Source organism: Schistocerca gregaria, chromosome 6 (assembly GCF_023897955.1).
Source record: "Schistocerca gregaria isolate iqSchGreg1 chromosome 6, iqSchGreg1.2, whole genome shotgun sequence".
Lineage (NCBI taxonomy): Eukaryota > Metazoa > Arthropoda > Insecta > Orthoptera > Acrididae > Schistocerca > Schistocerca gregaria.
The window spans coordinates 260,122,968-260,267,146 of record NC_064925.1 but is presented as its reverse complement, the minus strand read 5'-3'; the positions used below and the strand labels follow the sequence as shown (position 1 = coordinate 260,267,146).

Below are 144,179 nucleotides of genomic sequence, written 5' to 3'. Positions count from 1 at the left end.
ACCTAAAGTAATGTGTTTGTGTTAAATCTTCAATACCACGAAATGCCATATTATCACAGCCCGCAACTTATGATACGGAAACAACCCAAATACGATGAATCCAATATGGCGTCTAAAAAGCAGCGAGCGAGGGACGTTATTTGAGTGATATACATAGATGGATATAGTTCCGGCAATACTGGCCATGACCTTCTTCTTGTGTGCGGATGCACACATATTCCCCGAAATCTTACGGGACTTGGTAAGAATGTCTTCCACGAGTAATGAGTGTGTTGGGATGGGACACTACGAATGTGGTGTGTGGACATACCAAGTGTAATGTGGGTCTCGCGGGTGGTGTGCGCGAGATAGTCCCTGCAGTCGCGCTATCCTCTGTGCCCTCGGTGGCTCAGATGGGTAGAGCGTGTGCCATGTAAGCAGGGGATCCCGGATTCGAGTCCCAGTCGGGCACACATTTTCACCTGTTCCCGTTGACATATAGCAAAGCCCGTCAGCAGCTGAAGGTATTAATGTAATTCTAATATGTGACTGAGTTCAGCCGAAAGCCAGCCACCGAATTCAGATTTCAATCAAATGCCAGCCGCACGCAACGACACTTCCGAATTCTAGTCATTCTTGGTTAGTTACAAGGGCATACAGGTAGAGACAGTTCATTTTGTATGGGCGTTTACGGAGGGGTTGGTACCGGTAGCAGTGCTCACCCCCTCTTGGTTTCCGGAGAGGTCGATAGCTGGCCAGTTGAAACGCAGGAAACTGTCGTTCGGTCTCTCGGTAACTCAGGCATTCCGATGTGGCTCTGAGCACTATTGGACTTAACATCTGGGGTCATCAGTCCCCTAGAACTTAGAACTACTTAAACCTAATTAACCTAAGGACGTCACACACATACAAGCCCGAGGCTGGAATCGAAACAGCGACCGTAGCGGTCGCGCGTTTCCAGGCTGAAGCGCCTAGAACCGCTCGACCACTCGACCACAGAGACCGGCCATTACGAAGTGCTGGATGTCTGTGACCGATACGCGGTGCATAGTAGAGGTAAGGAGCAGTCATTCGGCTCTGTGACTTGGGGCCCGTTAGGCCTTTTATTTTGATCGCCGAAGTAACGTTGTGTGGCTAGGGCATGATAGAGCAAAGAGTTACTGGTTGGCGTCCGTGGCAGCATCGTCGAAATGCAGCTTTTGTAACTGTAAATTCCGCGCGACTTGTCTCAATTATCAGTTTCAAAGGATTGCATTACAATATCGATGCGGTTTCGATGATCCAAAATGTAGATACCCGGTTCCTGAATGAACCTTAGGTATGCTATTGATTGTTTCAGTTAACGTCATTGCCGTAGTTGGTGGTCATGAGGCACGCTCTTCTAGGTGAAATTGTGAGTGGCGTGCAGTTGGATTTTGTTCCATCGTTGCTGTTAACTGCGAGCTCCATGTTACGCTATTTTATCGAGTGTTCACGTTAGAGAAGGAGAGAGAGAGAGAGAGAGAGAGAGAGAGAGAGAGAGAGAGAGAGAGGTAGAGAGAATCTTGTAGGGAAAAAAAGGTACTGTCGCTTGTGCAGCAATCAGGACTAGAATTTTGTGGAAACATTTGGACGGCAGACGCCACAAAATAACTACGGACGGGTAATGTGCATCACTTACGAGCGCTGAGCAAGTTGTGTCGTCTGAGTTGATGCGAAGGGTTTGCGATCCACGTCAGATGTTCCAGCTTTGTTGTATGGTATTGCTGTTGTTCTGTTTGTCTTGTTTGAGTCTATAGCAAGCTGTAAGTTGTTCTGCCTTTCTGTTGCTGATTGCTATAAGGGTGTCCTATGGTGGCGTTTTACACTCTTGTATGGGAACATGATTCTAGAATTTATGAATGCATGCTGATCGGTAAGATTTTGTTGTATTTGGAATACTTGTTGAGATTTATTTTCTGGCGCCACACGCGCGATAAAAGCAAAGGTTTTGTCCGTTAACAGTAGTGGCTTTGAATGTAGTATACACCTTATGCAATCTACTGAAAAATGCTAGGAAGTGTATTTATGGTTTTGCCACATTAAGTGTGAGAAGAAAACTGGTTATGTAAGTTGTGATATAGCGCAACCTGCGCGGCCATTTTATGCTAGTGGTCAGTCTGTTTAATTCCAAGCACTGGTATAAGAAGTTTCCTTGTGACTAAGTAAGAGTCCCCCTTAGTTTTAAGGATTCCAACGAAAATATCAGAGCCGTTACGCTGACCTGCTTTCGAATAAATCTATCTTAAGGCTCGCAAAGCTATCTGTTTGTTATGTGGAATGATTTTTATGACAACGAAATAAGGTATGGGATTCACTCGCCTTCATTGTTAAATGGTGGAAGCCCATTCAAAAGAAAAGTTAAATAGTAACGCTAATTATGAAAAGCTGAGTCTGTACTATCACATTAAAGTTCAATTTTTTCAGTAATGATAACATTTAGAGTTAGCTGAGAAATGTTTTAAATCAGAATTTGAAGATTTTAGTGTTTTAAATTATTTTACTTGTTCAAGGCTGTACAATTTTGATAATATTGCATGATTGAAGTTTAGCCTTTCCAATAGGATAACACCTGTAGTCAGTTTTGAAATTCTTGTTAGAACGAGATTCTGCGGATTTTAGAAAGGTTTTAAGGTTATACAAATTTATAACATACTGCATTTTCGACATTTTAAATGTAATATCCCTTCTGCATGTTCTTGGTATCAAACTGCCCTATAATCATTCCGCATTCATCTCACGTATTGTGTTGCTTGCCTTACGTACGAGGATGGTAATGTCAGTGGGCCATGGTTCTTACACCGATCTGTTACAGTGCAGGTCTGTGGATCTGTGGTGCTCGTATGTCGCCTTCCAAGCTTCCTGCAGCCACGACGGAATCTCCACTGTAGTCTGCAAATTGATTGGAACTGACAATAAATATTTCAATAAATGATATTCAGCTCAGCCTCGTTGGTTAATACACTCCTGGAAATTGAAATAAGAACACCGTGAATTCATTGTCCCAGGAAGGGGAAACTTTATTGACACATTCCTGGGGTCAGATACATCACATGATCACACTGACAGAACCACAGGCACATAGACACAGGCAACAGAGCACGCACAATGTCGGCACTAGTACAGTGTATATCCACCTTTCGCAGCAATGCAGGCTGCTATTCTCCCATGGAGACGATCGTAGAGATGCTGGATGTAGTCCTGTGGAACGGCTTGCCATGCCATTTCCACCTGGCGCCTCAGTTGGACCAGCGTTCGTGCTGGACGTGCAGACCGCGTGAGACGACGCTTCATCCAGTCCCAAACATGCTCAATGGGGGACAGATCCGGAGATCTTGCTGGCCAGGGTAGTTGACTTACACCTTCTAGAGCACTTTGGGTGGCACGGGATACATGCGGACGTGCATTGTCCTGTTGGAACAGCAAGTTCCCTTGCCGGTCTAGGAATGGTAGAACGATGGGTTCGATGACGGTTTGGATGTACCGCGCACTATTCAGTGTCCCCTCGACGATCACCAGAGGTGTACGGACAGTGTATGAGATCGCTCCCCACATCAAGATGCCGGGTGTTGGCCCTGTGTGCCTCGGTCGTATGCAGTCCTGATTGTGGCGCTCACCTGCACGGCGCCAAACACGCATACGACCATCATTGGCACCAAGGCAGAAGCGACTCTCATCGCTGAAGACGACACGTCTCCATTCGTCCCTCCATTCACGCCTGTCGCGACACCACTGGAGGCGGGCTGCACGATGTTGGGGCGTGAGCGGAAGACGGCCTAACGGTGTGCGGGACCGTAGCCCAGCTTCATGGAGACGGTTGCGAATGGTCCTCGCCGATACCCCAGGAGCAACAGTGTCCCTAATTTGCTGGGAAGTGGCGGTGCGGTCCCCTACGGCACTGCGTAGGATCCTACGGTCTTGGCGTGCATCCGTGCGTCGCCTGCGGTCCGGTCCCAGGTCGACGGGCACGTACACCTTCCGCCGACCACTGGCGACAACATCGATGTACTGTGGAGACCTCACGCCCCACGTGTTGAGCAATTCGGCGGTACGTCCACCCGGCCTCCCGCATGCCCACTATACGCCCTCGCTCAAAGTCCGTCAACTGCACATACTGTTCACGTCCACGCTGTCGCGGCATGCTACCAGTGTTAAAGACTGCGATGGAGCTCCGTATGCCACGGCAAACTGGCTGACACTGACGGCGGCGGTGCACAAATGCTGCGCAGCTAGCGCCATTCGACGGCCAACACCGCAGTTCCTGGTGTGTCCGCTGTGCCGTGCGTGTGATCATTGCTTGTACAGCCCTCTCGCAGTGTCCGGAGCAAGTATGGTGGGTCTGACACACCGGTGTCAATGTGTTCTTTTTTCCATTTCCAGGAGTGTAGAAGTCCACCCTTCCATTCCCAGTCATTAAAATTTCGGTTCACAGGTATGTGGATACAGTCTATTGGAATGGTCATTATAAACTTTAATTTTGTTTTATGGTGAGGTTTCAGGCTTAGAATATTATACACATCCATGCCCGAGGCAGGATTCGAACCTGCGATCGTAGCGGTTGCGCGGTTCCAGACTGTAGCGCCTAGAACCGTTCGGCCACCACGGCCGGCTCGTAACTGGGCCTCTGCCACATTGTGGGGCGACAATGTGATACGATAGTTGTCTTTTGCTTTCGTACTCCTTCATGAGTGTTCGCACTTTCAGTGCTGGCCTGGAATGCGAGTGAATTTTCATTAAGATGTGGTTTTTATGGCTAAATAGTTGGGTTTTGTACTTTGTGTGTTCGTCAATGTTCTACCATGCTGGAAATGAACACTCTTCGTATTCCGCGATCGCAGTGTAGATACTTTTACTGTTCCAAGATGGCCAGTCTCTTGCAGTTAAATTTCCATGTTACATTAGATGAAGACAAAGCATAAATGGCACTTCACATGCGCGTATATATCGATAAAAATCCAATTGATAAAATGCACATAGTTGATAAAAACCCTCTCGTAGCCTCCCATGCAGGTGTGTTCACTATATTATGATGAGATGCTTATTCGTATTCACCATGGAGTTGTGCGAAATTTTCTTCGTAAAATGAATACTTATTCGTGTAGTTAAATTTTCTCAGTTTTTCTCATTTTCGATTTAATGTACTTACATATGGGGCGGGCTTTTATTGATTTTTATTTTTATTTTTTTCAGTTTAACATACTTTCGCGGTTTTCGTACCTGTTCATTGCGCCGATTTGTTTCTCTGGCCAGTCTGCAGTAGCTTTAGATACGGTGGAATGGTAGTTTCTCTCTTGGTAAATCTGTTTTGTATGAGCGATCAGATGTTTGAATCCGTATTTATTCACTTTCGTTATGAATCCACGCATTTTTCCCCACCCTCACATTATTACGCAATGGTCACAGTTTCTGTTTAAAATAAACAGGACTAATTTCCCGGTATTTTATGTTTCTTTAATCTTATTCTGAGCGCAGATTATTGTCTTATGCGGAGCTGATTGCCTCATGTCGAATTTTGTTTCTGTTAGAACTGAAAACAAATTAGATTTATAACTTAATAAACCAACCCTAGGTATTCTGCTCAGCAAGCCATTTTCCACACTGATCAATCCAGACACTACTAATGTATGAAGTACTTGGCCTAAATTTAAAATTAAAAATAAATATTGCAGTAGTTTTGACAAATAAATATGAATGAAAAGTCGATTTATGCCAAAAGGTAGTGAATTTGTCCCCCAGTGGTCACATGATACGTTACAGAGATTATAAATAAAGTTCAGTTATATGAGAATAAGCAAATTTTCTGTTTCACTAAACCGCAGAGCTCAGGATTAATTACATTCAATAACCAATAACGAAAGCAGCTGTCTTTCGCAATGCCTAACGAAACAAGCTATGGAATTAATGTGCCAGGTGCAGGCTGCTGTTAACACCACAACACAAACGGCTGCATTTCGAGTCATGCTGTGAGTGAGAAGTATATAATGTTGATGAATGACGTATTCAGTAACGAATCATGACTCTGGACTACCAAAGACAACCATTGTCAGCAAGGGTGGGGGCGACCTGCGGAGAGGTCTAGTTCTTCCATTGTATTGGAGAGGCACAGCAGTGTTATTCCTGGCGCCATGGGAATGACTTGAAGTGACGGCAGTCAATGACTGAGGGAAGTCACATGGCACAGTGGTGCATCAGAGCCACCTCACTTCCTCATGTGTTACCTCTCGTTGACGTACTCCTATGACCTCCCAGATCCCCAGATCTATCAGTGATAGAACATGTGCGGGACCTGCTCGGACGCCATCCCTGTCCTAGTATCAGTATAAAGGGTATCAAGGATAAGTTACGACAGCCGTGGTCCAGTTTACTTCACTAAAGGGTACAACGTCTCAGACATCTTTCCCAACCGAATCACTGCGTTCATCTAGGCAATAGCGGCTCCAAGACGTACTTATAAGTGTAATTTTGATTTGACACAATTTCGTAATCACTGAAATAACCTCATATATTCCTCTCAACCAGTGAAGTTTCAGCTTTCTTCCTCTCTTTCTGGGTAATCACTTCTTTTGTCAGGCAGTGTATAATGAGAAGGAGAGCATCTATTTATCCAATACACGACAGACCTTCTATGAATGTGGCTGAACACTTGATGAATTTTAGAAAAATCTTTCCTTGGTATAGTGGGGATTGTGATGGCTTTGCAAGTAAGTTCGTTTGACAAAAAATTGGGAACCTCCAGGAGACATTACACTAATACTGTATAACACATCCTCTACTCTTGATAATTAGCTCCATTTTGGTGAGCAATGGAGTCCACAAGTTTCTTCAGCTATGCCATATACAGTTGAAGCCATTCGTTGATGACTAGATGCCATGGACGATGTCGATTACTGCATTTCATTCGCTGTTTAATCTAGTCCCAGACTTTTCTATGGGATTAAGATGGGGTAATTTAGCAGGGCAGTCGAAGTGTGATAGTCGCCTGAGTGGACATCAAACTAGAAGTGTATGTGAGCTGTCCTGTGAACTCGGATGTTGTCAGTTTGGATAAGGAGAGTGTCCACAGTATATTTATCATGAAGACAGAGAAGAAAGAGCAATACTTGGTCACTGAGAATATAGAAACTAATTCCTGGTTCACGTTCATGATGACATGAGTGGCCCCACAAGTCATGGTATGAAAACCCCTAAAACCTCACAGTACCACCTGTGGTCTGAAGCACATCCTCCACACACTAGAATAAACGACTCGTTGGGCCACCAGTGCCCTGAAAATAAGCAAGGAAGGAAACAGGCAACAACGCGAAATTATGACTCGTCAAATCACAATACACGCCTGCAGTCAGCTGCTGTCGGGTTTCTGCGTGCCACGCTCAAGACATTTGACTCTATGTCCCAGTGTGAGCAACGTTCTTTTGTGTAGTAGGCTACTGAAAGTATTGCGTGTCCACATACAGTTCGTTTCGCAGTTTTCACTTGGAAACTGGTCGAGATGAAACAGAACTCACTGAGAGCAGCAATTCGTGTCAGATTTGAAAGTAATTGACATTGATAAGGGTGTGCCCTCTCAAATGAACAATTCCTGCCTCCGCTTTAAGTGACTTAAGGAAATTATGGAAAACCGAAATCTGAATGGCTGGACCAAGATTTATACCGCCACCCTCCCGATTGAAAGTCCAGTGTTTTACCAATGTACCACCCAGGTCAGTAAGAAAAAGGAAAAGTTATGTAAGGTATGAATGTATGAGGCGTTTTCGGAAAGTTAGTAAACTAGATATTTATATTTTTTAGAAATATGTATTTGAAAAAATTAAATGACAGTGTTGATACATTTGTCGACTATTTTGCACATAATCACCCAATTCAATGCATATGATGAGCTGTGGCACAAGCTTTTTTATGCCCAACTCAAAGAACTCTCAAGCCAGCTCCTCCCCCACTTCAGAACCTCTTCCTGCAACTGCTGATCAGTTGAAAATTTAATATCACTCGTGTGTGCCTTCACGGAGGTGAAAAGATGATAATCTGAAGGCGCTAAGCCAGGGGATATGAGGGTGGATCAAAATTCCAATCAAATGAGTCAAAGAGCGCCCTGGTTCCTACGACTGTGCAGGGTCGGGCTTGTCGTGCAACAAGCACACTTTTCTCGTCAGCCTTCCCCTCCTTTTGTTATGATCGCTCATTTTGAGTTTTTTTTTTTTTTTTTTTTTTTTTTTTTTTTTTTTTTTTTTTTGCGATCTCACAGTATCAACGTGCATTCAGTCTCCCCCTTGAGGCAGAAATTCGACCAAAATGATACCTTTTCGATCCCAGAACACTCAGGTCATGGTTTTTTTTCGCGAAATTGCGGTTTTGGATTTTTTCGCAGGTGGGAAAATGGTGCGACGCAATTGTGAAACTGAGCAGTCTCAGACGTATAATGAGCCACCCACGTTTCATCTTCAGTCACAATAGAGCTCAGAAATTCAAGACGCTCAAGAAACTCATACGCGCTAACGACCAGATTTTTTTGTGCTGATCTGTCAGCTGATTTGGGACTCCTATTGCGCAGTTTCCGGTGTCCCAGCATTCCTGTCTGTGAGTGTCTCGCATAAAATGTGGAAAATCACAGAATCGTCATCCACTGTCAATCGGCAGTCTTCACAAACGGTTTTCTTAAATTTTTGAAACTACTCATCAGTCACAATGGAAGACCTCACACTCCTCTGTTCGTAATGACCATTTGTTCTGCCTGTACTAAACTCCCTCTACCACTTAAACACACTTGTTCTGTTCGCAATCCCTTCGTCGTAAACTAGTCTGACTCGCGAAAAGATTTCGGTAAATGTTACACCTTCGGCGAGGAGGAAGCGGATCACAGCACGTGACTCGCACTTCGTGGAATTTCTTACCGACAGCTTTCACACAACCAGACGCTACAACGCATGTTTACGAACTGTCGTGTTCCTGCGCTGCTCGCTCTGGTCATGGGATGCCTCCCTCTACCGCGCAATGTTGCCAACCCTCAAAAACCAAAGCTCCTTTTGGCCAAAGTGCACTTACTTTCTAAGCCTACCTCGTAGCCCTGTTACTTATGAACGAAGGAAAATATTTGTTTAACATTCTGTCGACAACAAGACCATTAGAGAAAGGACACCAACTCGCATTGTGGAGGGACTGAGAGGAAAAGGCTAACCTAAATCTACGTGGCTGAATGGGGACTTGAACTAACAACGAACTACAGCCTAGAACAGTGGTTTGTTCACAGCTTGTGAGGCCCTGTCGTCGTGATTTGTCTGAATGACCGGAGGCCACCGAACAAAATATTAGTCACCCCTCAAAAAGCACATTGGCCGCTTTCGACCATGTGTAAATGGCGGAGAACTGCTACCAGGAGGTCACATGACCATCCTCGCTGAAGTTAAGTTACGGCCGTGAAGTGCTGTGTATGTGGCACTTGATTGTGTCGATTCGGTGCAGTATGATTGGTCGAAGTGGGGACATGACAGTTTGGCCGAAAGGAGTTACGGTGTTTCAACGAGGACTGTCCAACAGATCGACAAGGAAGGTGTGTCTTTCGCACAGCCGCGAATGGAACGGAAAGACGTCCTAATAACGGGTAAAATGTGCTGTGCATTTCATAGTAGATTGCAGAGAATAAGTGCAGACATAGAAAATTTAGTTCTTGTGGCATAACACGCCTCAAAACTGACAAACTCATGTATTTAAAAAAATGACAATTTTACAGTCTTGCCGCCCCTCCCCCCTCAGATTCTGTGGGTGCCTATGCTGGAACGACTCTTTTAATTTTTCCTAATGCTAAAGTATTCAGGAAAGTCAAGAAAACGCAGATATCGGATGTAGACAGTTAACCGAACGGCACCTGCCATTGATTACAGGGTTGTGCTGCCGATACCAGAGCTTCGCTTGTTATCGGATGCTTTGTTGATGAGTTTTTAATCTGCCCTTCTGCAGGTGAGACCACGTGACTAGAGCTCATACTGTGATCAATCACGTTCTCATTGCCTGCCACGCGGCACGACTGATAGATCTCGTGCTACCGTCTAATACGTTTGCGGATAAAGCTTCACTACACCAAGGCGGGCCATTTTGATATCTTGACAACAGTATGTCTTTTGGGTATCGGAAAAGCAACACAGGTCCCGCGGATAAACAAACACAACGAGTGCACTGTGTCATGAGTCGTGTGTCTCTACCAGTATGTAAAAACACACTTCATATAATTATCAGGAAGAATAAAACGGAAAGAACACTTACATAATGATGTAGCACTGCATTCTGCACGCTTTATCATTTGCTTCGCACTGTCTTCCTGGAGGCGAACGCTGTGTACGTTGAAGCTACTATCGCACCGTAGTCGATAAAATATACCTGCGACTCGTATTGTTAGTGATTAGACTCGATAGTGGTTTTGCCGTTGATACCTATATATGTAAATAACACATTTGTTCACTATTGACAATAACAACTCTAGTGAGGTTGTAATAACGCTTGTTTGACAATGTGATTGCTTCTGAATCGCGCAGGTATGACAGGCATAGAATTAAGCTGTTCACAAGGCTACTGGTACCTAAAAATCGTGAATACCACGCTAGGATTTAGATTCGATATATGGTTGCAAAACTATGGGCACATATTAGCCGTTCGAAAGGATCGGCAGTAAGGTGCATTATTCCCCAACGACCTCCTTGGTACAAACTTTAATTAACACTCGCCGCGGTGGCTGATGGGAGCGACCGTAAATGAGAAATGCCTTGACTTCGATCCCATCAGCCACCACGCCGTTTATCATCTTAGTTTGTGCGGACACTATGTAAGTGTGCCGTGCTACACAACAATTAAAGTAGATAGGCACTTTTGTATGAGAATACGCCTCGACCACTATCATTATTCCAGCATTTAGTCACAGAAGAATATGTAAAATCCACGTTTTGTCTAAATAAACCACATTTAATTCTGATATCTCATATTTTCATACAAATATAATATCATTTGCCCTTTTTTGAAAAAAGACCTGGTTTGGGACTAGGGATCGGATAACGGACTGAATTTTCGTGTAGTTGCCAGCTTATCTCATACCAAAACCCTTCTTTACTGCTGGACCTTCACAGAGGAGGTGCCATCCTCGATAACCAGATAGAAACAATTTACTTATCATCCATTAAAACAGTTCTAATAAGAAGCATGATGGAATAGCCGACCTTGTATAGTGTCCAGTTGTTCAGTGCTAGTATTCTTTCTTTATTTATTTTTGGCGGTGTCAAAATTCAGTGGTGTACGAGACCTAAAATAGAGTAAGACTGCTCAGTCATAGCTAGTTTCTAGTTTAGAGTTGCAAAATTAGCACCGGTATGTGACAAAGCAATGTTGCAAAATGTTAGTGATGTAGGTTTCTATAGGCGTACGCTAGGAGGGGCGTAGGGGTAAGTTTCCTCCTCCCCCCCCCCCCTTTCCCCCCGAATGAACCTGGAGTCCTTAGTTTTTTAATTACAGAATTATCATATGCATGTGAGAATGAGAGGATAATCAACAGTTCTCTGGGATCTAATATTTTTTTGTATCATCTATAAAATGTAGTTATTGCAGCATAACACATCTCGAAACTGAACAACTCATTTATATAGAAAAAATGACAATTTTAGAGTATTGCCCTATCCTGGATAAATTTCCGTGGATGATAGTGTAAGTTTCATGTTAAATTTATTGAAAATTAAATGGCGCCTTTCGTTTATTCGTTCATAGAGTTCAGAAGACCACATCAAGGAGAATCTTCAGGTATATGGTATGCTTAAAGGTATACATTAACATAAGACAAAGATATCCTAAAAACTTTATTTGCATACCACAGTAATAATAAACTATCACCATACTACTTAATGGTGTTCACTCTTATGTCATCTAAATTTAGTGGAGTAAATTATGTAATACCTTGACAAAAGGTCTGTCAATTTTACCATTCAGTTGCTGTTCACATATTATTATAATCCTTAGTATTTTCTTGATTACAGCAGTGCTTTTCGAAGCAAATGTTTTTTTTACCTTTGTACACGCTGAATCCTATTTGTAATACATTACTTGTTATACACCTTTATAATGAACACTGCTACTTGCCATGGAGGTAGAACAACTTCTCGCTCCCTGAATCTGGATATTAAAATAATTTGTACAGATATATAGCAGCCTGTTTTTAATTTTCATTTGAATTAGTAGTTGTTTCCTATTTCTTGTATTATGTTAGATGGGAGCTTGTTGAATATCTTACCATCAAAGTACATAACTCCATCCTGAACCTTGGACATGGAGGCAAAGTCTACATGAAAATTATTTTTGTGTCTTGTATTGTGACATTTCCGTTGAAACTGATTTTTATCATCGCTGTATAGGAGAATTGTCTCAGAATACAATTCCGTAAGACAAAAGTGAGCAAAGATATGCAAAATAACCCAACACCCTTGTCTTTAGGTCAACACAGTGAAAGATCCTTCCAAGGGCATACTATGCTGAACTGAGCCTCTTGACTAGTTTATCATTACACAATGGGCTTCATTTAGTGTAAGACCATTAATGTCCACTTCAGCTGCTAACAGGTTTCTTGTTTGAAACAACATAAAATGACTCTTCATGAGGTTAAGATCTGTGCTGCTAGTTGTCATTTGTGGGCCTGTTCAGCTATCATTTGAGCTGTGTCTCCTAGGGCTGAGTTTGGACTCTTGATTATCATACTTGTGGCATCAGTACATATTACAGTTTTGAACTGCCATTTGAAGTTATTGAACAATTACTTATGTATGCAAAAAACAGGAGTGGGTCTGTACTAATCCCTGAGGCACTCCACTTACTATGGTCCCCCTTTCTGAGGTTATTTTCATGGCTGTTAATAGATAAGAAACCATCCATGCAAGAGGATGTCATAAATGCCATAAACTCTAGTTTCCCAAGTAGAATTTTTTGATCCACAAAATCAAAGGCTTTTTCAGCATCAAAGGATACACCATTAGCAGTTTTTTTTCTTGTTTGGTGCTGCTAGTCCTTCATTTGTAGAACTTGTATTGCTTTCTAACAAGTTCTGCTCAGTCCAAAGAGTCAGTATTCTATTGTAGGCCACTTTCTTCCAAATGACTGGAAAGGGTGATGTAGTTCTGTAATTAGTGGTAGTTTGCTTGTTTCCAGTTTTGTAGATAGCTAGAGTTCTCCAACTGCACTCGTCTGCTTTGACCCATGACATAACATTGTTGTAGTGTGTGATGTCGCTATGGCATCGTGCTTTCGAGTTAGTTTTGTGTTAGTGTGTAATGTGTTGTTGTATTTGATGGCATGCTCTGGTGGTAACATATGTTACTGGGTTCATTACAGTCTTGTTTATCAGTGTAGTAACTCATTTGGGTTTATTTGAGCCTGTGTAGTCAGTGCTAAGCTAACATGAATTTGAAGTGTTTGCTTTGCTTTTATGATTTTTTTTTCTGTGGTTTATGCATTTGGCATTTTTTGATTGGTGTTTGTTGTGCGGGATGAAATGTAATATTTTTTTACTGTTTTTTGTTAGAGTTGAATATGACTGATAAGTTTACCAGCTTTTCATTACGTGCTGTTGTCGATAATAAAGCTTCAGTAGGCTTATGGATTAATAGCAGAATATGTCGATAATACATTTTCTGCAACTTTTTCGACTAAAAGCAGAATGTTTTAGGTGCCATGCCTGTAGCAGTGTGTGAAGCTGACTAGAGGTCTGGTGTCTCGGACCATGGACCTATACATGTGGTGTTGTTGTCAGCGAGAAATCATCTGGTGTTCGATATGGCATTGTACCTGGTTCAAGAAATCTATGTTGGCCATAAGGGAGATTGTTTTGCGTACATACTACTTTTGTTACAGGTCCTCTTTAAGGTTTTGTGCACCTCAGACAGGTGTGAGAGTTAGAACTGTTTTAGACTGGTTTTCGTTTTGTCCTGAGGTGTGTTCTGAGAATGTAAAATATAGGGGAATTTGGGTGGGCTAGGGGTCTTTGTTGAAATTGATGAGTCACAATTCGGTAACAGGAAGCATGAGGGGTGGGGGGGGGGGGGGGTGTTCTCAGGTTGGTCGGTGCATATGGGTGCCTGTTATTTCGTGGGGTGGGTATCCCGATTGTGTTTGTGGGGTTTATTCAGGAATATACTCAGTATACTGTGGTACTTTTATGTCAGATGCACTTTTGTCATATAGGAGTTTGGGGAAGAGGGGCTATGAACACTTGGTAATCAGTTTTTATATGCTTCTATATATCAGTAAGTCTGTAATTGGCTAAAATTACTATGCAATATCAATTTGTACCAGAAGTTTCTCTGTTTTGTTTTTGTGTGAAGGTACCATAATCATTTGTGTAATATTTATATTGTGTAATTTTTTTTGTTTTTGTAATTATTTATGTAACATTTATACTATGTAAGATTGACTTTTGTAATGCCTCAAATGATCTCTGAGGTCTCTACAACAATAAAAATCAATCAATCAACCAATCATAGTATTCAGTTTAAAGATTGTCACGCTGGGGCTTGCACTAATACCATAGAGAGATTTTTGGGGGCAATTAGATCTGTTATAGGGAGGGGGAAGAGGCATTCATCCAACCAGCAATCTGATATAGAAGAGTACTGCTGCAGAAAGGAATCCCGGATAATTTTTGCAGTTTTCGTGTTCTTTTGAGAGCTGTGGGGAGGATGTACAGGCCACAATGGTGAGTTGAGGGGGTTGGATTGTGGGAGGGGGGGGGGGGGAGGTGAGGTCGAGAGTATTGTTTGTAGGGTAGATGGGGCAGGGTATGGGTTGTGGGAGGTGTTTAGAGGTTATTTGGGTCAATGAAAATATCTGATTCTGCTTTTTGGAGTTGCAGGTGTTGCTTTTTGGTATCGTGGATTTTGTTTGAGGTAAATACATTGAGCGAAGTGTTGTAAGTTCAGAATTTTTTTTATAGTATTTTTTTGGGATGGTGTGTTGTTTTTTTATTGTTGTACATTTAACATGTGTCCTTCCTAAACCTCCTATTTCTCACATTGTCCTGTAATTTCATTTTATTGTTGGAGTGAAGCATTCTTGTGTCATTTTTATTTTTGTTCCTATTTGTTAGCATGTGTATGTCATGACGTCATTGACGCTGTTTTCTATATGCTGGAAGTCGATGTTTGTGCCGTACTGATGACATCATGGGTAAAAGCAGATGTGTGGAACTGTATGCTGTATAGGTCAAGGAAAACGTCTGATTCCAGCTTTATTTAAGTTTTTTTTAAGAAATATGTATTGAGTCATTGATTGATTGCAAAGAGACCAGTAGTTTAGAGGTAATCCTATGAAATCAGTAAAAGACTGTAATATTCTGCTTGAAATACTGACATAACCAGCAGAATTGCTACTTCTTAGTAGTCTGATGAATTCTGTAATTTTCTCAGGCGTTGTAATTTTGAAGCTATTATCTGTTGGTAGTGCATATCTGCACAAATAAATCTGAAATCTGTATTTGGTGATTCACTGCTGGATGCAGTGCTTACAGTCACTATGAGGAAGTAATCATTGAATTTGGTGCCCAATGATTTGAAAGTGTCACCACTTCTGGTAGAACTATTTTCTTGGGGCTCAATTTAATTTGGGGATTGTGTGTGTGTGTGTGTGTGTGTGTGTGTGTGTGTGTGTTGTTTAATAATGTAACAAATAGTTTTTGCGTTATTCTTTGAATTTTTTTTAGTATAATGCATGAATTTTACTTTTTGATGAGCGTGGAGGATATGATAAGGGAGTTTCAGATCTTGACTTCTGACTTCTGTTTTCTGAATTATGTTAACCTGTCTCTTTCTGCCACTAGACACTTTAATCCCTGGATTAAGATCACTGGCCAGTAAGCCTTTACCTATATGAAAATGGTATCTGTTCTTTTGGACATTTCCCAAAGAATGGATACCATCTTCATATATTTATTATGTGCACTTTGGGTTAATAACTTCTATTCCAGCAGTATGATACTCGTGTGATAATTTGCACATCACCAGCCAGCTGTCTTTTTAACATTTTGCTTGCACATTTCGTCGCCTTTTTTATTTTCACCATCAGAGTTTTCTCTTTCTTGTAAACAATAAATTTACTTTTATTTACAACAAGCTTCCACTGCCAGATAACAGTACCACTATTTTAAATGGAGCATGGCTGTATCTAGTCATGTGACCAAGTCAGTTCTCACTACTGACAGATCTAGGACTCACTTTGCTGAATGATATACTGTGAGTATGATCAGAAACAATTTAGTTTAGCAATTGCTATATAGCTTAGAAGCCAAATGTTTCTATGTCAGTTGTACATCTTTGATGAGCTGAAGAAAAAAAGACATACCCAACACGTTGGAGTGTGGAGTCTGTGACAAACTCTGGAATACTAGTGCCACACAAGTATGCCATTATGTCATTCTGGGGACACAAGGATAGACTTGTTACCATCATATGCTCTTAACAGTCATTTGTACCTGTCAGTGTGATTTCAGGAACAATTTTAAGCATCAATACAGCACTAGAAATAAGACAAACTTCATGCTTCCTACTCATAGATTAAAGTTATATGCACAAACCCCAGAATATATGGGCATGAAAATCTACAACATGCTAAAAAAGAAACAAATAAACAGCATGGAGCTAGGGCAACTGAAACCAAACCTGCACAAGTTACTAGTGGAGAAATGTTATTACTCCATAGAAGAATTTATGAATGATGATGTGGAAGTCTGAGCAAGGAAACATCACCTGTAAATTAAGCTTAGCAGTTCTGTGTAAAATAAATGATTTTAAAAATATGTTTACTACATAAACACTGCTGTTCTATATTACTTTGTGATACATGTAAACTGGAGTGTTGATATGTTGTTTTTGTAAAACTGTATATACAAATTGAAATTGTAATGTAAATGTAATGTTGACGAGTCCCCAGTACATCAGATCTGTGATTTGACTTTGTACGTTATGGGATAATAAAAATTCTGATTCTGATACTACATCCAATAAACAAAGGTTGGATCTGGGTTACACTTCTTATAAACATCTATCTGGCTTTCAACAAAACACCAAACAAAAGATGTAGTTTTCAACAGAACTGTACAACTTAAGTCATGCCAATCAACATTAAAAAATTATAATAAAAACACAGATTCCAAGACTTACCAAGCGGGAAAGTGCCGGCAGACAGGCACAATGAACAAAACACACAAACACACACACAGAATTACTAGCTTTCACAACCGATGGTTGCTTCTTCAGGAAGGAGAGGGAAAGACGAAAGGATGTGGGTTTTAAGGGAGAGGGTAAGGAGTCATTCCAATCCCGGGAGCGGAAAGACTTCCCTTAGGGGGAAAAAAAGGACAGGTGTACACTCGCACACACACACATGCACACATATCCATCCACACATACACAGACACAAGCGGATGTCTGCTTATGTCTGTGTATGTGCGGATGGATATGTGTGCGTGTGTGAGTGTACTTATGAGTTTAATGGTTATGAGTTTAATGGTTATTATGGCTTCTTCATGTTCCACTCACATACATATGGAGCACAGAAAGAATGATGCTCCTGTGCATGCTGCAGTTAGTGTAATTAGTCTAATCTTGATCTCATGATACGTAGGGGAGTGATACATAAGGGGTTGTAGTATTTTCTAGAGTCGTCATTGAAAGGTGTTTCTTGGAACTTCAGTTGAGGTTTTATCACCTCAAGGACACTCTTCCATGGGTCAAAAACCTGTGATCAATTATGCTGCCCTTCTCTGTATACCTCCAACATCCTCTGTTATTTCTGTTTGGTAAGGACCCTCACACTTAAGCAACATTCTAGGATGGCTCAGATGAGTATTTTGTAACAAAGATACTTTGTAGACGGATTTATTTTACCAATGAACCAAAGTCTGCCACCAGCTTTACCTCCAAATAAGCCTATGCCATTGTTTTGTTCAATATCCCTACAGAATGAAATTTTCACTCTGCAGCAGACTGTGCGCTGATATGAAGCTTCCTGGCAGATTAAAACTGTGTGCCGGACCAAGACTCGAACTCGGGATCTTTTGTAGAGTTTGGGAGGTAGGAGACGAGTACTGGTGGAAGTAAAATTGTGAGGGGGGGGGGGGGGTCGTGAGTCGTGCTTGGGTAGCTCAGTTGGTAGAGCACTTGCCCACACAAGGCAAAGGTCCCGAGTTTGAGTCTTGGTCCGGCGCACAGTTTTAACCTCCCATGAAGTTTTAACATCCCTACAAGTTATTACACACAGGTATTTCTATGAACTGATCAATTTCAGTTGTGACTTGTTGATACTGTAGTCATAGGACACTATGTCTCTTGGTTTTAGGAAATGCACATTTTAACTTTCTGAACATTTAAAGCAAGTTGCCAATCTTTGCACCACATTGAAATTTTAACAGGATCAGACTGAACATTGGTGTGGATTTTTTCAGAAGGTACTTTATTATAAATAACTGTGTCATCTGTGGAAAGTCTGATGTTACTGTTAATATTGTCTGCAAGGACATTAATAAACATGGACTCATCTGATGTTACTTCTTTATCTGTTGATGATTCTCCAGCCAAGGTAACATGCTGCATCCCCTCTACAAAGAAATCCTCAATCCAGTCAAAAATTCTGCTTAATGCCCCATACCATGATACTTTTGAAATTAAGTGTAGGTGTGCAACTAGTTAAATGATTTCTGGAAATGAAGAAATACTGTGTCTACCTGACTGCCTTTATCCACAGCTTTGTGGATGTCATGTGAGAAGAGTGTGAGTTGGGTTTCATGTGATGGATATTTTTGGGAACCATGTTGGTTGACATTGAGAAGGTAATTCTACCCAAGAAACCTCATAAAATTTCAGTTTAGAATATGCTATAAGATTCCAAAACAAATTGATTTTAAGGATATTGGCTGACAATTTTGTGGATCAGGGTTGCCACCATTGTTGTATATATGCGCAACTTGTGTTTTTTTTTCAACTACTGGATGTAGTTTTTGTTTGAGAGATCTATAGAAGGTTGTGGTTAAAAAAGGGGATAATTCAGCTCCAAATTTGGTGTAGAATCTGACAGAGATTTTATCTGGCCCTGGAGCCTTGCTTGATTTTTGTGATCTCAGTTGCTTCTCAACACAACTTTACTAACATCTATATCATCTTAGCAGTGGTGCAAGAATTATATTGAGGCAGTACTTCTCATGGATATTTCTTTGTAAAGGAACATTTGGAAATGGAGTTGAGCATTTTTGCTTTTGCTTTTCTACTCTCAATTTCATATCCTGTCTCATCCATCAGTTTCTGGACTTTTACACTGGTACCACTAACAGTTTTTACATTTAATCAAAATGTCTTTTGGTTTTGTAATAGTTTTTTCAATAATATTCTGCTATGATAGTTGAAGAAGACTTCACGCATTGTCCTCTTGACAGCCAAATGTGTTTCATTCAGCATCCCTCTATCTATAGCCCAATGCTTTGTTTTACATCCATTATGCAGTAGTTTGTTTCTTCAAAAGTTTCTGTACAGGTGGTTGCACACCATAGAAGATCTCTTCCTTTGAGTACAGTTATACTAGGCACACACCTATCATGTGCATGGCCAAGTATTCTTTTAAACTGAGGTATAATTTTTCTACATGCTTCTGTCCAGAACTAAATGATTCACACTTCTCATTGACAGATGACACTACTGCCTCTTTATCCATTTTGCTGAACATGTAAATCCTATTTATTTTAGTTGTCTTTATTATTTTGGTAATCACTCTTGCTATAACTGCCTTATGGTTGCAGATACCAGTTTTGATGTGGGCATCTTCAAAGAGGTCAGATCTATTTGTTGGCATTACACCAAATGTAGTTCCATCATGGGTAAGCTTCTTATCTATCTGTTCTAGGTAGTTCTCAGAGAACACATTTAGCAAAGTTTCACAGGTCTTCTGGCCATGCTCATCTCTTACAAACTAATATTTCCAACTGATTGTTGGATGATTAAAGTCTCCTCTGATGATGACAATATGATTGAGGAACTTATATACCAGTGAGCTTTATTTAGTTTTCTATAATGTTTTTGGCTACATCTGGAGTAAGTACTGGGGTCCTCATAAGGATACGATTATAAGTTTATGTTCACCCTTGATATTTCATATTTACTCATCAACCACTGATCATGTACATGGACAGGTTTGGACATGTGTATAGTAATAAGATTTTACATTAAGAATTAAAATTTGTATTTTACATTAAAATTAAATGTTACATTTAGCATCACCATAGTATTATAGACTTATTCTACTTCATACACACAGCTATTGATTAATAGGTTCTGTACATCCCTCTGAAAAGGAATTGTATGATAGGTGTCTCACTGTAAGAGGTAGTTTATTATATAGCTTCACACCAGCATATTTAAAATATACTGGCATATTCTAAATCTATATTATTTCTTTTTCTTGTCCAATAATTGTGGATAGAGCTACTGTAAGTTAAAGTCTCTGGCTGATTTTTCATTGAGAAGAGACAGACTTTAATAAAGTGGAAAGCTACAGTTGATATTTTTAGTTCTTTGAAATGTGACTGGCAAGACTCTGTTTGGAATGTCTGTAATTGTTCTCACTGCATTTTTGCCACATAAACACCATTTTTGCACCAAGAGTTGGGCTGTCATTATAACTCACAATCAGAATCAATTTTTTTGTATATTTGTTTACATAGATGTTTTTCTCATTTTTATGTAACTGATATGCCCCCAAACTTAATAAATGTATTTCTGAAACGCCCTGCCGGTGGAACTAAAATTTATTTCCTGATTCTTCACTTTTAATGAATACTAGTTAACGATAATTTGCAGTCAATTCTGACAGGCAAATCATGTGTGAAAATGATGCTAATTACATTCCAGCTGATGTAATGAGACTATAGTTAGCTATCTGCAATACTGATTCAAAACATAAATTGTACTAAGCTACATTTGTTGAGATATGACACGTTGCAGGAAGTTAGGAAAAGTGGGGTTTGGGAAGGAGGCAGAATATACTTTCAATACATTAGTAAATGAATTATCAGACTAAGTAAACATTGGCTACAATAAGAAGAGAAATGTATAACTGATCACTTGTGTCTCATTATTACAATCTGTCATTTTTTGTAGCATTTTACTAAGACCCAGAACATGTCAGTTTCACCATCATGAACAAATAGCCTATTGCGCCTTAACAATCAAAATTGTGATTTATTTCTGTAACAACTCCATTTATTCAGTTTTATCTTTTGAATACTAATTTTGAGATGGAACAAACGGCAGGAATTCCATTTAAATTTCACAAGAACTTTATTGTAGCTCCATCTGAGGAACACTAAACAATTTTCAAGTCAGTTTGGGCAGTTGGTGTAAGAGATTAATACTTGGCTTCACACTTTCAGGCCATACAATGTGATGTGTAGCTATGAAAATAAGCTCACTCAAAAACTTACTGCTCACAGGTAAAACAGAAAAAGCTGATAAATTTTGTCATCAAATCAACTTAATTATAGATTTCAACATATGAATCACAGAAATCAGAAACAGAAATGCAACAGCAAAATGTGCATTGAATGAAGGAAAAGAACAACTCTTAGTGTGAAGAAACAATAATCTGTCAATACAGAAAACACTTAGAAGCTAATGCGACACATTGGACAGAACGAAAAACATGTAAATACTTTCTGTGTTGAGTCACATGAACTGTGGGAATCAAGTATGTGCTAGTAAAAGGACACAGGTAGACAAGATTATACCCAGAATCTGAGTCAGTTGGAGGGCAGGAATGCATATCATATTACTTTTGTGCAATATGGAGGAAATGAAGGACAATTTCTTGAACAATAACACTCAAAACTATTGAAACATTGTATTTGTTAATCACCAAACACACCAATGCTACCACCTAACACATTCCTACAATCTTCAATGCACATAACTGAGGAAGTAGTTTGTATAACATTTTTATACATTATTTGCTCTCAGGTAGGCAATGTGAATATCATAGTTTTAGTCGTTTTTGACATTGACTAATGAGATGAAAAGAATATCATGAATTGAAGGTATAAGGCTATTGTAATCTTTTAGAGTGCAGAACAATCTGGCATTTTCAGTCGAAGGAGAATACGCGAAAAGTTTTTATATTTCATGACAAATGGCTCCAGATATTTTGTTAAGACAGAGCAGACAATGACATATGCACTCTGAACAGACAGTGACATACACACACTCAATATGTGATATAACTTGCAGATCTCTGATTTTATTTGTTTGTTTTGCTTACACATGTGAACTTCTGGGATCCAAAATTTTTGTCACTGATGAACCATTACCTTGGCAGGCACCACTAGGTGACAATACTTCCAGGTGCCACGGGAAAACTGCCTGTCCCTCTCAATTCTGGGCCTGAGTGACATGTTTCCATGAAGTATGAACCCAGACCACCTCCTTCTTCTCACATCAGGTGATCCCCGTGACCTGACACTCTTCCCTATCCTTCCCCAGCCAATTCTTCTTTCTTCCATGATGAAGCAAATTTTGAAAGCCACTGTTGCTGTTATGGTCTTCAGTCCAAAGACTAGTCTGACGCAGCTCTCCATGCTTGACTATCCTGCGCACGCCTCTTCATCTATCAACTGATCCCTTCTTTTAGTCAAGTTGTGCAATAAATTTCGTTTTTCTCCAGTTCATTTCTTCACTTCAGTACCTCCTCTTCTGTTACATGATCTACCCATATAATCCTCAGGAGGAGGAGGAGGAGGAGGAGGAGGAGGAGGAGATTACTATTTAACGTCTCATTCACAATGAGGTCATTAGAGCACAAGCTCAGATTAGGGAAGGAGGGGGAAGGAAATCAGCTGTGCCTTTTCAAAGGAATCGTCCTGGCATTCTTCTGAAGTGCTTAAGGGAAATCACAGAAAACCTAAATCAGGATGACTATACACGGGTTTGAACCATCATCCTCCCGAATGCAAGTCCAGTGTGCTAACCACTGCGCCAACTTGCGTTCGGTCTAATCTTCAGCATTCTTTTGCAGAACCACATTTCAAAAGTTTCTATATTCTACTTGTCTGAATTGCTTATTGCCCAAGTTTCACTTCCACAAAAGTTACACACCTTCAGAAAATACTTCCAAGTCCTCGACCAATTGTGACATAATTACTGTATCATCAGCAACCTTGAAGTTTTTAACTTTTCTCCTTGAACTTTAATTCCCTTCTCTGTGTTGTCAAAAGATTTCTCTAAATCTACAATAGCTTTGAATAGTTTTTTTACTTTTAAGTTTTTGACATTGCTCCTGAACTAAAGATCGCAAACTTGTGTGAACTCATTAAAGTGGGTAATGGTGTCAAATATTGTGAACAGAAGTGTCAGAGCTGGTACTGTGCCTCCATCATGAAATTCTGCTGGTCAAATATCTTATCTGCTGACAAAATAATGATGGAGTTATTAGAACTGAGAACATATGTGTGTGTGTGTGTGTGTGTGTGTGTGTGTTTACATAAAATTTCATCAAATGTTCAAATCTTTCAATTAAAACGAAAGTAATACAACTGGAAAGCTAAAATGATTACACAGGGATATGTAGTTGACTCACTTACAAAGAACATAGATGAGTCAGCCACCCTGATAGTACATTAAAAACTTCTCCCTAAAATTTTAGGGAATAAGGCTGACATTTCACAGAAGATATAATACAGTTGTCACATTGTTAGATAAAACAGAGCTAATCTGTAGGTAAACTAGCTGCTATCCTCTCGTTTCAGGACTATATACAAAGCAAGTGAGCATAAATGGTGAAATCCTGCAAACGTATTTAAACAGGGTCATTCTCTAGTGGTTTTGGTGGATCAAACTGGGAGCGACGCCAACACTCTTTATGGTTTGGTTCAATGTAAGATCTTCATTAGAAAATAACAATGACCTGCAGGCTTACAAAGTCGATACTCTCTCTCTCTCTCTCTCTCTCTCTCTCTCTCTCTCTCTCTCTCTCTCTCTCACACACACACACACACACACACACACAAAATGTAGGATCATCTGCTATAAAATTTATAATCAGAAAACTCAGTTCAATTTGTACTAAACATAGAAGAATCTCTGCACTGATACACAGTTAGTTAGTTTCACATTCCAGGGATCATTTGCATGATAAATTTTAATGATGTGAAATGAATCATTTTATATTAACATCTCAAATTATTTTGTAAATGTGCCCAAATGCTTATCATTTACTGTAAATATGCCCAAATGCTTGTCATTTACAAGTGTTTATTATTATTAAGAGAGACATACAGATGTGACTTAATAATTCCTACCTACCATCTTCCATACATGACAATAACAGAAATTTGTAAAGTCATTAAAACTCGTGGCTGCAACATTGTGCACACCTTTTTGTGCTCAGTGCTACATTAATGTCGCATAATGAATGTAGTTTTTTCTTCTAATATTGTAATTATGTACTTCATTGTTCCCTTTGAACAGCAATGGATTATTTACAACAAATTTCATAAGGGAATAAATGTACTGTGTAGCAGTAGCCAGCATGTCAAACTCCTTAAACAGATGTCTACAAGACGAGCATGGGTGAGCATCACATGTTATTCTTACAGAAAATTTTTACCCAATAAAGAATTACTATCTTAAAGATAGTCCATGAACCATGGACCTTGCCGTTGGTGGGGAGGCTTGCGTGCCTCAGCGATACAGATGGCCGTACCGTAGGTGCAACCACAATGGAGGGGTATCTGTTGAGAGGCCAGACAAACATGTGGTTCCTGAAGAGAGGCAGCAGCCTTTTCAGTAGTTGCAGGGGCAACACTCTGGATGATTGACTGATCTGGCCTAGCAACATTAACCAAAACGGCCTTGTTGTGCTGGTACTGCTAACGGCTGAAACCAAGGGGAAACTACAGCTGTAATTTTTCCCGAGGACATGCAGCTTTACTGTATGATTAAATGATGATGACGTCCTCTTGGGTAAAATATTCCGGAGGTAAAATAGTCCCCCATTCGGATCTCCGGGCGGGGACTACTCAGGAGGACGTCGTTATCAGGAGAAAGAAAACTGGCGTTCTACGGATCGGAGCGTGGAATGTCAGATCCCTTAATCGGGCAGGTAGGTTAGAAAATTTAAAAAGGGAAATGGATAGGTTAAAGTTAGATATAGTGGGAATTAGTGAAGTTCGGTGGCAGGAGGAACAAGACTTTTGGTCAGGTGAATACAGGGTTATAAATACAAAATCAAATAGGGGTAATGAAGGAGTAGGTTTAATAATGAATAAAAAAATAGGAGTGCGGGTAAGATACTACAAACAGCATAGTGAACGCATTATTGTGGCCAAGATAGACACAAAGCCCATGCCTACTACAGTAGTACAAGTTTATATGCCAACTAGCTCTGCAGATGATGAAGAAATTGATGAAATGTATGATGAGATAAAAGAAATTATTCAGGTAGTGAAGGGAGACGAAAATTTAATAGTCATGGGTGACTGGAATTCGTCAGTAGGAAAAGGGAGAGAAGGAAACATAGTAGGTGATTATGGATTGGGGCTAAGAAATGAAAGAGGAAGACGTCTGGTAGAATTTTGCACAGAGCATAACTTAATCATAGCTAACACTTGGTTCAAGAATCATAAAAGAAGGTTGTATACATGGAAGAATCCTGGAGATGCTAAAAGGTATCAGATAGATTATATAATGGTAAGACAGAGATTTAGGAATCAGGTTTTAAATTGTAGGACATTTCCAGGGGCAGATGTGGACCACAATCTATTGGTTATGACCTGTAGGTTAAAACTGAAGAAACTGCAAAAAGGTGGGAATTTAAGGACATGGGAACTGGATAAGCTGAAAGAACCAGAGGTTGTACAGAGTTTCAAGGAGAGCATAAGGGAACAATTGACAGCAATGGGGGAAAGAAACACAGTAGAAGAAGAATGGGTAGCTCTGAGGGATGAAGTAGTGAAGACAGCAGAGGATAAAGTAGGTAAAAAGACGAGGGCTGCTAGAAATCCTTGGGTAACAGAAGAAATATTGAATTTAATGATGAAAGGAGAAAATATAAAAATGCAGTAAATGAAGCAGGCAAAAAGGAATACAAACATCTCAAAAATGAAATCGACAGGAAGTGCAAAATGGCTAAGCAGGGATGGCTAGAGGACAAATGTAAGGATGTAGAAGCTTATGTCACTAGGGGTAAGATAGATACAGCTTACAGGAAAATTAACGAGACCCTTGGAGAGAAGAGAACCATGTGTATGAATATCAAGAGCTTAGACGGCAACCCAGTTCTAAGCAAAGAAGGGAAGCCAGAAAGGTGGAAGGAGTATATAGAAGGTTTATACAAGGGCGATGTACTTGAGGACAATATTATGGAAATGGAAGAGGATGTAGATGAAGACGAAATGGGAGGTAAGATACTGCGTGAAGAGTTTGACAGAGCACTGAAAGACCTGAGTCGAAACAAGGCCCCCGGAGTAGACAACATTCCATTAGAACTACTGACGGCCTTGGGAGAGCCAGTCATGACAAAACTCTACCAGCTGGTGAGCAAGATGTATGAGACAGGTGAAATACCCTCAGACTTCAAGAAGAATATAATAATTCCAATCCCAAAGTAAGCAGGTGTTGACAGACGTGAAAATTATCGAACTATCAGTTTAATAAGTCACAGCTGCAAAATACTAACGCGAATTCTTTACAGACGAATGGAAAAACTGGTAGATGCGGACCTCGGGGAGGATCAGTTTGGATTCCGTAGAAATGTTGGAACACGTGAGGCAATACTGACCTTACGACTTATCTTAGAAGAAAGATTAAGAAAAGGCAAACCTACATTTCTAGCATTTGTAGACATAGAGAAAGCTTTTGATAATGTTGACTGGAATACTCTCTTTCAAATTCTGAATGTGGCAGGGGTAAAATACAGGGACCAAAAAGCTATTTACAATTTGTACAGAAACCAGTTATTAGAGTCGAGGGGCATGAAAGGGAAGCAGTGGTTGGGAAAGGAGTGAGACAGGGTTGTAGCCTCTCCCCGATGTTATTCAATCTGTATATTGAGCAAGCAGTAAAGGAAACGAAAGAAAAATTTGGAGTAGGTATTAAAATTCACGGAGAAGAAGTAAAAACTTTGAGGTTCGCCGATGACATTGTAATTCTGTCAGAGACGGCAAAGGACTAGGAAGAGCAGTTGAACGGAATGGACAGTGTCTTGAAAAGAGGGTATAAGATGAACATCAACATAAGCAAAATGAGGATAATGGAATGTAGTCGAATTAAGTCGGGTGATGCTGAGGGAATTAGATTAGGAAATGAGACACTTAAAGTAGTAAAGGAGTTTTGCTATTTAGGAAGTAAAATAACTGATGATGGTCGAAGTAGAGAGGATATAAAATGTAGACTGGCAATGGCAAGGAAAGCGTTTCTGAAGAAGAGAAATTTGTTAACATCGAATATAGATTTATGTATCAGGAAGTCGTTTCTGAAAGTATTTGTTTGGAGTATAGCCATGTATGGAAGTGAAACATGGACGATAACTAGTTTGGACAAGAAGAGAATAGAAGCTTTCGAAATGTGGTGCTACAGAAGAATACTGAAGATAAGGTGGATAGATCACGTAACTAATGAGGAGGTATTGAATAGGATTGGGGAGAAGAGAAGTTTGTGGCACAACTTGACTAGAAGAAGGGATCGGTTGGTAGGACATGTTTTGAGGCATCAAGGGATCACAAATTTAGCATTGGAGGGCAGCGTGGAGGGTAAAAATCGTAGAGGGAGACCAAGATATAAATACACTAATCAGATTCAAAAGGATATAGGTTGCAGTAGGTACTGGGAGATGAAGCAGCTTGCACAGGATAGAGTAGCATGGAGAGCTGCATCAAACCAGTCTCAGGACTGAAGACAACAACAACAACAATCTTAAAGATGTGTTACCCCATACCATTATTGCTGAATGAAAATATGCAAAGTATGTCAACTTATCGATTTGTCTCTCCCCAAGATCTGCAATTATTCCAAGTGCAAACCTTGCTGAACCAAGTTGTTTCAGGAGTTCCAAAAGGAGCTTTTTCTAGTTTCAGTCATACTCTTTATAGACACCAAAGAATTTCAAAGTTTCCAACATATTTATTATATTTATCACTGATGTAGCACCTCTAGATGTGCAGAACTGAGTATGTTGTGACTTTTTTAAATTGCAGGTGAGACCATTCACAGAAAACCACTGAATGACACATCTAAGAACTTTGTTCATCATTTATTTTGTTTCTGTATGTATGCTTGGAATTATTACAATACTAGTGTCATCGCAAACAGAGCTAATTCTTCTCCTTGTGTATTAGATGGAAGATCATTTACGCATATGAGGAATGATAGTGGACCTATGATTTCTCCTCAGTCAGTATAATGTCCCTGGATTACATTGGTTGAATTACTAACTACAACTATCTGTGTTCTCTGGGTTAGATAAGCCATTATATATTGGTTGGGTGCACCACCAATCCCGTAACACCTCAGTTCACCTAGGAGAATATTGTGATTAACTCAGTTTATCGCCTTAGATAAGTCGCAGAAAATACCAACCATTGCTGTTTTGTTATTTAATGCTTGCAAAATTTGGGGAGTGAACATGTAAATTGCATTCTCATTAGGACAACTCTTCTGAAATCCAAACTGTGATTTACTAAGGCTATTACTGTTGCTTAGGTAAGACACCATTCAAGGATGCACTACCTTCTCAAAAATTCTGGAAAATGATGATGCAGGCTGGTAATTATTAACATCTCTGTACCTTTCTTGTGGAGGGGTTTAGGGTTTAACAATGGCATATTTCAGTCTCTCTGAAAAAATACGTTGAGTTAGTATTGCATTACCTATCTCAGATAAGACAGGGCTTATTATAAAATCTTTAGTACACCATTGAAAACACCATCAAGTTAAGATGAGATTTTATTTTTGAGAGAATATATAATTTTCTTAATTTCAGCTAGAGAAATTACTGATATATCGGTATGATTGAATTTTATGAGTTGCTTTTTCACCATACTGCTGCATAGTTTCTTTTGTACTGTTTGTTCCTATGTTTAGTGCACTAATTCAGAAATGATTATTATATATTTTTGCTATCTGTGAGTCATCCTTTATAGCCCTTCCATTCAATTCAGTGATGATGTCATCCTGTTGTGTGGTAGGCCATCTTGTCTGTCTTTTCACTACATTCCATATAAGCCTTAAGTCTGTTGTGGAAAATCCTTACACTTTTTGCATCTGTCATTCCATGTTATTGAATGATATATATTTTTTGGTGACATATCATCATCATCATCATCTGTCGCTTGGGCCTTAGAGACCATATGCATTCTCTACATTCCTCTTCCAGTGCTCTCTGTTCCTGGCTTTCGTATTCCATTCTCCTTTACCCAGGCCCAATGCCACCGTGTCCTCATTGATGTCATCCTTCTATCTGGTTTGTGGCCTTTCTCGCTTCCTTCTGCCCCCTATGGCTCCAGATAATGCTACTTTAGGTAGCCGTTCCTCCCTCCATCCTAATTAGATGTCTAGCCTACATCAGTCTCCTCCTCTTGATCCTTGGACTAATATCAGCCCTTTGTTGTAGCTCCTTCAGTTCCTGGTTTTTAAGTATTCTCCACTCCTGTGTTCCTGTGTCTCTCTTGGGTCCAAGAAGTCTCCATAATATTTTCTTTTCATAAAATAGTAATTTTTGTTCACCTGCTTTTCTAAATGTGAAGCTGACCCATATAGAGCTACAGACAGAATTACACTCTGATATAGCCTAAGTCTGAAGCTTCTGGAAACAGCTCTACTGGATAACACATCTTGTAGGCCAAAATAAGCTTTATTCGCTGCTGCTATCCTCGCTTTAATTTCGATTTCCATTTTATTCTGTTGATTGATGATGCTTCCCAAATATTTGAAGGTGTCTACTCTTTTAAAAGTGAGATGATCAACTGTCAGTGGCTACCATCGTTGAGTGCCTTACTCACGACCATGTACTCTGTTTTCTTCTCATTAATTTCTAATCCTGCTTTCCTTGCAATGTTTCTGTAGGAAATTGTCATGAATTGTATTTTTTCTTTGTTTCCACTTATTACGCCAATATCGTGACATTAAAAAAAAAAAAATGTAATGTAGACAGCTGAATATCGGGCAAAGATCTATGCCTTTGACTGGCACACACAAGTGAACAGGGGTGTGCACCCTCCTCCCCAAACTCACCAGGACATTTACTGTTCGTTACACTTATGGTTAATAAGAAATAAGTTTTAAATGAAATCTGATCTACAAAACGAATTTAGTTCAAAAGTGTTTATTGAATTAGACTCAAGCACAACAAAGGGCATCATGAATTAGCCAAACAAGAAGCATGTTAAAAGAAAATTTTATTTATTGTCGAAGTTAACATCATTTTCTACTTGAGTTATGACTTACTATTTATATTTAATTACTTTGGACCCAACTGAAATGTTAACATATAAAATAAAACCGGACTAGTGCAAATAGGATTTCCACTGTAAGGGTTCTGTACAAACCTAATTATGTATGAAATGGGAAGCAGTGGCATTTTTTCAAAGCAGTTGTTTTTTTTTTCCTAATGTACATATATAAAGTAATCTACAAATAATTGCCATAATTATTGTTGTGGATGGATCGGTGCGAGTCATAATCTGCAGTGGCTGCTTCTCACTGTTAATGGTAATGCGACTTGTTTCACATTCCTGAAGACTTTCCTTCACGATGGAATTTCCAGAACAAAATAAGTGAGCAAATGAACAAATCTTAACATTAACTGCCCAAAACATTTTACTCAAGCTATACATTTAATGTCATAAAATTGCCAGGTTTGATGCTACTTTAAAAATAAAAACAAGAAGTAGGAGGAGACTGTTATTTTCTCAGTTTTATTTAACCTAATATAACATCAATATAGTTAGAAGATTATAACATCGAGTTGTTTCTTGAATAGCTTCAAATTATCAGCAGTAGTTCCGTTTACTGTGGCTGTTACTATTATCTTTCCATGAATTTCTCTTTATATATGCCTGTTTCATCTGCCTCTTTAGCTGACGAGTCAGTGCGGCTGACTGTCATGTGGAGGGCCCAGGTTCAAATCCGGGACTGCCAGGAATTTTTCCTTGTTTGGAGGTCTGGAACAGGGTCCACTCACTCTCATGATGCCAGCTGAGGAGCTAGCTGAATGAGAAATAGTGGCTCTAATATATACAGAGCTACCAGTGGCTGGTAAAGTGGACCTAACTCTCCTCCATGCCGCATCCAGATGACATCATTGACTGAGGGTGCCGCGGTGGTCGATCTGTCCCAGTTGACTCGTTTTCAGTCAGACCTATGCAGCTACATCTGTTTCAACCCGTTCCCCTTTCATACCCAGTTCTCTTCTATCTTGGCACCTGACTATCCTTTTCCTAAGCTTTTGAGCAATTTTGTGGTGTTTCATGGTAAATCAGAAATGTTTGTCTATGAAGTGTGTCAAAATTGTCTTTGGTGAATAATTTTAGGTCAAGATAAGTAACTTTTCAAAAAGAGATTAACTAACTACTGACTTGTTTGGAGGACTGTGCAACACAGAATTTAGCTTTAATGACTGATGAAGTTGTTTGAAGTTTCTCTATCAAGTCTGATATTTCATGTACAACAATTAAACATATGTTCCACTGTGTGGCACAAATTCCCTGGAGAGAAATTGATTCCAGCACTCATGAAGCGAAAGAAATATCTCTGATACAAGCTTTAATACTGATGCATGGTTTAATATTTGTCAAACATTTCACAACCATCAATGAAGTTTTTGTATGAATGACAGTACATTATAAGTTAAAAGTAATACACGTTTTTAGTGCAATGTATGTTTTTTTATTTATTTTATTTTTTTTTTTTTTTTTTTTTTATACAATATATCATTTTCAAATGAACAGGACAATATTCTTTCATGAAACAAAATTAAGATCATATCAAAACACACAAAATTTTGTGTTGTGAAAATTATTTTCACAAATTTATGGAATAAAATTTTATAGTTCTATACACAACCATTAATATTGCCAGCTTTATGGAGCAATATTGTATATATAAAATTTATGTTAATGGAAGCTCACAATTATAAAAATTTAAGTTGACCAATAACTTTAATATACACTATAAACGAGATCTGAACTGAAATATTGGCCTAATATGACATTTCATGCAGATAATAGCAGAAAAAATGCCCACCTTTTGCTAGCTTTTGGAATCAAGGGTTTCTTCATTCATCAAAAGAAGGGGAACAGAAGGCGGAGGGAGGGAGGGAGGGAGGAAGGAATGGTGTGTGTGTGTGTGTGTGTGTGTGTGTGTGAGTGTGAGGGAGGGAGGGAGGGAGGGGCTGGGGAAGAACACACCTACCAGCTACAATAAAGAAATAAAAACAGATGCTGTATGATTGACAGATTGAAGTGGCATGGCACACTGTTGCCAGTGTGCAGCCAGTCACACTTAACAAGGCTCTGTGTATATCAACAAAGAGCCAATAAGGTGAAATGCGCACTCTCAAAGTTATTTCATTTGAAGTATAAGTAGCTTCTGAGGTTTAAGACTGTGATACTCGACAGTGTGATGTGTTGCATAAAGGAGTGGTGCTCTGTTGCAGGTATTAAAATCACACAGTTTACAGTTGATAGCCAAGATGCATTTAACTGTGTTTCTATAATGGGAGGAAAGATGTGTAACAACCTAAAATAACTGAAAGACTCTTTTGAACAATGCAGGGAAAGACAGATTACTATTTGCCATTCCAAACGAAGATGCTGGAGCTGGTGGCCATGTGTGCATGATCTGTACTTGCTCATGTGTGTAAATGGTGTGTGTTTGCTGACGAAGGCTGTGGCTGATAGCTCTATGTAAGTATCTTTTAATTGTGCCTGCCTGCAGCTTATGTGTCTTCTTTATAGTAAGTAGCAATCTATCTTTTCCTACATTGGTGATATTCGTACCTGGAGTTTCCACTGTTTGATTCCACATACTCTTTTTCATTATAAAATAAAGAAAAGGGAGGTTCCAAAAGCTAGAAAAGCTGTGTGTTTTTTATCACTCACTATCTGCTGTGATCTGTAAGCAGACACTTTTTCTACCTTTATATTTGAATGCAGTTTCATTTCAGGCCATTTTCTCCTTGCGAGACATTTATTACATTCAGTAATAACGTTCGCTTACTCCAATATCTCAATTTTCTGTGAGATACAGCATCAGGGCACAGGTCCATAACAATGTATTATGGTACTGCAGATTACTTCAGAAAATGTGATCTTTTCTTTTTGGTCATAATTGGTTTACATGTATCTACTAAGGGATGAACCTTATTTTATCTGTATGATACTGAGGGCATTACTTTTTTTGATAAATATACACTTACAAAGAACATGAAATTCCCATAAAATAACTTTCTGTTCAATAAAGTAATACTAGTAATCAAATTAAAAAATAGCAGAAACCACTACAAAATGCATATCCTACAGTGCTGAACTGCAGAAATGCAGAAGCAATAAAACACTAACATCAAGAGAGATGAAATAATGTTAGTAGTGGTTTTTTAAGATAGTTCACATAAAGCATTATCAAAATACAAAGAAACTGAGCACAACTTGCATAATGGTCAACTTATAAATGCGACTTGGTTCTGTCAAGGTGAATGGATGAGAAGCTGAGATAGCAAGTACTACATGTACTGGAATATATCTCTCATAAAATCTAGCTGTATTTGGCAACAGTCTCTTTGCTTTGGTATCTGCAACATGATTGCATATCATATTTCTCATTGCTAGGTATCTAGGACATTCTTTGAAGAGAGAGAGTTTTACGGAAATCAAATTTTCTGGTACATTCACAGTACCTGTACATAATTTTTCTACCATTGCATTATTTCTGTGGTCTTATCTTTTATTTGGTGTAAAATGATTGTGATTTGTAGGACTTGCCTTCTCTCCAGGTACTCCCTAGCAAACTGATAGACATAAAATGTCACATGGGCATAGATGCCATTCATTTGCAACAGGGATGAACCAGCTATATATTGCCATACTTCAGCAGTATTTTCTGCATCACTAATTATTCCCCCCCCCCCCCCTTTCTGTTTTCTGTGTGCCCATCTACCTCTGCTACCTTAGGACTCCATTTTTAAGACATCTGGTCTCAAATCAAGCTGTCAAATGTCTCAAAATACTTATAAGAACAAACTAAATACTTTTTAGGAACCTAGTAGTTTCTGTACGTCTATAATTTTCTCATACTTGCCTCACTCTTTATTCTTTCTGGTTCTCCCTTTGTCCTGTTGCTTCTCCTTTCCCCACATCCATCATACACATTTAAAAATTCTGTGGACTCATCATTCTGCATCATTTATCTTCTAATCATAGTTTTAGAAGTGTTATAGGTTCCTGAAGAAAATATGGTAGTACAGCCAGATATAACTTTTGAAAGTTTGAGATTATGAACCTACACAATTTCCCCCCCCCCCCCCCCCATTGCTGCCTTCATTGATTACACTTGGCTGCACATCTGTGAATTCTTCAAACAGTCATACTATTGAGAAAACCTTAAATTGCAAGTAACTGCAAAGAGAAAAATTGGTCTTAACTACTTTAACAGACTCACTCCATGCAAAAAGTACAAGTGATACACAAAGCTAAATTCTATGCAAAAGCATCTTCCTAATTTCTTGGAAAGCACAACTTGGAGGAATCCACAATAATAATAATAGTAGTAAATCTTTTGAAGAAGCTAATGAGGATTTGCTGGGCACATACCCCTGTTTATCTTGAATGAACAGCAGTGGCAGCCTGGGTAGGGTGGGCTGCATTCAGTCAAAACTTTTAAATCTTTGATCTTTTCCGTAGAATCGTGATAGAGAACAGCACATAAATGGCTGCAGGCACTGTAATTGACCAAGTATGGACACTGAAATATGAAAAAGGCAAGGAGGAAAAAGAAGTGTTGGCAATGGTGCGGTGGGAAAGAAAAGCTGAAAGAATTCAAGAGTTTCTGATACGGATAATTCTCTCCATCATATTCCAAAATGGAGATGTGCTCTTATCATACTTGTTGAATCTTGTACCGTTTAGTAACAATAAGAGAAGTTAATATATTGCAATAATTACATTTCAATGTGAAACAATTTATTTGCAAACATTCTAATCAGATTAAAACTGTGTTGAAACCAAATAGTAATTACATACGACTAGATTACAGAGCTAGTATACTGAATGTATCTAAATCAATGCTACTGCTTCTATCAAACTGCATCAGGATAATGAAAATTTATAACTGAAAGAAGAGTCAGGCAAGGATGTTCCATATCACCTTAATTATTATCATGAGGAAGTTTAAAGATTTGCAAGCTGGAAAGAAAAAAAGAATTTATGCTAATGCAAGGAGTCTCATTACTTTAATTCTGATGATGAAATACTGCTGTTTGCCATTAGTGCAGATAAATTTCAACAACAAATGGAGGAAGTTAATGGAACAAGTCTGAGAGTATGGTAGAAATCAGTTATTATGAGACTAAAATAATGTGTAATCTACACCTCTAAAAGAAAATAGTACAATTCAATAATGAAGTCACTGAACCAGTCAATGAATTTTTGTATTTTGGGCAATTGAAGACTGGGTGGACGATAAAAATTGCATTGAATGCTTTTTGTAAACTGTATAGTGTTTTCAAATCTTAGTTTACAATGAGTCTGAGAAGGAAACTTTACAAACCGCTTATATTACCAGTTCAGATTTTTCATAGTGATGTATATACAACTGATGCTAAATTTATTCAAGTGCTGAATGTTACTAATGGAAGATGCACATCTGGAATTGCTAGGCGCAAAGAAAAATAAATACATGGATCGATGAACAGACTTGGAATGGGTAGGGCATGTGGCCAGATGAATGGATGACATATGGACCAAAGTGGTTTTTCACTAATTTCAAATGGTAAGAAGCATCCAAGAAGAAAACCTTCCAGAAGGTGCAGGAAGAAGAAGAACTGATTTTCAAATCCAGATCTTTAAATTTTATTAATAACTATCAACCACTTGCCCACGAAAGGCAAAGGTCCCAAGTTCGAGTCTCGGTCTGGCACACAGTTTTAATCTGCCAGGAATTTTCATATCAGCACACCCTCCGCTGCAGTGCAAAAATCTCATTCTGGGTATTATCAACCACCTACACAGCTAACACACTGAGGTTCATTTTGCTGCAATCTCTCTTCTACTTTTGAAAACTTCAGCGAGGCTCTCTTACAAGACTAATACCCTCAAGAAACATATGGAAAAGAATGTTTAACCACAGCCTGTATGTAGGTTTCACATTGAAACCAAGTTTAGTAAGGTTGGCCTCAAAGAACACAAAGGTAAGGTAGAAGATGTAAAGTAATGTGCCACAAACATTTCAAAGAACCAAGTCCTCACTCTATGGAAGACAGTCATGTGTTTGAGACATTCCTAATGAAATTTGGATGTAACTGACAAATGATGTGTCTCAGACACTTTGAGCTGGGTCTCTGATGTATTGTTTATTGTACGAGTGCTACCTTTGTTAAAATAATGGGTTCTTCCTCCCTAGTTAAAAAATCATTTCTCAAGATTCCTAATGGACTAGTTTTAATGAACACAAAACTGTGTACATGAATATGGTGAACATAATATCTGTTTTGAGCCTGTTTCCTAGTCTTGTGCAAATTTACTTGTTGCCACAAAGAGAAAACATCCTCCCTGAAAAACTGAGAAGAGAACTAAACCCCACATAAAATATCATACACCATCCTGAATTTTCAGTTGTTTCATTTTACACTTAATATTAGTTGCTTATGTATCTGAAGATGTTTATAAATAAATACATAACATATTTGGAAAATCATTTGCATTCTGGACTACACAGCAGTGAAAATGCTGCTGTTTACAATTAATATACCAGGTTTGAATTGCTTTTTCCTGTGGATTCAATCCCCACTAAGGTGAATAAGTTCTTTTAGTTTTTCTCCTTGCTGCTATTAGCATGTGGAGCACAGGTATGATCAACATGACACATCTGGGATCTATTGCAAACCCTCTGAATAACTGCCACTTATCATTTGCATTTTTACTATCTGTGCATTATCTGTTTTAGCCAGTTTATTCTTTGCTGCTGGCAAACCTTTTGGGGTATAAGATCATGGTCCACGAAACTCTTCTGTTCCTAACAGAGGTGTTGCTCCTCTGTTGAGTCTTGCAGACTCAGTGTGATGTAACACATTTGAAAATGTTCAGCACAGTTCTGCGCAAAATTTTAGAAATAGCAGAGTTTTGTGGACCATGACCTCATACCTCAAAAGGTTTACCAGCAGCAACATACTACTGTCATGAAAGTCTTCATTCTAGTTTCTTCTTTGTTGGTCTATAGATTCTTCAGCTCTTCTGCAGTTCTTATTTGTTTTTTCTCAGTCTCCTCCTGAATAGATGCTTTCAACACCACACTCAGAGAATGTTTCTTATTATTAACTGGTCCAACCTACACATCCCACAGCCTGTTTCCATCAATCTTCTGCAGCTTCTCTGACTATGATGTATTTTCTGTCAACATGCAAGAATTGTGATATGCTGGATAGACAAACATTCTACTGTTTCAGGAACTTTTTACCAACATTCATTTGGTAATTTATGGTGGTGGTGTGGGAGACTTCAAAAGGAAAATCAGAATGGAAGTACATGAGAAGAAAAGGGAAGGAATGCACTGCTTATTGAAAAACTGAGGAAGTACTTAACATAAACAATCCCTAAGTAATTAATCTTACTTGTAGTAAACATACATCATATTTAAAGTATTAACACTCTTTGTAAGATCAGCTATCAGCTTAAAAAAAATCTACAGTTTGAGAAAGAAAGCAACAGAGTTAAACTTTTCTAAACAATTCAGTTAATCATACTGATGTACATAGAGCTTGAAATATTCAAATTTGTAAACAAATGATTTAAAATAAACCTTATTTTCTTTGGTATAAGAGTTTCACAATAAAATGCATTGTGCTTAACTGCTCACTCAAATATCACAAATCTTAAAATGACTAGGATGTAAAAGCGAAAGTGACAGTTTTATTATGACTATATTATGATACAAACAAAGCATAATTATGAGAGCTACAACAGCTAACTGTTACTATTATGAAAAGCATCATCTGTATCAGGAAGGAAATTGACATGTTTCAAGGAATCTTTTGGGGAGTTGTCCGTGTTTCCTTTCTGCCATATCAGTTCCAGGCTTTCTTCTGCTTTGCTGCAAAGTAAAACAAAAATTTTCCTTAACAGAAATAATAACTACATTTTATTCTCCACAGCTTTTTGTTCATTTAAAAGTGCCTAAAAAGTATGAGCTGTGAGAGAAAAAAAGAATTGTAGGTTCAATACAGAAAACAGCAGTATTATGCATGAGAAGTTTCCTGAAATTTATTAATTCAAGTTTTGCTGCATCTTGTCTTGTTAATCTAAAGGTTTTATTTCTTACTTTCAAGTCCGTTTCTTTTCTTCTTCTTCTTCTTCTTATCATCATCATAGGTACAGCATTTCATTGCTGCTATGAAATTTGAATGATGTCGAATTTGCTGTTTCCAAATTTCTGATTTTTTTTTTAAAAAAAAAAGACTGAATATTTACTGAAATTTCTTGTTCTAAACTCCTGATTTTCTATTTGCAATTAATATTCACAACCCACACAAATCATTTTGCAAGAAAAACTGAAGTCAAATTTAGGGAGACTGTTGTAAACTGTCATACACATATTACTTCATTTAGTATATCTTATTTATTTATTTTTATTTATTTAAAGTTCCGTAGGACCAAATTAAGGAGCAAATCTCCAAGGTCATGGAACATGTCAGTAAATGAAATTACAACATAAAAGTAATAACAGATAAAAATAAAATGTTTCTGAACCTGAAAAAAGTCAATCCATAAGTTTTAGTAACACAATCAACAATACAAGAATCAGCTTAATTTTTCAAGGAACTCCTCAACAGAATAGAAGGAGTGATCCATGACGAAACTCTTCAGTTTTGATTTGAAAGTGTACAGATTACTTCTAAGATTTTTGAATTCAAGTGGTAGCTTATTGCAAATGGATGCAGCAGTATACTGCACACCTTTCTGCACAAGAGTTAAGGAAGTCCGATCGAAATGTAGGTTTTATTTCTGCTGAGCATTAACTGAGTGAAATCTGCTTAATCTTGGGAATAACCTAATATTGTTAACAAGAAATGACAGTAAGGAAAATATATATAGAGAGAGGCCGATGTCAAAATGCCCAGACTGATGAACAGGCATCAACAAGAGATTCATGAACTTACACCACTTATTGCCCGAACTGCCCATTTCTGAGCCAAAAATATCCTTTTAGAATGGGAAAAGTTACCCCAAAATATAATACCGTATAAGCAAATGAAAATAAGCAAAGTAGACTAATGCGACACAATTTGTCACCAAAAAATTTGAGGAATGTGAATGTATGGAAATCTCACAAAGTTCTCCTGAAAAGACTGTAAACAAAAAGTAGCTTGTTATTATGTAACTTGAAGGTGGAGGGGGGCGGAAAGGAAAGGAAAGGAACTCTCCTGCTTAATAGGCAGCTGCATTAACCACTACACCACCAGGAGACAGTGCTAATTTCAAATGCGCAGACTATCTCAGTATGCTCCTCAGCTGACTCACATTCTCACCAAGCACCACTACTTACCCATAGTCCCTGTCCAAGTCCTCCATGCTCATTAATTTCAGATTCAACTGGAGGTCGGTCTTAACGTGCATTTACACAGATGGTTGTTGATTCATAGCATATTGAGGCATATCAGTTGCATGAACATGTGGTGCCTGTTCGATTGGAAAATCTGAAAGAACAGATACCACCATGGGGGAGGAAGGAAAGAAAAGGACAGGAAATGGTGATATCAGCTGTGTTGGGACTTTATGCAGAATCAGCAGTGATGAGAGAAATGGGTGCTGGACTGGGACTCGAGTCCAGGATCTCCTGCGAATTAGGCAGTTGCCTTAACCACTGAGCCACCAGGGTGGCCACTCATTCCCCAGAAAGTTTTGATGCAGCGAATATCATTAGTTCCTTCTTTTTCCTTTCCTATCTCCACCTTCCACCTCCAATTTGCACAATATGTATCACAGCTACAGATACCATGTGATGTCTGTTCTTCCAGAAATGTCAGAAAGTAAAGACACCACACATTCAAATCAATGAATCAAATATTACTGTTATTATCACTAGTCAAAAGCCACTAAAAATTTTATTTTATACATGTCTACTGTTAACTACACAAAAAGAACTACTAAATCTCTCACCTTTTTTCAAACTGCAGCTGGCTGATGATAGTTTCCTTTTGTTGCAGCAATGTACGTAATCTCAGTAACTCACGCTGATAATCTTGCTTCATTTGTGTAACTCCTTCTTGCTGCTGCCTTATACGTTGTTCAACGTGGTCAAGTTCCTGCCATGCTCCTTTTTGGACTGACTGCAAATACATTTTTAATAAACAAGGTTTACAATTTTTAGTTCATTGTACTAAATGGTGTACCTGATTACTAAATTTTTGACAATGGCATCCCCAAATAAAATATGCTATATTCTCTTGTCACATCAAATCTGGATAAAAGATCAAGCTACTGATGATTGCCTTCTCAGACACTAGCAAATGATTTAAAATGGTAAGAGAAATGGGCATGTTAAATCTGAAAATTCTTTCACTACAATAAATATGTTTTGAGGATTCCATCTTGTTATTTATCACTCATAAATATGAGGTTTAAAATGGAACTGTTGGGGTTTGAGATATTTTCTCATTTAGCTGATCAGGGTCTGGCATGCCTCCCCAAATACTGGAAGCAGTACGCTAACGTGCCCAGGTATCCTGGCGGGTCCTTATATACAAAAATTTTACACATCTTTTTAATAAGGCATTTTGAATTTCTATATCAAATTTTAATTTATTTTCATGCAATAAGAAACTAAAAGTAAAAATATATTATTCTTATTAAAAATTATGATTCAGTATTTGTTGATTAGCTGTTCCATTTGATAATAAAATACAGAGGGGTCCACAAAAATGTAGACACTCTTTGATAGTCAATATTAATGGGACAAAATGACATACCATTACAATTCTTGCATGGGGAGAAAGATATTTTATGTGTTCAAAGCGACTCCCATTAGAAGCTAAACACCGTTGATGCTGTTGAATTGTTGACCGAATTACAGTTGTGTCAGTGTTACAAGTATGATAGCCACAACAGGATGCCTTCATGGTTTCTTGTAGCTCATTCAGTGTAGCTGGCTTCTGTTGATAAACTTCATTTTTCAACATCCCCCCTTAGGTGGAAGTCAAGAGGTGTGGGGTCTGGAGATAGTGGCGAGTACTCAACAGCTCCACTGTCCAGGTAGATTTCATCCAAGTATGCTCTGACATATCTGTGGAAGTGAGCCAGAGCACCATCTTGTTGTTGGTAAAATCTTTTATTTCCAAACACATTTCAGATGGCAGGTAAAATCAATGTTTGCAGCATATGACAATACACTTCACCAGTTATGGTACCTTCAAAGAAGAAAGGGCCAATCAAACTGGGTGATGAGAGACCACACCCATTAACATCTGGTAGATTAACTTGTTTGTTCACATGAATGTGAGGATTTTAAGGAGCACAGTACATGCAGTTGTGGCAATTTACAGTACTGTTCAGTTTGAATTGTGCCTTGTCAGCTCCCCCTGCAAAATTGTTCATCCTCACAAAGCAGGCCTTCAAACCACTCTTTGTACTCCACACTTTGATCCTGGTTGTCCTTGTTCAAAGTTTGTCCTTGTTCAAAGTGAGTTATCTTGGAATTTAGACTTTGCACTTTGCAGCCTTCAGAATTTGTTGTATACTTGATTGGCTTACCCCGCTTTTTGTGCACCCTGCTTCACAGATTTTTGAGATGATCTAGTGAAATGTTGCAACAAAGCAGCTTTGGAAGCTGGCTTGTTGATGTTTTTTTTGGTCAGCCTGAACAGTACTGTTGACTTCAAATTTGTCCCAAATATGATAAATTGCTGTATGTATTCGTGGCTGAGTTTTGTACACATTATGCCACTGCCATTGTACCTCCATTATGTTTTTGTACTTTCAGTACCACTTCAACATGGTCTTGTGTTTCTCAAATGACAATCTTACTTAATTCATTGTTGCACTGTCAACTGCTGGAAAACAATGGACTATACTACCACATAAAATTGCAATAATACGTCATTTTGTTCCAAAGACATTAACTATCAATGAAGGTTTTTCTGGACCCCCCTCCCCTCCCTCTCTCTCTCTCTACCCTTGAGACATCAGTATCTTGGTACAGATGAAAAAAATAAAAAAATATTAAAAAAATACTGGATTAGATGAAGAGATAACAATGAACCAAAAATAAAACTTCTTTTGTTTAGCAGCATTTTTGCTAGAGCAACAAAAAATGATTCTTTTAAGAAAAATAATAGTAACAGTAATAATGAAAATAAAGTCAAGTGGCTGACAAATGGTTGAACCACAGTAGAAATTTCATAGCAATATCAAGAAATGAATTTGAAATACAAGTGCTGATATGAAATTCTAGGGAAAATGTTCATCAAATGTAAAATAAGAAGCAATTAAAATGCATTATGTACACATTTTTGAGAAAGCCAACTGACAAGTAAACATGGACTGACAGGAAAGTTTTTGAAGTGAGAAACTACCATTCCAGCTATTGGTATATTTGTCTAAATGGAGAACTCTAATCCTAGTTTAATTTGAAATATTGCTCATCATGTTTGACCAGAAAATAAATACTGCTGAAATTCAAACTCTTATTTTAGCATCAATAAATTCACACATACCTCAAGCTTATCTTTAAGTGACCCCATACGGCTGACAATGGTGGAACCAATTTCAGCCATTGAGCGAGTCTCCTGTTGCTTGCGCTGCAGCTGCCGCATCAGTGACTCTTGCTCTGCAACCAATTCCTCAGCAAACTTCATGGCCTTATTAAGCTGCCGCTTGGCTGCATCCCGTGCTGCTTGGGCAGTGACCAACTCAGCTTGTGCTTCTGCTAACTGGGTTTCTTTTTCCCTGACAAATGTAACAATTGATGTTCTTCCTTAATTTCAATACATCACACCCAGTGAAAAACAAATGGCAATCTTGTTAATGCCTCTTTAATGAGTGAAGAGAACTAAAATGAAAAACAGTCCCATTTTTATAAATGCATTTTTGATACACTGCGAACAAGTTTAATATTTTAACTGTAAACATCTGCTAGATGTGTATGAAGCCAAGTGTACAAATGAACATGCAATTTTGTAGGAGAGGGTATTGGTAGAATTGAATATGTTGTGGTGGATTGAGAGTTATGTCTAGTACAGATCACAAACAGAGCAAGTACAAGTTTAATGTTGAGAGTTGCATATACCAGAAATCGAGGCATTGCTGTTAAGTCTCTGTTATACTAGCTTATTGACTTCCTGCTGTAATTCCATGAGTATGAAAAGCCTGAGAAGGGTGGTGTTGTGGTCGCTTCCTACTTGTTGACTCATTCTCTTTAACTGAAGCATGCTGGGGTGAGGCTACTTGTAACTTAGTATGGAAGCTGAGTGCAAAAGTAGCAGTGACACCAAAATGACAGATTGCCAGGATGAAATGGTCTCTAATGAAGCTGTCGTTTGTGAGACTGTGGAGGTGTAAGATGAAAAGTAAGTGTTGCAGTGTATACGATTGCAAGACAGACAGGACAGAAAATAAAAGGCATAAAACTAAAATGGAATGAAGATGGGAATAGCCACTGAAAAGAAATGCTGAGACTGAAGAAATTAATGTAAATTGAGGCCACGTGGATGATGAGAACCAAGAATATGTTGTAAAGCCACTTCCCACCTGTGGAGTTATGAAAAACTGGGGGGTTACAGAGAAAATCCAGATGGCACATATGGTGAAACAGGCACCAAGATCACAAGAGCAAGCTCTGGAACAAGATACTTTGTTTCTGTCTTCCTTCTCATCCCATCCAGTAAGTCTCCCCTGACCTTGTTTCTAGATGACTTTCCCGTAACTGTCCCCATTACTTAAACCTCAGCAGGCTCTCTCCTTCATCCCTCTTCCTTTCCATTCAACCTTTCTGCCAAAAAAAGACACTGGCTCCACAAGCTTGTACATCTCCTCAACTTTTACATTTCCTCTCGCCAACACTTAGTGCATACATTTTTCTTTATCTACACAACTACAATATATATATATATATATATATATATATATATATATATATATATATAAAAATAAAATAGAAAGAAACTTCCCCATGGGAAAAATATATTAAAAACAAAGATTCCAAGACTTACCAAGCGGGAAAGCGTCGGCAGACAGGCACATGAACAAAACACACAAACACACACACAGAATTACGAGCTTTCGCAACTGGCAGTTGCTTCGTCAGGAAAGAGGGAAGGAGACGGAAAAATGAAAGGATGTGGGTTTTAAGGGAGAGGGTAAGGAGTCATTCCAATCCCGGGAGCGGAAAGACTTCCCTTAGGGGAAAAAAAGGACAGGTGTAGGGTAGAGTGTGTGCGAGTGTACACCTGTCCTTTTTTTCCCCTAAGGGAAGTCTTTCCGCTCCCGGGATTGGAATGACTCCTTACCCTCTCCCTTAAAACCCACATCCTTTCATTTTTCCCTCTCCTTCCCTCTTTCCTGACGAAGCAACTGCCAGTTGCGAAAGCTCGTAATTCTGTGTGTGTGTTTGTGTGTTTTGTTCATGTGCCTGTCTGCCGGCGCTTTCCCGCTTGGTAAGTCTTGGAATCTTTATATATATATTAAAAAGTTTGTCATTTATTTCTATAAATTTTTGAAGCCTTCTGTCAATTTATTTTAACAATTACTCTCCATTCCAAGAATACACTTCATCCTTGTCCCTTGCTTTCCTGTACTTTCATCACAGACTCGGTAATATATTGAAAGTGTACGTACGTCAACAGGATTGTTACATATTTTCTGAAGAGAGATTAAATATTAAAATAAATGTACAGCGGTATTCAAAACAGTTTTGTATGTACTCATTCATACAAAAATATATATACATACACATGTGTACAGTTGTGTATACATACATAGACATGTACATACACATGTAGGGTGTCTCAGGAGAAATGGTTAATAATAGGAGGGGAGGGGAGGGGAGGGGAGGGGGAAGGGGAGGGGAGGGGGAAGGGGAGGGGGGGGGGTATGACAGCAATGATCATTTGTAGCAAAAATGTCTAGTAAACATGGGCTCTAAAATGCAGGTTGTAGTATGGACCAAAACAAGAAAAACATCGGCTCTAATGTGCCTATCTTAGAGCTGTTAACACATCTTCATCTTTGCCACAGTGAAACACATCTCTTCCACTGAATAAGTGCTCATGGCTTTTAAGGTATGCATTCTAGAGCACATTTTTGTCTTGTTTTGGTCCATGCTACATCCTTCAAAATAAGGAAAGCAAAGAGCTTGCACTAGAAGAAACCTGCTTCACACTACAAAAATGAAGATGAGCTCATAGCTTTTAAGGCATGCAAACTAGAAATTTTTGCTTTGAATGATAGTTCTGTCATATCCTTGAATACTGACCATTACTCCTGAGACACCTCATGTTCTAACGCTGTGTAAAGGTAAGAAGTGTTGTGACTTTGGATTGCAAGCAAAATCCACACCTCTCTCACGTCAGTTGACTTACTTGATATGCACAGCTGATCTTCTTCTCTGGTAGCTGGCTACATCGATCTCCAAAACCACCTTCTCCGAAGAATTATGGTGAATAGAGGAATTTATCAGACTCACTCTCTGTCTCTCTACTCTTGAAATAAGTGGATACTCGCAGAATACTTTTAGTTTAGCCTTGGTATATTTTAACTTCCACAAAGAACAAATTCACCACTTCTCACATAAATATTTGAATGTTTGCAAGTCAACGAATTTGTCTAGCATTAGATTCGATCAAATACATTTTTTAGCGTAGTTTTTGCAACCACATAATTATGAACGTGTCTTACTTCTAGCGAGTCCAGCACATGAAGTACAATAAAATGTCTTTAATCAATTGTTCATTTTTCTTTAACAACAATCACAGCCACTAAAACAGCAAGGAATACTACATGATTACTTCTTGCTCTTCCAATACGACTTCCTTGGCATGAGCGGCAAACACTTGTCTATGCCGTTCGACCGTTACTGCTTATGACTGCTTTCCAGCCTGCACACACAGATTTGTGTTGCACAGTATGTACGTTCTCTCACACTTATTTTTAAAATATCGTGTGTTTGGGACAGTAGAAGGACGAGTGGTTCTGGAATTTATGCAGAAAATCTTGAGGCACTACAAGTGTGTGTGTGTGTGTGTGTGTGTGTGTGTGTGTGTGTGTCAGGGGGGGGGGGGGGGCGTACGGGCATGCGTGCATGCTCGCGCATGTGCGCTTATAAACAGAACAACATTCACTGCTATCTGAACAGTCACTGTATTGGTGTATAACAACCAACAAGCCCAGTGATTGCAACTGTAGCAGCAATGTTGCGAGTCCTTGGTTCCTTGGTCATACATGTGGGCTTGTGTACTCACTCTCTTTTCTAAACCGGTATAGTCCACTCAGACCCACCAATTGACTCAGGTGATGTGTTTTCAGTTTAATGAGCAGTCGCAGAGATTTGGAAGTAGAGTCTTTGAATGTACGGTGACAGCGAGCTCTCAGACAATGTCACAGGACCCCAATTTGCGAGTTTAAGGTGAGTATACAGATCTCATTTCTGATCGTCTATTGTCTAGATAGGTCTGTTGGTAAGAGCATTTCACATGAAGGCATGCATAATTCTGACCTCAGATCCGTGTCTGTCACAAATTTAAATTTTTCAAGAAGTTTCACAATAGCACACACGCCACTATAGAGCGAAAGATTCATTCTAGAATCAATGGCAATACCCTTATACAAAAGATTCATGGATAAAGAAAAGTATACTACTAATACTAGTAATAATACGTACAGCATGATCCAAACAGGCACAGAGGGGGTGCAGTTTGCTAGTTATCATGGAGGAGGCTTTGCTGACAGTGATGGAGGGTGCAGTCACCTTCAAGATGTGGCTCATGTCAGCACTAATAATGCCTGTTGCTTGGTTTCTGATGCTGTTCTCAGTTCACATTTACGGCTAGTGGAAGTGGTTAAGATTGCTAACCTCACTCTTGTGCAAGCTGAACTTACAATTTGCAGTATCATATCCAGAATGATCAATGTGCTTCAGTTTGGAATCAAGTGGAGGGTCCATCAATTCCGTGACGGTCTTTGTTGATTTCTGGACCTACCTACATTATGGGGTGGAGAATTATACGATTCACCTTGATAGGTCAGTGCTGCATTACACAGATTAAGCAGCTACTCAGGCAGCAGAATACTTGTAGAGTGCACAAAATACTGTTTTTAGGCTTGGCAGGAGTTTAAGGTCCTCCAATGAAAGCTTGCAGTCAATTATATCTTCCCTATTTTGTAATGTTACTTAAAATCCGTCTTGATTGAAATTATTTTTTTTTTATTTTTTTAGGTTCGTACGACCGGTTTTGCAGCATGTGAAAGTTGCTGGATTTGGACGGGTTACTCCTGTAACTGAAATATCAGATCTGAAGATGGTCCTGAATGAACCGAAACCGGTCATATGAAAAAGAGAGAGAGAGAGAGAGAGAGAGAGAGAGAGAGAGAGAGAGAGAGAGAATAAATAAATAAATAAAAATTTGCAATCAAGAGGGATTTTAAGTAATATTAGAAAATCACTGATTGCTGTTATCCCATAAGACACTATGTCTGTTTTTGCAAAATTCTCTATTTTGGCCAGCATCAGTTACTTTACTGACAAAATGGCAAACAGTTCTCGGAACAGAATAAAAAAAATGTACTTACAACACTGAATGTTTTTTTTAAATTTTCAATGTAGTCTCTTTGTAGATGAATGCACTTGGTCCATCGATGTTCCAGTGCCTTGATCCCATCTCAAAAATGAGCTTCCTTCAGGCCTGCAAAATAGTTGTCAACTCCGACTATCATTTCTTTGTTTGAAGTGGATCTTCACCCACCAAGAAAAATTTTCACTTTGGGGAAGAGATGTAAGAGATGTAATTTTGCCATGGTGGCGGCACACATGTGCAGGTGTGCTTCAAGAGTCGTGGCACCCATCTTGCAGATAATTTTTTCCATTTCTAATTCTTCAGTTAAAATGTGATATACCCTTTCAGATGACATCTGCCAAGCGTAAGCAATTTTTCGCACCTTCAATCAGCAATCTTCCATGACCGGTTTGTGCACTTTTGCAATGATTTCTGGAGTAGTCATGTCTTGGTCGACCACTGCGCGGATCATCATCTAAGCTCTCTCAATCAAATTTAAATTCATTTGCTCACTTGGCAATAGTTGAATATGAAGGAACAGAGTGCCCAGTGTATTTCAGAAATCGGCATGAATGTCCTTTGCTTTCATACCTTTCTTTAGGAAGTACTGAATCACTGCTTGAATCTCAATTTTTTCCCCATCTTCGCAAATCACTATGCGGGTTCAACAGAGCCATGTCACCGCCACAGCTCTCTTCCAAGAGCACTGATGTAGCATGCATTTACAGGCAACAGTCCAATGAATATCACATGTACAACTCGTTGCGCTACTGCTGACCTCTCATGGTGATTCCGAGAACTTTTCAGACCACTCTCTTATTTGCACAGAAACACTAATAACTTTTTCAGACTGCACCTAGTATTCCCAGTCAAATCATTACACATTTTGCAAGTCTCAAAGATAGCATTGCGTAAAGATTGACTGAAAAAGGGGAAAGGAATACAATAAGATAAAAATGAATATCACTGAGAGATGAAGTAGTGAAGGCCGTAGAGGATAAAATAGGCAAAAAGACAAGGTGGTGTAGAATTCTTTGGATAATACATGAAATATAGAATTTAACTGATGAGAGCAGAAAATATAAAAATGCAGCAAATTGAGCAAACAAAAGGGAGTACAGGTGCCATAGTATCTTTTTATAAATATGTATATCTACAATTACCCATCTGTAAGAATATGAAATAGGATTTTCCACTGGTTTATTTACCTATTTATGTCTATACCTTCCTTCCCTATCTTTCAGATTATAATATTTCTCTTTACTTTGGAATGATGTTACCAGATTATGTTTGCCTTTGCTCCAGGAAAATGACAACATCATCAAGCAAATGCCAGAGATTCATCAGTAAATTTTTCTATAGTAATAAAATATGTGTGTTTTCATTAATACAAATAAAGAATGTGGATGGTGGTATTTATATTAAGAACTCATCCATGTATTCAGGGTAAAGTTACAATCCAGAATATGGCATACTAACAACATTAAATACAACCTATATAATGCACCCAACCAATATTGTGTCCTGAAAACAAAAGATAACTATCTCATCACCATCAGATAATGAAGAAATGCCTGCAGTGACACAATTTCTCTAAGATAGCATCTTAACCAAAATAGATCATTATGAAACAACATAATCTCCCACGAGACTAAATGGAAAGACTACTGCTGCAGTAGGGGAGGTGTATGTCACTGAGTCTAAAAATGAGATAGACAGAAAATGTAAATTTGATAAGCATGAATGGTTAGAGGAAAAATACAAGGATGTAGAAGTACCCACAACTAGGGGAAAAACAGATACTACCTACAGAGAAACCAGAGATCTTTGGAGAAAAGAGAAGTGGCTGTGCACATATCAAGAGCTCAGATGGCAAGCTGTACCATGCAAAGGAAGGAAAGTTGAAAGGTGGACATGGGAGGAATATACACAAGCTCTTTTAGCTGCAAGATGTTGGCACAGCTGTGTCTTGTAATTTATAGGCTACAGTCATTTGATCCTGTGCACAAAATCCAGAAATTTCACCAGCCTTAGTAAACAGTATATAATATCAATGACTGAACATGCAGTAGATAAAAATTTTTCTGGAGAATACAATTTCTGGGGGTGGTTTTGTTCCCTTGGGGGATGACATTATGTATAGTGTTATTTTGCTTGACACAATGCATTATATTACAGGACATAGTTATAAATACTGACAAGTAAAAAAAATATGAATGTGTCAAAATGAAGCTGCCAGATAAGTCATGAAGCTAGTTCCCTTCTTTTACATCCCTAACTCTGCGCATGACATATTCACCTTTTTGCGCTATGATAGGAGTATTTTTCATTCTAGTTATTGTTATTTTTAAAGGACATTCACTTAATACTAATGTAAATACTAAGTCAAAGCATATGTAGTGCATGTTCCACAGTTGTTTAGCAAAAGATGTAATCATTTAAAACAAATGGGTCCTATGGGTCCTGTTTTTGTGTGTTATATGCATTTATCATTACTCAATGAAATGTTCAAACAAATTTCGGGCTTGCAGCCAGTCATCATTCAACCAAGCCCGAAATTTGTTTGAACAGTCAATTTGCCGGGAAGATTTTAAAATTCACACTCAATGAATTGTTTGAAATTTATTTTCTACCATGAATATACAATAATAGTTTATAATCAATTAGCACATAAGATAAATACACTAAAGTTGTTCACAAACTATCCATTTCATATGACATGTAAAAGAAAGTGACACTAGACTGATTTGCAGGGCATGAAACATGCAGGAAAATAGAATGGGAAAAGTACTACCTACACTGAAAGGTTAAGATTAGTAACACATTACATACCTGATGGAGGCCTCTGCTGTTGTAACCTGAGTCTGCAATCGTGCCTTCTCTGCTTGGCCTTGAGTGATTTGTCCTTCCATATGCCCTATCTGTTGCTGTAAATCACGAACTCTTGAATTAAGAAGCTGGCGGTCAGTCTCATACCTCGCACGTAGGTCTTCAAACAACCTGAGTGTTAAAATGCAAACAGAATTGTGTCAAGCATAACCTGCGCCCAGTGGTCTCACTGTTCCCGCATTTCTGTTTCACTGGTTTTATTCAACAAATTGACACAATATCATTTGATTGCAAGCAGTTTCAACTGATTAATTTAGTAGGTCAATGCTTATAAATCACTGAAACATAAGTTTTGAGAAATATTAATAATAAATAAAAAAAAGTTATTTCCACAGCATCTCTGCCACATCTTATATCAACACTACCGAACTGTTGCCCCTTGAAAGTAAATTATAGTATAATGTACTTTTATCACTGATTTCTAAGATGAGTTGTAGTCCAATGACTTCACATTTTGTAAAATTTTATTTTAAATATTTCTTCACACAGTATGACAACGTAACAAGAAAATTGCAGATCACTTTGTATTACAAAATTTGTACAACAAAATTTTACATGACAATTTTGGAAAATTGAAAATGTGAATATACAACAATGACTTTTTCATTTTTTTCCATTTTCAAATTTATGTCCAATTGTTGCTGCTATTTTGATTGTTCCTCTCTTTTTCCATCAGAGTAGCTGGGTAATAATTCAATAATTTCCAAAACGAGTTTAATCTAGAGACATTTATGAAGCTACAACCTCATTTAGTGAACTTTCTTATCAAATGTGATTCTTGAGTTTCTCCCGGCGTATTTGATAATCAAAATATCCACGGGTGTACTGCCGGTCTATGGTATCCAAAGGGCACAATATTTCGGCAATCAAACATGTCGCCATCATCAGGTGAACTGACGGACTGAGCTCCTGTGAACGCGCCGGCACGGAGACCCGTACGCTATGGCTGCTCAGGGGGAACTGGGTTCGGTCATGGCGGCGGCCGATTTAAATACTCTCCGCCAGCGGCGCGCTACCTCCGCCGTCCGCACCCCGCGCCATGGTTGCGTGGTGGAACAGATTGCGACGGCGTCTGAGATGACGTCGGTGTGATGGCTCTGTCCGCTGTGGTCGTCACAACTATGTGTTTGCTCGATTTACTCTTGATTAACCCAATCGCTGGTTCCCAAGCCTTGCTAAGATTATAGCCACAGGAGCTCAGTCCGTCAGTTCACCTGATGATGGCGACATGTTTGATCGCCGAAATATTGTGCCCGTTGGACACTATAGACCGGCAGTACACCCGTGGATATTTCTTATCAAATGTTTTTATGATGTACTTGTAAAGTGCTGTACAGAAAAATTAGACAAAAAATGTAAATATTCATAAAAATGGAATGTTTATTTCATTGCAGCACATTTAACCTCCCCCCACGAACCATGGACTTTGCCGTTGGTGGGGAGGCTTGCGTGCCTCAGTGATACAGATAGCCGTACCGTAGGTGCAACCACAACGGAGGGGTATCTGTTGAGAGGCCAGACAAACGTGTGGTTCCTGAAGAGGGGCAGCAGCTTTTTCAGTAGTTGCAGGGGCAACAGTCTGGATGATTGACTGATCTGGCCTTGTAACAATAACCAAAATGGCCTTGTTGTGCTGGTACTGCTAACGGCTGAAAGCAAGGGGAAACGACGGCTGTAATTTTTCCCAAGGGCATGCAGCTTTACTGTATGATTAAATGATGATGGCGTCCTCTTGGGTAAAATATTCCGGAGGTATAATAGTCCCACACTCGGATCTCCGGGCAGGAACTACTCAAGAGGATGTCGTTATGAGGAGAAAGAAAACTGACGTTCTACGGATCGGAGCGTGGAATGTCAGATCCCTTAATCGGGCAGGTAGGTTAGAAAATTTAAGAAGGGAAATGGATAGGTTAAAGTTAGATATAGTGGGAGTTAGTGAAGTTCGGTGGCAGGAGGCACAAGACTTCTGGTCAGGTGACTACAGGGTTATAAACACAAAATCAAATAGGGGTAATGCAGGAGTAGGTTTAATAATGAATAGGAAAATAGGAATGCGGGTAAGCTACTACAAACAGCATAGTGAATGCATTGTTGTGGCCAAGATAGATATGAAGCCCACACCTACTACAGTAGTGCAAGATGACGAAAAAATTGAAGAAATGTATGATCAAATAAAAGAAATTATTCAGATAGTCAAGGGAGATGAAAATTTAATAGTCATGGGTGACTGGAATTCGGTAGTAGGAAAAGGGAGAGAAGGAAACGTAGTAGGTGAATATGGACTGGGGCAAAGAAATGAAAGAGGAAGCCGCCTGGTAGAATTTCGCACAGAGCACAACTTAATCATAGGTAACACTTGGTTCAAGAATCATGAAAGAAGGCTGTATACACGGAAGAAGTCTGGAGATACTAAAAGGTATCAGATAGATTATATAATGGTAAGACACAGATTTAGGAACCAGGTTTTAAATTGTAAGACATTTCCAGGAGCAGATGTGGACTCTGACCACAATCTATTGGTTATGACCTGTAGATTAAAACTGAAGAAACTGCAAAAAGGTGGAAATTTAAGGAGATGGGACATGGATAAACTAACCAGAGGTTGTACACAGTTTCAGGGAGAGCATAAGGGAGCAATTGACAGGAATGGGGGAAAGAAATACAGTAGTAGAAGAATGGGTAGCTTTGATGAATGAAGTAGTGAAGGCAGCAGAGGATCAGGTAGGTAAAAAGACAAGGGCTAGTAGAACTCCTTGGGTAACAGAAGAAATATTGAACTTAATTGATGACAGGAGAAAATATAAAAATGCAGTAAATGAAGCAGGCAAAAAGGAATACAGACGTCTCAAAAATAAGATCGACAGGAAGTGCAAAATGGCTAAGCAGGGATGGCTAGAGGACAAATGTAAGGATGTAGAGGCTTATCTCACTAGGGGTAAGATAGATACTGCCTACAGGAAAATAAAAGAGACCTTTGGAGATAAGAGAACCACTTATATGAACATCAAGAAACCCAGTTCTAAGCAAAGAAGAGAAAGCAGGAAAGTGGAAGGAGTATATAGAGGGCCTATACAAGGGCGATGTACTTGAGGACAATATTATGGAATTGTAAGAGGGTGTAGATGAAGATGAAATGGGAGGTACGATACTGCGTGTAGAGTTTGACAGAGCACTGAAAGACCTGAGTCGAAACAAGACCCCCGGAGTAGACAACATTCCATTGGAACTACTGACGGCCTTGGGAGAGCCAGTCCTGACAAAACTCTACCATCTGGTGAGCAAGATGTATGAGACAGGTGAAATACCCTCAGATTTCAAGAAGAATATAATAATTCCGATCCCAAAGAAAGCAGGTATTGACAGATGTGAAAATTACCGACCTATCAGTTTAATAAGTCACAGCTGCAAAATACTAACGCGAATTCTTTACAGACGAATGGAAAAACTAGTAGAATAAATTAATATGGCAGTGGTTGTTCATGAATATTAAATTCAGATATTTTAGAATGCCGGCAGATAACACTACACAGAAGTAAATAAGAACTACTGAATGTGTTGGGAATTTCTGTTTCTGAATAATGTGCCTCATAGGGCCTAAGCAGTTTGATAACTATATAGTGCAACTATCACTCCAAGTTAATTGTCTGTATGTCTTTCATTGCAAATTGGGAATGAACAGCTTTATATCAATTCAGATCATTATTTGCATAGTTGATCATTAGTTTGACTGTATGCAACTGGATTATTTCTCATTTTAAATTCCTTAAACATATTATCCCCATGACGGGCAATAATAAAAATATTGTATGCAAATCTAGGAATCAGATATCAGTATAAACATCAAAGTGAAAAGTTGAGCTGTTGGTAAACACAGTTGGCTGAGTATAGGCAACTTGGGGAGATATAGAGGTGTCAAAGAGATAACTAAACATGCAAAAATGGAGACTATTGATATAATTAATTAATTAATTAATAATGCAGGATAAGGCAACAAGTTAAAAGACAATTTCTGGTAAACATGATCTTCTGTAATGAGTTATGTATCAGTGGACTTTTTGTCAAAGTATTTGCCATGGCAAGCTATGTACACCAGGTATAAATGAAGAAAATATCACTTGCATTTTTTGTACATAAAACATACAAAATATCAAAATTAGCACAGTATGGGATAGAAGAAGGATTATTGTGTGGGAAAGATGATGTGTGCTTATTTCAGAGTTGCCAACAGAACTCCACTCAAAATAAAGCCAGAAGATTGGAAAAAGAGAGGGGCACAAATATTGTTGTTGTTTATCACTTGTACAACATTTCTTATTTCAGTATTTTAATGCTTCATATTCTCGCAGATCTGTGGACCCAAAGTATTTTGGGTACTTTGTAGTTATTCTCTGCTGTTCTGTTATTTGTACATTAAAATTTAGTTAAATGTGCTGTTGTTGTCCTGGTCTTCAGTCCTGAGACTGGTTTGATGCAGCTCTCCATGCTACTCTATCCTGTGCAAGCTTCTTCATCTCCCAGTACCCACTGCAACCCACATCCTTCTGAATCTGCTTAGTGTAGTCATCTCTTGGTCTCCCTCTATGATTTTTGCCCTCCAATACTAAATTGGTGATCCCTTGATGTCTCAGAACATGTCCTACCAACCGATGCCTTCTTCTGGTCAAGTTGTGCCACAAACTTCTCTTCTCCCCAATCCTATTCAATACTTCCTCATTAGTTATGTGATCTACCCATCTAATCTTCAGCATTCTTCTGTAGCACCACATTTCGAAAGCTTCTATTCTCTTCTTGTCCAAACTATTTATCGTCCATGTTTCACTTCCATACATGACTTCCTGACACTTAAATCTATACTTGATGTTAACAAATTTCTCTTCTTCAGAAACGCTTTCCTTGCCATTGCCAGTCTACATTTTATATCCTCTCTACTTCGACCATCATCAGTTATTTTGCTCCCCAAATAGCAAAAAGCCTTAACTACTTTAAGTGTGTCATTTCCTAATGTAATTCAGGAACCACACGTTTGTCTGGCCTCTCAACAGATACCCCTCCGTTGTGGTTGCACCTACGGTATGGCCATCTGTATCGCTGAGGCACGCAAGCCTCCTCACCGACGGCAAGGTCCATGGTTCATGGGAGGGGGGGGGGGGGGGGGGGGGCAGTTCTGTTGATACTTTGAAGTATTTTGAGATAGATTGTAGTGCTCCTTATAGTATTCATTATTTCTCTATTCCTGGTACAACATATTTTGTATTAGCCTCTCTCAGCTTTGACTCAAACTTACGCTTACCTGTTGTAACATGAAACTGGTTTATTAGTGTTTTACAAATACATTCAGAAAATATTTAAATTTCTAATTTTGTCTACACTTTTGGTAAACTTCTACCCATTGTTCACTCAGTAAATTTTCTCTGAATAGTGTGACCAAGTGAGCATTTACAATTCTGTGCTTTTTCCCTTTTTAACTAACACTCATTGATACATACGCTTTATTGTTACCATTTGACCATCATGTTCTGTGAAATGGTTTATTACAGGTCTTCCATCTGTTTCATGAGATAGCTGCATTTATAAATTATCATTGCGGTTGTGCTAGGTTCTATTCCTGTTCGGAGTGTTGCCATGAGATACAAACCAAAGGTGGACATAAGTAACTCTAGGCGTCATTGAAGAGTACTATCCAAGATGAAATCGATATTGAAATCACCACATACAATTACTTCCTATTTATTTAAACGAAGTTTTATTAGGATTCTCTCAAAATGGGTGATGGCATATAAATTGTTTCTGTTCAGAGCCTTCACTGTTAGAATTCTTGTCTTGGAAATATTCACATCAGTTACTGAATCACAGCACTCAACGAGCTGCTCCAAGCAAAATTTGTTTAGATATATGAAATCTTGCTTTATTCCATTTTTTTTTGTATATATCCACTCCTGATTTCCTTATGTTACGGTTTCAGTAATGTGATACTAACTTGCATCTGTCGAGGTGCATCTGTGACTTTCAAGTTATGTTCTGTCATGCATAACAGAACTGTGGAAATACCATTAGATTTTTTAATTTCCTGTAGTGACATGAGCAGCTCATCTTTCTCATTTAATAGGATTTTACATTCTGATAAGTCAAATTCTTTTTTGTTAATTTTTGTGTTCCCTAAGATACTGTCTTTTATCTCTAATTTGTGCTACTTTGTGGCAGCATGAAACACAGCAGCAACATGGAGAGCATCGATAACTTTAGCAGTGTCCACATTCACATTATAACTAATCTCGACATCGAGAACAGTTTTGTAAATGGTAGACACCAGCGATACACATGATGCACACGATGGCGAGGCATCTTGCCGATTGACTGCTGTCTTTCCAGATTCACGATTTATATAGCAACTCACAAATGTGATTACCACAGCGACTGATAAGAGACTGCCAGGTGAAAAATTTTCTAAGGCCGAGTTGTTACCCTGTATGTGAACTGTTGCCTTACTAGCAGCTTGCATACTCGGCTCTGTGACAGCGGCCAAGAATACTGGCCACACAGCAAGTTGCCATTGATTAGATCTAAACAGTACATTTAGGAAGAGAGGGGTCAAGCTTACTGTAGCTATTGTTCGAACAGATTCTGTTCTCTGAGCTCTGGCTGCCAGTTTGGAGAATTTCGCACCTCGAGATGTTACAGAATTTCGCACCTCGAGATGTTACAGCCAACAGATCATTTATGACCAATCAACTGTGGGCCACAACAAGAACTGACATGTCTGCTAACGTTTCTATTGATAAACTTATGTTTGTTCGTACTAGACATATGTGCAAATTGTCAAGAGATGATACCCTGGCAATCTTTATTCATGGTTGTGGAATTCATGCAAAATTTGATTTTGTTGGGGATATAACTGTGTATCATAGTGTATAGCAAGTGTACTTCTAGAACCAAGGGCTCAAGGAGCCAACAGTTTGAATAAATTACTTTGATCTGTCAGAAAAGTGTATGAATTAATCACCCTGTAACCTATTCCTTGATCTCTCACTTTGTAAACGTACTATTTATGTAATTAATGGCAATGCACTGTGCAGCTGATGACCTCGGCTGCTATTGCAATGCGAAGTACGCGAGCTGCTAGTAAGACTACAGCTCACATGTGGGATAATGACTCGAGCTTAGAAAATTCTCTGCCTGGCACACTCTCATTATTCCCTGACATAATCACTTTTGCACATTGCTATGTAAGTTGTGAATCTGGAAACCCTGTCTTCTGAAATCATTTACTGTGCAAAAGAGATAGTTAAAAATATTTGGAATCATAGGGACTGAACATGTAGTACTATGATTTGCACTACATGCTTCTGGAAAAGGAAGTAAGGAATGAATATAAGAAAGTAAGAAAGATTAGAGTAAATGACCCATTGACGATCCTGAGGGCATTAGAGATGGAGCACAAGCTCACGTTGGGGAAGGATAGGTAAGCAAAAGGACTGTGTCCTTTCCAGAGGAACCATCATGGAAGCTGTGATTTAGGGGAACCACAGAAACCTAAACTTGGTTGGGCAGATGGAAAATTGGACTGCCACCCTACTGAATGTGATTCCAGTGTTTTGCCATTATGCCACCTTGCTTGGTTCAGGAAATCACCTCTTACTAGAAACATTTAGATGTGGACTATACTGGCTGTAGTGTATTTGTATAAGATGTGATGCAACACACACACACATTCATTTAGCACTTGTCATATTGTTCAATAACAAAATCTTTATATTAGCATGATGAGCAATGTACCTGAGATCATCCTCAGTTGCTTAGCTGAGATTACAGTCCTAACTATTCCCAACATGCACCCTCTCCGCCACCCCTCCCTTAATAATCATTCCATGATCTCCTTTAAACAAGTTCTGTAATAGTTCTAACAGTTCCATCCTATGACATCTGGCTAGCAGAAGGACTTCTCAGTCTTTCTAATCATCTGCTACTATTAACATTATTTGCACTTTTTCCTTTCCTTGGTTGGTCTGTATATCTTTGACAACAGTCTCCAGAGCACTGAAACTATTAGGACATTTAGACTACAGCTGGGAGGCTTATAACATCTCTTAGCTGTCTTGGTTGATTTTGCACATGTGATCACTGTCTCCCCTATTCTTAATTGAATGAAGTGTATTCACAAAGATTTAATTATCACCTAAAAAAATAAAGTTAAGTTATTAACTTCTTGTTTGTTTGCAGCTACATGCCTGCAGTCCTGGTAAACATTAAAATCCTAACACCATGATACCACAGCACACTACTTGAGGAGTCAAAATAAAATAGTGTGGCCTGTTGATTAAGTGGAGTATCATGTGGTAATTTGTTTTTGGCAGCAGTAGAAGTGTTGCAGCTGTTGTCAAAAATCAATTATCATCAATACTCCTCTTTATTAATGGCCTGTGTACTTTGGTTTTGGGTCCTTTAGTGGTATGCTATAATACTAGGGTATGGGGGCTTTCAATGTGTACAGTATAATTTTTTCAGGGAAATAATTAAGACTTCATGACTACCTTTCAAATTGTTTGCAACTGTAGCTCTCAAATGTTCAATTTCCAGCTGTACTACTACCAAATCATCTTGGAGTTTCAACATCAGCTTCTCTTTATCTACCATCATGAAGCAGTAGGCACAATTACTACAATGCCAAAGACTAGCCACATCTCCATCCTAGCATGTTGCTTTGTGAAAAAAACAAAAAACAAAGGCAGTCTTCGCACATTAAACATTTCTCACTATTTTGAGACAGCCTCCACATTTGAAAATAGTGATTATATTTATTTTGCCAAGATAAATCATCCAGTTTTATGTTATAATTATATGGTATTGTGCTGCATTTTATTTAACCAAAAATACCTGGTTTTTAATTCTTATTTTACAATTCAAACACTTGTATATTATTTATGATAGTTAATGAAATATCAACTTAATAAATAAATATTTTTAAACAAAAAATTTTTACTATAAAAGATTTAGTAATTGATACTACAGCAGATAATGAGATTAGGTTAAGCTGCACTTGTTACACAAGAATAAAGAAAACTGAAACTCCAAAATATAATGAAATAATGCAATTAGTGTTTTTCATCCTTCAAACTGATGACTGAAATGTAACTATTCACTGTAAACACACTGAGTTGCAGACAGTCACAACGAAACACACACACACACACACACATATGTATATTCACCCAAGTAAGCAGACATACCTCAGACTCACATGACCGTTATCTTCAGCCAGTCCAGCCATAATGCAACTGTGTCAGCGTGAACTAAACCAGCAATCCACAGTGGGGCAGGGAACAGGAGGGATATCAGAGTAGTGGTGGGGGCAGAGAAGTCAGCACTGCTTGATGGAGCATGCAGGAACTAGATGCTAGCAGGACAGGGCTGCCAGGTGAAGTGTTGGGAGGCTTTGGGGAGGGAGGGATTGGGGGGTGGGGGTGCAAACACAGGGAACAAAAAGGAAAGGAATAGACAACAGGAAAAGAACAGTGGTGCGTTGGCATAGAGCAGTGCACAATGAGGATGAGGGGATGTGAGTTCGGAGGAGATGATATGACAGAGGAGGCAGAAACTGTTGGATGGAAAGTGTGGGGGACAGTAGATTACTGTAGTTTGAGGCCAGGATGATTTCGAGACCAGAGGATGTGTTGTAAGTGTAACTCCCATCTGCACAGTTCAGAAAAGCTGGTGGTGGAGGGGATGTTCCAGATGGTCTGGGTTGTGAAGCGGCCACTGAAATCAAGTGTGTTACACACAGCTGCATGTTTTGTCACAAGGTAGTGCACTTTGCTCTTGGCTACAGTTTAGCAGTGGCCATTCGTTGTGGTTGGTATTCATACAAATATAAAAACCTATGCAATGACTGCAGCAAAGCTGGTATATGACATGGCTGCTTTCACCATAGGTAACTCCCTGTCCGATGGGGTAGAATAAGCCTGCGACAGGCCTGGAACAGGTAGTGCTGGGTGGGTGGATTGGTCAAATCTTGGACCTGGGTCTTCCACAGGGATATGATCCCAGTGGCATGGGGCTGGGAGTTGGAGTGGGTGGCATGGGGCTGGGAGTTGGAGTGGTGGTTGTGGAGGTTGGATGGGTAACAGAACCCCATTTTAGATTTTAGGAATGGGATGGGAAGAATCTTGGGTGTGATGCCCCTCATTTCATCGTGTGTGATGATAAGATAATCAAAGCCCTGACTAAGGGTGCAATTCAGTTGTTCCAGTCCAAGATGGCGTTGGTTGACAAAGGGGGCACTTCTTACCAGTACTTGGGGGTGGGGGTACGACTGGGGGGGGGGGGGGGGGATCTGTCTGTAGACCAGGTTTGGGGGGACAGTGCCTGTTTGTGAAGGCCTTTGTGAGACCTTCAGCGTAGAGGGCAAGGGAGTTTTTGTAACTACAGATAAGCCATACCCAGATGGTCAAGCTGGAGGGATTTTTTGATGTGGAAGGTATGACAACTGCTTTCAAAATGCAGATACTGTTGGTGGGATTAATATGGGCAGATGGGAGGATGTAGCCATTAAAGAGTTGGAGATTAATGTCCAGGAATGTGGCACTCTGGGCTGAGAAAGACCAAGTGAAGCAGATCGGAGAGAAGGTGTTGAGGTTGTGGAGGAATGAGGATAAAGAGATATCATGAAGATATCATCAATGAACCTGAACCACACCAAGGATTTTAGGAGGCTAAAGAGTCTTCCTCTAGATCGCCCATAAACAGGTTGGCATAAGAGGGTGCCATGCATGTGCTGCATATTTGTTGGTATACCTTTCCTTCAGAGGAGAAGTAGGTGTGTGTTAGGATAAAGTTAGTGAGGCATATGAGGTAGCGGGTTTGGAGTCTGAAGGACATCAGGATAGGTAGTTCTCAACAGCAGCAAGACCATGGGCATGATGGACGTTGTTGTATAGGGAAGTGGCATCAACAGTGATGAATATGAATCCAGGAGACAATGGGGTGGGGATGATGGAGAGTTGGTGAAGGAGGTGTTAGTATCTTTGATGTGGGAGGCTAGATTTTGGGCGATTAGTTGGAGGTGTTGGTCAATGACAGCTGAAATTGTTTCAATGGAAATGTAATAACCAGCTACAATGCGGCATCCAGGATTGTTAGGTTTGTGGATTTTGGGGAGTATGTAGAAGGTGTTTGTATGGGATTTCATTGAGGTTAGGAGGAAAGTGGATTCAGGGGAGATGTTTTGGGAAGGGCCTAAAGATTTAAACAGGGCCTTGAAGTTATGGTGGACTTCTGGGATGGGTTCTGTCTTGCAGAGTTTACAGGTCGAAGAATGAGACAATTGTAGAGGCATTCTGCCAGGTTGTCACTGTGATTCATAATGACAGTTGTGGAACATTCCCCAGCAGGTAGGATGATTAGGTCAGGATCTGTTTTGAGGCTGTTTATGGCTGTCCTTTTTTCTGCTGTGTCCTTAGGAAGGAATCTGGTGGAGGGTGGTGATGCTAAGAAATTGGATGTAAAGAATTCCTGGAAAGTGACCGGGGGTTAGGTGGGAGAATCATAGTTGGATGGTGGTGTGAACTGGGAGAGGCAGGGTTCAATTTTGGGATTGGGTTGGCTTTGGTTGGAGGGATTGGTGACAAGCCTGACATGAATGGTTAAATTTGGATGTAGGGCTGAAGGAGAAGCCTTTGGCTAGGATTGAAGCTTCTGTGGGCCTGAGGATTTTGGTGGAAAGATGAACAACACTGTTCTGAGACGTTTCAGCTTTGGGTTTACTGGAGTGTTGGTAGTGAGTTTTTGGGCATATGGCTAGTTGGAAAGGTCAGCTAGGCAGGGTCTAGATGCTGTGAGTAGTTGATGAGGAGAAACACAGTGGGTAGGACACGGGTTAGACAATAGTGCCCAAAGGCAGCAGTAGGATGTCAGCTGGCTGGATAACTTACGGAGGTGATGTCTGGAATGCTCTTCACATGCTGGACTGGAGAGACAATTCCAGAGAAGTAAATTATGTAGTAGGATCTGCAAAGTAACTGTATCTTGCAGAGGGAGCAGAGGTGGTTGTGGGATACCTGTGACATGGAGATGTATTTTTGCAGTACCAGGTTTGTGAGGGACAAGGACTGGCGGAATCTGAAAAGATGAAGGTTATTGTGAATGAGGGGTGGGACCCAAACAAAGGAATTTTTATGGTTAGGCCATTCCAGGAGATTCCATGGTTTAGACAGCATGTATGGAACAGGATGTGGGACTGAGTTTTAGCCTGGGAAAAGGATACTTTTCTGAAGTGGTGCAGCAATGGCATTAAGGAGACAGGAAATTAACTAATGAAATGGGCAATGGAGGCATTAGGGGTTGTGAGGGGAGCTGGAGAACAGAAAAAGGCAGATAAAAATACACATAAGTATGCATCTACGGCCAGAATGCAACTGTTTCAGATTGAACAAAGGCAGCAATCTGGAATGTAGTAGGGAAGGGAGGAGGGGCTGTCAAGAGGCTGTGGGTAAAGAAAAAGTGAGAGGCACATGGAGCAGATAAGAGGAAGAGAATGGTGGGTGCATTGGGCAGGTCTTCCACCCAGCACTTCATACTCCAGTCCTATCCCACAAGAGCTCTGCTGCAATCATTGCATATTTTTTTATGTGGATGAACTGCCAAACTATGGCCGAGAGCAAAGTTGAGCAACCTGTGGCACAACATGCAGCTGAACATAACACACTTTATGTCAATGGCGGTTTCACAATCTGGGCTATCTGGATCCTCCCTCCTCCACCAGCTTTCCACAAAAATAATCTCAGCCTCAACCTATGGTAACACCATCCATTTAAAAGTTTCCAACGTCTCTGTCCTATCACCTCCTCCCAATTCACATCGTCTCACCCTCATTATGCACCACTCTCTGACACACCCCTGTTCTTTCCCTCTTCTCTGCTCCTCTCCTTTTCTGCTCTTTGTTCCCCCACCCTCTTGACATGGTGCCTCGTAACCTTTCTCTGCCACCATCTACTCCCTGGCTGCTCTGCCAAGCAGTGCTGACTTCTCTCCCCCATCCATATACTCTGCTATCCCTCAACTCCCCTGCCCTAATCTGGACTGCTCCTTATGTTCCACCTGACACAGCTGCATTCTGGTTGGAGTGGCCAGAGATAATGGTGGTATCTATGTGTAGTGTGCTTGCTTATATGAATGTGTGCATGTTTTCTTCTCTGAAGAAGATTTTGACCACAAGTTCAATGTATAACAGTCTTTTCGTTGAGCCTATCTACAAGTCAACACATCATCGTACGGTGAGTAGTAATCCATTCATTTCATAATATTGTTGATATTGCAATCTGGACTTTACATGGAATTGTAGAGGCTTTTTATAAGACATTAAGAAGTATTTTTACTACAAGACTTGACTTTGTTGTCCTCAGGAATAATGTGCATAATCACTAACTTACACGTAATTGGTAAGGAACATTTTGTTAATAATATGCCATGTCCAGTCAAAATATTTTATTCTCATTCTTTAGTCCAGTGCATCCACACTTGCAGTTGCATTTAATTACTGCAAATACACTTAAGTTAATACTTCCATACTAGAACTAAACTTCTAACTAACTGTTATTCCTTGACCAGTTTTTATCACTAAAATAATCAAATTTTGTGAGACTTTAAAATCTCAAACATTTCTATAGCATGTGTGTTACAAACCTCAAAAACTACCTGGAAGCCTCATAAACAATATAATAAAAATGTACATCAAGCTATATAACAGAACTGAAATAAATTGAAGATTCATTCACATTCCAAATTAGTGTGGAAAAAAAAGCAAACTCAGTTACAGGAAATATACCTACGACACTCGGACACAGATGCAGAGTGCACAGAGAATGGTACTCTCCCATCCAGGTCAGATTTTAAGCGATCATATTCCTCTCGCAGCACAGAGTGCTGTCCACGTAATGTCAATAAATCTCCTCTGCAACTGTGGTATTTCTGACAGACTTCCTCCAGGTCATGTGTCAATGATGCAACTAGACAAATCACAGGCATATATTAAAAGAGAGCACTTACAAAATCTAGAACTGGCAGTTTGTAACAAAATATGTAAAACATTAAGACTGATTAAGAGCATCAAAAGGGGCTACACAGACTGAATTTATGTTGCAGCAAGACTTAAAGAGCTGATGCTGTATTTATAACCAGTGGTTCTATCTTTTAATAGAATAGAAGAGAGGGTAAGATGTAGAGGAATATGTGTGTGCATGGAACAGAAAAGATTGCTTAGAATCTATACCCAGGAAAAACATGCTATGTACAAAAAAGAACTGAATACAAACAATGATGTGTTACAACAGTGTAAAGAGAGGATGGGAAAGTGGTGGAGACAAATCCAGTCGGTGTAAAGAAACAAACAATAAACAAAAATGTTAAGACAAAATCTATATGGTTAATTTATCTCTTGAACTGAAAGCTAAATGCTTCTAAAACAATGCTTTAAAGTTACCTTGGACTAAGATTTTTGTCAGTGACTAACTGACAGCTGCAGTTTCAGTTGTGTTACAAAATTTCTGCAACGGTTGCTCCTAAAAACACTTTTATATACCCTCCACCCTTCCTTGCAGCTTTCTTCTGTTTCTGTCAGATCTATTATTCTCTTATTCTTCAAACCAAACACATGTGAATCATGTTTCTTCCTCTTACTTTCCACAGCTGCTTGTTTCCATGTGGAGGTTTCAAGTACTTTGTACTTAATTATTCTTGATTACTCTTTTCCTATATTCTTTTGAAATTTCTCTGTCAGCTGCAGCAATTGACCTTCACTTGTGATATAATTGCCCTGATATTCTAGTTAATTTCATACAGCTATATTGTTCAACTTGATGTTACAAACTTTGTGTGTGTTGATGTACAGGGTGTGTATAAATGAATATTGGGGTTTTAGCACTTAATAATATTTATTATATTAAACTTACAGTTATAAATGATATGTCAAATGAAAGAGCAACTCAAACAGCTTTACCAAGAATCTTATAAATGTTCAATGTTAGCACCATTTGCCACCCGTCACACAACAAGTCTATAGCCGAGTTTTTCCCAAATGTTGATAAGTGTGTCTTCAGTGATTGTAGCAGCAGCTGCTTCTATCCGGTTTCTTAATTCAGAGAGGTCTGCTGGTAGCGGAGGCACACACACGATCCAATCGCATGGCATTAGGTCAGGTGAATGTGGACGTTTGGGAAGAACTCGGCTATAGACTAGATGTGTGCCGTGTGACAAATAGTGCTTACATTGAACATTTATAAGGTTCTTGGTAAAACTGCTTGAGTTGCTCTTCCATTTGACATATCATTTATAACTGTAGGTTTAATGTAACAAATATTATAAAGCGTTAAAACTCTGATATTCATTTATAAACATCCTGTATATGAAATTGGAAGTATAAGGACTTTGCAAATAGGACTTTTTATGAAAAATTTCACATTAAAAAAAAACACAGTGTTCTCACTATGAAATCTCATTCTTGACCAAATTAGTTTCAAAACACAAGTTACATGTTTCGTATTCAAAATAAAAACTGTAATTGATTAAAAATTGAATACTTATGATCTCAAGAAGGACATTTAGGAGAACACTTGTAACATGTTGAAAAGCTAGATGTGTAAATGTTTGAGATGCACTAAAATGTGCCGTACTGATGCATGCTGTGATGCGCTGTGGTGTAGTGTTTAGCATGGGCTGGCTAATGTGCTGTGGGTCACAGGTCCAATCCTGACCACAAACAGTTATCTGCTATTTAATATTTATCATTTCTAGAAGGTTCTTGAAATATACACTCCTGGAAATTGAAATAAGAACACCATGAATTCATTGTCCCAGGAAGGGGAAACTTTATTGACACATTCCTTGGGTCAGATACATCACATGATCACACTGACAGAACCACAGGCACATAGACACAGGCAACAAAGCATGCACAATGTCGGCACTAGTACAGTGTATATCCACCTTTCGCAGCAATGCAGGCTGCTATTCTCCCATGGAGACGATCGTAGAGATGCTGGATGTAGTCCTGTGGAACGGCTTGCCATGCCATTTCCACCTGGCACCTCAGTTGGACCAGCGTTCGTGCTGGACGTGCAAACCGCGTGAGACGACGCTTCATCCAGTCCCAAACATGCTCAATGGGGGACAGATCCGGAGATCTTGCTGGCCAGGGTAGTTGACTTACACCTTCTAGAGCACGTTGGGTGGCACGGGATACATGCAGACGTGCATTCACCTGTTGGAACAGCAAGTTCCCTTGCCGGTCTAGGAATGGTAGAACGATGGGTTCGATGACGGTTTGGATGTACCGTGCACTATTCAGTGTCCCCTCGACAATCACCAGAGGTGTACGGCCAGTGTAGGAGATCGCTCCCCACACCATGATGCCGGGTGTTGGCCCTGTGTGCCTCGGTTGTATGCAGTCCTGATTGTGGTGCTCACCTGCAACAGTGTCCCTAATTTGCTGGGAAGTGGCGGTACGGTCCCCTACGGCACTGCGTAGGATCCTACGGTCTTGGCGTGCATCTGTGCGTCGCTGCGGTCCGGTCCCAGGTCGACGGGCACGTGCACCTTCCGCCGACCACTGGCGACAACATCGATGTACTGTGGAGACCTCACGCCCCACGTGTTGAGCAATTCGGCAGTACGTCCACCCGGCCTCCCACATGCCCACTATACGCCCTCGCTCAAAGTCCGTCAACTGCACATACGGTTCACGTCCACGCTGTTGCGGCATGCTACCAGTGTTAAAGACTGCGATGGAGCTCCGTATGCCACGGCAAACTGGCTGACACTGACGGCGGCGGTGCACAAATGCTGCGCAGCTAGCGCCATTCGACGGCCAACACCGCGGTTCCTGGTGTGTCCGCTGTGCCGTGCGTGTGATCATTGCTTGTACAGCCCTCTCGCAGTGTCCGGAGCAAGTATGGTGGGTCTGACACACTGGTGTCAATGTGTTCTTTTTTCCATTTCCAGGAGTGTATTATTTTTACACATTCTGGAATATTTTATGTTTGCATACATACTATCATCCTGGAATATTCAATATTTGTATAAATAGCTGCACTTTCTGTCCAGGAGGTTTGTCCTGTTCTGGTTGTACAATGGTGTCAGTAATGGATGTGCTTCCAGTGCTAAATGTTGTACTTCACTGATGACCCTGCCCTTGGGTTTGGAATTATTTGTTGTTTCAATGTGACATTGTTTGGTGGAGATGCTAGGTACATTTACATTACCATGACTTTAATTAGGCAACATAAAAGACCTCGCCTACATGGGCAGGAACTAGAATACAAGCAGTACACCATTTCCAAGATCTGTATAGTCAGGAGACATATGGATTCCAAAACAGCAGTAAGTTAACTACAAATGGGGCATCCATCAATGTTTTCTGGAGTTGCTGGTCAGGATCAATGAAATGGCTGAAAGGATTCAATCAAGTCACTGAATAAATCAGGTGGGATGACATAATGTGTTTGTCAAATGTGTATTTTGACTTGGACAGCACAGCCCATCAGTGTTTCGAGAACAACAAAGAGAAGCTCAATGGCTGGAACAAATTTCTAGGCCAAACTGAAGAAAATGTTACATGACAATCAGCAGGAGATCTGCTTAGTGGAAGAACAATTGAAGAACAGGGTCCAATGTCATGCGAGAACAACACAATTGCACATATAGAACATTTTGGCCCTATACTACATTGTGAATCCAGTTACGACAGAAGCTGATAAAATCTAAAATGTGATTAAAGGAGTTGCAGAAGACATTTACCAAGTTGTTCTGGTAAAGGATGTCACAAGAGAGGAATCCATCAAAGGGTGCCAGCAAACTGAGGAAATGCTACAGAAAATAATCGGCCAAAAAAGTATGACCGACTGCCCAATGTGCTTTCTCCAGCAGATGTAGACGACCACTGTCAACTCATATTTCAGATAGAGAAGAGATATAGCAGTGTACGGCACCCAGAAATGTGGGACCAAGTAGACATGAGATAGTAGCCATAAATGTTGACCTGATATATCAGGGAGTAATACAGAATGTCAAAGAAGAGGTGCATCGATCTTTAGCACCAATCTCTGCCACCAGCGAAATGCGCCAATTAGAATGCAATTGGCCAAGTAAGACTTATGCTGCAGCCATCAAATGACAACCCAGCACCTGGCAAACACAGGTATAACCAATTACTACACAAGTAAAATGACTCGTAGAAGAACATATATTTGGAGGACAGAGGACAAGATGTCCTTGTGTTTCCACTATGGGCACCCTGGGCATGTCATACGCTACTGTAAAGAAGGAAGGCAAGTTTTCCACAACTTCTACACCGCCAGATGTTAACCATCATAATTATATCCATGCCAATCAACTGTATACAATTGCAGTTGACCCACAGGACGAACCCCATAACTGTACCCTGGACGAGGTTGCTACCCAGTATGCTGTAGATATTCCCCATCGCTGTATGGAGGTACAAGCCACCTGCCCAGCCACCAACTTCAGAAAAACTAAGCAAGGCCACCATCTATGGAGTTGAGGCCACACCACAGATGCAAATCCTTCATGAACGACAATCACCACATCAGAAAATCTCACTGATGGCATCACTGACTGCCAACTTGTCCGGGTTCTAGTTGACTCAGGGGCTTCTTTTTCTCTAATGTTGAATACTTATCATTACTGGCTAAAAAAGGCTGTTTCATGATACAAAAATGACCATGCTGAAAGTCACGAATGGGAAATATTTTGGCCAACAGGAGCACATATTGCAAGATTAACTGTCAATGACAGAACACAGTCTTTCAGATTTAAATAATGGAAAATCCAGGATGGAATAATGACAACATTATGAAAAGGATAGATTGCTACTCATTATATAGCAGAGATGCTGAATCACAGATAGGCACAACAAAAAGACTGTTAAACAACTAAGCTTTCAGCCAAAAGGCTTTTTTCCACATTTCAAAAACACACACACACACACACACACACACACACACACACACAAAAATGCAACTCACACTCACATGACCACTGTCTCTGGCTGGCCTCAGCAGTCAGACACAGTGATCCTGTGTGTGTGTGTGTGTGTGTGTGTGTGTGTGTGTGTGTGTGTGTGTGTGTGTAATTCAGAAGAATACCTTTTGGCTGAAAGTTTACTTGTCCAACAGTTTTTCTGTTGTGCCTATCTGCGACTCAGCATACGGTGAGTGCTTTTTATAATATTGTCATTAGTCCTTTGAATTTGTTATTTTAACAAAATGTAGTTATAATATTATTATTCTAGAATGGTACTTCTTGCAGGCTCAAAAGTAGTTATAGACTGTGGAAGATCAGAGCTCCAGAGTGAAAAAGCTATCCTAATGAGCTCACATAACAAAAACTGCTCTGGGCAGTTGTTTGCTGTTGAATATACTATCCTGCCATCATCAATGAGACAAGTTACAGTCATAAATCAAAATGCTCAATTAAACTGTGAAGTTTTTGTCAACCGTGAAAATCTATTCATGGTCACAAAAGAAATCTACACACTAGTGACAATCATAAGCGTCATAGGTGGTCAAGGGCTTAGTATCATTGACTGGGAGACACTGCTACAACTACCAGACAATGCAGAGGAGGAAGCTACCACCGAACTGCCAATAGGATCTGGTCTGACCATGAAACAATGTTGCTGAGTCAAATCCATTCTGCATCAGTTTCCTGATGCTTTCACGTTGGGGTTGGAGAAAAAAAGACTACACGGCTTGGTAAAACACCATATTAACACGGGAGATAATCCACCAATTAGCCAATGTTGCTGGCTGAATGACGGATAATCTGGGAGGAATTGGATAAGATGCTGTGAGATGACATCATTAAACCTTCAAATAGTCCTTGGCCCTCTCATGTGGTCCAGATGAAGAAGTATATTGCACTGCTGTGTCAACTACAGATGACTGAACAAAATTATGAAAAAAGGTGTCCATCCACTGTTGTGCATTGATGACCCCCTAAACTGCTTCAAAGGAGGAAAGTATTTCTCAACAATGGGCATGCAGGAGGCTACTGGCAAGTGCATCGATCTGCCTTTGTAACTCTTGGTATCCTCTATTAGTTTAAAGTTATGTTGTATGGACTGTGTAATGTTCCAGTCACCTTTCAAATTTCTGCTTTGATTTTTAAAAGGATGATGTATGTTTGCTGTCTCGCTGATACTGTTATTTTTTAAAGACGCTTGAAGACCATCTAAGTCACCTGACAATCATGTTGAAATGTCTTCAGTCAGCAAACCTCTGCTTCATTTCTGGAACATTTGATGTTTAAATGACTGCATTCTCCACCCAGGAGGCCAGTTTTGTACTTGCTGTACATTGGTGTCAGCAATACACATGCTTCTAGTGTTAAAAGTAGTACTTCACTGATGATCCCACCTTCATATCTGGACTTGATTGTGGTTTCAGTGGGATGGTATTATGCAAAATTAATATTAACTGAACAAAAATGTATACTGTAAATTACATCATAAGATAAACTGGCAGCTGTGTGGCAATTGAGTAGCAAAGCAGTTGCAGTTTATTTGAAAGACAATTATAATGAATTATTTTGTGACAAAAGTTGTGTTGTTAAAACTGTACATTATGTGTTATAATTAACAACAAAAGAAAAAATGCATTTATCATAACAATTAATATTTTTTGGAGAAGAATTCTTGTTTGAGTATTTCAGTAATAAAAAAAAAAATCCTGCTAATAGATCTGAAGCAATGCCAACATCCCCAGTCAAAACCAAGATAAGTAATATTATTTTTCTGGTCCAATCTCAGACAAATTTGGTTAGGTCTTTTTTGTTTTAGTTCATTTTCTTAGGAACTCTCCTTTTCATTTACAAACTTCAATAAACTTTCTCAACAAATGAGCCTAATCAGCTACTTAAGTCAGTGGAAGATGTAATGATCACAATACTTCATTATTGATGATGACGTGTTTCTATGTGAATGTCTTATTTCAATGGTTGTATACCTCTAATTTTGTTCCTTTTGAGATACTGAGGCTTGAACATAACTGAGTGGTGAAAATAGAAAGAAATGGTTATTCCTTGTAACAAGCAATGGTCTGCAATATTTCAGTCACAGAATAGTTATCACTCAATTATGTTTAAGCCTCAGTATCTTGAAATAAACAAAACTGGAAGGCTATCGCTACTGAAATAAAGCCTTCATATATGTATCAGCCTTGTGAACAATCAGAGGACAAATATGTAAAAATAGCTAGAACTTTGTGCAAAGCCAAATCCAAAATCATCATTAATACAAAAATGCATGCAGTGAAGAGTTTTGATGCTGACAACATGGCACCAATCTAAGAATGGAAATTATTAATCAACAATTGTTGACTTGCTGGTTTCACTTATATACAGAAACTGGACAGAACTTTCAAACATTATGTGACAACAGCTACCAATCAATTAGTCTAAACATCTATCTTCCTACAGCCTTGCAGGAGAGACTAAAAATCTCAGCAGCTTTGGCACAATGACAATGAGAATTACTGAAAATCCACAAGGGAAAAACTTTGACAATATTTGCCCTTAGCTTAAATATTAAAATTATATACTGACAGCAACTGTTCATACATTAAAGCAGCAGTGCAATATACTAATCAAAAGAGGTAGTTACAGCTTGGGCTGAAAAACACAATGCTTTGCTTGGATCTTGTTTGACTGTTTGCAAAAATCCCACAGGAAGGTTCTATGTAATTGCTTAATGCTATCTCCCCTTATAATCTCAGTGAGTTTTTTCCATTTCTGTTCCACAATTAGGTACTTCATATGGAACATGAAGTTCGATGTGTATGAAGAGGACTGATCACAGAAAGCTCCAGTTTAAAGATTGTCACTTTTTGTGCAACCTATCAAGTACTAACAGTCTAGGAGACGGATACTGGCAGAAGTAAAGCTTTGAGTACCGGACGTGTGTGGTGCTTCAGTAGCTCAGTTGGTAGAGCACTTGCCCGCGAAAGGCAAAGGTCCCGAGTTCGAGTCTCGGTCGGGCACACAGTTTTAATCTGCCAGGAAGTTTTTACTAACAGTCTATTTGTTATCCACAAGTGTGGTGCAAGTGTTTGATACTACGTCTGTATCAAAATCTGGTGAATAACAACTTAGTGAGTTTCTTTAGCACCTTTACATTATCTACCCCAGCATTTTCCTCACATTGGAGTCTGGGACAGATTATCAGGTCGATTCATTTGAAATCCTACTTAACAGAGATTGAGAATACCTGGATCACACTATAAACATAACAAAAATAGAGATGGAACATAAAAAAATGTGAATCAGTTTCATAACTCAAGTAAATATATATATGTGAGCCTAAAAATGTTGAACTCAATATGCAAACCCAAGGTATTAACTCACAGCAATTAAATGCTCTGTGACAGGGCCGGCCATGTCATGCCAAACTTCACATGTGCAGTGTGTGCGGGACACAGCCTGTGGCCTGTCACTTTCTGGTGCAGCATTTTGTGGCCAGCACAACTCTCCGAGTTTGGTAGAATCATGGTGTCAGCGCTTTTTACCCTTCGCTATTTGTTCTTGGTATGAAGGACATTCACAGGTCCAGTGGCTGTTTGTACAAAATGAGACAGTCTAGCAATCTATCATCACAGTCCTTTAAAATAAATGGTAATGACAGATGAGAGGGATGAGAATTTTCAATTCGCGTAAGCGATGGGTACTGCTTATCTCCTAGGAAACGACATTATAGTACCATGCAGAAAGAATTTAAATTTTTAGATGACAATGAAAGAGTAAAAAATTACAGTGATCAACAAACAGGACTCATTATTCTGGGCATCAAGAAGCACTTTTTCCTAAATTTGCAGGCATGGAGAACTTGAGGAAATTGGTGGTATGAATAATAAAATTTCTGGATTTGCTCTTATTACTCCATTTCCAGTTGAACAGTTTTCAGGTGGTGGTGGTGGTGGTTGTTGTTGGGATGTTTAAGGGGGACTAAACAGCGAAGGTCATTAGTCCCCCATTCCAAAAACAGGGAGACGAAAAGTTGTGGAGCAGGTAAAACCCCAAGGGGAAGGAGTCTTCCCCCCCCCCCCCCCCCCCCCACAAATGCGGCAACGAACACCATCCGACTACACACTAAAATCTGCAACCAATTATGAGAGACTCGAGGACAAGAGACACAGAAATGGAAAGGTGCATGACCTCCCTAAATGGAACCATAAAAAGGACTACCACGGATAAAATTCAAAACGTCGTCAGCCATGGAGGCATCGTCGCATAAAACCAAAGGCAGAGTGCCCGGGAGATTAAAAGACTGCCGGAGGGTGCGCAGTCGGGGACACTCCAACAAAATGTGGGTGACCGTCAGCCGGGATCCACACCGACACAGGGGGGGGATCCTCCTGACATAAAAGATGGCCGTGCGTCAGGTAGGTATGGCCGATGCGGAGCCGACACAGCACGACAGAGTCCCTGCGAGAAGCTCACAGGGAGGACCGCCAAACATCGGTCGTCTCCTTAACAGCCCGCAGTTTATTCGAGGATGTCAGGCCATGCCACTCATCATTCCACATCCCAAGCACCTTACGGCGCAACACCAACTGCAGATCACGAGCTGGGAGGCCGATCTCCAAAGCTGGGGCGCCGATCGCCCCTTTGGCCAGCCTGCGACACATTCGTTCCCCGGGATGCCAACTTGACCTGGCGTCCAAACAAACATCACTGAACGACCAGAGCAGGTAATGGCAGAAACAGACTCCTGAATAAATGATACCAGAGGAGAAGAGGTATAGCAGCGATCGATAGCCTGGAGGCTGCTCAGGGAGTCACTGCAGATGACGATGGACGTACCTGAGCAGGAACGCATATGCTCAAGAGTGCACAATATGGCCACCAACTCTGCAGCAAAAATACTGCAGCCAGCCGGCAAGGAGCACTGTTCAACATGGGCAGCGTGAGCAAAAGTGTAGGCAGTATGACCATCAACCAGGGAACCATCAGTGTAGACAGTCTCACAGCACGAAAATGAGGCGAGGAGTGCAAGAAAACGGCGACGGAGGGCCACAGGGGGAACCGAGTCCTTAGGTCCCCGTGCCAAGTCCAGACGGACGGACGGATGGGGCATACACCAGGGAGGCGCAGGTGCACAGGCTCGGAAGGGAGGCAGAAGAGGGAATGACCCCAGTTCCGACAGCAGGGACTGGACGCGGACAGCAGTGGAAAGCCCAGACCTAGGTCGCCATTCAGGCAGATGGAGGACCATGGCAGGGAAAAGCAGGTGATGATTGGGATGGCCCGGCGAGCAATGCACGTGGACAGCATAGTCGGCGAGCAGGCTATGGCGGCGAATCCGCAGAAAGCGCCAGTTGCAAGCCGAACCCCACAGTGGTGTAGGGGGTCCAACAACATGGGACTGAGGGTGATGCAGACCCATAGGCCATGCTCCCATAATCAAGCCTGGACTGTACAAGGGCTCTGTACAATCTCAACAGCGTGCATCGATCTGCACCCCAAGAAGTGTGGCTCAGGCAGCGGAGGGCATTGAGGTGCCGCCAGCACGTTTGCTTCAGCTGAGTAATATGAGGAACCCATGTGAGCCGGGCATCAAAGACGAGTCCTAAGAAGCGGCTAGTGTCCACCACTTCAAGTAGGTGGCCGTCGAGGTAAAGTTCAGGATGAGGGTGGACCGTCCGACGCCTGAACAGTTTTCAGTGGAAATGAATGGAGACTTCATATATTACTGCAAAGTGTGTTGAGCAAGTCAATGGGCATGATTTTTCAATTTAAATCTTGCTATTGTTGTGTTTATGAAGGAAAACAGAGTGTAGGAATGAAAATTAGAACATCTAGAATGAATTGCAGACTTCGCATTTTAAGTGGACTTGACTGCACACCACACTGCCCACAGTATGACACTGCAAGATAACTTCTTTCTGATATATCATGGAGGTGCTTTTAAAAAGAGAATCTTTCGAGACCATTTGCCATTTCAGTTGAAAGCACCTCTGTGCATGTGCAGATGTAACTAACTGACCTGCAAGATAATTCCTGTTTTAATTAAAAATCTTTTTATGTTAAAACTGTCCAGAACATCCACATCGCTTTTCTCAGACAGGTTTTCCAAGTCTCTGAGGTTACGAAAGTGCTACAATATTTCGACTGAAATATTTGTGAGAAATACATTTTTTAAATTATAAAACTAAATAAGTCAAAATTACGTGAAAACGTGTGTCGAAATGCTGTGAAATTTTGTCTGTCTGTATGCCGAGAGTTTGTACCAGACAAAAATTATGTCTTCAGCATGTCAAAAATAGCTAATTAGATTGAAAACTTGTTTTGTTTATGTTCTACGTTGTGGAGAGGAGGAGGAGAAGGAGATTAGTGTTTACCATCCTGTCGACAATGAGGTCAGCAGAGACGAAGCACAAGCTCGGATTAAGGAAGGGTGGGGAAAGAAATCGGCCATGTCCTTCCAAGGGAACCATCCCAGCATTTGCCGGAAGTGATTTAGGGATGCTGTGGAGAAATGTGAAATATAAAACCAAGTCACAGACAGTGTGTCTGTACTGCCGTTTAAATACAACGTGTTTACTGTTCTCCCCTCTTCCCCTCCATGCGCTCAGATAGTGCGGTGTGGTGGTGGAAGAAATGTGAAGCAAGTCTGAGTGCTTTGATACTTGGGCCTGAGCACAGCCCACGAACTGAAATCTTCGACACCCCTGTTCTATGTCAAGTTTTAAAAACTCTCAGAAAGTTCTGGCCATATGAAAAGTAAAAAGTGCAGTTGTATTGAGCAAGACTTTTCAAGGGTAATGAAAAGAAATAATGGATTTTTTTTTGGGAATGAAATGCAAAATATATCAACAAACTGATGAAGAGAAGTGTCGAGGTGGGGGGGACTATAGCATCGGTAGTGTACTTAATTCCACATACTTGTAAAAAATTGGATGCCGTCATGACAACAATTACGAAACACACAAGACAATCCACACAATACAATAAGTGGTGGTGGTGGTGGTTGTTGGGATGTTTAAGGGGGACTAAACAGCTAAGGTCATCAGTCCCCCACAATAAGTGGAATTCTGCAGTAGCCACACATATATTAACTGATCTTCATGTCATGCCTTTCACTAACACTCCAATTCTACGTACTGTTGACAATTAAAAATTTTATTTACTCATTATTATTTCTGAACATAACAGCTGCCTTAATAAAAAGTATGATAGTAAGAAAATAAAATACACTCAAATGCCGTGGCTACATTAAAAAAACTAAATGTAATGGCAAAAAAGACTATGAAGAGACATGTACATCAACAAAAATCTGTCCAAGATGACAGCATCACTGTGCCATGTGAAATCACAACTATAGCATCTGGTCTTTCATGATGCTGGTCACTGGCACACACAACATTATGGGATCCTTGTGAGACATACTGGGCCAAAATCTGGAAAACTATTCCATGGATAAAAGAGTATTACCCATTACTCATGGAAGAGAAAAAGAATAATGAATCAATACCCATGAATTTACCTGTCTGAGGGTGAAAATCCTCTGGAAGATACACTTCATAATCAGGCTGTGACCTACCTGAGAATAGTAGAGCCACATGTCTTTAAGGCCATCCATTGCAAGCAGCTAATCTTAAAGTTTGAAGGGCACAATCCAATTCCGGGGGTTATAATGCATTAATTAGCACTGAGATGAGTTGCATATTAAACATCACATACACAAAACGGAAATATGTCCCATAATGATCCATGGAAATATGGTGATAATAAAGATGAAGAAAGGAGCAGTAAAAGAACAACAAAACATGAAATAATATAATAAACAGAAAATCCCCTGCTGCAACAGCTGCTAACATCCAGTACAAATTAAGAGCAACACCTGTGAAATTATTTGCTTTAGAAAAGTGTAACACCTTTCTGTTGATATGTAGTATGGATCTCTTGTAGCTTCTGTTTAAGTACATCAAGCTGTCCTGTCAGCAACTCATTCTGCTCTTGTACAAGAGCACTATCTTGCTGGAGGATTTTTGCCTCTGCTGCAGCAGTATTCATCTATAAAGATAAAACCAAAGTAGGTTAATTTCAACTAAAATAAAATGAATCTACAATGGGACAATATCATTATGTTATGTGTAGGTGCCTATTTAAAGATGAGAAATCAAATTTGTTTTACTAGCAGCTATCAAGAATTGTTTGTGAAACCAATCATGAAGTCAACACGATTCCTGAGGACAAGTATAGTGCACACAAGTTGTCCATTGTGAAATGTGACCTACAGTTTAGGATTTGTAGAAAGTACCTTCAGTTTTATTGTTGTCTGTCACAAAATAATGGAAAAAAAGGCAGAAGTAATAATGAAACAATTAGCTTAAACTATAATCCAGCTGAAGGTAGAAACTTATTTTATCTTTTATATGCACATTTACTTTATCTGGCAAAGTCACAATCATCTGGCCATATTCTACACCTAAGCAGGCACATTTAGTGATTATCTTTAGGTACAGTTAAGATAAGTGTGCATAGAAAATGAGTTACACTAATAATAATGAAAACAGTGACAATGATTAATTTATCACACTGTTAATATGCCTGACATTTTTCTAACAGAGCTACTATAAAATGTCCGGGCTATTGACACTGTTGCAAGTAGATTTTGTATAATACAGTTTTTTTATCACATATGAGTGGTGCTACACTAATAAAAGACATGACTGGAGCAGATGTTCACTCATCCAGGAATGAGGAAGAAATAATAGGTAAAGTTAGCAGAAGAGGTAATAAAGAAAGAAGCAGAAAGAGAGGATAGGGAAAAGCTGGGACAATGTTGCATTTTTATTACTGAACAAAGAAGTCCCTAACTTATGCACAGCACCTAATCCGTACATATTATGAAAATGTATGTATGTATGTATGTATGTATGTATGTATGTATGTAGACTGTGTGATCACAAGTGTCCAGACACCTGGCTGAAAATGACTTACAAGTTCATGGCGACCTCCATCGGTAATGCTGGAATTCAATATGGTGTTGGTCCACCCTTAGTCTTGATGACAACTTCCACTGCACAGGTATATATTCAATCAGGTGGGCATATGTTCAATCAGGTGCGAGAAGGTTTCTTGGGGAATAGCTGCGTATTCTTCACAGAGTGCTTCACTGAGGAGAGGTATCGATGTCGGTTGGTGAGGCCTGGCATGAAGTAGGCATTCCAAAAGATCCCAAAGGTGTTCTATAGGATTCATGCCAGGACTCTGTGCAAGCCATTCCATTACAGAGATGTTATTGTCGTGTAACCACTCCGCCAGAGGCCATGCATTATGAACAGGTGCTAGATTGTGTTGAAGGATGCAATCGCCATCTCCAAATTGCTCTTCAACAGTGGGAAGTAAGAAGGTGCTTAAAACATCAATGTAAGCTCTAGCTGTGATAGTGCCATGCAAACCAACGAGGGTGCAAGCCCCCTCCATGAAAAACACGACCACACCATAACACCACCGCTTCTGAATTTTACTGTTGGCACTACAGACGCTGGCGTCTGCCATACCCACACCCTGCCATCAGATTGTCACATTGTGTACTGTGATTTGTCACTCCACACAACATTTTTTCACTGTTCAATCATCCAATGTTTATGCTCCTTACACCAAGCAAGGGGTCATTTACCGACGTGATGTGTGGCTTATGTGTAGCCGCTCAATCATGAAATCCAAGTTTTCTCACCTCTCGCCTAACTGTCTAGTACTTGAAGTGGATCCTGATGCAGTTTGGAATTCCTGTGTGATGGTCATAGACGTCTGCCTGTTACATATTAGGACCCTCTTCAACTGTTGGTGGTCTCTGTCAGTCAACAGATGAGGTCCGTCTGTTCGCATTTGTGCTGTACATGTCCCTTCACGTTCCCACTTCACTATCACATTGGAAACAGTGGACCTAGGGATGTTTAGGAGTGTGGAAATCTCATGTATAGGCGTATGACACAAGTGACACCTAATCACCTGAGCGCGTTTGAAGTCCGTGAGCTCTGCAGAGCACCCCATTCTGCTCTCTCATGATGTCTAATGACTACTGAGGTCGTTCATATGCAGTACCTGGCAGCATAATGCACATAATATGAATTTCTTTTTTTTTGGGGGGGGAGGGGTGTCCAGATACTTTTGATCACAGAATGTATGTATGTATGTGTGGGTGTATGTCCCAAATTTCCTAAACCATTGGACCCATTTTAACCAAACTTGGTACACATATCCCATACCATCAGGCAATAATGCTGTGGGGCAAAGAACCACCCACCTGTCATAGTTCAGGAGATATTAAGTCATAAACAGTGATATGTGTGAAAAACTGCCGCATCGTGTATGGTGTTTAAATTTATTACTTCTTTGCTGCTAACTCTATTTGCAGACATTCCACACAACAGTATCATGTATGCCGCTGAATGTACCTACATGAATATATAATTGTACGACACATAGTTCAAGAGATATGATACCATAAACACTGAGATGCACGAAAAAAATGCAGCATCATGTATTAGGTTGTAATACATTTGTTCTTTACTACTAAGATACTCCTTCGGTTGAGTCAACTTAAGGAAATCCCCGACACCTGGAAGTGCTTTCAACAGCTTTCAACTGTTAAGCAAAAAATGGCTGTAAGCAAAAACAGTAACTGTTTATACAGCTGCAAAGAGGCATTGCCATAGAGAGATTTAAAAAATTGTGTTGTAGACAAGTGAAGCAGCTGCACCCAGTGTATACAAACTGCCCAGGGTACTGTACTTATACATCTGTACATTATGCATATTTCTTTATACGATTGTTTCATTATTTCAAAGGCATTTTCACAAATACATAAAAATGAAATTTTTTAACACTCAAAACACAATTATTTTTTTGTTTCTGTTTCTAACAGAAAACTCACAAAGTAAACACCTGTGCATTGCCGGATTTGTCAGCTAGTACTGTTATAAAACATGCCATTAGCAAAAAAGCCATTAACGACTGATGGGCATTTCTACTTTAGTCCCCAGTTTATCTATTGCTGAATGTCAGTCTTTTTTTTTCTTTCCAACATGCTGTGACAGCTGTGTTCCTGTTACAACTGAATTAGCATGATTTCGAAGAACTTATAAATCACATGAAATTTTTTATCATTATTTGGTGGAGTGTGCAATGCTTAATTTGCACAGTACCCTATAACATTGTGTCATTATACATGAGGGCAGATAGTGAGTTTTTTGGTGGTGGATCACCAAACATCTGTTTTAAACCTCCAATAGACATTACTGGCTTTTATCATATATCATTATCTGTTTGTTATTAGTGGCACTCTGATAATGCAAAAACTGGACTTTCATTGGAATGATTGCTTAAAATAGCTTGCACTACTCCAAGGACCATTCTGTAGTCTCTGTTGGTTTTGTGTGAAGAGTGCCTTAATAATAAATGAAAAAAAAAAACCCACTCTATTTCATTTTTTAGCGATTATCTAATTCATCATAAGGCTACATCATTATAACAACTAGAGAAGGAAAGTTGCTACTCACCATGTAGCGGAGATGCTGAGCCACGATAGGCACAACAAAAAGATTCTCACAATTATAGCTTTGGGCCATTAAAGCCTTTGTCAGCAGTAGACACATGCACGCGCACGTGCACGTTTGTCTACTGCTGACAAAGGCTTTAATGACCGCAAAACGCGCACACGCACATGCATGCACACGCACACGCAACTAGCACACACATCTGCAGTCTCAGAGAGCTTATACCACACTGCTGACAAAGGCTTTCATGGCTGAAAGCTATCACTGTGTGAATCTTTTTGTTGTGCCTATTGCGATTCAGCATCTCTGCTACATGGTGAGTAAGAACTTTCCTTCTCTGGTATTGTTACATTCCATCCTGGATTTTCCATTGTTTGATTCATAATGAAAACTGTTATACTTACAGGATATTATATTCTACAGATCAGTGTGTGGGATCTGAAGTAGCCCGATTATGCCTAGGGGCATACAAATAAAATGAAGTATTCATAATGGCACAATGAAAATTAGGTTTCTTAATGACAGTAACAGCAATAAAAAATACAGCAATTAACACTACATACACTTATTAATCATATTTAATTTGTTGGTAATGATTCTGAGTCCACCCTACCATGAAGCAGCCATTTGGATTACTTTATGGCAGTGATTGCCAAATTGCCAAACACAAGCTACTAGTAGCTCGTGGGGACATTTTTGGTAGATTGCAGTGACATTCGGGCTGGCTAATCTGGATAGTTCCACTGAGCTCAGACCGCACTCAGCAACAACTTCTTGTTTCTCCCAAGTAACTGCCACTGTCAGTCAAGAATACTACATTGTCAACCTCATAATTGATTGTATACACATGAGATTGTGCACATTATATTTTTTGTGTGTGTACCAGACATCTGCTAAAGTGAATAGTTTGATTTACACATTGATACAAAAGCTAGGTTTTTTCTAATCATGGCATTTCACCAAAACGCAAAAAACTTGATGGGAAACTGATAACTTCTTTACCCATATAAGGGATACAAATAATATGTGCATTTACTGTGCTATGTAAGTCTATCATTAGGGGAGAAAGGGAACGTCCAATGTCACTTCAAAGCCATTCACACAGGGACTGAAAATGATTTCACAACTGAATTCTACACCAAGAAAAGACAAAGTAAGGCTGCTAAAATCTAAGCTTAATTCATAACAATCAACTTTTTTTAAAAGCATTAGACAAGAATAAAGCAGTAACTGAGGGGTCATTCTGAGTTTCAAACATTATTGCACAAAATACGAAACCATACAAAGACAGTGAATTAATCAAATCTGCATTTTTGGACGTTGCAATTCAAAAGATTAGTTAAAATCCATTTCATATTTACTAGAAGTGTAACTTTATAGACAGTAAACAAATTTTCTGAAGTTCTTATTTTTTTCCTAGTTTCTTTTGGCACCTACCACTAGGATTTGAAAACTGTACTGTAGCGTAGAAGTTTCATAAATTTAGTGACCACCGCTGTAAGGGATGGCTACACAAATCTTTCAATCCAAAATTTTCCGAGATTCTCATGAATGGAGGATATATTCTAGACAGTGTACCTGCCTAAGCTGTTCAGAGCAGCTGGTGTTGCATGGAAGAATCCACATGGTTTGGGTATTGAAGCAGCTGTTGGAAGTCACTGGTGTTGCTGTGTGCAGCATGCTCAACAATGAGTTAGCACCAGTTGGGTGGTGACTGTTCATGAGGACAGACACCTGGTTAGTCGCCACAGAACACAAAAAAACACAGCTTGTATGTAAGATAGTTGCCTTCAAATAATTGCCTATCTGTTACTGAATGAGAATCATTTGTGACCAGATTACAGTAGTAGTTTATGTGTGTGTGGCAGGTTCTGAAGTGCCCACAGGAGAATGACCAACAAGGTGCATGGCTGAAAGTAATGGTGGCATTGGTATCGACCACAATATTGTATAGATTGGATGGATGAAGGAATAACTCTTGGAAAGTTGAGGACAGAGTTTTGCATAAGCTTTCTCTAATTTCAAGGCAAGATGAGAGTAAGTGAAAGTCCTGGTGAGAAGTGGGATTGTGTTTTCTGTGGCTTGGCTGATATTGGGTGCTATGGGAAGTATTGGGTGGTGCCTATTTCACAGTGGTGTGCGATTTGCTGTTGTGAGAAAACATGGTGTGGATGATTTGTTTCTGCAGTAGGTGGATAGGATACTGTCTCACTGTAAAGGATGAAGGATTAGCATCTGATCTACTGTTGACTGTGAGATTATTAGAGAGGAACACAAGCTCAGGTAGGACAGGTAAGGAAAATGGGGTGGAGGTTGGGGGGAAGTCAGATGGGTTAACAGAAGGTTCAATGTGTAGTTTAGGCTGCCTGTGATTGGTAACTGAATGGCGAGAAAAAGTTTCAACAGAGTGGAACACATTATCAAACATGGATTTGGGGTCAAAGGTGGAGCGTTTTTTTGAGGACTGGTGAGACTTATGCAGTGATAAGGATTTTAGATGATAGGTCAACGATAAATCTGGGAATTCTGAATGTGTTCATGAGTACTGGTTTTTCGCTGAGTGAAGACATTATGAGGGGGACTGAGCAGGTCAGTAAGACAGGGCCTGGGAACAATGAAGGTTGGCTGGGTTGTGGGGGTTAAAGGGACCAGACTGCTACAGTCATCGGTCCCTTTTTCCAAATACTAAAAACACTCACAGAGGATAAAAACGATCAACAGACGATAAGACAGATGACACAGAACAAGAGAAACGTAGACAAAGACCAGACAAGACGAACTAAAATCACACAGAGTGTGACGGTGGTTGGCCGACCATACAAACAAAAGGGGAAAAGCCAACCACCGAGAAACACATGAAAAAAAAAAAAAAATCAGACAAATCGTAGGCCATAGGCCAGAATCAACACAAAAACACACACTTACATTAAGCGATAAAATCCCCCTGCCCAAATAAAACGCAGAACTATGTCCGCTATGGAAGAGTCGTCAGATAAAAGCGCAGAGAGCGTATCAGGCAGTGCAAGAGTCTGCCTGAGCACAGTTAAAAGGGTGCACTCCAACAGAATATGGACCACCGTCAAGGACGCCCCACAACGACAAAGAGGGGGATCCTCACGACACAGTAAATAACTGTGCGTGAGTCGGGTGTGGCCAATGCGGAGCCGACAAAGGACGACTGATTCCCTGCGGTTGGCTCGCATGGATGACCGCCACACAATAGTCGTCTCCTTGATACGGCGGAGTTTGTTTGGCACGGGCAGGTTGCGCCAATCAGTGTCCCATAAATCGAAAACTTTGCGGCGTAATAGTGCCCGCAAATCAGTCGCCGGGAGGCCAATCTCCAGAGATGGTGCACTAGTGGCCTCTTTCGCCAGGCGGTCAACAGTTTCATTTCCGGCTATCCCAACATGGCCCGGGGTCCAAACGAAGACCACAGATCTGCCGCAACGGGCGAGAGTAGCAGGGACTCCTGGATAGCCATCACCAGGCGAGAACGAGGGAAACACTGGTCGAGAGCTTGTAAACCGCTCAGGGAATCGCTACAGATAACGAAGGACTCACCTGAGCAGGAGCGGATATACTCTAGGGCACGAAAGATGGCGACCAGCTCAGCAGTGTAAACACTGCAGCCAGCCGGCAACGAACGTTGTTCAGAATGGTCCCCTAGAGTTAGTGCATAACCGACACGACCAGCAACCATCGAACCGTCGGTATAGACAACGCCAGAGCCCTGATACGTGGCCAGGATGGAATAAAATCGGCGTCGGAAGGCCACCGGAGGGACTGAGTCCTTCGGGCCCTGTGCCAAGTCGAGCCGAAGGCAAGGGCGAGGCACACACCATGGCGGTGTACGCAGAGGGGCCCGGAAAGGAGGTGGTACAGGGAAACACTCAAGCCCGTAGAGAAGCTGTTTGACGCGTACGGCAATCGGACAACCCGACCGGGGCCGACGTTCTGGCAGACGGACGACTGACGGCGAGAACAGGACACGATAATTTGGATGCCCGGGCGAGCTAAAAACATGGGCAGAATAAGCAGCCAGTAATTGTTGGTGTCGTAACCACAGTGGAGGGATACCTGCCTCCACAAGTATGCTGTCCACAGGGCTGGTCCGGAAGGCACCAGTGGTAAGGCGTATCCCGCTGTGAAGGATTGGGTCCAGCAGCCGCAACGCAGATGGGGATGCTGAGCCATAAGCCAGACTCCCATAGTCCAGACGGGACTCAATCAACGCCTGGTAAAGCCGTTAGTAGAGTAGATCGGTCGGCGCCCCACCCGGTGTGGCTCAGGCATCGCATAGCGTTTAGATGCCGCCAACACGCCTGTTTAAGCTGCTGGATATGAGGCAGCCAAGTCAACCGGGCATCAAAAACCACCCCCAAAAACCTATGTGACTCCACCACTGAAAGAAGCTCGCCGTCAAGATAAAGCCGTGGCTCCGGGTGAACAGTGCGTCGCCGGCAGAAATGCATAACGCAGGTCTTGGCTGCCGAAAACTGAAAACCATGCGCTACAGCCCAAGACTGCACCTTGCGGATTGCGCCCTGTAGCTGACGTTCAGCAGCTGCAATGCCAATAGAGCTGTAGTAAAGGCAGAATTCGTCAGCATACAGAGAAGCGGAGACAGAATTTCCCACATCCGCAGCGAGCCCGTTAATGGCTATTAAAAACAGACAGACACTTAGAACAGAACCCTGTGGCACACCGTTCTCCTGGACTTGGAAGGAACTATATGAGGCCGCGACGTGCACGCGGAAGGAAGGTACGATACGACAGAAAATTGCGAATATAGATCGGCAGAGGGGCCCGAAGGCCCCATCCATGAAGCGTAGAAAGAATGAGATGACGCCATGTCGTATCATACGCCTTCCGCATGTCGAAAAAAGACAGCGACCAGATGCTGACGGCGGGCAAAGGCAGTACGGATGGCCGACTCCAGGCTCACCAGATTGTCCTTTACGGAACCCACCCTGAGACGGAGCCAGAAGGCCCCGAGACTACAGTACACAATTCAAGCGCTGGCTCACCATCCGTTCAAGCAATTTGCAAAGAACGTTGGTGAGGCTAATGGGACAGTAGCTGTCCACCTCCAAAGGGTTCTTCCCCGGTTTCAGAATGGGGACAACAAGACTTTCCCGCCATTGCGACGGAAACTCACCCTCGACCCAAATGCGGTTGTAAAGGTCGAGGAGGCGTCGCTGGCAGTCCACTGATAGGTGTTTCAGCATCTGAGAGTGGATGCTATCTGGGCCTGGAGCGGTATCAGGACAAGCTGCGAGGGCACTGCGGAATTCCCCCTCACTGAATGGAACATTGTACAATTCAGGATGGTGGGTGCGAAAAGAAAGACTCCGACGTTCTATCCTCTCTTTAATGGAGCGGAAGCCCAAGGGGTAGTTGGCAGAAGCGGAATTTAGAGCAAAGTGCTCTGCCAAGCGGTTTGCAATGACGTCGGAGTCAGTACAAACTGCTCCATTCAGTGAGAGCGCAGGGACGCTGATGGGGGTCCGATAGCCATAGAGGCGGCAAATCTTGGCCCAGACCTGCGATGGAGTGACATGGAGGCCAATGGTGGACACATACCGCTCCCAGCACTTCTGCTTGCGTTGGCGGATAATGCGGTGGGCTCGCGCACGCAACCGTTTGAAGGCAATAAGGTGTTCGATTGAGGGATGTCGCTTGTAACGCTGGAGTGCCCGCCGGCGAGCTTTAATCACTTCAGCGATCTCAGGTGACCACCAAGGCACAGTCCGCCGCCGAGGGGACCCAGAAGAATGGGGAATGGCAGATTCGGCGGCAGTAACGATGCCGGTGGTGACCGATTGAACCACTGCATCAATGTCATCGTTCGAGAGAGGCTCAATAGCGGCAGTGGAGGAGAACAAGTCCCAGTCAGCCTTATTCAGAGCCCATCTGCTAGGGCGCCCAGAAGACTGACGCTGTGGTAGTGACAGAAAGATCGGAAAGTGGTCACTACCACAAAGGTCGTCATGCACTCTCCATTGGACAGACAGTAAGAGGCTAGGGCTACAGATCGAAAGGTCAATGGCGGAGTATGTGCCATGCGCCACACTGAAGTGTGTGAAGGCACCATCATTTAATATCGAGAGATGGAGCTGCGCCAATAAATGCTCAACGATGGCGCCTCGACCTGTTGCCACCGACCCACCCCACAGATGGTTATGGGCGTTAAAGTCGCCCAGTAACACGAAAGGTGGCGGCAATTGGGCTATCAGAGCAGCCAGGACATGCTGTGCGACATCACCATCCGGTGGAAGGTAAAGACTGCAGACGGTAACAGCCTGTGGCGTCCACACCCGAACAGTGACAGCCTCAAAAGGTGTTTGGAGAGGTACAGACTCGCTGTGAAGAGAGTTCAGGACATATATGCAGACGCCACCAGACACCCTTTCATAAGCTGCCTGGTTCTTATAATAACCCCGGTAGCCATGGAGGGCGGGGGTTTGCATTGCCAGAAACCAAGTTTCCTGCAGAGCAAAGGGTGAAGGCTGATAAGGTGGCGGAGCTCAGCTAGATGGTGGAAGAAACCGCTGCAGTTCCACTGGAGGATGGTGTTGTCCATGGCTGAGCAAGGCGTGATGGGACTGGGAAGGGAGATTACGCCGCTGGGTCACCTGCTGCCTCCGATTTAGCACCTGTGATAGTGCTTTCCATGGCGGCTGATGGACCGGTGAGATCGAGGTCCTCAGCGGACGCCAGAATCTCCACCGCATCCTCAGACGCAGAGCTGGAAGGTTGCGGTGGGATGGCTGCCACCGCGAGTTCCTTGGGCTGAGAGCTCTTCTTGGGTTTCTCACGCCGATCCTTGGGTCGCACCGACTGGGAGGGCTTCACCGATTCAGTCTCCGGGACGGAGGAAGATCGTGAAGCCCTACGACCAGCTGATTGCGGGCACTTACGCCACTGTCGGTCGTCAGCCTTCTCGCTGGCGGAAACCTGGGAAGGGAGGGACCCAAGGGACCCCTTGCGAGCGTGAGAAGCCGAAGAAGTTGGACACTTCTCCGGCTTAGAAGTGGGGACGGACGTTCCCGATGGGTGTCATGGTGTTGCTCCTGAGGTAACTGGCGCAGGAGCAACCCAGTGGGTAGAGCCCCCCACTGGCGAGGGGGCAGGAGGAGTTGTACTACTCTTCGATCCGGCCACAATTTGAGAAACAGACGGGGCTAGCACAGGTGTTGTAGCAGCAGCATAGGAAGATGTCATTCTCACAGGATCGAGCCGGTCGTATTTCCTTTTGGCCTCAGTATAGGTTAGTCGGTCCAGGGTCTTGTATTCCATGAATTTACGCTCTTTCTGGAAAATTCGGCAGTCTGGCGAGCAAGGTGAATGGTGCTCCCCGCAGTTGACACAGATGGGAGGTGGGGCACATGGAGTATTGGGATGTGATGGGCGTCCGCAATCTCGACATGTGAGGCTGGAAGTGCAGCGAGAAGACATATGGCCGAACTTCCAGCACTTAAAGCACCGCATCGGGGGAGGGATATAGGGCTTAACGTCACATCGGTAGACCATCACCTTGACCTTTTCCGGTAAGGCATCCCCTTCGAAGGCCAAGATGAAGGCACCGGTAGCAATCTGATTTTCCTTCGGACCCCGATGAACGCGCCGGACAAAATGTACACCTTGACGCTCTAAATTGGCGCGCAGCTCTTCATCAGACTGCTAAAGAAGATTCCTATGGTAAATAACTCCCTGGACCATATTTAAACTCTTATGGGGTGTGATGGTAATGGCAACATCCCCCAACTTGTCACAAGCGAGTAACCGTCGTGACTGGGGAGAGGATGCCGTTTGTATCAGGACTGACCCAGAGCGCATTTTTGACAAGCCCTCGACCTCCCCAAACTTATCCTCTAAATGCTCGACGAAGAACTGAGGCTTTGTGGAGAGAAAAGACTCCCCATCAGCCCTCGAACAAACTAAGAAGCGGGGCGAATAACTGCTACTGCCATCTTGAGACTTACGTTCCTCCCACGGTGTGGCCAGGGAGGGGAACGTTTTCGGATCATACTTCTGATCGTTAAACTGAGCCCAAGAACGCTTAGAGACTGCTGGCGGCTGGCCACCAGCGAGAGACGATGTACCACGCTTCATTGCGGGTCATCCGCCCTGATGCCACCTACTCCGACCAAGGGCCCTCCCCACGGGCGCCACCCAGCCATGGCAAGAGCCACCTGGCAGGATGGCCGTTGCCGGGAGTCCCGATACCCCAGGAGGATAGGCATCTACTCCTTGGCATACGTGGGGAGTTAACGGCGCAGGGATCAGTAGAGCGATCCCTGTGTTGTTGTGTTGTCAGGGGGCTACAACCAACAGGGTACATGGCGGCCCCACCACAACGGACTGGCTACCGTGCTGGATGTTAGGTAACATGTGGTCCATGGTCGCCGTCCGTGCAGAAAGAGGCACTGCACAGTGCAAGGTATAATCTGCATGCAGAAACAGAGTCATGCCCATAAGATGGAGAGTGGACAGGACTGCAATTCAACGGTGTATAAGCTGGCGAAAAGTCTGATCGTAAGATGGACACAATGCACCAAGTAAGGCGCCCTTCCCCAATCGGCTCGCTCTTCGGAAAATTTTGAGAGATGGAGGACAAACCCAACAGGGGACCGTCATATAAGGCCGAAAAGTTTGAGACTCCTTTTGGTCGCCTCTTACGACAGGCAGGAATACCGCGGGCCTATTCGAACCCCCGAACCCGCAGGGCGCAACAATGAAGGGATACTAGGAGAGAAAAAGAGGAAGAGGGGATGAGGTGGTGGATGCTGTTTGTTAATGGTAGGTGGTACTATCCACAAATGAAATAAATAGGAAGTGCTGGAAAGCCAAGGTGAAATGGGTGCAGGAAAAATAAGGAGAAATGGTCACTAGAAGGACTGGTTCAGCATACAGAAAAGTCAAAACAATCTTTGGTGGAGGAAAAGCAAAGATAGCAACATTAAGAGTGCAAGTAGAATTCCACTGCTAAAGACCAAGGAGAGAGTGGATAAGTGGAAAGAGTACACCAAAGGCTTCTACAAGGGGGGAAGGGGGGGGGGGGGGGGGGGGACTGTCTGAAGTCATGCTAGAAGTATTAATGGGAGTTGTTGATATGAAAGACATAGGGGGTCCAGTGTTATACCCATAGTTTAACACTCTGTAGATGAGTGATATAGCTCTTACAGCACATGGATTAATCTCTAAAAAGATGAACAACTTATGATCTATGTCAGTCATTTCTCAACTTTGTGAATGTATTCTAACATTTGTCTTACATCTGTCAGCTGCACAGAGTTACTCTATGATACTTGCACTATCATGGGAAAAAACCACATTTGTGAGCACCTGTCGCTTTTACTGGCAGGAAAGGAATGTTATTTACTTTGTGATGTTCACATTCACATTGGTGCCATATGCAGCACTTAACAAGTTCACATACTGTATCATTTAAATTTACAAAGCCTACAAAATGATGAAATTTGTTCTAACAAATGCTAAAAGATCCTAAATGAGAAATAAAACCAAATGAGAATATTTCAACTTTTATTTTTGTAGAATATAAAATTTGCTGTCTTGAACAGACCTTTTCCATGTCTAAGAATAATTATTATGAGGCAATATTATTGCATTCTAGAGACTTAGGTGAAATCTTACGAATCTATATTACAGTATTTGAGCTACTTTGGTTGAGGATTAATGACGTTCTACACTAAAATGCATTTCTGAATGATAAACAAAAATTATTGCATCATGGAGATGAGTGTAATACTTTGCAGCTCTACTTATAGTAAGAATACAGTTACAAATGAAAGAAAATGAAGTTTGGTCCTTCTCATTAAGCAATCCTGAGAAGAAAAGTTCAGTATTTCAATTCTAGGTGACAGTCAAGAAAGAAGAGATACGACATCGTGGTTATAGAAAGATGTGGGAAGCATTACCCTCATGCGCAAGAGCTTGGTAAGAAAAGACAAGAAACTTTATACACTTTTAATGAAAAAATGTGGTTTTCCAAACTTGACTCAGGAATCATTCTAATGATTTTTGTAACGTACATCTAACTTTCTGATGTCAGTCACAGTGTTACATCATTATCGATATAGAATAATTACAGTACAGTCACCGCATGCAGTGCAAGGGGCGGCTGTCTGTGTTGTCTGCTACATTCTTCATATTTATTTTCAAGATCATTTTATGTAATTATGAGATAAGAGTTCTGTCACACAATAGTGGTTTTCATATTGATGAATCAATTTCTTGTTTTGAAACCACTAGTGGTAAGCTATTTGTTTCATCACATTTCTTCTATATGTTTATGTATATTGTACAGCAGAAAGCAAATATTTATGATTTGTGCTATAGAAGTAGAAGGAATATCTGATGATGAAGTGTCAGTGAGCTCTCAAGAGAAAGCTGCTGATGTCAATGCTGTATCAGAGAACCCTCTTGTCTCAACATATCAATTTGCCTCTTTAGGTTAGGCAGTGGACAGATGATGACACTGCCATTCCACTGAATTCAAATTCAAACTGATGAAAACTCCTCTGTGTTTGATTGTTTCACCTGCATTTTTGATGAGAAACTGCTGCTGAATATGGTAAAATGAAAGACACACTGCTCCGTTAGAGCAATAATTGGCATAATAACTGCAACAGGGAAACTGAAGCTGCTTTCAACCTGGCATAAGTGGAGTGCTGTGAAACTCAGTGAACTGCACAAGTTTTTTTGGTGTGGTTTCAGATATTATGCCTTTTTAGAATACCAAAATTGACCAACTATTGGTCTCTAAATTCCATACTGCAGACCTTCCTTGCAGGAAAGAATCTACCAAGAGATAGCTTTATGTGAATTTGGCAAATGTTACATCTCATAGATAATATAAACTTTATTTCAAAAAATCCTATTCACGGTGTGGGACCCATATTTCATATATTTATGATAAAAAGTAGAGTGTACAAACCAGGAGAAAATCTCACTATAGATGAAGGCATTCACTTATTTCAGTGCAATCTTGGTCTCAAGGTCTGTATGAAAAATATGTCTAGCAAATATGGCATAAATTTTTATGTTATGTGAAAGTGAATACATTTTGAAATGTGAAATTTATTCTGGTAATCAGGTAAATGCTAATAACAGCATTTTTCATGAAGTAAACAGACTGTATGAAAGTTTCTGTGGTAAAGACCAAGCTCTATAAATTGGTCATTTTTATGCAAGTCCTGATCAAGTTGAACGTTTATGGAAAAACAAAACTAAGGCAGTGGATATAGTATTGAAAAATGAAAAAGAAGCTGGAAAAAATGAACTTTTGTGTCCCAGACAAGACTGTTTGCTGTTTGTGAAAATGGAAAGACATTATGGTTGCATTTATTTTGACAAAAAACACATAACGACTGCATTTAATGTCAATGACCACACAAAATCAAGAATGATGAAACCTAACAGCATATTTGATAATAATAAAAACAAGACTGATGTGGACCATGAGATTGTTTTATATTCCTTCCCTTCAAATGAGAAACAAATCTGTGGCACAGCCATGGGCACCCACATTGAACTCTCCTATGCCAATCTTTTTATGGGCCACCTAGAGGAGACCTCCTTTGTCTCCCAAAACACCAAACCCCTAGTCAGGTTCAGGTTCATTGATGATATCTTCATCATCTGGACCCACTGCCAAGACATCCTATCTTCGTTTCTTCACAACTTCAACACCTTCTTCCCCAAACGCTTCACATGGTTCTCCTCAACCCAACGTGCTGCCTTCCCAGATGATGACCTCCTCCTTTCTGATGGCTCCAATCACACCTCTGTCCACATTAAACCCACCAACCATCAGCAGTATCTCCACTTTGACAGCTGTCATCTCTTTCGAACGACAAAATCCCTCCCACATAGCCTGGCTACTCGGGCACAACATATCTGCAGTGACAAAAACTCACTTGCTCAGTATGCTGAGGATCTCACTTAGGCCTTCGCAGCACTATCCCCCAGGGCTGGACTGCAAACAGAGCTCCTGTGCCATTTCCCCTCACAACCCCTAAAAACCAGTCACAAAGGAGTTTTCCTGTCGTCACCCAGTACCACTGCGGACTGGAGCAATTGAATCACCTCCTTTGCCAGGTCCTTGATTACCCGTCATTGTGTCCTGAAATGAGAGACATCCAACCAGAGGTACTTCCCACCCCTCCTAAAGTGGTGTTCTGTTGCTACCCAACCTCCACAACATCCAAGTCCATCCCTATGCCACTCCCAATCCCAACCCTTTGAACCACGGAGAAGACCCAGGTGCAAAACCTGCCCAATCCACCCACCCAGCACTTTCTATTCCAGTCCTGTCACAGGTTTATCCTACTCCATCAAGAGCTGGGCCACATGCGAAAGCAGCCATGTCATTTACCAGCTCTGTTATTGCAGAGCTTTTTGTATTGGTATGTCTACCAGCCTGCTGTCCACCACAATGAACGGCCACCACAAACTGTGGCCAAGAGCAAAGTAGACCACCCTGTGGCACAAAATGCAGCTAAACATAACACACTTTATTGCAATGGCTGCTTCACTACCTGAGCCATGTGGATCTTTCCGTCAACCAACAGCTTTTCTGATCTGTGCAAATGGGAGTTATCCTTGCAACACATTCTCCATTCCTGTAATTATCCCAGCCTCAACCTATGGTAACATACTGTCCCCACACCCTCCACCCAACAGTTTCCAACCCCACTGTGCTATTATCTCCTCCCTATTCTCATCTCCCACCCTGTTTCTTTGCAGCCCTGTGCCTATGCATTCGCCCATCTTTCCCTGCTCCTCTCCTCTCCTGTTTTGTACCTTTTTCCATCACCTCCCTGACCCACAACATCCTGATTTGTTGCCAGCCTAGTCCATGCACAATCCACCATCTGTACACTACTATCCCTTCCCTTTCATAACCCCCTCCAGATTGTTGCAACTTGCAGTCATGTCTCCGTGAGGTGTGCTTGCAAGTGTGTGTGTGTGTGTGTGTGTGTGTTTGTGTGTGTGTGCGCGCACTTTTCTCTTTACTAGCAAAGGCCGTGGCTGAAAGCTCTATGTGAGTGTCTTTCTTCACATTTTCATGATGAAGATAGTCAATTCATACATTTTATACAAAAAGCTGAGGTCCTGTAACAAACATCTTGAGGAACTCATTAATGAAATGGCAAAAACTTTGGTGAACAAAGGAGGCCTGGTTGGTCAACTTCCACTCAAGATAGTTCACTTATAAACAGACTCTATGGAAGACATTTTCGTATATTGATTCAGTCTACAGAAAAGCCAAAATTGCCTCAAAGGAGATGTAAGGTATGTGCAAATCTGAGAAAGTGTTAAGAAGAGATACCAGGTACTATTGTGAAAAATCTGATGTAGGAGTTTGTTTTCACACTAAGGCCATTGTAACTAAGTGATTTTCAACAGAAAACCATTTTCAAACAGCTTTATTTTTACTACCAAAAACTTTTAACCTTATCAACTATTTATGAAACCAAAGACAAAAATTGTTGCTGTGAAAACAACACACTTTCATCTCAATATAAAAACACTGTCTGTGACATTAAGTCTATGTTTATTTTCAGGCCCCCATTCAAATGCAGTAAACTGACATAAGTGTTGTGCACTAGAAATGGTTACACAAAAATCTGGACAAGCTGTGAAAATGACAGTCTAGCTGCCCAGTCATCAAACTGTTAACAGAGCTTTGAAAGACTTTCACTCAAAGAAGGTGGAATACATGTAAGAAGAAATGGCAATTGACATAGAAGACAAAGGGATCTAATATTGGAGTCAGAGTTTAACAAAGTATTGGGAAGATTTATAATCAAATGATGTGGAAGGCATAAATAACATTTCTTTAGAATTGCTGAAATCATTGGGGCAGGTGACAAACAAATGACTATTCAAGGTGGTGTGTAGAATCTATGAAACTGGAGACATACCATTAAAGATGGCAAGAGCAAATAAGTCAAAAAATATCGTACAATCAGTTTAATAGACCATGCATAAAAGTGACTAACAAGAGTAATAATACAAAGAAAGATGGAAAAGAAACTTGAGACGCTGTGAGATGATGATCAGTCTGCCTTTTGTGAAGGTAAAGGCATCAAACAGGCAATTCTGATATGTTGTTGTTGGTACTTGAAGCACGACTTGAGAAAAATCAAGAGACATTCACAGGAAATGTGCACACTGTTTGAGAATGTAAAATGGTGCAAAATGTTTGAAATTCTGAGGAAAGCAGGTGTAAGCTACAGTCAAGGTGGGTAATAAGAAGAATGAGTATTCCAAGTAAATCACCAAAGCGGGCCACTGGAGCTAGCAGAGGGTAATACTGGAGATAGTCAAAGTCAGTTTCCATTTATTAATAGGTGCACTGTGTGAGAGGTTCCAACATACACTCAAAACCCAAATCTTCTGCTTCATTTATCATACCACAAGTAGGGTGTTTCTTCTCATCACTCTCTGCATTATACTTTGTAGCAAATGTTCTTTACCTCTTTTCCCCCTAATTCTAAATCTTTCGCTACTTCTTTCCATCACTGATAACTGTACAGGTTATTTTTTTGTGTAATGTGGTCTGTTTACATTTTGATGTTATTGGTCCAAAGTCAGGCCATAATGCTGGCAGACCAGCATTATTTATTTTCCCTCTATGGAGGTTGGCTGCACTATGGCCCTCGTGCCCTATGCTGTTGGGCAGAACATCAACTAAATCCTTTGCCAAGTATCTTGTGCACCTAATGTAGATGGTATAGTCGTAAAATTTACAAACTGTTTCAGTCAGCCTTTAATACACAAAATTAATGCAGTCATAGCCAACAAACTGGAAAATAAAAACATGCCAGAGTACTGGAAAATTGGAATAACACACTCACAAAGAAAAACAGAATTGAAATGTTTGAGTCATGGAGATACAGAAAGATACTGAAAAAAGATGGACTAATTAGATAATAAATGAGGAGGCTCTGCAGAATCGGTGAGGAAAGGAACATGTGGAGAAGACATGTGAAGAAGGGACAGGATCATAGAACATGTGTTAAGACATGAAAGGTTAATTTCCATGGTGGGAACTCTGAAATGTGAGTCCCAATTGCAATCAATCAGACCTTGTAGTTTTGGTGTGGGAAGGGAGAGATAGGTGAAAATAAGCACTATTCTGGACTGCCTAGGGAGCACTATTCTGGACTGCCTAGGGCAGTTTAGCGAAAGCCGGTACACACAAAATTTACTATGGGGTCAGCCTATCTCCAATAATAAGCAAATTTTGCACTGAAGCTGCTAACAGCCTTGGCACAGTGGTAATACTGGTACCCATCAGATCACCAAAGTTAAGTGCTGTCAGGCTTGGTTAGCACTTATATGGGTCACTGTTTGGGTCTGCCAAGTGTTGGCAAGTGAGATTCTCAACCCTTGTGAGGTCAATTGAGGAGCTACTTGACTGAGAAGTAGTGGCACTGGTCACGAAAATGGACAATGGCCAGGAGACAGGTGTGATGACCACATGCCCCTCCGTACCGCATCCGATGATGCCTAAGGGCTGAGGATGACACGGCAGATGATTGGTACCATTGGGTCTTCAAGGCCTCTTCCTGGACTACCAGGACGGTATATAGGCCACTGCAACAGCATCGTACAGCCAGTCCTATGCCTGCCTTCACTCATACTTGTGACTAGTACTAGGAAACCTGTGGAACATAGGATATTGTCTCAACTATCTTGGATGTGAACTGGAGTGCCCTGGACTTGTGTAATTGCTATGGATTATGAAGTGTTATTGTGAATCAATATTGTTGTGAATAAATCACTTAAATATTTTTGATGTTATTGTGTTATTCTGCTATAACAGTTTAAAATATGAGTTCAAAAATTCTTCTGCCCACCCTTGAGAAACTGTTCTTATATTTAATGTTTGACGGAGTATTGTTATTTTTAGTTGCTGTAATTTTGAGTATTTGCTAATATTTTCATTTTTAATCTATATCTAATTGTAACTGCAAAATTATTAAGGCAATGCGTGATATAGCTATATGCATTAATGATTAGAAAACTGTAAGTTCTTGCTGCTCTCAGTGATCCTGCATTCTAAAGAACGTTGGTTCCCCACTGAGAGGGTGTCATTCGCCATCTCTATGCTAGTTATGCTGGCAATTCCCCATTCACACACTTGCAATCTTGCCAGAATGAAAAATCAAACACCAATATGTGTATTAATAAAGTCAATTGCCACAACCAGTTGCCATGAAATTTTATGTAACCTGTCAGAATAACAATAGCTAACTGCTGTACAAGTATCTGTTCTACATCTAAATTATTTTTTGTGGTGCATTTAAAATTATCTGAAAGCTATATTTTTTGTTTAACTTCCCATCACAGGCAACCTTCTGACACACTGGTATGTTTTTGTGAGTTTGACTAAACACTTTGTTGGTAAATAGTTAAAAAGTATCTAGTTCATAAAACTATACTTTATACCACAATTTCAGTTTTGAACAGTAATTTTTATTTGTAGTTCTTTGACACAGTTCTGTTATGCTGGCAGAGTGGGTGAGGCACTGAATGCGGCATGCGTGTGACATACGAATCTTGGAATGTAAACATATTATAATTCAAAGTCCCTGCTACATATTTCTGTCTGTGTGTGAATGCTAATCTCAGGAACTTCAGTAGGAATTTTGATACAGTTTTCACTAATAGATAGACTGGATCCTGAGGGAGATTTGCATGTACCACACACAAAACTAGTTATCCGGCTGCAGATATCAGCATTAAGCCACAGCTGGTTGTTAATTTATTAATAATTAATCATGAATGGGCATGTGAATCATATTGTGTAACTGAGCAGTGAGTCACAATGGCATGAAATGCTTATTGGAAAGTAGCCAGTTTAGGCATTCTAGAAACAAAATGTTTACTTCTATTCTTAAGGCAAGTAAAGAAGAGGTTGTCTTGAGTTAATTTGCTTTTTGGAAAGTACAAAATTTTGGCACGTAATTAATTTAAATTTAGAGTTGAGGATTGGTCAAAGAGGAAATTATCATGTTGTTCAAGAAACACTAGGAAAGTGATGGATTAAAGTATGTTTCCACCAGTCAGGGAGGAGAATAATTGCATATTCTTGAAGTGGGAGAGGTTTGAATGGCCCCATTATGTAATGTATCATATTATTATTTTTTCTTTTCTTTTCTCCCTTGTTCTTTATTAAAAAAACATCTGTTAATCATTCCGCAATGCACAGAGAATCCTGCATCAAGAGGATCGAAGCAAACGAGGAATTTGCGTGAGCAGAGGAGGGGCGATTGTCATAACCAGCTGTATGCACAATGATGGTAATGAGAAGTATGTACATTTAAATGGTGAATGTTGATCATAAATGTATTGAATATTGAAGGTCTGTTGATATTAGTGCCAGTTAAAGTTTACTCAGGATGTGTGTACCTTCCAATTTCTTTCAATTATTCTTTCAAAATTTCCCTTTTAAATTATTTAAACAGCAATTTTTTTTAATCAGTTTCCAATATACATATACATTTTATCTTTTGTATCTGCTGATGTTAGGTGATGTGATGTAAAGGGTTGTAGAAGTGGTTATGAAATTGCAATGGTGTAGCCGATGTATTTATATGAGTGATTGCTTTGTGTATTTTGCTAGTTTCTGCTCGTTCTAGAAAGAATTTTCTTAAATTGTCTACCTGTCCATAACGCAGGTTTTTCTATATCGATAATTCCCCTTCCTCCTTCCTTTCTGCTTAATGTGAATCTTTCTGTTGCTGAATGTATGTGATGTATTCTATTTTTGTGGCATTGTGATCGTGTAAATGTATTGAGAGCTTCTAGGTCTGTGTTACTCCATTTCACTACTCCATATGAGTAGGTCAATATTGGTATAGCGTAAGTATTTATAGCTTTTTTCTTGTTTCTTGCTATCAATTCTGTTTTCAGTATTTTTGTTAGTCTTTGTCTATATTTTTCTTTTAGTTCTTCTTTAATATTTGTATTACCTATTCCTATTTTTTGCCTATATCCTAGATATTTATAAGCATCTGTTTTTTTCCATCGCTTCTATGCAGTCGCTGTGGTTATCCAATATGTAATCTTCCTTTTTAGTGTGTCTTCCCTTGACTATGCTATTTTTCTTACATTTGTCTGTTCCGAAAGCCATATTTATATCACTGCTGAATACTTCTGTTATCTTTAGTAATTGGTTGAGTTGTTGATTTGTTGCTGCCAGCAGTTTTAGATCATCCATGTATAGCAAATGTGTGATTTTGTGTTGGTATGTTCCAGTACTATTATATCCATAATTTGTATTATTTAGTTGTTGGATAGTGGGTTTAGAGCAAGGCAGAACCAGAAAGGACTTAATGAGTCTCCTTGGTATATTCCACGCTTAATTTGTATTGGCAGTGATGTGATAGTATTTGAATTTTTTTGGGATATTAAGTGTGGTTTTCCAATTTTTCATTACTATATTTAGGAACTGTATCAATTTAGAATCTACTTTGTATATTTCCAATATCTGTAGTAACCATGAGTGGGGTACACTATCAAAAGCTTTTTGGTAATCAATGTATGTGTAGTGTAGCAACCTTTGTTTGGTTTTAGCTTGATATGTCACCTCCGCATCTATTATCAGTTGCTCTTTACATCCTCCTGCTCCTTTGCACCAGCATTTTTGTTCTTCATTTATAATTTTGTTCTGTGTTGTATGTGTCAATAATTTCTGTGTAATGACTGAATGTATATTGATGGTAGGCATGTTATGGGGCGATATTTTGCTGGGTTTGCTGTGTCTGCTTGATTTTTGGGTTTCAGACAAGTTATTCCTTGTGTAAGTGTATCGGGGACTGTGTATGGGTCTGCAATGTAACTTTTAAATAATTTATATATTAAAAACAAAGATTCCAAGACTTACCAAGCGGGAAAGCGCCGGCAGACAGGCACATGAACAAAACACACAAACACACACACAGAATTACGAGCTTTCGCAACTTCCAGTTGCTTCGTCAGGAAAGACGAAGCAACTGCCAGTTGCGAAAGCTCGTAATTCTGTGTGTGTGTTTGTGTGTTTTGTTCATGTGCCTGTCTGCCGGCGCTTTCCCGCTTGGTAAGTCTTGGAATCTTTGTTTTTAATATATTTTTCCCATGTGGAAGTTTCTTTCTGTTTTATTTACATCGTCATTAATTTTAAATAATTTAGTTAGATGTGAATGTGTTGAGGTGAACTACTTTAGCCAGAATTTTGCTATTTTGTCTTTTCCAGGGGCTTTCCAATTGTGTGTAGAATTAATTGCTCGGGTGATTTCATGTTGCAAAATTATCACTTCAGGCATTAGCGGTATCATCTTGTATGTGTGTTTCTGCTTTTATCCACCGTGCATGTCTGTTATGTTGTACCGGGTTTGACGAAATGTTGCTCCAGAAGTGTTCTATGTCTGTTGTGTTTGGTGTATTGTCTATTTTAATGTGTGTGTTATGTATTGTCTGATAAAATTTCTTTTGGTTTGTGTTTAATGTTTGGTTTTGTTTCCTTCTATTTTCAATTTTTTTGTATCTTCTAAGTCGTTTGGCCGATGCTTGTAATTTCTGCTTCTTTTCATCTAATTGCTCTATTGCTTCTTGTTGTGAGATTTTACCTAACCTTTTTCGTTTTTTGTCTGATATTTTATTTCTTAAAAATTGTGTTAGCTGTCCGATGTCTTTTCTCAGTTTTTCTATTCTGATCTGTAGCCTGTGTTGCCAAGCTGGTTTTGTGCGTTTCTTCTGTGTGTTGGTTGGTTCTGATCTCTGCCTAGTGTGTATATTTAGTGTAGAGAGTGCTCCTATATAAACCAGTAGTTGTAACTCTTCCATAGTTGTATTTTCATTTATTTTATTGTGTATGATTGTGTTGATAGGTGTTATTGTTGTTTTGACTTGTGGGTTATTTGGGGGTCTGTGCAAGAATGGTCAAATGTCTGTATTTGTGTCTTTGTATTCTATATTTGTCAGCTGAAATTTTTCTTCTATATCTAACATGTGTGTCACTTCGTGTTCTATTTGTGCTTGCTCTGGTGGCTCTCTTAAGATTTTGTTTTCCTCTGATTGTTTAATTGATGCGTGTTGTTCTTTGTTTGTTTGCTCTGGGATGTGCGAGTCCATTATTGTATTTTCTTCTTCTTCTGATTGCACATTATTTTGTTCCAGTATTTGTTGTACTTGTTTGATGTTTCCTAATTCTGACTGGTGTATCCCGTTATTTTTTATTACTACACGGATCTGATCAGCTAGTCGTTTTTCTGTTATAAATTTTAAATCTGGGTATCTGGTAATAAATGTTGTGTATACTTGTGATCTGTATCTAGTTGTGTTGGTTCCTAAGTTTGACACTTGGTAATAACAGAACATGAGGTGTTGGTTAACTTCATCTGACCATCTCATCCTCTGTCGGTTTTCCTTCTAGAGTGGTGCAGGAAGCATATCCTGCAAAACACCTATATTTGGATTTAAATCATTTTCGTGTGGCTAGCAGTGTTGTTACCATTGTGGACGGGCACAGGGTTCAAATGTTGTCCCCGACCACGACAGCCTGTGTATGTGCGGATGGATATGTGTGTGCGTGCGAGTGTACACCTGTCCTTTTTTCCCCCTAGGGTAAGTCTTTCTGCTCCCGGGATTGGAATGACTCCTTAACCTCTCCCTTAAAACCCACATTCTTTTGTCTTTCCCTCTCCTTCCCTCTTTCCTGAAGAAGCAACCGTCGGTTGCGAAAGCTAGAAATTTTGTGTGTGTGTTTGTGTGTTATTTTATTGTGCCTGTCTACAGGCGCTTTCCCGCTTTAGTCAGATGTGATAGACTGAATTATGGGACAGAACCCTGCTGATACACATAGCATTTTTAAACAGATTTTCCGGATTGAATCACTTAATGTGTCATTTCACAGCAGGCAGTGGTTCTGAGGAGCTTACAGGGCTAAATGAGTAAGTTCAGGGAAAGGAACAAGACTGCACTGCCATAAATGGAAATAATTCAAAAAGGAGAACAGGCAACCGGTCACCTATAGGTTTACAAGATTGCATGAATGTAGTTCAAATACTAGACACGTCCACAGAGTCATTGATTCACTCTCTTCCTCCCTAATGCAATTTTTTAATTGCTGGTGGGAGCCTCATAGTTAGAGCAGTGGTGGCTGCCACCAACAACTAATACCCTGTCCACATTTGTCAATTTGTGACCTCTTACTAGTATACAGAATGAATAGATGATCAGTTTTACAATTACACTACATTTCCTATTAGAGAATGTAGTAGGATTTCTGAAGTTTTTTCCCCCCTATGTTCAGTGCCTCTATCTCCTTCACACACACAAAATATATATATATATATAAAGATCCTAAGACTTACCAAGCAGGAAAGCGCCGGCAGACAGGCACAATGAACAAAACACACACACAGAATTACGAGCTTTCCCAACCGGCGGCTGCTTCATCAGGAAAACGAGAACGAAAAGGAAAGACGAAAGGATGTGGGTTTTAAGGGAGAGGGTAAGGAGTCATTCAAATCTCGGGAGCAGAAAGACTTCCCTTAGGGGGAAAAAAGGACAGGTGTACACTCGGGCGCGCGCACGCGCACACACACACACACAGACACATGTGGAAGTTTCTTTCTATTGACGTACACATAGGTGAATTATAGCCACGAAACTAGCCATTTTGGGTCCAATGACACACTCAGCAATTCATTGCCAACTTAGTTGTGGAGATTGCAATAAAAACATAACTGTTTTGTTTATTAAGCAGATGTAACATATGACCACCAACACCAGCATCTCGGGCTGGAAAGCATTCTGGCAATCTATCTTTTCCTACATTGTTGATATTCCTACCTGGAGTTTCCACTGTATAAAATTTCATTCAGATTGGAGGTTGTCAGGTGGGATGGTTCCTCAAATTGACACACTTTCTGCAGAATGACCCTACAGTAGATCTTACGTGCACCAACTTTGCTTGAAATTGGTGGATTCCACTGGCCCCTATATGCAACAAAATGCTGTGGGAGGGGGTACATACCTTATAGTTGAGTCGACATAAGAAAATCTCTGACAGTTACAGTGGACATGTTGGGACAAATTTACTTTACATGCCTACCTCAACCAGTCATGTAATGTGATTTTGTAAATGTCTCTATGGCAACATCTCAGGATCGCCACAGCTCTTTTGACTACCGTTTTCACCTGCAGCTGTTTGTACTTCACAGTTGTAAGCTGGGAATGACATTTCTAGCTTCCAGATGTCTTCTTATGCCAAATCAACTATAGCACAACTGAAGGTGGGGTGGAAAGAGGGTGAAATGTAAAAATATGCATAATCCTTAAGCAATTCTGATCAAATTTGATATACATATGACTTACCTTATGGACAACAGAAACTATTTCAGGGCAGTTAAGACACCCCTCAGACCCCTAGCTATAATGGTACGGATAGGTGTGGGATGGTTCAAAATGGTTCAAATGTCTCTGAGCACTATGGGACTTCACATCTATGGTCATCAGTCCCCTAGAACTTAGAGCTACTTAAACCTAACTAACCTAAGGACATCACACAATACCCAGCTATCACGAGGCAGAGAAAATCCCTGACCCCGCTGGGAATCGAACCCGGGAAGGTGTGGGATGGGAATGGCACATAACAACCATTGAAAAATAAGTGATATTAGTGTCAAATCCACAGTCTTTAGAATCACCAGGCTCACTGGTGATGACTGTATTGACATTTAACATAAATTATTGTTCAATAGAACAAATAGAACCCTACAAAATCATCTAGGAATTTTTAGAAACTGACAGGATATTGTAAAAGAACACTCATGAAATAATTTTACTGGTAATTTCTATGCTGTTAAATAACTCAATTCCAAGTATGAATACCTATGAAGATTGGGAGAAGAGATCAATCAAAAATCATCAAGACTGGATAATCACCTAGTATTTCATACCTGTGACTGAATGAAATCATGAGAGAGCACACAAAACTATCAATGAAATTTGAGGAAGAAGTGGAAGGAAGTTCCTGATATAGTTTGATGAAATATCTATAAATAGAATTCTGTTCATAGAAAATAATAATAGAACAGATAAAGCTGGCACAACCCAAAGGTTGACTTACACAACACAGTACTACGCAAGATCAGACCCACTCAGATAGCTGCTTTTGGGATGGTGAGGTGCACCGGCCTGGGGGGGTTACAGTTTTATGTAAGCTGCAAACCACGGTGCTGTTCAGAATTTCTCACATACAGGGATAACTGGCAGAGGTGCATGGATTGACAAGAGGTGCGTGGATTGACAAGTGAAAGAAGTAATTCTTGCACCAACCCAAAGACTCTGTATTGACCACTGAGCTACCAATCCACAGAATAAAAGTTATTTTTAATTTCCACTTATGAAACAGCTCAGATATAAATACTTATAAAAGGATATGTAAACACTACCTTTGGGAATAAGATTGTCTGTTCCTGGCAACAGAGGAGAAAAGGTTATAGAAACTGAGAGTGTACCATGCAAAATATGTCAAAGTGAAATCCCCAAAACAGGTTTGTACCTGAAAGCCTGCAAGTGGCAATGAGAATAGTCCATAAGTCAGATATACAGGAAGAGAATCACAGATGAAACATACAGAGGCACCCACAAAGAAAAAGGAAGAAACATGCAAGCAGCTAAGAGAGTGCAGAATATTGCAGAGTTCAATTTAGAGAAATTTCCTATACAGTTTAAAGGATGACAAATTTCTGTACCCAAGTCTTCTGTAAATTAACATGATGACAACTGCAGTGTCTAATTCAATAATTTCTGAAAAGGACAAAAATGTGCAGTTGCTCCGGAAGCTCTGTTATTTATTTGTGGATATGAAGACTCTAGAAAGAGAATTCAGATTATGGCAATTTTGTATCTCATGTCTTTCAAAATGTTCCCAGCACACACCGACATCTTCCATAATTAAAAAGAAGCCACAAAATAATAATAATAATAATAATAATAATAATAATAATAATAATAATAATAATAATAAAAAAAACAAAAAGGTGTAGTAATCAAAGAAAGTGACAGAATGGAAAGATGATTGTAAAAAAGATATAGCCAAGAAAGCCAAGGCGTATCATAGAAGTGAGTTTCAGCAAATAAATACATATTACATCATACACAAGCACTTTCTTCTACAAATTTTACTGGTGTACTTTTCAAGTAAGCTTACAGCACTGTTTGCCTGGATAATGTTAAACCAACCTTTCTAGTAGTTTCATCAAGTTCAGCATATAGCTGCTCATTTTCTGAAACAAGGTCTCTGCAATGAGCATTAAGTTGTGCCAAGTCTTTTTCGTAACTGCGTGCAAGATCATCCTTCTCTTGGATAGTTTCCGAGTATGCTTTCAGCAAAGGCCCCAGCAGACCATGGCTAACCTGTAGATATAAACATAACACTTACTCTTGCATTTCACACACTTAATACAGTAAAATTATTAACTCTTCAAGTCAATGACATTTTAGTTTCCAGTACAAAAGCTTCTCCACAGTTCTAAACTAATATTTATGTGCATTTCTGAAATCCAGTTCCACTGCTTTCATCTCCCTAGTACTACATCCACACATGCATTCAAAAGAAACAGAATTAGAGAGAGCTTTCTTGTTGCCACCAAAAATACAATATCCCGGCTGTCATGTGACTGAGATGTGATGAGACCAAATACTGCCAGTTTGTATGACAGTCAAGGACAGGGTGTGCAAGATCCACATCAATGCAAACTGATGGTGGCCAGTTGGGGGGTGCCTGGTCTACAGAACACTCCATCCCCTAGGTCATGCAGGCACTGCCGGCTTTTAAAGGGTGTACTGCAAGTATCTACACTTGGGGAATTGTCCATGGCCTGAGTAACCTGTCCTGGCCAAGTATGTGTTGATGACTGACATTACCATGGACTAATGATGGGCCACTGTGCAACACAGCACTTGCCAGTTCAGTGGTGGACAATGCCAACTGGTGAGCTTGTAAACCATTCAGAACCATCTTCTCAGTATAGAGAACAGGAGCCACCTCATCGCAAATGTGCATCTACTTACCATACCACTGGGCACAGAGATTAGCATGGGCACAGAAACTCAAACTGGATGCTCTAAGTACAGAATAGGTCACCTCTACTCAAACGTCACACAACAAATTGGAATATGCAATGGCTGGGTAACAGTGTGCTGAAAATGCTGAGACAATGCATGATACTAACAGGACACCATTTACTTAGGTGGTGGAAGTATTTTCATCTGAGGGATGTTTATACAGCATGAAATGGGGTCCTGACACATCTATCATTGTCTTTTGGTAGTGAGCAACATATCTGTTTCACTTCTTTTTCACAGCACTCCATGTGTGTGACATCCTTCATGAAGACATTGGACCAGAAATCCTGAATTGTGTCATGATGGTTTGAGGAACACACTACAGACATGATGTACTTATGTGACTTGGAAGGTCACCTGGCCTCATTACTATTGAGCACATCCATTGAGCAAAATATTTGCACCTCAGATCATGCTCAGACCAATTTCTGTAAGTTTCATTGGCAATTTGGTGGTCATGTATCAAAGGAACATTCACCGACAAAACTATTTCACCTAGTATGCAGCACATATGACATAGGCAAAATACTTTCCGACTTAAAGACGAATGTAATTTTGAACTACAAAGCAGGCAGTTGTTGACAGGTGTGAACGATTGATCCATAACTTTAGTAAGTCATGGTTGCTAAATACTAACATGAATTATCTACAGATGGATGGGACAAATGACAAAAGCTGACCTGACGGAAGTTCGGTTACGTTTTCAGAGAAATACAGGAACATGTAAATTAATGTTGTTGAAGACAGGTAAATCGCTGGTGATTTGACAATGTTAACTGGAATACACTCTTTGGAATTAGGAAGTTAGCAGGAATAAAACACAGGGAGTGAAAGATGGAAGGAAGATTAGAGTTCCCACTGACAACAAGGTCATTAGAGATGGAACACAAGCCCAGATTATGAATGGATGGGGAAGGAAACTGCCCACTCGGTTTGAAAGAAACCAAACTGGCATCTGCCTGGAGAGATTTAAGGAAATCATGGAAAATCTAAATCTGGATGGTCAGATGGGAAACTGAACCATTGCCCAGCCAAATGCGGGTCCAGTGTGCTAAACACTCACTGTGCCACCTTTCTCTGTAGGAAGTGAAAGGTTATCTACAACTTGCAAAGAAACTAGGCCAAAGTACCTGAAGAGAAGGCAATAACTGCAAAGGGAGTGAGAAAGGTTTGTAACCTATTTCCCATATGCTATTCAATCTATATATTGAGCAACCAGTAAAGGAAATTAAGGGGAAATTTGTGATGGAATGTAAATTTCAGGAAGAACACCCAAAAATTTTGATGCCTGCCAATGACACTTTGGTTTTGGTAGAGCCAGAGAAGGATTTGGAAGATCAGCTGAATGTAATGGCTAGTGTTTTGACAACAGATTATGAGATGAATGTCAACAAAAGTAAAACAAGGGCACTGGAATGTAGTCAACAAAAATCGGGCGATACTAGGACATTATATTAGGGAATGAGACACTAAAAGTCATAGACAAGTTTTTCTATTTGAGCACAAAAGTAACTAATAATGGCAGAAGCAAAGAGGACATAAAATACATACCGGCAGTAGCAAGAAAAGAAATATTGACAGCTATATATTAAGTATTTTATTTTGCTTTCTTTTAGAGTAAGCAAAGAAATTATGGAATAACTATAATAACCTACCTTAGCCCAGGTCTCAGGGGATACATCCCTTGGAGGATGTGATGTATCTTGTCGCTGTGATGGTATTTCCTCACCAAGCTTGTGGAATTTCTGCTGGTAACGTTCAAGCTCTGCATTGAGTCTGACCACCAGCTCCTGCAGCATGGCAATGTCCTCTGATTCTTTTGCCTGTGTAGATTCAAAAACTGACTTATCCATTTTTTGGCGAGTATCCTCCAGCTGCTCTCGCAGTGAGTCTCGCTGTCGTTCCAAATCTTGCTTGTGTTTCTCATACCGACTGAGGCGTGCCTGTAAAGATGCTATTTGTTCATTCTTCCTGCGAAAGGCTTCTTCATCTGGAAGCACAGAGTGATACTTTCTTAATTATTGAACACTTTACAATGTTTTATCTATTACTGTTCTCCTCTACAGTATTGCTAATGTTGTTTTCATGGGAAAAATATATTAAAAACAAAGATTCCAAGACTTACCAAGCGGGAAAGCGCCGGCAGACAGGCACATGAACAAAACACACAAACACACACACAGAATTACTAGCTTTCGCAACCGATGGTTGCTTCTTCAGGAAGGAGAGGGAAAGACGAAAGGATGTGGGTTTTAAGGGAGAGGGTAAGGAGTCATTCCAATCCCGGGAGCGGAAAGACTTCCCTTAGGGGAAAAAAAGGACAGATGTACACTCGCACACACACACCTGTCCTTTTTTTCCCCTAAGGGAAGTCTTTCCGCTCCCGGGATTGGAATGACTCCTTACCCTCTCCCTTAAAACCCACATCCTTTCGTCTTTCCCTCTTCTTCCTGAAGAAGCAACCATCGGTTGCGAAAGCTAGTAATTCTGTGTGTGTGTTTGTGTGTTTTGTTCATGTGCCTGTCTGCCGGCACTTTCCCGCTTGGTAAGTCTTGGAATCTTTGTTTTTAATATATTTTTCCCATGTGGAAGTTTCTTTCTATTTTATTTACATCATCATTAATGTTGTTTTCAGCTATAGATAATTGTAAAATTGGCAAAATAATGCCATGATTCAAAAATGTAGTACACACATAGCTGATGTCCAGAATCAGTAATAGCTGCCTTCTCTGCCAGTTGTTGATTCTCAGTTGTGAGCCTTTGGACCTCTTTGACCAGTGCTTCATATTGCTTTTCATCCGCATGAGTGCTGTGAAATAAGTTATGCAAATTAATGGTTTGAACAGAAGAGAATTATGTGATAAAATGTGGCATATCTTAGTTGACAAAATGGAAAATTATGAGGCAGAAACATATGTGAATTGCAAAGTTTTGCTTTCAAAATAATGCTATTGTGAGCAATGTGAGTAAGTAGCATCCCCAGTAATATAAAGTAATTACTGCAAGTGAAGATTATTAGTGCATAGCAAGGAGACACTGCTATGTAGAGTGTATTATATATTTTGAAGGAGTTAACTGAAACTTTTAGCATAGTGGATGCACCAGAAGACTGCTTTGTTCAGTATTTTGTTACTGACTTTCACTTATGGTAATGTAGCAGCACACAAGTTGTTGCAACTATAACAACTATTATACAATAATGTGACAGGAACATTGTAAAAAGTCGCTTCTGGCATTGAATATTGAAAACAAACACTGTACCCAAAACTGGTGGAATGAAAGCATGAATGTTATTACATTAAACAAATAATACTAAATGAGAATTTTTGAAGATTATGGTTTGTATACGACAGATCCAATATCCAGAAATATTCATATGAAAGTATGAGAATAATTGCGTACACTTGTAGCTAATCACCTGAGCCGAAGTTATTGCATACATAATTCACAGAAAGCTGAAGTTAACAAGAAGAGAGCAGTTAAAAAAAAAGGACACACAAGAACAAGAGATTTGTGATGATAGGCTATACATATACTTGTTAAACAATTTAGTGAAATATTCTAAAGTAATATAAGAAACACCTGTGCAGAGTAAAGGGAGTGTGCCACAAAGAAGCCATGTAACCCATACTTGAAAGGCTGGAGTAGATTACCCTCATTTTTTTTGGATCTGGTGGGAGCCTATTGTTCCAATATTGTCTAAAATATTTGAGTTCCTAATGTATTGTTAACTGTGTAACTATTTTGAAAATTATCTTTTATTAGTTAGACAGTTTGGTTTCCTACAGGGAAGAATACTACCATCATGTCCTTGATACTGTTAAAGAAGCACTAACTGTATTTTAATTGTGCCTCTGTTGTTACATAATGCAAGAAAAGCCATTGACTATTTCTTGCGATATCATGATTGAAAAGCTTGAATACTATGGAATAAGTAATTCATCTTCAACTATGATTCATATTTAAGCAACAGCAGATAATTTTATTCCGGTTAAAAACAGGCACTCTCATGTGAAGAAAGTAAAAACAGATGTGCTACATATCTCAGTTCTTTGACCACTATGCAAATTATGATGTTATAGCATCCATTAACGGATGTGGTAAATGGCAAATTAAGAACTGACTTGGATTCATATCTGAAAATATTTTAATCTTGACACAAATACATGAGCCTCCCCTATCTGAACACTCCTCCAACTTAACAATGAGAGATAAAAAGTGCTCTCATGCCTGGAATAAAAGACATGAAATAGCTTTACAACAGAAAATACTAAGGTCTAAATTCAGTAAAGGAAATTTTCACCCCTGTGTGGCAGAAAAGGTGTGTATCCATGCCAGTTCCAGAAACACGATTTAACAGAATGACACTGGTACACAAAAAGAAAGACTGATGCATGACACTTTGTAAATCAATAAGTAGATCCTGCTGTACACATTGAGGAGAAGAACAAAAGTGGATCTAAACCTTAGTCAGAAGAGGCACAGAAGAATATTCCATTAAATTTCAGGTGCAGTTGAATAACCTATTACAACAGTTCAATCTAAGAGTGTTAACTATAAACCTACTAGGCAACAAGAGTGCTTAGACAATATATTTGTTAGTTTTAAATGTACCCAAGCCCAGTGTGATGTAACAATGTTCTCTTTTCTGACCACAAATCAGTGTCCCTAATATATGCTAACAGGACCAGCCCAGTCAATCTTATTGGTAACATGGCTAATTCAAAAATGGTGATCACTGCACCATTGACCAATGGAAAAACTGACAAATTCAGGAAAACCCTTGCAGACAGAGACTGGTTCTGCCAAAGAAATTATGGTAATCTTTATCTATCAAATAATTAGTAAGCTAAGATAAATTTTGAATGTTTCTTTAACTCATTTCTGCAAATATTGCATGACAGTATTCCTATTAGAAAATATAACATCACGGACAGAGGTTGTAAAAAGACGGTGTCAAAACAGAAAACTTCTTGGTACACTAAAATGCTGTCTGATATGAGAGATCATGTAATGATGCTGTTAGATATATACAATAATACTAAGTCTGAAACTGCAAAATCTCTGTGTGTAAGATGGAGAAATGGTTATAAAAAAGCAATTACTGAAGTGAAAAAGTCGCACAATGCCCAGTACATTGAGACTTCTAACAAAAAATGCACAGCTGCTTGGAATCTCATAAATAGATTTGTAAAGAATCACATAAGGTAAAAATCAATATTTCTCCACAAGAGTTGAATGATTATTTTATTAAATCTATTGAGGAAGAAAGCAATGGCATTAGTAATCCTGATACAAGTCCATCAGAATTCTTAGAAAAAAATAATCATGGGATGCCTTACATAATATTCTCACTTTCCCTGAGGTTGTGTTTAGTACTGTATTAAAAATAGTAAGGAAGTCTTAAGTCATCAGAGAGTGCTGATATTTATGACAAGTCTTGCAATTTGCTGAAATGAAATGAAATGCCTTGTGGGTAGGGCCTAATGTCAGGCAGACTATTCGCCTGGTGCAAGTCTTTTGAGGTGACGCCACTTTGGCGACTTGTGTGTCGATGAGGACAAGATGATGATGGTTATGACAACATAACATCCAGTCCCTGAGAGGAGAAAATCTCCCACCCAGCTGAGAATCGAACCCAGGCCCCTTGGCATGACATTCCGTCACACTGACCACTCAGCTAGTGGGGCGGACTGAGTCATTGATTCCACTGTTTATCCATTGACTCACTGCATATACAGGGTGGTCCATTGATCGTGACCGAGCCAAATATTTCATGAAATAAGCATCAAATGAAAAAACTACAAACAATGAAACTCGTCTAGCTTGAAGGGGGAAACAAGATGGCGCTATGGTTTGCACGCTAGATGTTGCTGCCGTACGTCAAACGGATATCAACTGTGTTTTTTTAACTAGGAACCCCCATTTTTTATTACATATTCGTGTAGTACATAAAGAAATATTAATGTTTTAGTTGGACCACATTTTCCACTTTGTGATAGATGGCACTGTAATAGTTACAAACGTACAAATACGTGGTATCACGTAACATTCCGCCAGTGCAGATGGTATTTGTTTTGCGATACCTTACCCGTGTTAAAATGGACCGTTTACCAATTGTGGAAAAGGTTGATATCATGCTGTTGTGATCAAAATTCCCAGCGGGCGTGTGCTATGTATGCTACTCGGTGTCCTGGACGACATCATCCAAGTGTCTGGACCGTTCACCGGATAGTTATGTTATTTAAGGCAACAGGAAGTGTTCAAGCCGCGTGCGAAATGTCAGCCATGACCTGTAACAAATGACGATGCCCAAGTTGGTGATTTAGCTGCTGTCACGGCTAATCCGCACATCAGTAGCAGACAAATTGTGCGAGAGTCAAGAATCTCAAAAATGTAGGTACTGAGAATGCTACATCAACATTGATTGCACCTGTACCATGTTTCTATGCACCAAGAATTGCATGGCGACGACTTTGAATGTTGTGTACAGTTCTGCCACTGGGCACAAGAGAAATTACGGGACAATGACAGATTTTTTTGCACGCATTCTATTTAGCATGAAGCGTCATTCACCAACAGTGGTAATGTAAACCGGCATAATATGCACTATTGGGCAATGGAAAATCTATGATGGTTGCAACAAGTGGAACATCAGCGACCTTGGCGAGTTAATGTATGGTGCAGCATTATGGGAGGAAGGATAATTGGCCCCCATCTTATTGATGAGAATGTAAATGGTGCAATGTATGCCGATTTCCTACGTAATGTTCTACCGATGTTACTACAAGATGTTTCACTGCATGACAGAATGGTGATGTACTTCCAACATGATGGATGTCTGGCACATAGCTCGAGTGCGATTGAAGCGGTATTGAATAGCACATTTCATGACAGGTGGATTGGTCGTTAACGCACAATACCATGGCCCACACGTTCACCGGATCTGATGTCCCTGGATTTCTTTCTGTGGGGAAAGTTGAAGGATATTTGCTATCGTGATCCACCGACAATGTCTGACAACATGCATCAGCGCATTCTCAATGCATGTGTGAACATTAAGGAAGGCAAATTACTTGCTGTTGAGAGGAATGTTGTTACACGTACTGCCAAATGCATTGAGGGCGACGGACATCATATTTGCGCATTTAGTGTATTAATGTGGTATTTACAGGTAATCACACTGTAACAGCATGTGTTCTCAGAAATGATCAGTTCACAAAGTTACATGTACCACATTGGAGCAACCGAAATAAAATGTTCAAACCTACCTTCTTTTTGTATTTTAATTTAAAAAACCTACCTGTTACCAAGTGTTCGTCTAAAATTATGAGCAATATGTTTGTGACTATTACAGCGCCATCTATCAGAAAGTGAAAAAAAGTGGTCCAACTAAACATTCATATTTCTTTACATACTACATGAATATGTAATAAAAATGGGGGGTTCAAAAAAAAAAAAAAGTTGATAACCGTTTGACCTATGGCAGCGCCATTTAGCAGATCAACCATAGTGCCATCTGGTCTCCCCCCCCCCCCCCCCCCCCTCAAGCTAGACAAGTTTCGGTCTTTGTAATTTTTTCGTTTGATGCTTATTTCGTGAGATATTTGGCCTGGTCACGATCTATGGACCATCCTGTATACATGTTTATCAGGGGAATACTTTCCAGAGGAGATGAAATTATCTAGGGTGGTTCCTGTGTCTAGAAAGGGTGACAAAGACAACCCCTGCAAGTTTCAGACCAATATCAATAATTAGAGTCGTGGTCAAAATAATAGAATACATCATTTACCATCAGTTATCTACTCATTTTGAAAAACTTGGAGCATTTAATGCAGCACAATATGGATTTAAAAATAATCATCAACAGTAGACACAATAGACTCTTTAATTAAATAAGTTCTTAAAGTGTCTGAGGAGAAAGGGTTTGCTCATGCCACATTCTGTGACCTGAGTAAAGCATTTGATTGTGTAGGACATGGCACACTTCTACAGAAACTCCATTTTTATGGCATCAGGGGGAACTGCCTAAAACTACTAAAGTGTTATCTCCAAAACCTTAGGAAAGTTGTGTGTATTGGCACAGAATAGTCTCCGAGAAACAAACTAATGTGAGAGTTCTGTAGGTATCTGTATTGGGACCATTTTTGTTTTTGGTAATGATAAACGATCTATCCTCCTTTTTAAATTCCAATACTGTGCTATTTGCAGATGACACTCCCTTCCTAAGCTACAAAAATGATCTAAATAAGTTAAAAGATTTTTCCGACAATACACTCACCCAAGCGTCATATTGGTTCAGGTCAAATGGGTTTGTCCTGAATGAGATCAAAACACAAAAATGGTATTTAGTCTAAAGGACAAAAATCCTTTTTATGATCCCTGTTATATAAAGTTCTTGGGGTATACCTAGATGACAAATTGTCCTGGGAGCAACACATAAAATACATTAGTGTTAAATTATACAGAATAATATACTTATTAAGATGTGTCCCAGATCAAACATCTTATTTTGCACTTTTTCAAAGTACTATGTACAATGGACTTATTCTCTGGGGAAACTCAAGTCAAGTCCAAAATGTGTTACTCCTGCAGAAGAAAGCAATCAGATTGTCTGTTGCTGCACAAGGCCTAATGACAATGAAATTATCTTATCTTGTTTTATCATGCAATCGTGGGTATTTCAACACTTCCACCTGAATTATTCCTTAGGCCACGAAAACCTGAAAATGCACCCTGGAAGATAGAGGGAAGTGAAATGAAGAAAGAGAATCAGACTAAGGCTTGTGAATTCCAGCTATTTTTCTGCATATTTCCAGAGTCATGGTTTCAAGAAACTTTTCATGCACTCCATCATCTGTGAAGCTTCTCCTTTTGTAGCTGATAAATGACCCATTTTTTCATAAATCATGATTACTGGTTTATATGGTCTGACTGTTTGTAAATATGACAGAGGGGCACTGTTTCCTCACTAGGGGTCATGAAAGAATTTGTTGCTGGACTTCACAGATGTTTCGACTGCTTCTTATACAACACATTAGCTCTGGAATCTTGTTTTGCAACACAATTACAGCTTACTTCGAGGAAGGGTAAGTTCTCGTTGCTGCTAGAACTGTCCACATCTCTGGATAAATAATTACATCATACTGTTTATTTTATGTTTAAACGAAAATTTCTCAAGATGTTTACTGGTTCTTTATGGTTGGTTACACTCTAATCAAGACAGTATTATTTTGGGGGGGGGGGGGGGGGCATGATGCGACAGTCAAGCACCTAGGAGCAGAACAATTTTCATGGAAGGGGTTACCAAACATGTCACATTTCAAAGACTTGCTGGCTCTCTTTGTGAAGTAGGATCTCTTAAACTAGACGGATGGGAAACTTGTAGACCTCACAGTGAGTGAACAATTCACTTTGAAGAAGTGTGCTACAGTGAACTGAAGACAACCCTTGCACCAGTGCACGATCCATAGCCAAGGAACTAAATAGCTCCAATGCCAATGTGTAGAACATCTTGCATCAGATGGACATGCATCCATTCTGTTAACAGATGGTACAAGACATATCAGCTGATCACTTTCACCAGCATGTGGAATTCTGTCAATGATATTTACACAAAATTGTAAACATCCCTGTCTTCAAAATGAGTGTTATGTTTATTGATGAGGTTGCCTTCAGAAGGGAGGGAACTGCAAAATCCAAATGCAATTTGTGAATCCACCATCAACAGAGATTTACTGTAAATGTGTGAGCTAAAATTGTTCACAGCCATCTGACTGGGTCACATTTCCTGCTTAACATGCTCGGAAGTGGACCTTGTATCTTTCTCTATGAAGTAATACCAGAAATGTTGGATAATGTCCCACTAGTAGCCAGGCAATGACTATGGGTCCAGAATGATGTCAGAGAACACTGTTGGATTGGTAGGTGCAGACCAGTACCATGTCCACCATATTATATTGAATTCACTCTTATGGATTTCATGTGTGCGTGGGGAGGGGGGTGTGGTGATTGGAGGGGAGGGGGGGGGGGGGGGAAGGAGATGAAGCATTTTGTGTACAAGACAGTGTCAGACATTCCAGAGGAGATGGTTGCACATTTTCCTCAAGCTGCAGCCATTATTCGTTAAACACCTAAACATCACTAGCATCAAAATCTTCACGTAGGCATAGCGGGTAACAGTGCACCGGTGACATTTTTGTCACATACTAAAGTATTTCTTTTTATCTCTTCTGAATGCTCAAAACTTTTCTGCACGTAGTTTTTTTTACACCTGTACATTATAATAGAATGTTCTGGATAGACTATAAATAATTGAATATAGTGTCCACCCTGATAGCTGAGTGGTTAGTATGACGGATTGCCGTCCTACGGGCCCAGGTTCGATTCCCGCCTGGGTCAGAGATTTTCTCCACTCAAGGACTGGGTGTTGTGCTGTCTTCATCATTTCATCCCCTTCTAGTGAGCAGGTCTCCCAATGTAGCGTCGAATATAATAAGACCTGTACCAAGGTGGCCGGACCTGCCCTGCAAGGGTCCTCCCGGCCAATGATGCCAAAAGCTCATTTCCCTTTAATACAGTCAGACTTTATTACTGTTCTTCCATTTTGTTTACTGTTGCGCCCATAAATTTTGATAGAAACCAAAAATCATGCTAAGGCACTTGAAATCCTAACACTAACTACATAAACTACTCCAGTTTTCATATCAAAAGTGTATATTCTCTTTGGTATCAATGTACGTTTCACTTGCTCGTTTATATAGGTCTGTTGCAAAAGTTAAATGATAGAAGGAGAAATGTACTCATTGTGTAGTTGAGGTGTAGAGTGACAGGACTACAAACAAGACAGAAAACATTGCTTCGCTTTAACATGATGTTTTTTGCAGACCTAATTAATATGGAAACACACACACAAACCGGTACACTGTTACAGTCAGGACACTGTACCAGAGCTGCAACTCGATTGGAATTAGGGGTTGTCACATGGAATGGAGACGGGGAGAAGGGAGGAGCAAAAAACAGGGCTGGGACTGAGTTCCACAGAAGAGTGGCTCATGGATGAGAGGGAAAGGTAGCAAGCAAACAAGCAAGCAAGCAAGCAAGCAAGCAAGCATGCATACATGCATGCATTCACTCATTCATTCACTGTGTTTTGTAGATCCCATCAAGGACAGCCTTCAGGGATTAGTTTAACATAAGACAACCATATCACAAAAAATAAATATGTATACCGTATTAACAATAAACTATGTCTTTTTACACTGCTTAATGTTATTCGAACTTCTGACACTTAATTTTAAATGAGTAAATCAGTATTACCTACTATTTTTAGTTATATTGTCACGTAGAAGAAGGTGTAATTAGATGAATGACACACACTAACTTCACTTAATGAAGGTTTATTCAGCACTTGCACATACAAGAGCATGGAGCGAACTGCCTCCGGGCAGAAAACATATAGTATATATACAGCTACAGAACATTCCAGTACAATTATTCTTGACATTTGTGGATACTTCTAGAACATACTCGAACCAAATATAGAAATTAAAATTGTACAGTCCAAGTGAGTTTTGAACTCACGACCCTCCATGCAATGATTTAGTATCATGACCACTACACTACAGTGTTACTCAGCTTCTTCTGTGACATTGCTTCTTGCTAGAAATCAAATTTAAAATTACATTTTGTTATATATTGACTTGTCCTATATCAGAGAATGTACTATTTGTGTACTATATGATTACCAGGACCAATAAAACTCTACTCTACTCTATTCTACTTAAGAGAACAGCGTCTCAGTGTTACGTCGTCCTAGTCCGGGAACGAGTCATCGGTCCTGCATACTCGGACTCCCGATGACTGATGCTTGCCCTGGCGGTGATCTTCTTAGAACTTCTTTTGCCGTTACAGTCTTCGTCACCTTTCATTGCTGCAGCTTCGAATTAACCCTGGGTGGTAGGGTACTTGTAGGGCTTCATTCGAAGAACGTGGATCGTATCTCTGATCTTTCGTCATCTTGCATCGGGGTCGAAATCTTCAACTTCAAAAGCAACATCAGACAACTGTCTTACAACCTTATAAGGTCCAAAGAAGCTCCCGAGGATCTTCTCAGAAAGATCAACCTTCTGAACAGGAGCGAAGATCCAGATGAGGTCATCTGGTCGACAACAGGGCAGTGGCTCGTGTCATACATTCGGCGATTTTTTCCTTGAGCTTGTAGTGTGCAGAGTCGAGGTAACTGCCGAGCTTCCTCATCTCTGGTTAACACCTGGATGTAATGGAATCACAGTGTCCATGGTCGTAGTTGCCTCATGCCCACGCACCAGGAAAAATGGCGTAAATCCTGTGGTGTCTTGTTGGGCGGTGTTGTAGGCAAACGTCACGAAAGGTAGCACCTCATCCCAGTTGCTCTGCTCAACTTTGATGAACATTGATAGCATGTCAGCCAATGTCTTATTAAGGTGTTCTGTAAGCCTGTTAGTTTGCGGATGGTAGGCAGTCGTCATGTGATTAGTAATGTTGCACCAATGGTTTATCTCTGCCACAAAACTCGATTGAAAAACTTTCACTTGATCCGCAATTAATGATCTCGGGGCACCGTGATTTAATACCATGTCTTCCACGATGAATTTGGCTTCCTCTGATGCTTCGGCTGTTTTCACGGCTTTTGTAATGACGTAGCATGTCAGATAACCAGTGCAAACAATAATCCATCTATTGCCACTAGCAGATGTTGAAAATCATCTGAGGAGGTCAATCCCAACACACTGGAAAGGCGTTTTGGCTGGTGGAATTGGTATGAGTAAGCCAGGTGGTTTCTGAGGAACTACCTTTTTCCTCTGGCACTCTCTACAGTGTGACACATAGTGATGGCCAGAAAAATCTCCTGAGGATTCTATTGTATGTCTTAATAAATCCTAAACGTCCTGCCTCAGGTGTGTCATGGAATTTTTGTAGAACATCTAAGCGCATGTGTTTAGGAATCAAAACTGATCAAGTTTTTCTTGCAAAGCAATCCACTAACTACCTTAAATTGCCCTTGCACATCCTCTGACCAATTTAAGGCAAGCATAATTGGAGATATCTTGGCGTCCTTCTTCTGCTCAGCAGAGAGATCCTGGAGTGCAGCGAGACAGTCACTATCTTCATCAAAATCTTGATGGTATTGCACAGGGTTTCTTGAGAGACAGTCGGCATCTTGGTGTTTTCTTCCACTTTTATATACTACGGTAATGTCATACTCACCCACCTGGCGAGTTGTCCTGTTGGATCCTGAAGACCTGTCAGCCAACAAAGTGAATGATGGTCTGTAACAACTGAAGGGCCTTCCATAGAGATACTGTCGTAATTTGCACATGGCCCAGATCACAGCAAGACATTCTATTTCTGTAGTTGAGTAGTCTCTCTGAGATTCTGTAGGTGTCCTAGAAGCATAGGCTAGAACCTTCTCTTTTCCATCCGAAATTTGCACCAGAACAGCACCGATCCCATATATACTGGCATCTGTGTGTAGTTCTGTAGGTGGTCTCTCATCATACAGACCAAGCACAGAGTCAGTCGTCAGAGCTTTTCACAGCACATCAAAAGAATCTTGTTGGGCAACACCCCAGATAAATTTAGGATCAGCTTTTAACAACTCTTGGAGGGGCCTGGCTTTGATAAAACGACGGTAATAAGAACATAATCTGAGGAAGCTTCTCAATTTTTAGGAATAGGGAATTCTGTTATAGATCTCACTTTTTCTGGGTCTGGCCGCACACCTTCATTCGACACAAGGTGTTCAAGTATTATGATCTCTTTTGCCCCAAACAAACACTTTCTTGGATTAAGTTTCAGTCCATCTTGTTGGAGACACTTAAGAACGGCCCTCAGTCTTTTTGTTTGTTCATCAAATGTCTCTGAAAACAATATAATGTCATGGAGATAACAAAGACACATCGTCCACTTCAGGTGGCTTAGAAGATTATTCATCATCCGTTCAAAAGTTGCTGGTGCATTGCTCAAACCAACCGGCATTACCTTAAACTTGTACAGGTCCTCAGGGGTGATGCATTTTTCTCATGATCAGCCTCATCCACTTCGATTTGCCACTATCCTGAGTACATGTCCGTGGTTGAGAAAAACTTAGCCCCCTTCAGACAATCTAGTGTATCGCCAATTAATGGAAGAGGGTAAACGTCCTTTTTAGTTATCTTATTAACCTTCCTGTAATCAACACAAAAGTGCGAACTACCATCCTTCTTCCTGACGAGGATCACTGGTCATGACCATAGGCTCTGTGAAGGCTGAATGATGTCACTCTTCATCATCTTCTCTGCCTTGTCGCGAATTATTCAACATTCCATTGCTGACACATGGTATGCTCTCTTGCTTATTGGTTGATGGTCTCCAGTGCTAACCCGGTGCTTCACCGTCGATTTGCCTAATTTGCTCTTCACCTGTGGATTGAAGCATTCAGAGAACTTTTGAAGAATGGCAAGTAGCTTCTTCTGTTGTTCTGTAGTGAGATCTGGTGAAAGTCGAGCTAGAAGATCTTGTCTCGTAGTGGTAGTGCTAATTTTGCCCACAGACTCGGCATGGGAGGTTTCTATGATGCTCAGCTGTTCTTCAATTAACAGCTCGGCGTTTGCTACGCACATGCATCTTGGAAGGATCTGCGGTCCTAGGCAACAGTTAACTATCCGCAGTTCTCCGAATTCATTCTTAAATAAAATGACAGAGGCTGGGATGATCAAGTTATTCTTCAGTGGTATGCTTCTCTTACATTCCACTACAAGATCCACGGGTTGATGCATGGCATGACGCGTGACAGTTACCTTTCTAGCGTTGACTGCAGTAATGATCACTTCATCCAGCACACATCGTCTCCACACACTCAGATGTGCATCTTCTTGTCCACAGTATCTCATCTCATCTAGCATAATCTTCGAGCGACCACATTCTATAATTGCCTGAGAAACTATCAAAAAGTCACATCCGAGAATGACGTCATGTCTACACTCTTGTAAGATAACGAATTCTAAGGGCTGCGGTTGGCCACTTATACCCACACGAATGGTGCATCTTCCTGTAGGTTTTACATATTCCCAATTAGCCACCTTCAGCAGTTTTTTTGCTGGCGACGAATACGGCTCTCTGTAACTGGCGACAGTACTTCTCCGAAATGACTGAATATGATGCTCCAGTGTCCACAAGAGCTTGACCTCGTCGGCCATCCATGAGAATTTCAACGTAGTTTCCTATCATTTTTGTAGTGATTGATGGCGGAGGATTTTTCTCTTCGGCGGCCTCACCTCCAAAGAAGGTCGCACCCTTTAGTTTTCCAGCCTGCGGCGGTTAGGTGATCGGCTGGAGCTTCTAAACAGCAATGGAGAACTTGATCGGCGTGTTGGGGAGTGTCCTCTCCAGTGGCTAGCTTGTAGCGATGGTGACCTACGTCATCCTGCACCCACATCATCTTCGTTGTCCCGGAGTTGGTGTCGGCTAAGATCAGTCTGCTGTCTTCTGGCACGGGCGTCATCAAATATCTGCCGCCTTTCTCAGCAATAGCGCACCGCGTGTCCCAGTCGTCCACAGTGGAATCATACTGGTTGGTTATCTTCAGTCCTCCAGACGTCAGTCTTCCTTTGTGTCCAAACAGGTTCCTCGTGCGGCATTGTAGGAACATAACTCTGCCTGGGTCTTGCTTTTTTTTCCATCATTTTTCACAAATGAAGGATGAGAGATTGGGTTCACTGTCTGTTCCACTTCCTCCCTTATGACCTCTTGAAGCGCCTCAGTTTTTTGCTCGCCATGCAATTCAAGTGCCTTCCATGCAATTCAAGTGCCTTCTGAAATTCCTCTCTCACTATCTCACGAAGAGCACTTGTGAAATCAGTTGCTTCCTCCATAACAGACATCGATGTGACGTTTGGAAGCTATTCAAACTTCTTTCATGTAATTCTGTTTTGATGCATTGTCTTGATATACTGGCACCATTTTATGAAGTTGTTTGCTGTCAAAACCACCTTCAGGAGTAGGGCTTGGTACATGTCCTCAGCAACACCCTTCATGAGATGTGGAACCTTATATTCCTCCTTTATTCTAGAATCCACTATTTTACACAGGTCCAAAATGTCTTGAATTGAATGCAAAAGTAATGTTCACTCAAAGAAGAAGAAGAAGAAGAAGAAGACGATGGGCGGAAAAAATTCAACCAAGTACCACAAAGAAATTATCCGAATGGAATGGAAATTGGTAGATGTGATGTACATGTACAGTCAAACAAATGATCACACTTGAAGAAAATAAAATAAATAAATAAATAAATAAATAAAAAGTTTCCAAATTGGACATGGATGTAACATGTTTGTCCACCTCTGGCCCTTATGGAGGCAGTTATTTGTCTTGCCACTGATTAGAGTTGTTGGATGTCCTCCTGAATGATATTGTGCCAAGCTCTGTCCAATAGTGTGTTGTTGTTGTGGTCTTCAGTCCTGAGACTGGTTTGATGCAGCTCTCCATGCTACTCTATCCTGCGCAAGCTTCTTCCATCTCCCAGTACCTACTGTAACCTACATCCTTCTGAATCCACGCTCCGATCCGTAGAACGCCAGTTTTCTTTCTCCTGATAACGACATCCTCTCAAGTAGTCCCAGCCCGGAGATCCAAATGGGGGGCTATTTTACCTCCGGAATATTTTACCCAAGAGAATGCCATCATAATTTAATCATACAGTAAAGCTGCATGCCCTCGGGAAAAATGATGGTCGTAGTTTCCCCTTGCTTTCAGCCGTTAGCAGTACCAGCACAGCAAGGCCGTTTTGGTTATTGTTACAAGGCCAGATCAGTCAATCATCCAGACTGTTGCCCCTGCAACTACTGAAAAGGCTGCTGCCCCTCTTCAGGAACCACACGTTTGTCTGGCCTCTCAACAGATACCCCTCCGTTGTGGTTGTACCTACGGTACGGCTATCTGTATCGCTGAGGCACGCAAGCCTCCCCACCAACGGCAAAGATTGTCAAAATTCTGAGACAGTAGGAGGGCCCTCCACATAATGATCGAAACATTCTCAATTGGGGAGAGACTCAGCGATCTTGCTGGCCAAGCTAGGGTTTGGCAAGCAAAAAGACATGCAACAGAAACTCTCGCTGTTTGTATGTGGGCATTATCTTGCTGAAATCTGAGCCCAGGATGGCTTGCCATGAAGGGCAACAAAAAGGAGCGTTGAATATTGTTGACATACCACTGTGTTGTAAGTTTGCCGTGGTTGACAAAGAAAGGGTCCTGCTATGAAAAGAAATTACACCCCAGACCATCACTTCTGGTTGATGGGCCACATAGCATGTAACAGTTAGGTCAGTATCCCACTGCTGTCCAGTGTCTCCAGACGTATCTTCACAGGTCATTGACACAAAGTTCAAATTAGGACTCGTCACTGAAGACAATTCTACTCCAGTCAATGAGATTCCAGATCACAGACATGCCTGGAGATGCCTCGGATAACAGTGGGGTACCAACCTGACTGTTTCTCACCATATGGCCTGACAGCCAGGAGTGTCAGTCTGTGGTGTCAATTCTTTTCGTAGCAGAAATGCTTTGTTTGTTATAAATGGCACTCCTACAACACAGCGGAACGTTGACAATATTCTGTGCTCTGTTTTGTTACCTACCTGTCAGCAAGATAATGTTCACCCACACAAGGCCAGAGTTTCTCATGCTTGTCCTTGTGCTTGCCAAATCATAACTTGTGCGGCAAAGTCACCAAATCTATTCGAAATTGAGAAAGTTTGGAGCATTGTGGGCAGAGTCCTCCAACCAGCTTGGGATGTTGACAATGTAATGCATTAACTAGACAGGATTTGGAAAGATATCCATAAGGATGATATTCAACAATTCTATCAATCAATGTCAGGCCAAATAGCTGTTGGCATAGCCAAATAACTGTTGCCAGAAGGGCCAGAGATGGACCAATGCCTTACTGACTTATTCTATTGTGAAGCTCTTTCTCTTGAAAAATCCATCGAATTTTTCTGAAACTGTAATCATTGGTTTGTCTGTAAGAGTACATCACATCTACAAATTTCTGTCCCACTCGGATAATTCCTTCATGGCACTTCATTATTATTATTCTTATTATTGGTGCCTTATAAATGCACATTATTTTTGCAGTCATGGAAAATGTCTTACATTTTTGTCAAATATCCTACATTTTTTAACTAATGTGTCCTTTATTTCCAAAATATAATCTGGTAACCCTATATAAATGAAACTTGGCAATGTGCTGAGTGTGTTTGGAAACTGTGAGACTACGAATTACTTTCTGGATGGCACAGAAATATCCTGCTGAAGTAACTTAATATTTTCTTGTCATTTACACTGAATAACCTTAGTGGCTTTTCATTTAAGATGTGATATCGTGTAATTAGTTTATAGTTTGAGGCCAGGGACATCATTCCACATGGAAAATGCAACTAACCCCTCTCGTGATGTATCTGTACTTGTCACCAGTGGGGCAATAACAGAAAGTCGAAGACTCGGGCCCCTCAGCTACCTCTGAGGTAATGGGGCACAGTGCAATGAAGTAAAGACAGTGTTGGATCTCGGTTCATGTCTTGATGGAGTCCAGGCTTTTTACCTATTCCATAAGTCCTCTCGCTGCTTTCATTAACTCACAGACAAAGGGTGAAAAACTTATGATACGGCACACTTGATAATGCCTTTTTCTCAGTCTGCCGACACAATTTTTGGTTTTTGTGAATATACCATTTTATTTATGAAATTGTGACTCTGAATGATTTATTAACTGGGGTTGTTCATATGTCTACTCCGACTGTCAAATTTCCATACTACTTGAGTGTGACACACAGGGTATCATATAAACACAGACCACTATGAAGTCCAAAGTGCATAATATCTTACTAACAATGGAAACTCCAGGTTGGAATAGCAACAATTACGGAAAGAACAGATAGACTGCTAATCACCGTGAAGAGGATAAGTGAATTGCAGACATGCACAACAAAAAGACTGTTACACATTAAGCTTTCGGCCAAAGCCTTCATCAGAAAAAACATACACCCACTAACACAAGCAAACACACCTCACACACATGGCCACTATCTCTGGCTGCTCATGCCAGTTTGGTCTGAGAAGTTAGCGAAAGATAGCAGTCTTGCGTGTGAAGTGTGTTTACTTGTGTTAATGCATTTATGTTTTTCTTTTCTGATGAAGGCTTTGGCTGAAACAATCTTTTCATTGTGCCTGTCTGCAACTCAATGTATCATCTTTACTGTTAGTAACAATCTGTCCATTTCATAATAGTTAATAGCTTACTAATTTGTGCAGATTTAGGCACTGCATATTTCAGTAAACATGAGAGAGAAATTAAGTATCAACAAAACATTCCCTAACATTATCTAAAACAGTCTGACATTGCTCAGAGAGTTAACCGATTCCATAACTGTACAAACCTATTCATTCAGAGTTAAAGCTAGGTTTGAACTGCATTTTCGTCCAGGAAGGAATTACATGAGTTGTTTCATAAGTTGTGGGAAAGGCAAACATTTGAGGGTGCATCAGACGAATAAGTGTGTGAGGAATAATGTTGGAATCAAACCCCTGGATAGTTCTGTTTGTGAAATCAGCAGAATGCATCACCATGTAGTAGTACCACTAGAAACAGTTTAGTTATACTGTGACTAATAAAGCTTCTCAGTCGTTGGCAAAACTTTCCAGCTGCCACGGAAACACTCCTAGGGAGGAACACATGGTGCACAGCAGCTTCTTATACCACTAGATGCCTAGTACTATCTGTTCACACTGCTGCTTGCTCTATATGTCTTTTGTTGGGGCTCAGCAATTAACTACTTCTTAAGAAATTAACATAAAGGGATTATAACTTGTCATCAGGAACACTGCGTAGTAATGCTCAATGAGCAAACTGATCATGTTCAAGTGAAAAAGAAGTAATAGTCATATCTTTGAATTCTGTTGCTTTGAATAAGAGCAAGCACTACTCCTACTTCCAGGTCCTGAACCTAACCTATTGGATGCAAATGCAGTGGTTCCTCATACGTCAGTCACTGAGACTTCCTAAATGTGAAAAATAATTCCTGTCGGTGTGATGTTTGGGTGGTCTGCAAAATGCTGGATAGATCACTTAGGGAAAAGTCATTGAATTACTGCAAAATGACTTCATTAATCCAATATTACATGTTTCGGCATCTACCATCATCAAATATCCATTAAAGTAAAATACATCACGTAATTACATATGAAATAAAAATGGGTTACCTGACCGACATAGGACTACAGTTAAAAACATTACAGTCAGAACTTCAACTAACCACTGGACATGTTGTAACGGCAACAAACATGAGCAAACCGATACGATTATTGCCCATTACACAAGGACACAAACTTTGAATACTTACAAACCACATTACACCAAGAGAACACAAAGCAGTTTACAATAAAAGTGACAAAAATTAACAGAATATAAGTATTTCATAAAATAATTTACACAGTATAATTCACAGCATTCTCAGTGTGACTACTGATAAGGGTGCAAGCGTTCGATGCCAGATGGAATAAAAAAAAAAAGCTTGGCTAATGATGACAAGTGCAAAATAGATAAATTTAATAGAAAAATTCTCTGTCTGTTCTAAATGAAAAATGTTGTATATAAGTGCTAATATAGCTACATGCACTGCTTGGCATAAATAGTTAAAAAGACTTAAATATTTAGTGCCAACATAATAGCACAACAGAGTAAAATAAAGAAATGAATATGTGACATGGCACTACCTAGCATTATTATCAGAACAGAAAATGTATAATATTTTATTCATAACAGACAAAACAATGTTAAAATGACTAGAGATCACTTGCCAAGACTATCAATGACAGCCATAAACATAACTATAATCTGTTATAGCCTGTAAAGTGTAAATAATATAATGAAAAGAGAGATTTGGGGGGCAGGGCGGAGGGGTGGGGGGCTGGCGTGGGGTAATTTGGTGGATGGTGAGGAGGTTGGGAAGTTCGATTTGAGGAGATGGTAATTAAAAACAGCATCTTGAGAAGCAGGTGCAAGATGGAAGTGAGATGCTGATGGAAGGAAGGACAATATATATCAAATAAATCACTATATCAAAGAACCATTTACGATTTGAGTTAATTCGCTCATTCACACATTGCGTGGATTAGTCATACGGTGTTTTCATGTCGTGCAAGTCACTCTCAATCTATATCTTTCAACTCAAAGTGTAAAATGGGCACTGCATTTTCAATTCTTGCTAGCTAAATTACATCCAAGGGCAATAGTATCTTATAATTAAGATCTATAAATCTAGTCCTAAAATCACAACCAGTCTGCTCCACATATATATTATCACATGACCTGCATGTAATTTTGTAAATGCCTGACTTCAAAAACTTATCTGCCTTTTGGTCTACTGAAATGCATAAGATGGAATTGAGTATTGTTCGTGTACAGAAGCCAATCTATACCTTAGCTTTTCTGAAAGCACTAGAAATTTGTTCACAAATTTTGTAATTTTTACAGTCTTCTCATGCTTGCTACAACTACAACATGTAACTATTATTTCTGTTGGTTACTTGAAGTTCCAGGGTATGTGTCTTCTAATGCCTGTAATGTTTTTAATTGAGCATATACATTGGTTAAGGACCCCATTTTTATTTCATATGTAGTTATCTGATGATTGCAAATGCTGAAATGCATAATACTGCATTATTAAAGTTGTTCTGCATTCACTGACTTTTCCATCAGTGACCTATCCTGCATTTTTCAGATTACACACATTTTTCAACATGGTCGTATACCTCCTTTGTAACTATGTCACAGCTACGTTAGTATGAAGTTTCTTAAAACAAGAAAATCCTTTTCCGATGGTTCTTCAACAGCTCTCACCCAACACACAATAAAAATGTTTCGAGTTGCCTCTGCTGCCTGCACCCCTATTTTAAACCCCTTGTGAACAAAATATCTCAAATTGTTACACCTTTTTCCACTTGGGATTCTATTTTATAATGTTTAAAAAACTTTCCTACAGTTCAAGTACACAGAACCCAACATTTAACTGCAACACAGATACTAGAAACATAAATCAGGATGGTCAGATGCGGGTTTGAATCATCATCCTCTCAAATGCAAGTTCAGTATGCTAACCACTGTGCGACCTCACTCATTCTCACACACTGTGTTACTGCGCAGAAAATCAAACTAAAATAAGGAACAACTTTATGCGTACCGTTGTTACAGCAAAAAGGTGCCCAAGATGCACAGCACTGTGTTCACCTGGTTGGACAGTGGCTGGCATCAAGTTACTAGTGACCACTGTTAGGTGAGGAAACACTCAAGCATAAACTGTTCTGATCCTGACACAGCCATGGGTTCTTCTGTGGAAAGTTTTGCAGTTACTGGTGGGCTAGAAAGTGATGCAAATTATCTTTAAGGTTCCATCAGATTGATACCTTTAGTAAAAGGCTAAAATAAGGTTTTAAAAAATAAAGAAAGACACAGAATTGCACTTGCAAAATTGTGTCTACACTTCACGACATTTAGCACTAGGGCACAAGCAGATACAGCACTGTAATACCTCAAGTGGATGTAATACCTCAAGTGGAATTCAACAATTCCTCCAGACACTTCTGCATTCTACACTGTTGCCATATCGTGCACATGGTAGGAAGTAGAATTCTGAGTGCAGACAGTTTTATTTACACCTCCATTGAACAATACGGACTTACGCCCTGTGGTGAAGTGCTGAGGATCATATTTTAAATCTACGACTGAAAGTTATTACTTGTCATACTGTTTTATAGCAAACATTGCTACTTGTAACATGTATCTAACACAATTTTTAAATTCCTGGATCTAGATGTCAAGACAGTTTGTAGAAAGAGTCCCTAACGAGATATGTTTTTAATCGCTTTTTTTATTAAGGGAAGGGATTCCCTATTTACTTTATGTTAGTTATAAGCTTATTGAATAAGCTAACATCAGAGTATGTAGCTATATTCTAAACCCTGGGCAAGGAGGCGAAGTCTACCTGAAATTTTTGTTGTGTCTTGTACTGTGATTGTGTATACCACATATCAGTGGAAACTGAATTTTATTAACAAAAAAACGAAAACCTCTAAGGAGTAACTGTATTTGGAAGTAAGTGTAAGGATTCCAAGATCCTTGAAAAGGCTTCTGCAAGATGTATGATTATCTACTTTACACAAAATTCTTATTGCGGAATAAACACTTCCTTTATCTTGGATGCACTGCTACAGAAGATAATTCCGTAAGCTGCTATGCTCCTAGGGAGACACTGCTGTATCAGGGGGCTACTACTCATCTGCCAGCAACCCACATTAGAGTGCAGTCCTGCAGGCAGATGTCACAAGAAAGCTGCCACACTCCAAAGGCTACCAGATGGCAACCAAAGCACTGTCAGTTTGCTGATCCCACAGACCTTCTCCTTAGGTGGGCCACAAGACTGGAAAGAGGATCAGCTGTCCCCTGGTATCAGGGCTGTATTTAGGCTAGTACATGGGCTCTGAGTGTCAGTTCACCCCTAGTGCGCTTCCTGGGACAGGTGCCAAATGCAACTGCATTCTGTCAATCACCAAGTCACTTTGGAGCTGTTTCAACAACAATGCTAAGTTTCGTTTGAGTGTTTCTGCAGGTGGACTTGTATGAATTCTGAACTTTGTTTTCATCTGTGATACACTGGACTTTATTATATTTTTAAAGCTGTATTGGAATTTTAATACTGGCTTGTCCTTCGAGAACTTTAAATTGAACTGAATCTGCGTTCTCAAAACATTTAAATTGGACAAGATCTGGTATGTAGGACATCTGCAGAGAGCCATGATAATTAATTTAGAGAGATTCACTTCAGTTGTATTAATTATTTACTCAAACCATGACACGTTTTGCAATTTAAAATACTATTTTCTGGTGTATTAAATTAATGTATTTGGTGACACATATCATGCGGTCGGGTCAGTCAGTGCAAGAGCTCCAATCACTCCATTTTGGCAGGAACTGTCTGCTGACTGACAGGCAGCTGCACAGTAGGAATACGTTGGAGTTACCATTCAAATTTGGGACTGTGCTGTTGGAACCTGAAATTGTGCTTTGTGTACTTATTAGATATTAAACTTTTCCAACAGACTGTTTTCTTTCTAGAGACCTTCTGCCTTTATATTATATTTGTGTTAATTCTTTCTTGTCACCAACTGCACCAAACTTAGTTTTGGACTTAGACTTTGTTAGTATCTTCTGCACTCTGATTCTGGCAACACGTGTATGAAGGCTTTAGTTGTGAACTTTGTTTAGTTACTTGAGATATCATTGAGCTTCTTCTGCAGTAACTATTTAGAGTATTCAGGAGATTTTTTTTGTTTGTTTGATTACTGGTTAAGAACCGACCACAACAAGAAATTATTGTACTGATTGTGACTCAAGAAACTTGACATACATTGGATACCTGGGTCTTCTTTCCTTGGCTGCCTGCAGTGGATACTTTAATTGGCGATAACATGTTTTTTCTTCCCCCTGACCAGTGCTTGTGCATATGCTCTGAACCAAGTAGACAATGTTTTTGCTTATGTTTTCATTTCCTTCTGTTGTTTTGTTCCTACTGTGCCACCTTTCTGTTTCTCATCTCATACCTGTTGGCATGTGGTATTTGTGACACTTCACTTTTCACGCACTCCCTTTGCACTAGTGGATGTTTCTTATACGCCTCTTCATGTTTGGGTGACTTTCACTGTGTTTGTTGGACACAGCTACTGTCACCAGTCTCTGGTATTTGTGCCCGATCCATTTACACCACGATATTTTAAGACAGTATATCTTGTGCCTGCTCCAGCATGTTTAGTGCAGCAGCAGAACAACTTTAAATCTTCTTCTTACTGTGCGACTACTGGCAGATGCCATGCCGCTTTATGGAATGCTGGCGAGTATCCCCCTGATGTTAGACTTACCATATGACATTTCTCTCCTCCAAACTTCACCATGATTTCCAGTCCTTGCACGGCACCCAAACCTGGGTCAACATCATCTCAGCTCCAGAGGTAACCAGCTGCTGCACCCCATGTGCCACCAAGTCTGACCACCATGTGAGAAGCAAGCTGGTATAATTTTACTTCCCCTCTTGTTTTGTCATCTGCCTCCTTAAATTTGTTTTTTCATGTTTAGCTAATTACCATTAACATACGTGAATCTAATCGGCATTTCCATAAAAAGAGAAAGGTTGGCCCTCAGTTCTAAAGAATATAACACCAGATCTAGTTTAGTGCTTAGTTTTATTTGTGTATGTAATGGATTTTCTAATTTATTCCTAGGTAGTATCTTTTGTTATAGGGTAAAATTAGTATTTGTTTTGTAACTTAAAATCTATTGTTGACTTATAAAAAAATATAAATTCTATTAAAAACAAAGATTCCAAGACTTACCAAGCGGGAAAGCGCCGGCAGACAGGCACATGAACAAAACACACAAACACACACACAGAATTACTAGCTTTCGCAACCGATGGTTGCTTCTTCAGGAAGGAGAGGGAAAGACGAAAGGATGTGGGTTTTAAGGGAGAGGGTAAGGAGTCATTCCAATCCCGGGAGCGGAAAGACTTCCCTTAGGGGAAAAAAAGGACAGGTGTACACTCGCACACACACACATATCCATCCGCACATACACAGACACAAGCAGACCAGCCGGCGCTTTCCCGCTTGGTAAGTCTTGGAATCTTTGTTTTTAATATATTTTTCCCATGTGGAAGTTTCTTTCTATTTTATTTACAAATATAAATTCTGTAATAATTGTAAACATCTGGAAGACAAAATGCTAGTAATCTTAAAGCATTTATTTGGCTCTATTCGAAAACATGTTAGCAAAGTCAGCCCTTAATTGTTTCCAAAGTAATTAAAAGTTTTGTCAAAAGTATTGTTTGCACAACTGTATTTGTTAATTTTGTGATTTAAACAAATAATTCGGCCTAACTCTTGCAGTAGAAGAAACTCTTAAAAAGAACAAATTTTTGATGTATTCAGTCAATTTAATGAGCTAAGTTTTAATTGTAATTTCTGTAAATTTAATTTCAAACAATGTATAGTGAGGATATATAAGGGCCCAATTTTTGGTCACGAGACAGACAGCCCACAGTAGTTTCAAGTAAAAATAAATGTCTCTAAGTATATGTCGGTTGGATTTCTGACCTACATAGCTAATTGGTGACCCCGAAAATATGACCAATTTAAGCTGCAAAAACATTTTTTCAGATTACATCCATTAAACATGGAAGGTGCAAGTAATTTTTTACAAATCAACGGTAATGAGATCCTGCAGCTGCAACAAGATATTAAAGTTTTAGAACAGTCAATGTTGGGAGATGACAAGTCAAATTCAAGTACCCCTACATCCCGGGTGCTCCATACTTTAAAGGGGGGAGGGGGGGGGGGGGAGGGACTGCGTGGGAACAAGAGACCAACCAGTGAAGTGCAATGCTTGTTCTTTGGATGAGTAGCTGATTTCTAGGTTTCATTTGTATTCCTTGTTTTCGGTTTTTTTGTTTAGTGTTGTACTTTGGACGTTAATCCAAGTAAAAATAAATGTCTGTAAGTATATATGGCTGCCCACCAACAAGTTCCCTATAGCAGTCCCTGGGCCGTGTGGGCTTAGCCTCCTCGACCAAACTACATCACCCATGGGCAAATATAGTTCGTCATGTCACAACAGGTTCTTGATGAATGCTGGTATATCCTCCACGGTCTAGCCAAAAAAGATTAACTAGGCTAGCAGAAGTTGAATATAAGGTGTGAAAAGCCAAACTGGATGAGGTCCTATCCTTTCTTACAACATCCAACTTCTTACGTTGCTCTGTATTATCTGCTGTCAACTGAGCTACCTGACACAAGAATGATTATACTGTGTCCTTACTGGTACCCCCCCCCCCCCCCCCGGGGTTTTTGATTCTGTCATTGTAAACCATTTATCCTACAAACAAAAACTGGAGGGAAAAAATCTAACTGTAACAGTATCATAGTATTACTTAGTCCTTGTGCCTAATCACGAGTCGTGCACAGTCCATCACTGTGTAGCATAATACCCATACCTACATGGCATTTAGAGCACATTATTGGGACTGATTCCATACACAGTGCACTATGACATAATGAATTACACTGTGTGCACTTAACTTCATGCACACCAACCAACATAGTGTTAACTTGAATATCCCTTAAAGTGGCTTAAATCTGTTCTCTCATCTGGCCTAACAAATCTGACCTAAGCCCCGTAGGACAGCCCAGGTGACTGGCTATTGTACTTGCAAAAAAACACACATTCAAAAATAGTTACTGCACTCATCCCCACTGTCCTGACGATGCAGTACATTGCACCTTGATGTACTTTGAATCCAGTGGCCACGTCTGACATCATTGCAATGGGGTCAGGATGGCTGGAGTCTTTATTTATCATACTGCAAGTCATGATTTCAAGGCAGGATGGTTGGTAGGGCAGCAGATTATCGATCAATGCTAGTATATTCTTCTGTACCTTGCCTAAAAGGATTAACTCGGCTAATGGGAGCTGAATCTAAAGTGGGAAAAGCCAAAGTGGATCGGGCCATGTCTTCTCTTACAGCATCTGACTCCAGGGGGCTGACTGTTTTAAATACAAAGCAACAATGAACAACAATAGTTCATTTATTAATGGCATACAATGCAACAATGCATGCTGGCCGTAGACGATGATGTATGGTCAGGTCAGCATGTGGCCTCAGGTGATAGATAGTGGACAGATTTGCCACACTAGGCCACAGTGATGAAATTATGTTGTCAGCTCCTTGGGGAGTGCATTGCACATTAGGTCCTGGCAGGAGACCAACATGCTGAAAGAGTGAGCTACGTAACAAGTCAATTAAACCATATAGTGCAGATGCACAACTTACTGCATGAATCATCAAGCATGCGGAGGTGAACCAAGGACCCCGGTATAGGATGTTGTGACAGTGACCCACAGGCAGAATCCAGAAAGCAGCTGAGTGCACAAGCACAGGGCAGGCAGCAGCTCATCAGAAAGTCAGGTCCAGGAGCAAATCATGGGCCCCCAAGTAGATACTCTGATATCTGCAGAAGTCATTTGGCAGATGACTCCTGGCCGGTAGGCACCAGTTCAGCTCCTAACAGCATCAGGACTAGGCACAGGTTATAGTCCCACAGGGCATGGAGTAGATGTGGCATTTGGATTGCTCATGACACTTTCTCATGAAGAACCAATCTCCTGATTTCATATTTTGTTTCAACAGGTTAATCAGTTTTTAATTGGTATATAGGTAGTAACTGACAAGGTTTAGACTACAAAGTCCTGCCATCCTCATGATCCAGGCAGTTAAAATACACACTCTCTTAAATGTACAACTACTGGAACTAATTGTGACTGCTGAAACATGTCTAGACTGGCAAACTCTTTGTTAAGCCTCATCAGCAGTCTGTATGCATCTCTTGCCATGTGAGTTTCTCTAAGGTACTCACCACTTAGTACCACTAAGACAAAGAAAATTATTTCTCTGTTCTCTGATGCAAGAACAAAATAGAAATTAATGTCTTGATTGAGGTTGTGTGTGTTCACACGTGACAAACTAATGAATCTACCATGAAACTGTAAGACTTTTATTACATATTCCATATAGAGGTACAGTGAATCTGTTGATGATTATGTACTCTTTGTCCTAAACAATCAAGAACAAATAGTATTTTACAACAGGACTCTCTCTAACATAAGATCACGATCAATCTAAAAAGTAAAAGGTATGTTACTGACATAAATTTGATGTTTTCAAGTACGCACGTAAGTTTGGAATAACAACTGCAAACATACATTCTTCTGGAAACTCACGGGGCGCTTCTAAAACGAAATTAATTTAGTAATGGTTTTCAAAACTGTTTGAACATACCGCTGTGATCCAGCTGTGGGAGATAATGGTCCTTCAGCAGTTGCGTGAACCATGACTCTATGCACCTTCTGCTTCTGATGTCGATGCCGGTTGCACCCCGGAGACACGTCACGAAACGGGCTACCTTCTCTACTGGAATTTCTCCTTTCTTCATGTGTCTGGTTTGCGGAGCTGCATCTTCTCTTTGTCTACGAAGGGATATACACTTAATCACAAGATCAAAGTGTGCAGCCAAATAACATTTCACGGATGACGCTTGTCTTACCTTTCGTTTGCTTTGTTTAGGAACCTCGTCCTCTGCCAATGATTGTGGCATCGAGGAATACTCGTCCAGGTTCAGTTTCGTCTTAAAGATTTCCACAACATAGGAACTTCTATCATTTAAAAACAGCGGTAGATTGGGGACAGTAGTGTAAGTGATTGGTGGTGGCATTTCCAGCAGCCAGTCATATTTGGTAGAAAAACGAGAATCATATTTACTTATTAGCTATTGTTCAAATACTTCGCTTATGGGTAACCATAATGTTACTTTCTATAAATGCCATAATCGCTGTTTTGTATTAGTAAGCCATAACAACATACATTTCGAATTAAATAAACAAACAAACAACTGACAAACGATTGAAACAGATGCTACCACCAGAGTCTCCCATGGAACAACTGACGATCATAACCTATCCGACCGTGGTGCGATCATACACGGTACTATCGGCTGGTATTTTGTGCCAGATTACTTTAGAATATGGCGATACCAATGGAGTTGGTGTCCCACACTAGAAAAGTATGCAGTCTTTATAAACGAGCTCTAAGAAATTTGGAGTCATTTTACGACAGGCGGTTAGTATAGCGGAATAACGATATTACTGTTGCATGGCGAATTTTCATATTTGTAGTCGTAATAATATGTATAAAGAGTCCAGCCTTTATTTATTGTTCTCTTCAGTCCAGCGTTTCGATACCAAGCAGTTCTTCTACGCCATCGATTTGACGAAAATCGCAATGTGAAAGATATGAGAGAAGCCAGAGTGCTGCTAGAGGAAGGTGAAAGAGAGTTATTCATGAAACAGCATTACCAACCGAAAAAATGTGAGTTAAATCCAAAAATTTGTTGTTGCTGACAGGTAATATTTATAGTTTTTATTTCCTCCTAGGTTGTAACTCTCAAACATCGTAATTTGCAACACTGATTAGGGAATGGACTGTGATACTCTACTGTACAAAGTTAGTTGACAGACTTTCAGTTTAACTAATTTTTTTAGGGTCTCACATCAATTTGGAAATACGAAACTGGTGTGTATTGTTAACTTGATGTACGTGCATGAAGTCAGTAGTTACCTCTCCCTCCCCTGCACTTCTGCCTGTTCCTACGTATTAATGTGTGTTTCTGTGAAACAAGCATTGCGACGTTTATGCAAAACAAATGATTCTGTCTCAGCTGTGTGCTGCTGCAATTATACCCAAAAAAAGTAGCGTGTTTCAGGCATGACCAGAGCTGTTTCCTGTATTTGCAAGTATTATCAAATGAGACATCAGTCGTTGGATAATATGTAAAAAGTAGCTATTCACGTCTCCATACAGACTTCATCAGTTGTGGTGTTAAGTTAATGTCACAAATTCACTACCATATACGTGACAATCTCTTGCAAGGTTACGCAGGATGTTCAAGGGTCCATTTTGTGTTTTCGCAGCTATACAATTAATGTGTAAAACAAATGGTGATACATCAGCTGTCAAATCTCTTATTGTGGCAAGCTAAGTTACCAGGCAACTAGCAAGCAGTAGTACATACACTTGGAGGTTTCATTGTATGCGTCGTGCCAATGGCACTTTGTTAGAGGCAACTGGTCAGTTAGCTGGTGGCAAAGCTTACTATAGCTGATGAAGGTGAACAGGCTGCTACTTTTGTATAAACACTTGGAAAGATAAATACTGCTAATTTCACTCTGTTGGAGTAATTGATTTTACATATTAATTATATAGTTGTGGCACCATAAAATAGACCCTTTTTTACATTTGTTAGTCAAACATATGCACGTTATAAAGGAACTGTAATGTACCTGCTACACCTAATAAATAAAATAGGCTATAGAAAACTGATCTTCACTTTTGTACTTTAGTTACCATACATATAAGTGATCATAATACATAGGATCATGTTTAAAGAGGTTGTGCAGTAATGAGTCTCAGATTTTCATGTATAAATTTAACTTATTTGTATAGCACATTATTTCCACTTCTTGCAGGCATTACTACTAACAGTTGAGAGCTTTCATACTAAACTGTTAAGTATGTGTATAATATACTTCTAAGTTATAAATCTGGACATGGGTGGCTTGTGTTAAAGGCTCAAACTGTAGCTATGTCAGAAGATATATGAAAATATATTTTTGATTTAAATTACCAAGAAGTATTTCAGATATTTGCCAGGTGGTTTTTAATAATCACTGTCAACTTTCATAGAACTGTTGATACTGAATGCTGTTTTTCAGACAGGTAGTAACTAGTCTTGAGGCTGTCTCTTTAAATGCCAGTTATCTTCTTGCAGCAGAGTTTGAGGTCATGGTTTTTGAGTTGTATTTGTAGATGTTGCGTTGTTATATCTGATGGTGCCTTCTGGTGATGAATGTGGACGTGATGAGTTTAACTTGGGGTACTGGGCTCATTTGAGTTTTCATTGTGATGGTGTGAAAGTGGTTTTGAGTTTAGGTAGGTGGTGCGATAACATGGGTTGTGGAGCGTTTTCAGTGAGTTGTTAAGATTTTTTTGTTTATGTGTTTGTGGCATTTTTGTTAGCTCTGATTAGTTTGGTGTTTGTTGCGCAGAAAGAACTCTTAATTGTTTTAAATTGCTTCTTCTGTTAGGTATGGATATGACAGTCAAGTTCACGAGTCTTATCACTATGTTTTGAGATGGGTGATGATACTATGTATATCATACAGTTTCTGCATATTTTCGGTCTCACTGATGAATGTTAACTGTCACATATGTGGCAACAACATGAGACTGTCGAGAGTTTCAGCAGCTTAGACCACTGACACGTATATGTCAGGTTGTCGGCGTGTGTGTGCGTAGAGAGAGAGAGAGAGAGAGAGAGAGAGAGAGAGAGAGAGAGAGAGAGGGGTATATTTATGGTAGGTCAGTTGTATTTTAATTGGTGTATTGAATATGGGTTATTTGAATTTTTGAGTTGTTGGTTTTGGTTCCACTTTTCAGAGTTGTTGCTGCTGGTTTTTTAGTATCAGTAGCTGTGGGTGAGCTATATAGGTCAAGGGAAATGTCTGATTCCCTTTTTGGGGTTGTAGGCATTGGCTTTTGGTATCGTTATCTGCAGTTGAGTTTCTATTTGTGCACCAGAAATCTCAGCCTAACTCACTAGGAGATTTTAAACTGCAGTAGGCCTCATACCAAATATCAAGAACACTTCAGAGTGTGAAAATCAACTAGCACAAAATTGACCCAAATAAGTTAAGCTTCACACTAACACAGCTGGCCTAATGTATAACAAAACTTTATAGCGATAATATGATAAATCTATGACAATATTTCGGCATTACAGAAGCGTCAGATTCCGCCGGTCTGCTTTGAATCTTATCATCAATATGGCTGAAATGTCTACTTACGGCGTATACAAAATGACGTCCATGTTGTCACCACACACACACACACACACACACTACAAATGAACAAAAATAAAAATGACACAATAACGTCTCGCTGCAAGACAAAAATAAAACTAATAAGACAACCGTATGAAGTTAGGGGTTACAGAGAGAACAAGCTAAATATACAACAATAAAAAAACAGAGCACCTTTCTAAAGCAATTTAAATTATAGAATTCTGCTACACCAACAATACCACCGGAATTGGACATTTCCCTTGCCTGCAAATAATAATATTTATCAAGTATTAAGTGTAATATTTAAGGAGACTGTGCTCTTTACAGCTATATTAGTGCTATATTTAGTTGAGTAATTGAAGATTACATTTTGTTGTTTGTCTTTTTTTTTAAAAAAAATATCCCTCTCCCCCTGTCTGTGTGTCTGTGTCTGTGTCTGTGTGTGTGTGTGTGTGTGTGTGTGTGTGTGTGTGTGTGTGTGTGTGTGTGTGTGTGTGTGCGTAATTTTTTTTTTTTTTAGACCTAAACTGATAAGTTTCCAGATAACTGTGTTTTGTTTGCCTTATGATTTAATAATGGTACACACATTATGCTATATAACACAAGTGTTAGCTGTAGCATTTAGTCATGTTTCCATGTTGTTCGTGAGCATCTACAATAATACATTCAATATTTTATTGCTTTTCACACTTGTTTTGGGTCCATGTTAATGTTGCTTGTTTTACAACATCAAATTGTCAAGCAGTTTCTTGTAAAAGTCAACATTGTGATATTTTCTCATGTTTTAAAAATGGAGGTGGTAAACATGGTATGTCTCTAAAGGTAAATGAGTTGTATTTAAACAATGAGTGGTTATCTAACTGTAAAGAGAAATAGCTGTCATATGTCTCACCATGGTGTTGATATCACATGTATTTGTTGATGTATGAAATTTACAAATATTGTGTCTTGTATAAAACATTCTTGGACTTATTGCCGCATCAATTCAGGGTAAATCCTTGAGCTTTCGATGGTCTCCACCATTGCCATCATCAGGAACAACTGATTGTCAAAATCGCTGCTGTGGTGGTCTGGTATAGCCAAAAGGCAGCTTCTGATTGGTTGGTAGTTAAATCATGTTGTCACAGATGGTGTCAATGTCTGCACTAGTGGTGCCACCGCTCCTGTTGTAGTGTAAACATTGTGATGAATATCTATAGCTCTTCTCTGCATCAAGAGGGTCGCTTCCAAGCACTGCTAAGATTATATCTGCCATCATGGTTGAAAGTTTTGTTGCACACTTTTATTTCTACAGCCTCTATAATTATAGAGTCCCAGTATGTGGGAGCCTGTGCTCAGCAACAGCGGATTTCTCCAGCACATGATTTATAATGTACTGTCGATGTTCTGCACTCTGGTCGGAAATGGTGCGGGTGGACTGACAAATGTAATTGCTGCCGCATTCACATGAAATGTTGTGAATTCCAGGCATCCTAAGGCAGAGACTGTCCTTAAGAGAGTGTATCATCTGATTAGAGAAGAGCCACTGATATTCATCGCAATGTTTACACTAAGGCAAGAGTGGTACCACCATCAGTGTAGATGTTGACCTCCGCAGCAGCGATTTTGATGGTCAGTTGCTCCTGATGATGACAGTGGTGGAAATCATTGAATGTTTGAAGTTATACCCTGAACTGAAGTGGCAAGAAGTCAAAGAACGTTTTATACAACAGTGCTGTCACAAGACTTTGTTCTCAAATATTCTGCCTATTCAGTCCTGTTGACACTTCCTTGTATACTGAATACCAGCTGTCAGGGATTCATGGTGTATGGTCCTTCCAACCCATCAATAGCTTCTGATATGTGGAAGACAAAATGTATTTTTGGCATTTCCTGTGGTTTTATCCTGCAGATCTCCATTTTCTGCCCCTTCCTCATTTTCCTGCTCCTCTATCTTCTGTTCCTTTAATTAGGAAATTCCATATCCTCCTGTGGTTGCCTTCATACATTCCAAATTCTCCTTGTAAGCATATTGTTTATTCTATCAAACAATGGAAACTCCCGGTAGGAGAATCAGCAATGTAGGAAAATACAGGCTCCTACTTACCATGAAGAAGACGTGTCAGGTTGCAGACAGATGCAATTAAGACATTCACATAAAGCTTTCAACCGCAGCCTTCATCAGTAAAACACACACACACACACACACACACACACACACACACACACACACACACACACACACACACACGCCAACTCCAGCATCTTGGGCTGGAATGATGTACCGGCCTGAAATGCTGGAGTTGGCGGTCGTATGTGCCTGAGATGTGCTTGCTTGCTTGCTTGCTTGTGTGTGTGTGTGTGTGTGTGTGTGTGTGTGTGTGTGTGTGTGTGTTTGTGTTTGTGTTTGTGTGTTTGTGTGTTTGTGTGTGTGTTTGTGTGTGTGTGTGTGTGTGTGTGTTTGTGTGTGTGTGTGTGTGTGTGTGTGTTTGTGTGTGTGTGTGTGTGTGTGTGTGTGTTTGTGTGTGTGTGTGTGTGTGTGTTTGTTTGTGTATGTGTGTTTTAGTGATAAAGGCTGTGGCCAAAATCTGAATGTGAGTTTCTTTTAATTGTGCCTGTCTGTAACTTGATGTGACTTCTTTCTTTATGGTAAGTAGCAAAATGACTTTTCCTTCATTGTTGTTGTTATTTATTCTATTCTCTTTCTGCTGTTTCTCCCATACTTGGGCATATCTTCCTGGTTTGCTTATTGTTTGTGCTAATTCCCCCCTCCCTCCGGTCCCAAATTCTGTATCTCTTGGGAATTATTCCTCTTACTTAGTTGCCTCTATATTTTTCCTGTACTGTAGTCAACTTTTCACCATTTCCTCTCTTCATGTTCTCTGTCTGTATTGAAGCTCAAATGTGTTTGTCTTATATTTTTGAACTACAACAGCATTCTGCTATTTCTGTATAAAATTGTTGTTTTATTTGTTTGTTCACCAATTGAAAATCGATCTACATGTGAGTGAGCCAAACCAAATGAAACTATCTTGATATCTTCTCTATTCATTATTGCGGACCACATGCAAATCTTCATGCATGGTGTGTTCCCCGGCAGTGTTGGCGTCTTCCAACAGGGTAGCTATCTTTGTGTTGTAAGGCCAGAATAATGCTACTGTGGTCTGAGTGGCATGCTAGTGAGCTCACATTGATGACTTGGCCAACAAATTCGCCTCTTCGAAACCTCATGAAACACATCTGTGATACTATCGGGCATCAGCTTAGTGTCCACAAATCACCAAACCATAACTTGTGGGAAATGTGTGACGTGTGCGTAGCTTCTGGTGCCACACGCCTTAGGAAACCTAACAAGAACTTAAGACCATGCCATGAGGAATTGCTGTTATATTGCACTCCAAATGTGGACAAACAGATTATTAAGTGTGTGGTTATAATGTTTTGGCTCATAAGCATAAGTTTGCAGTGTACATACAATATGACGATGACAGTTTGTCCCTCTCCCTGCCCCAATATGTATTTTACTTATGGTGATTGTGATTTATGTGTGCATTCTCAGTTCACCATCTGGGCTTTATTATTTTATATGATTTAAAATTTTGACCTTTTCAATTCAAAGCCACTTGCAAAGTTTAGGATAACCATCTTACATTACCCCATCTAGCTCTGTGCAGCAACTACTCTTCCCCCCCCCCCCCCCCTCTTAAATCGTCAGATCCATTTGTCACTTCTGTTTTATGATTCCCCGTGTAGTTTCTAATAGATGATCATGTTAATATTGAAGCACACCATATTGATACAAGATCCTTAGTGTACTACGCTAATGTTTTTTTCTGTTACTATATGATGTAACAGTTTCATTCGTTGCTTTTCATTTCTCCAATTTGTGCAAGTAGTAGTAGGTTATCTGTTGCAAGATTCTGACAGTTAAGGGAGAAATTTCATTGCATTCCTCCAACACAAGTGAAAATATTGCTGTTAAAATCCATACTCTTTATGACCTGTGATTAAAAAAAGGTCCAAAGCTAAACATATTTGTTTTCTTTTTCTAAAAAATTGTTAAATTACTTCTCATGATTTGCAACAGAAGACACACTATCATGCAATGGAGGATTTGACAAAAAAATTTATAAATTAAAACTGAAATAACATGGAATAAATATAAAAAAAGAAGCAAGAACTTTTTTATTATATTTTAATTTCTGTTGCAGTTGCGAGGTCTCCAGGAGGTGTAGCGTATGCAAGAGAAGTGGAACCACCTGACTGGGTTTTAGATTATTGGCACCCACTAGAGAAAGCACAGTATCCGGAGTATTTTGCACGAAGGGAACAACGTAAAAAGCAGTTCATTGAGTGGTGGGAAAAGCAATACGGCAAACCTACTCAAGAAAGTTCGGGACATCATTAAAACACATTCTGCATTCTGTGTAGCATCTGGTGTGAAGCCAGTTACAGGAACTAACGTAGGATTTGAAGATGCATATTTTGGGAGATATGTCTCATGAACCATATGTGTATTTGTTAAAGTTGTAAATAAACATTGTTCACTTCAGCTTTTAAAATTGTTATTCTAAATAACCAATTGGTATAGACTAAAGACTGACGGTTTCATCTTGATGATTGAAGAAAATGCATAAAAGAAATGGTTGAGTTCAGGAGTTATTGATGCAGCACTAAATCATACAGGCACTTGTCTATGATATGTTTTAAGAACCTGAGTCCATGAATCTAGATGTGATATTTCACTCTTCAACAGTATGTACATTAATAGAAAAGTAACCTATACTAATCATCTTTGCATCACTTTCAAAATCATGTACAGTGATAATTTGGTGGAACTGTAGTGGATACTTTCTCTGTCTGGCAAAACTCCAACAACTGATGACTGATTACCTTGCAGTGTGTTGCTATGTAAGAAAGTCTGTTCATATCAAGCACAGCAACCATCAACAGTACCTCTACTTCAACAGCTGTCATGCATTCCCATATCAAAACGTCACTTCCTTACAGCCTCG

The 144,179-nt window shown here is 40.1% G+C and overlaps 2 protein-coding genes across 2 annotated transcripts; one reads left to right on the top strand and one right to left on the bottom strand.

Annotated features, from left to right (window-relative positions):
- Nucleotides 1-38,132: 38,132 nt before the first annotated feature.
- Nucleotides 38,133-136,180, bottom strand: LOC126279003 (centrosomal protein of 89 kDa-like). The gene is made up of 11 exons (XM_049979331.1): nucleotides 135,834-136,180; nucleotides 135,569-135,756; nucleotides 109,307-109,422; nucleotides 108,269-108,603; nucleotides 105,729-105,902; nucleotides 77,826-77,964; nucleotides 64,709-64,889; nucleotides 50,836-51,003; nucleotides 42,952-43,183; nucleotides 40,400-40,569; nucleotides 38,133-38,333 (listed from the first exon to the last, which is right to left on the bottom strand). The coding sequence occupies exons 1-11, from the start codon at nucleotides 135,999-136,001 to the stop codon at nucleotides 38,207-38,209; spliced, it is 1,998 nt and encodes a 665-aa protein (XP_049835288.1). The 5' UTR covers nucleotides 136,002-136,180; the 3' UTR covers nucleotides 38,133-38,206.
- A 130-nt stretch (nucleotides 136,181-136,310) lies between these two features.
- LOC126279004 (NADH dehydrogenase [ubiquinone] 1 beta subcomplex subunit 9) lies at nucleotides 136,311-143,716 on the top strand. Its single transcript, XM_049979332.1, has 3 exons — nucleotides 136,311-136,405; nucleotides 136,512-136,654; nucleotides 143,376-143,716. The coding sequence occupies exons 1-3, from the start codon at nucleotides 136,311-136,313 to the stop codon at nucleotides 143,570-143,572; spliced, it is 435 nt and encodes a 144-aa protein (XP_049835289.1). The 3' UTR covers nucleotides 143,573-143,716.
- The last annotated feature ends 463 nt before the right edge of the window (nucleotides 143,717-144,179 follow it).

Coding starts and splice junctions, on each gene's coding strand:
- LOC126279003 (XM_049979331.1), bottom strand. CDS start 136,001: ATGCCACCACCAATCACTTACACTACTGTCCCCAATCTACCGCTGTTT. Junction 105,903..108,268: donor CCCCTGAGACCTGGGCTAAG/GTAGGTTATTAT, acceptor TTATATCTACAG/GTTAGCCATGGTCTGCTGGG. Junction 40,570..42,951: donor CACTTAAAGATAAGCTTGAG/GTATGTGTGAAT, acceptor ATGTATTTGCAG/TCAGTCCAAAAAGGAGCATG.
- LOC126279004 (XM_049979332.1), top strand. CDS start 136,311: ATGGCGATACCAATGGAGTTGGTGTCCCACACTAGAAAAGTATGCAGT. Junction 136,406..136,511: donor GAGTCATTTTACGACAGGCG/GTTAGTATAGCG, acceptor TGTTCTCTTCAG/TCCAGCGTTTCGATACCAAG. Junction 136,655..143,375: donor GCATTACCAACCGAAAAAAT/GTGAGTTAAATC, acceptor TTTCTGTTGCAG/TTGCGAGGTCTCCAGGAGGT.